The sequence below is a fragment of the Brassica napus genome, chromosome C8 (genome assembly GCF_020379485.1).
Source record: "Brassica napus cultivar Da-Ae chromosome C8, Da-Ae, whole genome shotgun sequence".
NCBI lineage: Eukaryota > Viridiplantae > Streptophyta > Magnoliopsida > Brassicales > Brassicaceae > Brassica > Brassica napus.
This window is the reverse complement of record NC_063451.1, coordinates 40,757,723-40,892,093: the sequence shown is the minus strand read 5'-3', so window position 1 is coordinate 40,892,093 and position 134,371 is coordinate 40,757,723. Positions and strand designations below refer to the sequence as shown.

General features: G+C 35.4%; 24 protein-coding genes, 2 long non-coding RNA genes and 2 pseudogenes across 39 annotated transcripts; 12 read left to right on the top strand and 16 right to left on the bottom strand.

Annotated features, from left to right (window-relative positions):
* Positions 1-21,387: 21,387 nt before the first annotated feature.
* LOC106411744 (brassinosteroid-responsive RING protein 1) lies at positions 21,388-22,278 on the top strand. The gene has a single exon (XM_013852559.3). The coding sequence runs from the start codon at positions 21,558-21,560 to the stop codon at positions 22,077-22,079; it is 522 nt and encodes a 173-aa protein (XP_013708013.1). The 5' UTR covers positions 21,388-21,557; the 3' UTR covers positions 22,080-22,278.
* A 5,042-nt stretch (positions 22,279-27,320) lies between these two features.
* Positions 27,321-29,642, bottom strand: LOC106414571 (syntaxin-73). The gene is made up of 9 exons (XM_013855204.3): positions 29,070-29,642; positions 28,874-28,999; positions 28,632-28,788; positions 28,304-28,389; positions 28,158-28,226; positions 28,006-28,050; positions 27,867-27,929; positions 27,707-27,783; positions 27,321-27,606 (listed from the first exon to the last, which is right to left on the bottom strand). Exons 1-9 carry the CDS (start codon positions 29,226-29,228, stop codon positions 27,594-27,596), a joined length of 795 nt encoding a protein of 264 aa, XP_013710658.1. The 5' UTR covers positions 29,229-29,642; the 3' UTR covers positions 27,321-27,593.
* Positions 29,643-36,846: 7,204 nt separating this feature from the next.
* LOC106415710 (bifunctional L-3-cyanoalanine synthase/cysteine synthase C1, mitochondrial-like) lies at positions 36,847-39,243 on the bottom strand. Its single transcript, XM_013856476.3, has 10 exons — positions 38,878-39,243; positions 38,673-38,782; positions 38,534-38,591; positions 38,059-38,322; positions 37,835-37,972; positions 37,717-37,768; positions 37,533-37,612; positions 37,393-37,452; positions 37,235-37,315; positions 36,847-37,131 (listed from the first exon to the last, which is right to left on the bottom strand). The coding sequence occupies exons 1-10, from the start codon at positions 39,040-39,042 to the stop codon at positions 37,033-37,035; spliced, it is 1,107 nt and encodes a 368-aa protein (XP_013711930.1). The 5' UTR covers positions 39,043-39,243; the 3' UTR covers positions 36,847-37,032.
* A 618-nt stretch (positions 39,244-39,861) lies between these two features.
* Positions 39,862-42,431, top strand: LOC106414052. 3 transcript variants are annotated; one of them, XR_007327170.1, is made up of 8 exons: positions 39,862-40,177; positions 40,447-40,544; positions 40,630-40,690; positions 40,785-40,823; positions 40,910-41,023; positions 41,124-41,162; positions 41,242-41,305; positions 42,036-42,431. It is a non-coding gene; the product is annotated as an uncharacterized LOC106414052 (long non-coding RNA). The 3 variants fall into 3 exon arrangements; XR_007327169.1 differs by having other exon boundaries at positions 42,019-42,431; XR_001282743.3 differs by having other exon boundaries at positions 39,866-40,177; positions 41,242-42,431.
* Positions 42,432-42,849: 418 nt separating this feature from the next.
* LOC106415690 (aquaporin PIP1-1) lies at positions 42,850-44,568 on the bottom strand. Of its 2 annotated transcripts, none has more exons than XM_013856449.3 (4): positions 44,095-44,568; positions 43,485-43,780; positions 43,223-43,363; positions 42,850-43,135 (listed from the first exon to the last, which is right to left on the bottom strand). In XM_013856449.3, the coding sequence occupies exons 1-4, from the start codon at positions 44,420-44,422 to the stop codon at positions 43,040-43,042; spliced, it is 861 nt and encodes a 286-aa protein (XP_013711903.1). In that variant the 5' UTR covers positions 44,423-44,568; the 3' UTR covers positions 42,850-43,039. The 2 variants fall into 2 exon arrangements, with proteins under 2 accessions (XP_013711903.1, XP_013711904.2); XM_013856450.2 differs by having other exon boundaries at positions 43,219-43,363; positions 44,095-44,533.
* Positions 44,569-54,191: 9,623 nt separating this feature from the next.
* Positions 54,192-57,270, top strand: LOC106412032 (SKP1-like protein 21). Of its 2 annotated transcripts, none has more exons than XM_013852923.3 (9): positions 54,192-54,358; positions 54,587-54,787; positions 55,233-55,457; positions 55,539-55,730; positions 55,814-55,924; positions 56,035-56,104; positions 56,325-56,413; positions 56,487-56,659; positions 56,752-57,270. In XM_013852923.3, the coding sequence occupies exons 2-9, from the start codon at positions 54,752-54,754 to the stop codon at positions 56,903-56,905; spliced, it is 1,050 nt and encodes a 349-aa protein (XP_013708377.1). In that variant the 5' UTR covers positions 54,192-54,358; positions 54,587-54,751; the 3' UTR covers positions 56,906-57,270. The 2 variants fall into 2 exon arrangements, with proteins under 2 accessions (XP_013708377.1, XP_022563161.1); XM_022707440.2 differs by having other exon boundaries at positions 54,192-54,378.
* Positions 57,238-58,952, bottom strand: LOC106412033 (U-box domain-containing protein 33-like). 2 transcript variants are annotated; one of them, XM_048764882.1, is made up of 6 exons: positions 58,724-58,952; positions 58,524-58,645; positions 58,153-58,274; positions 57,971-58,075; positions 57,624-57,885; positions 57,238-57,539 (listed from the first exon to the last, which is right to left on the bottom strand). In XM_048764882.1, the coding sequence occupies exons 1-6, from the start codon at positions 58,890-58,892 to the stop codon at positions 57,444-57,446; spliced, it is 876 nt and encodes a 291-aa protein (XP_048620839.1). In that variant the 5' UTR covers positions 58,893-58,952; the 3' UTR covers positions 57,238-57,443. The 2 variants fall into 2 exon arrangements, with proteins under 2 accessions (XP_048620839.1, XP_048620838.1); XM_048764881.1 differs by having other exon boundaries at positions 58,524-58,892.
* Positions 58,117-59,071, top strand: LOC106412034. Its single transcript, XR_001282476.3, has 3 exons — positions 58,117-58,323; positions 58,432-58,547; positions 58,628-59,071. It is a non-coding gene; the product is annotated as an uncharacterized LOC106412034 (long non-coding RNA).
* A 2,569-nt stretch (positions 59,072-61,640) lies between these two features.
* LOC106414524 (U-box domain-containing protein 36) lies at positions 61,641-64,194 on the bottom strand. The gene is made up of 7 exons (XM_013855164.3): positions 63,445-64,194; positions 63,246-63,349; positions 63,031-63,152; positions 62,840-62,944; positions 62,499-62,727; positions 62,093-62,416; positions 61,641-62,024 (listed from the first exon to the last, which is right to left on the bottom strand). The coding sequence occupies exons 1-7, from the start codon at positions 63,686-63,688 to the stop codon at positions 61,836-61,838; spliced, it is 1,317 nt and encodes a 438-aa protein (XP_013710618.2). The 5' UTR covers positions 63,689-64,194; the 3' UTR covers positions 61,641-61,835.
* A 3,540-nt stretch (positions 64,195-67,734) lies between these two features.
* On the top strand, positions 67,735-71,292 carry LOC106415785. Of its 2 annotated transcripts, none has more exons than XM_013856563.3 (5): positions 67,735-68,260; positions 68,535-68,677; positions 68,758-69,800; positions 69,893-70,070; positions 70,448-71,292. In XM_013856563.3, the coding sequence occupies exons 2-5, from the start codon at positions 68,548-68,550 to the stop codon at positions 71,068-71,070; spliced, it is 1,974 nt and encodes a 657-aa protein (XP_013712017.2). In that variant the 5' UTR covers positions 67,735-68,260; positions 68,535-68,547; the 3' UTR covers positions 71,071-71,292. The 2 variants fall into 2 exon arrangements, with proteins under 2 accessions (XP_013712017.2, XP_013712019.2); XM_013856565.3 differs by lacking the exon at positions 67,735-68,260 and adding an exon at positions 68,345-68,363.
* Positions 71,293-71,437: 145 nt separating this feature from the next.
* On the bottom strand, positions 71,438-72,634 carry LOC106415786. Of its 2 annotated transcripts, none has more exons than XM_013856567.2 (4): positions 72,542-72,634; positions 72,105-72,195; positions 71,887-71,966; positions 71,438-71,791 (listed from the first exon to the last, which is right to left on the bottom strand). In XM_013856567.2, exons 2-4 carry the CDS (start codon positions 72,156-72,158, stop codon positions 71,551-71,553), a joined length of 375 nt encoding a protein of 124 aa, XP_013712021.1. In that variant the 5' UTR covers positions 72,159-72,195; positions 72,542-72,634; the 3' UTR covers positions 71,438-71,550. The 2 variants fall into 2 exon arrangements, with proteins under 2 accessions (XP_013712021.1, XP_022563964.1); XM_022708243.2 differs by having other exon boundaries at positions 72,105-72,207; positions 72,542-72,600.
* A 45-nt stretch (positions 72,635-72,679) lies between these two features.
* Positions 72,680-74,408, top strand: LOC106415933 (pentatricopeptide repeat-containing protein At3g61360). The gene has a single exon (XM_013856742.3). The coding sequence runs from the start codon at positions 72,794-72,796 to the stop codon at positions 74,264-74,266; it is 1,473 nt and encodes a 490-aa protein (XP_013712196.1). The 5' UTR covers positions 72,680-72,793; the 3' UTR covers positions 74,267-74,408.
* LOC106415934 (UPF0187 protein At3g61320, chloroplastic) lies at positions 74,311-76,385 on the bottom strand. 2 transcript variants are annotated; one of them, XM_022708347.2, is made up of 4 exons: positions 75,549-76,385; positions 75,029-75,196; positions 74,742-74,948; positions 74,311-74,660 (listed from the first exon to the last, which is right to left on the bottom strand). In XM_022708347.2, exons 1-4 carry the CDS (start codon positions 76,206-76,208, stop codon positions 74,634-74,636), a joined length of 1,062 nt encoding a protein of 353 aa, XP_022564068.1. In that variant the 5' UTR covers positions 76,209-76,385; the 3' UTR covers positions 74,311-74,633. The 2 variants fall into 2 exon arrangements, with proteins under 2 accessions (XP_022564068.1, XP_013712197.1); XM_013856743.3 differs by having other exon boundaries at positions 74,311-74,676; positions 75,549-76,367.
* A 310-nt stretch (positions 76,386-76,695) lies between these two features.
* Positions 76,696-79,291, top strand: LOC106416131 (AT-hook motif nuclear-localized protein 11). The gene is made up of 5 exons (XM_013856967.3): positions 76,696-77,954; positions 78,252-78,319; positions 78,400-78,531; positions 78,625-78,786; positions 78,860-79,291. Exons 1-5 carry the CDS (start codon positions 77,522-77,524, stop codon positions 79,097-79,099), a joined length of 1,035 nt encoding a protein of 344 aa, XP_013712421.1. The 5' UTR covers positions 76,696-77,521; the 3' UTR covers positions 79,100-79,291.
* Positions 79,170-82,619, bottom strand: LOC106416130 (FT-interacting protein 3-like). Its single transcript, XM_048764880.1, has one exon. The coding sequence runs from the start codon at positions 82,311-82,313 to the stop codon at positions 79,284-79,286; it is 3,030 nt and encodes a 1,009-aa protein (XP_048620837.1). The 5' UTR covers positions 82,314-82,619; the 3' UTR covers positions 79,170-79,283.
* A 2,355-nt stretch (positions 82,620-84,974) lies between these two features.
* LOC106414700 (O-glucosyltransferase rumi homolog) lies at positions 84,975-88,817 on the bottom strand. Its single transcript, XM_048764879.1, has 6 exons — positions 88,565-88,817; positions 87,723-88,300; positions 87,080-87,275; positions 86,649-86,713; positions 86,343-86,553; positions 84,975-85,532 (listed from the first exon to the last, which is right to left on the bottom strand). Exons 1-6 carry the CDS (start codon positions 88,739-88,741, stop codon positions 85,164-85,166), a joined length of 1,596 nt encoding a protein of 531 aa, XP_048620836.1. The 5' UTR covers positions 88,742-88,817; the 3' UTR covers positions 84,975-85,163.
* A 2,140-nt stretch (positions 88,818-90,957) lies between these two features.
* Positions 90,958-93,661, bottom strand: LOC106412271 (O-glucosyltransferase rumi homolog). The gene is made up of 6 exons (XM_048764878.1): positions 93,342-93,661; positions 92,455-93,032; positions 92,124-92,316; positions 91,843-91,907; positions 91,529-91,739; positions 90,958-91,449 (listed from the first exon to the last, which is right to left on the bottom strand). The coding sequence occupies exons 1-6, from the start codon at positions 93,489-93,491 to the stop codon at positions 91,084-91,086; spliced, it is 1,563 nt and encodes a 520-aa protein (XP_048620835.1). The 5' UTR covers positions 93,492-93,661; the 3' UTR covers positions 90,958-91,083.
* Positions 93,662-98,160: 4,499 nt separating this feature from the next.
* Positions 98,161-102,222, bottom strand: LOC106413347 (annotated as a pseudogene).
* On the bottom strand, positions 101,448-104,693 carry LOC106412317 (annotated as a pseudogene).
* A 325-nt stretch (positions 104,694-105,018) lies between these two features.
* LOC106412316 lies at positions 105,019-107,659 on the top strand. Of its 2 annotated transcripts, XM_013853232.3 has the most exons (4): positions 105,019-105,274; positions 105,380-105,471; positions 105,838-106,691; positions 106,769-107,659. In XM_013853232.3, the coding sequence occupies exons 3-4, from the start codon at positions 105,840-105,842 to the stop codon at positions 107,291-107,293; spliced, it is 1,377 nt and encodes a 458-aa protein (XP_013708686.2). In that variant the 5' UTR covers positions 105,019-105,274; positions 105,380-105,471; positions 105,838-105,839; the 3' UTR covers positions 107,294-107,659. The 2 variants fall into 2 exon arrangements, with proteins under 2 accessions (XP_013708686.2, XP_048620834.1); XM_048764877.1 differs by lacking the exon at positions 105,019-105,274 and having other exon boundaries at positions 105,280-105,471.
* A 73-nt stretch (positions 107,660-107,732) lies between these two features.
* LOC106421043 lies at positions 107,733-110,008 on the top strand. Its single transcript, XM_013861898.3, has 3 exons — positions 107,733-107,953; positions 108,045-108,126; positions 108,202-110,008. The coding sequence occupies exons 1-3, from the start codon at positions 107,829-107,831 to the stop codon at positions 108,883-108,885; spliced, it is 891 nt and encodes a 296-aa protein (XP_013717352.1). The 5' UTR covers positions 107,733-107,828; the 3' UTR covers positions 108,886-110,008.
* A 273-nt stretch (positions 110,009-110,281) lies between these two features.
* Positions 110,282-115,075, bottom strand: LOC111208124. The gene is made up of 2 exons (XM_048764875.1): positions 110,536-115,075; positions 110,282-110,449 (listed from the first exon to the last, which is right to left on the bottom strand). The coding sequence occupies exon 1, from the start codon at positions 112,841-112,843 to the stop codon at positions 110,549-110,551; it is 2,295 nt and encodes a 764-aa protein (XP_048620832.1). The 5' UTR covers positions 112,844-115,075; the 3' UTR covers positions 110,282-110,449; positions 110,536-110,548.
* Positions 115,076-115,275: 200 nt separating this feature from the next.
* BNAC08G31200D (uncharacterized protein At3g61260) lies at positions 115,276-116,730 on the top strand. Its single transcript, XM_013852488.3, has 5 exons — positions 115,276-115,659; positions 115,917-115,973; positions 116,055-116,142; positions 116,224-116,305; positions 116,388-116,730. The coding sequence occupies exons 1-5, from the start codon at positions 115,539-115,541 to the stop codon at positions 116,580-116,582; spliced, it is 543 nt and encodes a 180-aa protein (XP_013707942.1). The 5' UTR covers positions 115,276-115,538; the 3' UTR covers positions 116,583-116,730.
* A 405-nt stretch (positions 116,731-117,135) lies between these two features.
* Positions 117,136-118,627, bottom strand: LOC106412254 (transcription factor MYB17). Its single transcript, XM_013853159.3, has 4 exons — positions 118,393-118,627; positions 118,155-118,301; positions 117,929-118,058; positions 117,136-117,858 (listed from the first exon to the last, which is right to left on the bottom strand). Exons 2-4 carry the CDS (start codon positions 118,285-118,287, stop codon positions 117,231-117,233), a joined length of 891 nt encoding a protein of 296 aa, XP_013708613.1. The 5' UTR covers positions 118,288-118,301; positions 118,393-118,627; the 3' UTR covers positions 117,136-117,230.
* Positions 118,628-120,073: 1,446 nt separating this feature from the next.
* Positions 120,074-122,843, bottom strand: LOC106411846 (DEAD-box ATP-dependent RNA helicase 12). Of its 3 annotated transcripts, none has more exons than XM_013852691.3 (10): positions 122,386-122,843; positions 122,193-122,253; positions 121,881-122,115; positions 121,552-121,790; positions 121,194-121,445; positions 120,923-121,103; positions 120,736-120,824; positions 120,578-120,651; positions 120,371-120,505; positions 120,074-120,290 (listed from the first exon to the last, which is right to left on the bottom strand). In XM_013852691.3, exons 1-9 carry the CDS (start codon positions 122,568-122,570, stop codon positions 120,427-120,429), a joined length of 1,395 nt encoding a protein of 464 aa, XP_013708145.1. In that variant the 5' UTR covers positions 122,571-122,843; the 3' UTR covers positions 120,074-120,290; positions 120,371-120,426. The 3 variants fall into 3 exon arrangements, with proteins under 3 accessions (XP_013708145.1, XP_013708143.1, XP_013708144.1); XM_013852689.3 differs by having other exon boundaries at positions 122,193-122,298; positions 122,386-122,839; XM_013852690.3 differs by having other exon boundaries at positions 122,193-122,277; positions 122,386-122,838.
* An 850-nt stretch (positions 122,844-123,693) lies between these two features.
* Positions 123,694-124,966, top strand: LOC106416156 (LIM domain-containing protein PLIM2c). Of its 2 annotated transcripts, none has more exons than XM_013856990.3 (4): positions 123,694-123,878; positions 123,982-124,081; positions 124,166-124,194; positions 124,272-124,966. In XM_013856990.3, exons 1-4 carry the CDS (start codon positions 123,744-123,746, stop codon positions 124,656-124,658), a joined length of 651 nt encoding a protein of 216 aa, XP_013712444.1. In that variant the 5' UTR covers positions 123,694-123,743; the 3' UTR covers positions 124,659-124,966. The 2 variants fall into 2 exon arrangements, with proteins under 2 accessions (XP_013712444.1, XP_022564165.1); XM_022708444.2 differs by having other exon boundaries at positions 123,735-123,878; positions 124,169-124,194.
* LOC106416137 ((+)-neomenthol dehydrogenase) lies at positions 124,675-126,597 on the bottom strand. Its single transcript, XM_013856971.3, has 5 exons — positions 126,348-126,597; positions 126,001-126,253; positions 125,623-125,688; positions 125,376-125,546; positions 124,675-125,284 (listed from the first exon to the last, which is right to left on the bottom strand). The coding sequence occupies exons 1-5, from the start codon at positions 126,365-126,367 to the stop codon at positions 124,904-124,906; spliced, it is 891 nt and encodes a 296-aa protein (XP_013712425.1). The 5' UTR covers positions 126,368-126,597; the 3' UTR covers positions 124,675-124,903.
* Positions 126,598-131,202: 4,605 nt separating this feature from the next.
* LOC106411579 (putative methyltransferase DDB_G0268948) lies at positions 131,203-133,203 on the top strand. 2 transcript variants are annotated; one of them, XM_022707490.2, is made up of 3 exons: positions 131,203-131,464; positions 131,650-132,276; positions 132,714-133,203. In XM_022707490.2, exons 1-2 carry the CDS (start codon positions 131,255-131,257, stop codon positions 132,274-132,276), a joined length of 837 nt encoding a protein of 278 aa, XP_022563211.1. In that variant the 5' UTR covers positions 131,203-131,254; the 3' UTR covers positions 132,714-133,203. The 2 variants fall into 2 exon arrangements, with proteins under 2 accessions (XP_022563211.1, XP_013707822.1); XM_013852368.3 differs by lacking the exon at positions 132,714-133,203 and adding an exon at positions 132,349-132,582.
* Positions 133,204-134,371: the final 1,168 nt, after the last annotated feature.

Genomic DNA, 134,371 nt, shown 5'->3' with positions numbered 1-134,371 from the left:
TTACATGAACTCCTATAGTTATGATTTGAGCGGGGGGAAAGTGTTACGGATTAAGACATATCAACTTCAGACCATAAAATAAAAGAAAAATATATATTAGAAACCGGTAAAACCAAATATATTATTAGATATCCCACATCGGTGATATCAAGTGTCCTTGCCCAATATATATGTGATGTGGCTATCTTTCAATTTAGAGCTAATTTTTGGTGTGAATAAGATCTATCACTAATCTCTATAATATTATCTGAGAAATCAGATTCCTATGTGTCGCTCTCACGTTAATTCTCACGATGATTGATTACACTGATATCCTTAATGAATTAAAAATATTATAGTTAAAATATTATTATTTATTTTTTTATTTAGTTTTCTTTTTAAAATTTTCCGAAAAACATATGCATATAATAAAAAAGGAATTTTTTTATAAAGTTAAAAAAATGAATTGAAAAACGAAAAATATATGTATAGATAATATGATTTCATTAAAAAGGGAAAGTTCACAAAATAGTAATATTACATTTTAAAAATATTTTTAAATAACATAAAATATACTTTTGTAGTAATAAAATACTTTCTCTATATCTATATTTTCTTAGATGAAAAATATAAATTTGTATAGAATGTGATTTCATTAAAAACAATTTAAACAGATAATCTTGATATTAGAAAAATAAATATTATTTATTTTAAAACATAATTTTAAACAATACAAAAAAATTCAAAGTAATAGATATATTTTTATATATCTATCTATTTTCTTAGATGATTACAAAAAATAATTAAGTAACATAAACTGATATATGTTTAATTGACTAAAAATAGTTTATAATTAGTATTATTGAAATGTTTTATTTATTTTTCATATATTTAGGTGACTATAATATCTTTCAGTTACAGCAAAAAAATATCGATAAATTATATTTTACTTATATAATATTATTTTCAAACACAATCACAATTTTGTTTACTGCTTATTTTTAAGAGATATTAAAAAACTAAAAATAAATTTTAAAAATAAACATTGTTTGATCAAATGGCTACAAAATAGTTCAATGAGGTAGATATAATATATTTAATCATTATTAAAGTTATTTGTTTTCTTAATATTAAATTTAAATTTTATGTTTTTATGTCTATGGAACTTAATAGAACAATAATCAAAATACCAAAGCAAATCTGAATTCTCATTTTTAAGATTATTTAAAATAAATTTCAATTTCCATTCAACAAATCAAATTAAAGGCATAAAATTATTTAGAATTTACAAAATATTTTAATTACTCTAAATATTGTTATGTGTTCATGAGCTTCCAAAATGTATTAGCTATTTATGCATGTAACTTCCTATTGATCATCACTTCATTTTCTAATATTTTTTTTTAAAAAAAACATCAACATATAATTTGATACATATTATGAAAATACATGCACATTTAAACGATAAATAAGATTGATTTGATTTGACTTAATTATAATAAAAAATAATTATACTTCATTTTGAATTTGAAAGCATATATGTAACATAGATTTAAGTACGATAAGAATCATAGATTTAACTACGATAAGAATATAAATTTTTATAAGAATAGTAATTTATTTTATAAATATCAATCATAGGACAACTCAAACATATTAAAAATGATAATAAAATATTAACAAACTGTTACAATTTAGTTTTTTTGGAAAATTATATATATATACATGAGACTTCAGAATATTATCGTTATATTAATTTATGTAATTTGGAATTAGACACTTTAGTTTTTTTATTCTAAGCACAATATATCTGAATTTATACATAATCTTCATAAATTATATTTACATATCTAAGACAACAACCACGTAAATGTAAATAAGAAATTAATCAAAATTTTAATATATAAAATAAAAAATATTACAGTTGAATTCAGAGATGAAATCCAATTTACCTAAATGATAACTAAATAGAATGTAAAAACAACAAAACCGATTAGATATAACATATATAAATTCATATGTATAATTAAAGTAATATAATATTATTAATATAAATAATGCATACAAATTATAAATTAGTTTAAAATTAATAGTAAATAGCAATCAATTATTATAGTATATTTACTTTAAACATTTATATCCATGCATGAGCACGGAATAATCACCTAGTATGGTATAAAGTGATGGACGTATACAGTATGTATTATTTACATTTAATATATATCAATGACTCAACGTTCTAAATCATTTTATCTTGATAAAGAAAGAGACGATCACTTTATCTTGATAAAGAAAGACCATCACTTTCAGATTCTTTGGTCGGCTCTTTGAAAAGCCATCCATGTTTTATGTTTTTTTTTTCTTTTTTTTAAAAGGACCCGCTTTACCGGGGAATAGTTACGGTTACAAGCTCGATTCAAACAAAAGTACCCAAGTCTACATATTACAACAACTAGCTATGCCCGCCCACTAAACCCGGCACATTCCGCTAATTTGCTTTTAGTAAACACTAAGTATCGATTCCTGTTCTCTACCGTAAGCGATGATCACGGGAAGGTGAGGTTCTCCTCGTTACCTCGGATGCCGGGAATTTCCATGTCGTCTCCGGAGTAGCTAGGTCTCGATGATCTCCTCGAAGCTTGTAACTTTCACCTCCATAACGCGCAGACGTAATCGAAGAAGGGAGATAGAACACTAACCCAATAAAAACGCTCCATCACCCGCTATACAATCTCCAAAAACGCCTAACTGATCAATGGCATAGAGACACTAAGATCTCCGTACTAAGAACGGTATGCAAGAAGTCGGGAACGGGTAAGCAGCTGCTCGTGAACATGAAAACGCTTGAAGACCTGCAAAAAAGCACTAGTGCGCCAACTCTACCATGACCAACCAAGTGGAGGTCACAGCACTGGGATGATTGTCGCACCGGAAGGAGCCACCGACGATACACAAGGACCCGCAGACCATACGAATTCTTCATGATCATAGCCAACTGCCGCCTTAGAGAACCTAAAGCGATTAGCCTATCACTGTCAAGATTGCGCCTGGTGACAACAAGGCAATCGAACGAAGAACACCACAAGCTCAGACCAACGAAACCAGTCGACAAAGTTCCAGAGGTCAAACATGAACACGAGCGAGGAAGAGAGAGGCGGAAAGGGAGGGAGGTCGCAACAACGCCTCGGAACGGCCATAGACGACCGGAACCGACACCGCGCCACCAGAACTACTACGAGCCACCACCGCAAACTGAGGTACACACCACCGCCTTTGGCTAAGCGCGCTAACGAGCTAAAGAGAGCTCTGAAACTCCCAAGACAGAGAACAAACTGGGCCCGCACTTTCCAAGACACCAAGGATAGAGTCAAGAACCGTCGTCTCCATCGCAACACCGCAAACCCAAAGAAACTCAGATCCCGAAGACCAAAGTTCAGATATGAAGTAGATGCTCGCCTCACGCCTCCACGCGCCGCCAAACCCTGGAGGCAGCTTAAGGACCGTCTCCGAAACCCTTAAAGTTGACTCTTCCGACAGCACCACCCAAGCCAACCGCGCCGTGACTCCATGGCTAAAGGACTCACACCATAACGGATCTTCTCTGCAGCGAAGGCACATCTAGGAAAGCCTCAGACACAGAAACCACTAGCAAGGCGAGAGAGAGGGCGGAACAGCGGCGAAGCAAAGTGAAAACGGAGAAGAGGAAGAGAGGGAGCCTCCGGCGTCGAGGCTAACGTGCACCGGACGCGGGTCTGGCCTCTCAACACCAGAGCAGTGCGAGATCTGAAAGTTTGAGTCTTCTAGAGATAGAAGAGAGAGATAAGAGAGATTCTTTTAAAAATGTAATTCTTTTTGCCATCCATGTTTTTGTTAATTTATAGAATAAAATTTTGAGTTTTCCCTAGAAACATTGCTATATATAAACAAGCCAGTGAGACTTTGAGAAGGCATTGATCTTACGTAGAAGAAAAAAAAGAGAGCAATGGCCACCATTACAACCGATCGTTCAATTCAACTAAATGCTTTCGAGGAGACCAAGACCGGCGTAAAAGGCCTTGTTGATTCTGGAATCACTGAGGTTCCGGTTATCTTTCGTGCGCCTATGGTTGTTTTAGATAACCTAAAACCACCACCAGCTTCGCAGCTAACGATCCCGACCGTTGATCTGAAAGGAGGAGTCTTCATAAAGAACCAAGAGGGCTCGGTCACGCGGCGAGGCGTGGTGGAGAAGATAGGAGATGGGGCGAAAAAATGGGGATTTTTTCAGGTGGTCAATCACGGGATTCCTATCGACAAGATGGAGAAGATGAGAGAAAGGATTCGAGGGTTTCACGAGTAGGACAGGGAGTCTAAGACCATCTCCAATGGGGGATTTCTCATTGGGGTTCTTAATATATGTATTATGTATATATATATATATATATATATATATATATGTATGTATATATTATATATGTATGTATATATTATATATGTGTAAATAATTATGGGGTCTACAATTATTGTGGAAACCCATAAATAAGAGTTCTTAATAATTCTTAAAAACATCTTTTAAAAACCTTACTTATGGGGTTCCACAAAAATTATGAACCCCACGATTAATTATACATATATAATATATACATACATATATATATACATAACACATATATTAATAACCCCAACGGGAATAACCTTCGTTGGAGGTGCTCTAAGAAACGGTTCTACTCTCGCGATCACACCAGAAAATGGGTTTGCTACAGCAACGTCGATCTCTACACCGCTCGGGCTGCGAGCTGGAGAGATACCCTCTGTTGATATATGCCCCCCGATCCTCCCACACTGGAAGACTTGCCTGCGGTTTGTGGGTAAGGTTCTTTTTAATATATACGAACTGGATATATATTACCAAATGGTTAATTAATTCTCTAAGATTCTTGAAAGGCTTCCTATATATTAATAGTATTATTAGAAAATATAAAGATGTGATGTTTTTAGCAATGCTTCATTTAAGCTCATGGTAAAAGGTTAGTATTTTCAAAATTAATAGTTAAGAACTAGGGTTTTCAATTAATTAGCTTGGAGCGCAAGATACGTATATGATAAGGTATTATTAGAAAATATATAGATTCTAGAAAGACTTCCTATAACTCATTTTAAGCTCTCCTGGTCAAAAGAATAGTAGTATTTTTAACTAGGGTTATACAACTAATTAGCTTGGAATGCCAATTACGTATTTTTAATACGTATTTTTAATCCATTTGGATTTTGAAGTGTTATAAAAATACTGAGTCTGTCACCCCTTTTGACTCTTGATTGAATTAAAATGTTTAAAAAAATGTGGCAGAGAAATCACTACAAGAAAACATGAGATTAACGATGGCGGTATTCCTCGTGAGTTCGTCGTAAAAGAGGCTTTACGAGGAATTAGCGAGGAAACACGTTTCGTCGTTACTCGTTCGTCGTAACGCATATTTCCTCGCCAATTCGTCGTAACTTAGCGAGGAAAACATTTCGTCGTAAAGACGAAATACATCATTTCGTCGTAAAGACCAAGTAATCATTCCACGTAAGGAGGTCGCTATATTTTCTCGTAAATACCTCGAAAGGTGTTCCTCGTAAATTACACGTAAATATCTCGAAACTATTTCCTCGTAAAATACACGTAAATACCTCGAAAGTATTTCCTCGTAAAATACTCGTTTAACCTTCCTCGTCCTTTCCTCGTAAACTTTCCACGTAAATAAGTCGTAATTTAGCTACAAATTTACTTCATTTTTTTAATTTAGAGAATTTAAAAATATAATTAAAAAAATAATTAAAATTATTTGATTTATTAATAAAATTATAATTTAAAATAAAAATCAATACGAAAATATTTTATAGATAAATAAGTTTTGAATTTATAATACAACAACCAAAAAAAAGAACTAAGGGTCGTTCATCGCCTGGTAGAATTCCTCACTCCTCCTCGCAACATCCGCCTCGTTATGTGTGCTGGATGACTCGCCTGGAATGGGATGTTGTTGTCGCATGTTCCTCAACATGGACTCCCATTCCGGATTTGTGGCCGCTATAACGTACAAGAAGCCCTCGACTCCACCCATACGAGCTGTGAACGCAGTTTTTGTCGAGGCCAACTCGTTACGCAACTCAGTGAATTCCTCATCCCGTCTCTGACCATAAGACGATGTCGCTCTCGGAACATCGTTGACGGAACCAATCCCCAACGTATGTTCCTTTTTCTTAGAGACAACCTTAAAAACAAAAAATAAATATTGTTAGTAAAAATTTAAAGTTAAATTAAATGAATAATAAAAACAATTAAAATTTTAAAAAATTTACCTCCTCGTAAATCCTATCCACTTCAAGTGTGGATAAGGTGACGGGTAATACGTCGGTGGACTGCTGGGTCTGCTGGGTCTGGCGGTTGTCAACCCGAGCAACCAAGTCGTTGAAAATTTGCTCGGACTTGCCATCTATAAATTCGTCTGCCTTGTTCTTGTGGATCCTTTCGTAAAGTTGCAAAAGAGACGGGAGTTGTCCCGTCTCTTTGGCCTAAAAACATTTAAGAAAGTTAGAATATATTAGAATATATATATATATATATATATATATATATAAATAATTAAATAAAATATTTAATTATCATTTCCAAATGGACACCGGCGTGGAGTTTTTGGCCCGTAGAGTGAAGCATCGGCCCGTGGCCGTGCTCATCTACCGTGTTAGGGGAGACAGAGCAAGACTGGGCGATATTTCTAATGGCGTCAGGATCCCGCCAATAACGGATGAGGCCATCTCACACATTCGTGGTGAGCTCAGCAGACACATTGTCTTCCAGAAAATACTCTTTAAACAAGTCTGCCCATTCATTCATGCAACTTTCAGGTATACTGTGATCAGTTTTAATATTCATCATTCTAGCAGACACATTGTCTTCCGGCAAATACTCTTTAAACAAGTCCGTCCATTCATTCATGCAACTTTCAGGTCGATTGTGATCAGTTTTAATATTCATCATTCTAGCAGCCAACGACAATTTAGAGAGACCTTCTCTATAACCACTGTAAAGTGTCTGATTCGCCGCATTTAACATTTCATAAAAAAATTTGCATCTATGTTAGGTTCTTCATCTTCATCATGAGCTACGAATGCATCAGCTACCATATCATGAACCCTATCATGATCTACCATCTGCTCCTCCTGGTGGTAACTATGTTCATTATGCAAATGATGATCAACCGGTTCTTCCTGAAAATTGCTATTACTACTACGTACTAGCTTCATTCTGATCATAATTATAACCTTCTCCATGTTGAAACCAGATATAGTAACTTGGCGTGAAACCTCAATTTATTAAATGCTTCCAAACATTTTCACGATTTGCCAATTTCGAATTGTTGCATTTCCGACAAGGACAGAACATCTTACCGCTTTCTTGGGCGAGCGGTGTGGAATCTGCTTGATGCATAAATGTCTCCAGCCCCGCAAGGTATTCTTTCGTCACTCTCCCGTTAGCATCTCTATGCATATACATCCACCTCCGCAACTCGAAAATATTCCCGGAGGCCGACATTTTTTTTTCTTTCACGTTTTTTTTTCTTGTTGGTGTGTTTAAAATGATGTTCAAACGTCTATATTTATAGGAAATTTTCGAATCTGGTTGTTGTAATTTTGCTAGGAATTTACGACGAAATTTAGTTAGGTTGCCGGAAAAAAACGTGTTACAACTACAAAGTTGGTGGATTCAAAATTTCCTCGTTAAGTAGACGTAAAATATTTTCTCGTAAAGTACACGCTACATTTACGTCGAGTTTACGAGGAAAGCGTATTTCCTCGTAAAAGCCACGTTACATTACATCGATTTTACGACGAAATGATTTCGTCGTTATTTTACGAGGAAATAACGTTGATTTTATATTTCCTCGTAAGTTCGTCGTAAAATCGACGTAAATTTACGAGGATTAGTTTTCCTCGTTAATTTTCCTCACTAAACTTGTGTTTTTTTGTAGTGGATTTTGATGGAGTACAAAAAAAGAAATTATGAATTTAGGTGAACTGCTCTTTGAGCTTCTCTCAGAAGCCCTAGGGTTAAAGCCTAATCACCTCAAGGACATGGGCTGCACCGAGTCACTGGTCATGTTCGGCCAGTATTACCCACCCTGCCCTCAGCCCGACCTTACTCTAGGCTTAAGCAAGCACACTGATTTTTCTTTTCTAACCATTGTTCTTCAGGGAAATATATATCGGAGGGCTTCAAGTTCTCCATGGCCAGTATTGGGTCGATGTTCCTCCTGTCCCTGGGGCTTTTGTCGTTAACATCGGAGATCTTCTCCAGGTTAAAGAATAATTATTGCTAGTAGGATATATGAATGTAATATTAGTTTAAAGGTCATGCATGGACCTTTGTGACTTGATCATCTTTTATTGTGCAGCTTATAAGCAACGACAAGTTCATAAGCGTGGAGCACAGGGTGGTAGCAAATGGAGCCGCTCAACCGCGGATTTCGGTGCCATGTTTCTTCAGCAGCATCATGAAGGCGAATCCTCGAGTGTATGGACCCATCAAAGAGCTTCTCTCAGAACAAAACCCTCCAAAGTATAGGGAGTTAACCATCAGTGAGTTCTCAAACATGTTCGGGACAAAAGAACTCAATACATCTGCGTTACACCATTTCAAGATCTGAGATATTGACCAAAGAACATGTCTTTGCGTTCGTAAAGCGTGCATGTATGCGTCAACACCATGTCAAGATCTCTGAGTCAATCACAAAATATAAACCGTCTCCGTAATAATAATGTGTCTGATTGTCTGCATAATTCTCTTTTGACCAAATAAGATCCCTTAGAGCACCATTAACCCAAAACCCCAAATAGGGGTGCTTATTCTTTTTTTTAATAATTTTAAGTCGTAAAAGTGATTTAAGATGCAACGCTAAGCACCCCGAACATTTTCGTGCTCCAATGGGAAGTTCTTATTTTGGGGTTCTTAAAAAAAAGATTTAAAATATTATTTTTTGAAAGATGCATTTTATTTATTAAATAAAACATAAAAAAGAAACATTTAAACATTTTCTTTTTCATCTTTGGGCGTCATTTTGGTCATTTTTTTAAAAAAAATTGTGCTAGTTAGGTCATTTTCATATTTGTGTCATTTTGGTCATAAAAACAGTGTTTGGATGTCATTTTGGTCATTTAAAAAAAAAAAATTGGTGCTAGTTATGTCATTTTCATATTTGGATGTTATTTTGGTCATAAAAACAGTGTTTGAGAAAAAAAAAGTGTTTGAGAAAGAAAAAAAAAAGATGCTCAATGGCAACACGCCACGTGCCTCTAAGATACAGTGCTTATTGTGCTTGTTTAAGCGCCGATGCTTCCCCTTTTTCATATATATATATTTTTTTTCAAGTTGTTAAGCACCCGGGGTAAGCACCCCCGTTAATGGTGCTCTTATATGCTAAAGGAGAATCATTGTAATAAATGCATTCACACTAAACTGAACACATGTCACGTGTAGAAGCATTGTAATAAATGTGTTCACACTAAAATGGACACATGTCACATGTAGAGAGCTTCTCATCCAAACTCTACATAAATATATTCACACTATGTATTTTACGTTTTTTTAATATAAAACTCACATGCATGGTTTTTTACGTTTTTTTTACTGTTTACAAATAGAGCTGGACAAATTATTCATAAATTTTGATTTGATTCGTTATCCGTTTTGATTTGAACCGAAAAAATCCGGATATCCGTTACTCTACGAAGCAAATCAAATACTAAAATGCAATATCCGTAAAAAAAGAAGCAAATCACAAATATCAATATTTATAGGAACGGATATCCAATTTGATCTGTTATATGCATATATATATACATATATTTAAAGAATTATATGTAAGTTATATATCATAGTTTATATAAATTTTACAATATTTTTGTTTTTAAATAATTTCATTTTAAGAATTTTATTTTTCATGTATTATTTTGAAAAAATGTCATTTAATTTTAATTAGCAGTATCTTTATATACTTATCAACCATCTTTATATACTTTTACATACACATACATGTGCACATTGACGTGAGCACCTTATAACTATGTATTTACCACAACTGAAATATATATTTTTTTAAGTTAAAATATTCTTTTTCTTAATGATTCTTTCACTATCGACCAAATTGTAGTAAAATGATTTGTCTTAATAATTTTTTTTTTTTAACTATTATCCGTTTAGAAACTATAATATGAAACCATTGGTTTGACATCACGACTATCTAAGATTTATTACATGAAAACAAACAAATAATAGTAATTTTTGATTATTACAGGAAAAAAAAAACAAAAACATCAAACATTTTAACCGAACAAACTAAATAAATATTGATTTAAAATGATAATTATATTTTAGGAGATTAAAGACCAAAAAAACAACCTAAAACCGAACTGATATCCAGATTAAACAGATTAATGTCTCCTTATTAAGAAATAATAAAATTAATAATCACATTTCGCGCAAGGCGCGGGTTATTACCTAGTGTTCACACCTCATCTTTTCTATCCCCAAAAAAATAAACTCGGCTGAATTTTAGAAAACCAAATTTCCAGGACTAGACTTAAAATATAAGCTCAGTGACTTTTTTTGTGTGCAAAAATCTCAATGACTTAACCAACAAATCCTCTAAAGTGATATATATATATATATATATATATATATATATATGCTGACCTGAAATGTTATCAACCGAAAGCAACAGAACTAAAATAATCAGTATTCTAAAATACAGTCTAGGCGCCCGCCAACCGTACTATTTTTATGTTATACAATTTTTTATGTGGATTTATATTATTCGGGCGAATAATAGCGTTTAGGCGGACATTATGCGGTCTACGCGGACGCCTATGCAGATTTTAAGCATTAATATTCAAAAATATAAACTATTAATATTATTATTATATTTTATTAATGTTATTATTCATATTATTTATACTTATTTTATGTATTTATATGATTATAGATATTAGTATAATTGTTGCAAACTCATTTTAAATTTATCATCTTTATATATTTAAAATGGCTTTAATTTTTATAATTTAAAACTATTTATATATGTTAAATTATATATTTATACATAAAAGTGGATTTAAAATATATTTATGTTCAGTTTAAAAAAAATAATGTATATATATTAATCTTATACTTATATTTCGTGTAAAAGTATATATCCGTATATTAGGCCTGTGACGGATCGGGTATCCGGATCCGGATCCGGATCCTTATCCGGCGGATCCATAATTTTACTATCCTTATCCGGATCTGGGGTTCGCGGATATCCGGGTGTCGGATATCATTCTAAAAATTATATTATCCGGCGGATATCCGGATCCGGATTTGGATCCTTAAAATAAATAAAAATAATATTAATATATATAAAATATTAACAATAATTTAAAAATAAAAATATATATAATGTTTTTAATTATTTCTATGTATAATATTACAAAATTTACATAAAATTTATATATACTATTATAAAAATGAAAATATATTAAATAAAATTTGTTTATATATATAGATATTACTATTTTTGAAATAGTTATTAATAAAATTTACGGATCCGGATATCCGGACTAAATAATCAAGATATCCGGATCCGGATTCGGCTTTGACGGATCCAACATTTTACTATCCGGATCAGGATTCGGCCTCTCCGGATATCCGGATTTTCGGATCGGATCACGGATCGAATCCGGATCTCAGATAAAAGTTCCAGGCCTACCGTATATAACCCGTTTAGGCGTCCGCCTATACGGCTAGACGTTATACAGTCATCTAATGCGTAATGAACGCTTAGCGCGTTTTAAAACACAATAAATAATACTCTAATGGAACTTAGGAAGCTATACTAGAAAATCCGAGAACCTGACCGAATTCCCATGCCTAAATAAGATCATACTGTGTGTCTAGATTGGTGTTAGGACTACAAAATATGTATAGTGAATCGTTGTTCTTAAATGATCACTATTATTTTTTTGACATTTCACATATGCACACTCAGGTTATAAAAGAGGGATGTCACCAATACAATCACGACATTACATGAATGGACCAGTATTCTAGCCTTGTAAACTAAATTGATAATCAAACTGATGTTAATTGATCAGAAAGGAGATAAAAATGAGCTTGTCTTGGAGGAGAAACGGCGGCGATGGCAGAAGAAACAAATGAATGATGTTTAAACCAGTGTTTTTAAACCTGGACCGAACCGGCGATCGGACCGGGTTGAACCATGAACCGGAAAAAATCTGGGTTGCGTTAATGCTAAAACCCAACTAAAATTGAACCAGCTAAAAACTCTTATCGAACCGTCAAAAACCTGGGAACCGGCGATCCAATGAACCAGCCAAATCTCAGTTCGTATATAAGCCAAAATTTTGTTAATGAAACAATTAATTTTTCTTCTTTTTTAAATAAAAATAAGATTTTTCAAAGATTAATAAAGTATCGTCTCTCGTATTTTTTTTTGTCGTCTGTACAACTCATAAATTACAAGATTCACAAAGTTTAATATTCACGTCAAGATATTGTTTTTGTCTATTTTTCACTTTTAAAAAAAAATTATTTCATGATCACTTGTTTTGGAGACTTTAAATAATTGAAACATTTTCATTTTTGAAATTTGTATTACAAAATATAATTTTTACTAATGTGTATATATATATTTTTTTAAAGGTGACGAAGATCTGCGAATAAAGTTTAAATGTGCTTTTGATATTGATTTTAGATTTTAATTGTTATTTTTAATTTATTCTACACATTACGACCATTTAAACATTTTATTTGATATGATCTATTTTTTTTAAAAAAAAATATGCATATTATTTATAAAATATCATTAAATTTATTTTAATTGAAGTAAACCCGATCGAATCCGGTTCTGACCCGATCAAACCACAATGACCATGATCTAAAAAAATTCCGGTTCGCTAGCCGGTCCGATTTTAAAAACACTAGTTTAAAGTATAACGCTCTTTGGTAACAAAAGTAGAGTACGCATATCTGATTATCTATATGAAAGCGATATGTCCCATTGGGTAATTCGTCGTCACGTGCACCTTCGTTCCACCATATATAGAGTTTGTCTACTTGAAAATTGCTATTATTAACTGATTTTCACCAATAAAGAACTATAACTATTAACTAGTATTTCAATTGATTGGGCCAAATAATGCAAAGCCCATGCTTAAGAGAAATATATGGGCCGTCAAGGAAAAAAGCTATGCTTTGAGTGTTTACATTTTCAGGACCTGATGTAGTACATGTACCTTCTACAAATTCAGTGCACTCTATTTCTGATGAAATTAAAAATGAAATCATGGAGTGGTCCCAAAAGATCCAAGGACAAAAAAAAAATGAAGTGGTACCATGTGAAGTTTACGAGAAAGACAAGACGACACCTGTTACTATACTTACTAGCAAAATTATTAGGTTTCTATGAATATCCTTGTGTAATTTGACGAAAAGTTATTATAGCGATGCATACATATAGTTCTTTTTTCTTTTCTTTTTTTTTTTTTTTTGTCAAACCATACTTGCATTTATCTTAGAAAAGTTTAAACTCCATCAAAGTAGGATACATAAAAGCTACTGCGAGCCAAACAAAAGAAGAGACCATAAGAAATCGTATCAAAACGATAGATAGATTGGCGATACAGATCACAAGAAAAACCATAAGAAATCATATCAAAAACGGCTTCATAAGCTTCTCGAAAGATCGCATCTAGTGTAACCCATAGGACTACACACACTGCACCAGACGCAGAAAAGAGCATTCGATGGGAGGAAGATCCTTGCAATACCAACGACGCTTGTTCATCCAATTCACTCCATATAAGAGGAAATATTGGGAAATGAGACTGCTCCAAATGTGAGACAAATGGGACATCAGAACTCGCTACAATCATATTCATCGGGCTGAAGATATCAATGGGTTTCTCATCCACCTGCCACCAAAAAGAGAAAAAACAAAACACAACACCAACCGCCGGAATAGCCGGAATGGATACAGTGAAACACATATAGGAAACAATACAGTGAAACACATCAGCAAACAAACATTTGTGATTGCTGATAGCGAACACTATGTTTTCTTTTATCATTCACATATAAACTGCACTACCTAATTACTTTTATTTCCAACACTACACATGTAAAGCAACATCGCAAATCTTGCATGTTGTTCATTGCATATATGTATACTCCATATTAAGTAAACAAATAAAATTGCTAACTTAGAAGAGACTTAAATATACATGAACTCTAATAATTATATTGGATAGTTTTCAATAAAATTGAAAATATGTGTTATAAAACAATGTATTTTGACAAAAAATGTATTGGCGTGACGTTCATCTAAATGTTTTTTTTTCTATTGAAAATAAGGTAGTGATTAAACCCCAGAATCCACCAAAACATTATTTAAAAATATCAAATATTGGACCATGATGTTGGGATTATCGTATAAATTATTTTATAAAACAACAAGAAATAGTCAATAAGTATATTCGTATTGTTCATGAAGGGAGCAGAGAAAGAGATGGTGCGAATAACCAAAAACTAAACAGTGACATGACTAAGAGAAGTGCGGGAGAGATTGAGATGAGATGAAAGGCATAGAGGCAATAGGGCCATGTGGGTGTCTCGGCCTCATTACAACATTTCCTAATCGACACTCGATCTCCATACCTTTCCCTTATCGCTTTAGAACTTCTTTTTCTTCTCCTTTTTTGATTAATTGGACCGATTGTAATTGACAATTTCCTTGTTTTTTTGTCGTGTAATATACACTAGGTGTTTTGCCCGCACGTGCGGACTTAATTGTCTTACAAATATTTATTAATTTATATTTTATTAATTCAAAAATTAGCATGATAACTTATTATTTATGTTTTCAAAAAAATCAAACCAAATATCAAATTATATATATATATATATATGAAAAAAATTTCAATTAAATATATATGTTTATTATTGTGTTGAAATTTTAAAAGAAAACATTCACCTATTAGAAATATTTATACAAAATGTTTTTAGTTGATTAATATTTAATTATAAATTGTTTATATGTTATTTTCAAACTCTTATAATTGGGAAAATAAATTTTAAGATAACAATACAATAGGTAAGAATTATCTTGTTTAAAAAAATCTAATATTATTTGTCAAAAAAAAATATTCTAATATTATTAATGAAAATTAGTTTTTAATTATATAACTATATATATATATATAATTCATGTTTTTGATAACAACAGAATATATAAGAATAATCTTATTTAAAAAATATATATATTATTAATAAAAATCCGTTTTTGATTATATATATATTAAACTCATTAAGGGTATCATCGACTTTGACAATTCTAACTTTTAACGTGAGAGCTCGATTGCAAAAATTTACTTCGCAAATAATAGTATAGATATATATTATTAATAAAAATTCGTTTTTGATTATATAATTAATTATATATATATTAAACTCATTAAGGGTATCATCGACTTTGACCATTCTAACTTTTAACGTGAGAGCTCGATTGCAAAAATTTATTTCGCAAATAATAGTATAGATTAGAACATGTATGTTCGGTGACTAGTTGAGATAAAAAAAATTTTGGTTTGAAACTCGTGACATTGTGTCTGAAAAATTATATATTGTGTATTGATAATAGGCCTGAAACTTTTATCCGAGATCCGGATTCGATCCGTGATCCGATCCGTATCCGATCGAAAATCCGGATATCCGGAGAGGCCGAATCCAGATCCGGATCTGGATAGTAAAATGTTGGATCCGTCAAAGCCGAATCCGGATCCGGATATCTTGATTTTTTAGTCCGGATATCCGGATCCGTAAATTTTATTAATAACTTTTTCAAAAATAGTAATATCTATATATATAAACTAATTTTATTTAATATATTTTCATTTTTATAATAGTATATATAAATTTTATGTAAATTTTGTAATATTATACATTGAAATAATTAAAAACATTATATATTTTTTATTTTTAAATTATTTTTAATATTTTATATATATTAATATTATTATTTTATTTATTTTAAGGATTCAAATCCGGATCCGGATATCCGCCGGATATTACAATTTTTAGAAGGATATCCGACATCGGATATCCGAAAACTCCGTATCCGGATAAGGATAGTAAAATTATGGATCTGCCGGATACCTTAAAATTGCCCGGATACCCAATCCGTCCAGGCCTACTCGTCCTTATCCTTGCAAGGAGGGGTGCTCTAATGAGTTCAAACGTTGATACTTTAAGAGTTTTGTTGAATTTTTGAACGTTTTCGTGGAGCTCTTGATAGGCTAATAGTAATACCAAAAGCAAAAGAACAAAATCTGAAGGCTGTAGTACAATGAATAATCATTTAGGGTTATAAAATATATAATAAGACATCATAGATTGCTGGATTTCAGCGGGAAAAAAGTGTTAAATTAATCAAGACATCAACTTCAGACGAAGAAAATTTAAAGTAATTAAGACACACAACTTCATGATTCATGAATATACCAAAAGTATCAAATTTATTTAATTATATATGGTTCTTATTGTGTCTTATAGTTTCCTATAACAAAACCATACTTGTATGAAATACATCTTATGAATGTATTCATACCCTATTAGATTACGATCTCATACAATCACTTGATAATCTAAAATATGATTTTAGTCATGATAAACCTAAAGTATGGCTAGTTTCGTATCAACTCCGGCTAAAACGACATTTGTCCGATCAAAGTAGAGCCATGAACCATTGCCGGTTGGTGGAAGGATCATTACCACCGACGACTTGTCTCCTATATCTCTCCTCGGCCCACCACTCGGTTAAACAATTATTTTTCTTTCCTTATATCGTTTTCGAAATTGAGAGGTGTGGATAAAGACTGATTCTTCTTCTTTATTAATCATCTCTATTCCCTCTCTTTTAAGTGTCCATGACCCACCACACACCCTTGGCCTTCTATTGTTTCTCTTTATTTTCTTTATTTTCTTCATTTTTAACTTTTTTTCTTTTGTCATGTTTTACTCGACTTGATGTCTTTTTCTTTTACAGTCAATTAATTTTAGACTTCTCTTGGTATTATGATTTTAAAATTTAAAATTTTAAGAATATATATCTATAACATTTTAGCCTTATACATTCTATGACTTTTAGAGTATAAAGAGTAATCTGAGAGTTTAAGAAAGATTAGAGAAGCTTTAGAGATGATTATAGAGTAAAAGATGGGATTAAGAGACTAAGAGAAAAGCCATGGACACTGAGAATAATCTGAACTGTCTAATTATTATTAATGATCAGAGACCACAATATATAGTGAGGCTACAAGCAGCTAAGGGTTTTCGAAATCACACTATTACATTGGATAAGATTCTACTTTAATTCAAACTGTTCAATTAGCTTCTTCCTTGTATGTAAAGCACCTTTAGCTTTACACAGCTCTTGACAGTCTGTCATAAGCTCTTCCTTATCCATCTCAAACGGTAACATCAGTAAGTAGAAGATCAGAAATTTTTCCTTTACTTCTAAGTTACCCGGGTGTGATAACTTTGCTTGGGCGAGTTTGGTCGACCCTATCGGTACGGCCAGTACGGCCTGGTACGGCCTATACGGCTTAGGTCGACCCAAACTCATCCTTCTCCAGCCCTTTACTCTTCTCAGCCTCATTTCATATTAGCAACACATCTCATTTACTTCATTTCAACACATTTAACCACATTTTGATGTATATACATAGAAAGAACATTTCGATAAAATAAACTTATTCAGCAAAACTATCAATAGTTGAACATGCCTATTATACGTACGAGGACAAAACAAATACGTATAATAAACAAAAATTTCATTAGTTTACAAAGATTAATTCGTTGAGTGTGAAATAACTGTGTTTTCTTTCTTTATAGCGAAATTGAGAGGGTCTGGATAAAGATTGATTCTTCTTCTTTATTAATCATCTCGATTCCCTCTCTTTTAAGAGCATGATTATCCCTATAACCTCATAAGGGTTTCTTAATCACTTTTTTAGCATTAAATGTGTGTTAAGAATTTAGTTAAGAAACAACTAACTTTTTGTCTTCCATTCATGGTTTCTTAACTCGAGGGTTCTTAAAAAAAAGAATGAATAAGAGAAAGAGAAAATGGATGACTTTGGTTTAGTGAATAAACATAAATATAACAGAACAACAACAAGAAGAAGACACAATATAAACATAACAGAACATTCACTCCATTACATAATCAAGAGATAGAACAAACCTAAACAGAGCTTCTTCTTAAACAATTAAAACTCATCCATTACAGAGAGAGTACTCGAAAGAAAAGACATAGAGAGGAAACTGACCGTACTAGAGCAGCAGTGGCTTGATCACCAATCCAGCAGTGGCTTCATCACCATCAAACTGACCGTACTAGAGCAGCATTGACTAAAATACTACAGAAAGCATCATTTTAACACCAAAAAGTCTTTTTAAACCCTTACCGAGCAATCCAGTGATGACATTGTGCCCACCAGGTGCCTGACCTCCAGACAGAACATCACTGATCTTCAGCTTATGTCCCGACGAAGCAGCACTCTGGTCTGGAACAACTGAGACAGAGGGCTGACCATATAGACCAGGAAACAATTCGCAATCTCATCTGCAATCACATAAAAGCCAACACCAAATCCTCTAGAACTCATATGAACTCCATAAACACACAGAGCCGTAACAGCATTCTCAAAAGCTCCTCGTCCTCGAGACCATACTTATACCAAATCACAACCAAACTAATACAAGATCACACGGTCCTTCAGATCAAGCAAAGCCATACACAATCATCATAGAATCCTCACGCTCCTCGATACTATACTTAAACCAAATCACAATCAAACTAATACAAGATCACACAGTTCCTCAGCTCAAGAAAATCTATACACAATCATCACAGAATCCCTCAAGCTCCTCGATACTATACTTAAACCAAATCACAATCAAAACTAATACAAGATCTTGATTACCTGAAGTTTTCAGCAAGGAGGCAAGCATTGGTGTTGGAGTCATCTCCACCGATAACCACCAATCCATCCAAATCTAGCTTCTTTGCTGTTTCTTCAGCTTGTTTAAACTATACATGGGAGCCAACTTACAATTACACACAAGATCTAGACTTGTAATGAGACGGAGAAAACCCTAACTTGGGTTCCCGGCGGCGGAGCTGACGGGACCTTCGACGATTTTGAAGGCTCCTTTGAGCACAGAAGGCAAAGGAAGAGCGATTGAAGAGAGGAGATGCTCCCTTCACACAAGCAATCGTCGGTCGACGGAGAAGAGAGAGAGAGGAGGAGAGAAAGAAAAGAAAAAAAAAAGGTTCAAATTTCTCAGTTTGCTGACACGTGGTTTAAGGACCCTTGTTATGATCGATCGCCAAAATCATGTATTAAGGATCGGTTATCACCCTTTATTTAGTTTTGATTTAATTAATTTACTTATTTTTTTAAAACTCATGTTAAGAAACTGGGATAAACATGGTCTAAGTGTCCATGACCCACCACACACCCTTGGCCTTCTCTTGTTTCTCTTTATTTTCTTCATTTTTAACTTTTTTCTTTTGTCATGTTGTACTCGACTTGATGTCCTTTTCTTTTACAGGCAATTAATTTTAGCCTTCTCTTGGCGTAATATTATGATTTTAAAATTTAAAATATATATATTTATAACATTTTAGCCTTATACATTCAACCACATTTTGATGTATATACATAGAAAGAACATTTCGATAAAACAAACCTATTCAGCAAAACTATCAATAGTTGAACATGCCTATTATACGTACGAGGACAAAACAAATACGTATAGTAAACAAAAATTTCATTAGTTTATAAAGATTAATTCGTTGATATGTACACTCTAAACGACACCAACATAGAATCACAAAAAATTGTCTATATTTTGTTGATGTGTGAGTGTGAAATACCTTCTTAAAATGTGTAAACTTGTGAAAAAAACAATATACCTAATATATAGTTACAAGAATATAGCAGATGTGATTATGAAATAAAACTGTGTTCCCCCCACCCTATATTCCATCCTTTGTTATGAAGTAAAGAAACCATTGAAAGGAACACGCAAAGGAAAAGCAAATTTCTCGGTAAATGATAATAGAGACTGGGCATCAGATAGAACTATTTTGACGTGTGAATCACGTAACGCAACAAAACCCAGCCGTTCGATTTTTCCTTCACTAGAGTAGTAGTTAACGAGGTTGATCATTATATCAATACCATCCTTTGTTTTCTAATACTAAGTGTCCGAACGGAAGAGCGGGACAAGTGCAGTTCTCCTGCACATGCAGTTCTCCCGCACTGCATTTACCATTCACTCTTTTTTGTTTGTAAAAGCAGTTCAAGCGGGAGATCTGCATGCAGTTCAATATTTTTTATTTTTTTGTGGAAAAAGTAGGAGATCTGCATGCAGATCTCACCCGCCAACATTTGGTAGTGTTGATCTGATTTTTTTTTGTTTGGTCAATAAATAACTTTGTTACAATACATAACTTTAAAAATATATTTATCTAATTTTATGAATATAATATTTTTTATTTTATTTACAACTTTAACAATACAAAATTATTATTTTCTACTTATTATTTTTTGTCATATAATTTTTAATTTTTTAAATAAGAAAATAAAAGAATTATAAGCATCTTATAAAACATTTACAGGTATTTCGGACGATACTATAACATCTAAGATATTTGTTTAGATATCTAGGTGTCATTTTTATTGTTTTAATATATGATATATAGTTTTTAAATGATTTTGTCATTCATAAGTTATAATAAATTATTTGATCGGTTTGATCTGGTTCTCTCCTGCATGATCCGCTTGATCTGCACTTGTCATGCTTGATCTGCATGATCTGCTTGATCTGTCCCGTTTGATATGCACTTGCGCTGCTTGATCTGCATAACCGTGCTTTGTTTGTGTTCCGATGAAATAAATGTCCACATATCGAGAACGTACCCACCCGGTCTTTGATCTTTCTACTGTCTTGGAGTAAACTTCACGTGAAAAATAGTAATATACAACGAATACCAAACCACATCCACATCAACCGAATAGTAATATATGCAATGAATTTCATATAAAACAATTTGAATAATAGGACGAAACCACATCAACATCAACCTCTCCTATCAACAGCACGTACCACGTGTGCCGGTCGTCGTGCAACTTGCTGATGTTTATATTCCTAAACATGGTAACACAGTAGAGACGCACGCAGACGAATAAAATAGTCTAACAATGTTGGTGACAGATCTACATCTCACAGACCAATCTTTGTTCCCTTTGTTGCTTTCCCCTTTTTTTTTACTTTCTTTTAACAGATGTCACAGTCGGTTAACTCTATCAAAATCGATCCTAGATGACACGACGTCGTTTAATCTCATCTTCTTCCTCTCACCTGCTCTATAAAAGAAACTCTGTATTTTATTAAAAAATCAACCTTTATTACTCGCACTCTCTCTCTAGCTCCAATGGGCTTCCCCGTAGGCTACACAGAGGTCTTCCTCCCGAAGCTCTTCGTACAAACACTCTCAATCCTCAGTTTCATCAGAACCGTCGTCTTCTCCCTCTTCCGCTTCTTGGGCCTCTCCGACTTCCTCGAAATGGACCAAACCTGGCCCGACTACACATCTAACCCGACCCGAACACCCGAACTCCGCTCCCCCTTCTCCGCCCTACTCATCCGCGAGATCTTACCTGTCATCAAGTTTGAAGACGTGACAACGACCTCCGGAGAAGATCTGCCGGAGAGCTGCGCGGTTTGCCTCTACGAGTTCGAAGGAGAGCAAGAGATCCGGTGGCTGAGAAACTGCAGACATATATTCCACCGGAGCTGTCTCGACCGTTGGATGGATCACGACCAGAAGACGTGTCCTCTCTGTAGAACGCCGTTCGTTCCAGATGAGATGCAAGAAGAGTTTAATCAACGGCTGTGGGCTGCTTCTGGTGTTCATGATTTTCACAGTGAGTACTGTCCCGTGACGGAACTATAGAGAGACAGAGAGACAGCTTCCTTCCCTCCTCCTTTGTGTCTTTTTTTTTTTTTGACTTTTCACCCCTGTACTTTTAAATTTGCTTTTTTTCACCCCTTGCTAACATTAGATTTGCCACGCTTTTATGTGTGTATTGTAAATATACATATGAATGAGATGAGCAATAAACCTTACCAAATAAAAAATGAAATTAAAACTAGTTTGTTTACTTTCTAAATAAAAATGCTAAAACCTAAATCCACAAATTTTTTTTTTGATCGAACAACTTTCATTGAAATTTAAAAGAGTTACAGGAAGCCAAACAAACCAAATCATAGACCAATACACTGGACAAGCAAATGAGAAAGCTTGAACAACAAGTACTCAAATAAAAGCTTAAAGATAGAGGTGATATCACGAGTTCAACCACCGGTGTCTCTGAAAGAGGGCACTCAATCAAGAAAACTTCTTCAAATTGACATTCATGTTCAAAACAATAAAGGAAAGGGATGAAAACCTCCATGGTCAAAGAGGTCAAACAGTTGACACCGTCTAAACGAGAGACGATAAACATCTTCACTTCTGTTTCAAACATAACCATCTTCAAAACAATGCTCCCTATAACAGTTTCACTAATAACAAGTGATAGATGTAGGAGGACGAAACACTCCTTAAAGGAGAAAGGGGGGCAATTACTGCCCAAACAAACCAGATTTGCTGGAAGGATACATAACTTAAGAACTTTCACTCCAAGCTGCCACAAGAGGAGATAATGCCTTATCATTGCAAAAGCCATTAGAGCAAAGGTGGAAGGAAGCCTGCATACTGCAGTAAAAGGACAACATATGCATACCGCAGTAAATGAACAACTGCATACTGCAGTAAGGGACCACACATATACCACAAAGGTACTAACAAATGCCACAATAGCATAACTAAATGCGACCGAAACAGTTGAGACTAATAGAGAAAAACTCGGATTCAACAAACCCAGTTCATATGAAATCATCAAACCTAGCTTTGGATCTGAGAATTTATGAGGAAAGGTAACTGTGGCCCAGAAATCGTACAACCAAAGGAAACTCGTGACTAGAGTATCAGGTGGTGGATTTGGAGGATTTGATGGGAGAGCAACCTTCAAATTCGAATCTGGTGGATCTGAGGGAGGGTGTGGAAGGGAATCTGGACCTGCTACGAGCGGCACCATAGACAGAGAGGAAGGAATGGAAGAGGAAGAAACTTCTCGTTGATACGCGTGAGGCGAAACTAACGGCGGCGAAAGAGTGGTAAAACCTAATCGCCTTTGCTATCCCATTTTTTTAGAGGGCGTTTATTGTTTACTTGTCTGTTAGGAAAATGATTGGGATCCACATTAAAAGATGGATCTAAATAAAGTGATCCGAGTTTCCAGATTTTAGTCCATCTTCTCCAGACTTTGGTTTTAATCCAATCAAGCGGTTTGGTTTATTTGCAGGTTGAAAATTATGGCCTTTGATTTCTATTTATAGAAACTAATTAATTATGATAGTTATCAATGCATAAATGGAGTAACTTTTAATCTAGTGCTAAAATTAACTTTTTAACAGGAGTAGTTAAGATCATGTCAGTACTTGTTTCTGACCACTGAGCAGTGACCACATCTGTATTATTTTGTAAATTATGGTAATAAATATTTTAAAAGTCAGACTTACCTGTAACTGTTATCCATAGATTTAACCAAAAGGATCTAAATTCCAATGGATCATGGATTCATCATTCATGGTAACGCGTAAAGGCACAATCTGGTAACATGGTTGGTCTGCAGATCGATCAGTTAATTTTAAACGTAACTAAACATGTTTTTGTTTCAATACAAAATATATCAAAAATCCATATACCTCGAAATTGGACCACTTCTGATTCATTAACTAAGAATCTAAATCGTGATCCGAAATGAAAACCCTGGTTCGAAGACCAACCTAAAAGGAAATAAATGCATATTTCTATCTGTATAGGTAACCGAAATAAATTGAGTGTGAAAGAGTTTTTAAGTTAAAATATGGTTTGCTTAGAAATTCAAATTATATAATGGTTGTGACTGGTAAAATACTAGAGTAAATAGGAGTAAATAAAGTAGAGTATGACTGGTAAACATAAGAGTAATAGAGAGTAAATTAAGTAGAGTAAATGAGAGTAAATCAAGTGGAGTAAACGAGAGAAAAATTGTAAAAAAAAACAGCAAAAACAAAAATAAAAAATGTGAAAAGTTAGCTTAATTTGTTTTCCTCTTCTAATACGGTGAAAGACTAAAATAACCTATTTACCTCCAGCTAAACAGTAAACAGCTGAAAAATCATTAAAGATGTTTTCACCTGACTGACAAAATTTTGGTTAAATTGGGCGTAAATTTTTATATCGCTAAAATAGTTGTGCTATTAATGCTATTCAATCAGACACGTAGAATAAAAAAGTGGAAAAATTTCAAAGTAAACTAATAAATTAAAATACAATAAAACTAAAAGTTACACCTAGGGTTTGATTGGTAACTCTAGAGTAAACTAAAATAAAAAAGAGAGGTGAAAATAAATTGAAACAAAACATGTGGAAAAGAAGAAAAAATAAATAACATAAACTTATCTACTCTAGCAAAAAATGGAGTAAATTTAAGTCTATGTTACTCTCTATTTAAATAGTAACTAGAGTAAAACTGAGAAAGGTAATTTCCACTTGATTGATAAACTTTAAGTGGAATTTGGAATAAATTTAATTTTAGCGTAAAAGTTTACTCTTAAAATATAATACAGTCATACTCCTAGCTTTAATTGATTCTCTCTCACATAGGAGGGAAAAAGTAAGCCATTTTACCTCTGATTTAAGAGTAACTAGAGTAAAACATATAAAAAGAATAAAATATTTTTTTTCACCTGATTGATTTATACAGTGGCTGTAGTGAGTGTAAAATGTTTCTTGCCAATATGAATCTAAAACCATCTCAATATATAAAAGAATGATATTATGCTTCTACATGATAAATAAAACCTAGAAATAAACCTTAAAGATAATTAATCCCACTCTTAATGTTCTGGAATTCTTCTTATAACTGATGAGAATCAGTATACTAACTTTAGATATAAATTTGACCCAAAAAAAAACTTTAGATATACTAACATTTTACTGCACGTGTGATCAGTCCTGCGTGTGATTGAAATCTGGTAGAGAGAAGGGAATACTTTGAATTCAATGTAGAGAAAATAATTGAAAGTGGGTAGGTTAAACATGGGTCAAGTGGCATTAACTATTTGGGCAATGATTGAAAAGGTGACTATTACAAATCATCATCATCCTATATCATGGAACTGCTCTAGATTTTAGGTACTAGAGAATCTACTTTCTAATAAACCTATCAAACATCGACAACAAAGCAATTGGAGTTACCCTAGATGGTAGTAGACTCGTAGTCCACATATGGTGTATATATTATATACACGCACAAACAGTCAAACATTAGCAATATGTCAAATGTACAGGCTTAAAATAAAGTATATCTTTTGAACAAAATAAATAAATAAAGTATATCCATAATATGATGACAATATCTCTAGACTAGTATAAACCCCTGTTCAAAACTACTCAGGCGCTAGTCGGGCGGCAACCCCGGGCCTAGCGAGTTACTAAAAAATCGGGGATTAATCAGAGTATACGCGGGGCTTAGTTTAATTATTATTTTATTTTATTATAATATTTAAACTAAATATAAAATATAAATATATTAGAATTTAATAGTTTTTGTATGTTATTATTGAAATTAATTATTGATTTTAAAAATTTAATTGTTAGCAATACAATTAAAACACAAATTAATCTAGATTTTGAATTTTTATTATACGTATATATGTATATATATTAACATATGCGCAAAAGTACAAAGCATTCAATGTCTCCTAGTGGCCAAAGCATGTCAGTTTCTTCGAATAACCCGCGGGTTCGACGTCTCCTTCTTACGTTTTAATTATTTCGCATTATTACTATCAAAATGGACAAAAATCCCACATCGCTTAGATGCAACAAGAGAGGCCAAATATCACTCTATATATAGAATACAAACATGTAGGAGAAAGGTAAAGTAGTTGGGCTGCATGATCTTTGGAAGCCCGATAAATACTTTCATAAGTAAAACTTTTGGCATGTTTAATCCTCAACTGGGCCGATTAATCGGTTAATGGACCAATTAATCGGTTAATGGGCCGATTAATCGTTTAAATGGGCCGCATAATTGGTGGCCGATTGTGGTAAAGTCGCTGCGGCTGATGTCCGAATTGCGCCTAAGCGGCCGCCTAGGCGGCTAGGCGGCCGCGTTTTTGAACAGGGGTATAAACATGGTTGTACGATAACCTCACTGCAAGCTAGAACCCTTAGCTGCGTAGTTGGCTCCGCTTCGAAGTCATATTAATTACTCCTTCCGTTTCACTTTATTTGTCGTTTTAGATTTATGCATACGGATTAAGAAAACGTTTAATTTTGTACATTTTCAAAATAAAAACATCATTACCCATACACCTAACCATATTTTGACCAATGAAAAAATAAACAGAAAAATCTTATTAATAAATATTGTATTGAAATCATAAAACGATACTTATTTTGAAAAAAAAAATTTCCTCCAGAACGACATTTAAATTGAAACGGAGGAGAGAGTACAATATTGCTAGCATTTGGATCGCATCACCAGAGCAGGCTCTTGGGCAAAACCATACGAGCTTCCGGCCGACACATTTATTAATAAATTTTAGCTACAATTTTGGAATAATTACCTTAGTCTGGTGGTGTAATCTTGTGTACAAGGTATTTCAATGGACCAATCTGGGTTCAACTTTTCTCAAAACCATTTTTTTTTAGAAAGCATCCATATTTTTTTTTTGCTTCTAGCGATGTAATTTCTAGGACCTGTTTAGCGCATCACCATCTGGACTTGGTTATATTTAAAATGATTCTGCTAAGATCATTATGGCATATTATTTCGCAAACATGTCAAGTATTCTTTTCTTCTCTTAGAGCAGGAGCTCCCGCACTTGGATTATGTAATGTATTCTCTCATACAATAAGGCTACACGAGAACAAGTCCATACACTCAAGCTTATCCTTGCACACCAATATATAACATATAGAGACTTGCATAGGAGACGTGGAGTTAGTTTCTGTTTCTTCAAGTAGTTCGTTCGAATACTAAAGAAGGTGCTGATCGGCTTACCCAAAACAATTTGTCCTCTTTTGGATCAATATATATTAGTGTTTGATGCCTTTGACAAGAAAAATAAAATAACAGATCTAAGTGTTACAATGCTAAAAACTGAATAAATTAGAAAACTGAAACAGCTGAAGTGAATTTAATCATAAGTTATTAACTGAAATATTATCTTTTGGCTAGTTTAGCAGACACCAAAGATAGATTGGCTGTATAATAAGACAGATGAAAACTGAAACTTCGCTCATTTGACACTTAACATGAACATGCTTCTATGCGTGTGCATGTATTGTGTGATGCGGCATTGCTAGCTTTCACTTCACCGAGCTACAAAATCCCAAACAAATAGATATATAGAAAATGAAGCAAGCTTTCAATTGTCAATCATTCTAGTTTTTCAAGAGTGAGCAGAAACAAAATAGGTTACTTGTAAATGAAGGCAGCTATTCCAAGGAGGATGCATAAGAGGATGATGTCTATGCAGAAGTTGCGGCTGGATCTCAACTAGAATCAAATAGAATACAATTAGCTCTTTATGAAATAAGTTTTATTATGATCCCGATCTTAGAGTAATGTTGTGTTATCACCTTAGTTACCGTATCCTTGAGCCTCACATTGGTGCTTTTCAAGTCAGTAGATGCCTTATCAATCTGAATGGTATACCAAATGAATAAAAAGGAATCTTCTTCGGTATCAAGACTAGATCAAGGAACGTTGTTCACTAACCTTTGTATCTATTTCATCAACGAGTGGTTCTTGTCTATCAAGTTCCTGTAATATATATATCATTAAGAAAAATCACTACAATATATATGATCAATAAAAGGGAACCAAAACATCAACAAACAAACAAACAAACAAACAAACAAAAACTTAACCTCATTGATGTCCTGAGCCATGTTCTTGAGCGTATCCAAACCTTCAGCTATGAAATCCAACCCTTGATCCTGCTTCCACAATTGTTAGATTCTTGCTATCATTACACATCAAGTGATAACATGCAACAAACAAGACACAAACTTGCCTGCTTCATTCTTCTCAACTCGTACTCTTGTTTAAACTGACCAGACTCTTCAGTTCGCTGGAAATATTCACTATTAACTCTGCCATCTGATACATTGGAGCAAATCTTTCTTAGCCACAGAGTCACTTATAAGTTACAAACTACCGAGAAAACAATATATTGTCTTGGTTCGTTTGCATGTGGCTGCGACCAAATGTTGGTTCGGTTTCGTTGTTACATGTCGCATAAAATTTTAATTTTCTAGTGCTATTTTTTCAACCACTCGAACGACAACCTGTGACTGGTCCGCGACATGTAAAGAGACAAGGCCTATATATATATATATTACCAGAGACATTCGTGTCGAATCTGATGTTTGTGTACGATGTTGAAGCAGCCCAACCGTTTCCAGGAGCAGAGCCGTCTTGTACGGCTTCAATCTTATCTCTCAATGACAAAACCAACTCATGTCTACCATCAAGCTCTTCTTGTGAGAGCCCTTTAACCTTAAAAAAGTAAAAACCATATCTTATCAGATGCAAACATGCACAAGAATCATAACCATCAAAACTTGTGAAAAAAAGGATGAACCTTTTTGAGAGCAAGCCTCTGTAGTTTCGGAACACCTTCGAGCAAACGAGCTTTCGTTCTTCGTATCTCCGCGTTCATCGCTACAGCTTTCGCTCTGTTCGTCTCAGACGAGAACTCCTCCGTTTTCTAACGTTAACGTTTAACGGTTACGAGAAGTTAAAAAGTAGACAGAAACGTTAACGAGAGAGACACGAACCTGAAGAAGAGTTTCGAGTGCTGATTCGAAGGAGGAGTAGAGACGAGAGAAAGCATCGTCTCCCGAGATGTTAGCTTCTTCTCTCTGTTTAACGAGATCGTACTTCTCGTACTTCTTGCAGATGGAGTCAACCCTTGTGATCAAATCAACCAAGCCCATCGATCAGCAAAACGCGTAAGGATTTTTCTGAAAATCTCTCAGTTTTGAATATGAGCAGAGCAGTTACAGAGTGAATATATCGTGGCTTCTGTATATGAAGAGAGAGCACGAGAGATCTTTTCCTAGCCGTTAGATCTGTTGCAACGTGGACATGTTACGATTCGCTTTTAGTAAGTTAGGATTATTTTCTTTTTTTATAGTCAAAGTGTTTGATTCTGTATTGATGCTATTGGTCAATGCTCATTTGTTCTTAGTGTTCACCTATGTCAGAATAAATAAAAAGGCAATCCAAGTCCAACATCGGATATTTGACAGAATAAAGTCTAATATATATAGCTGGTCCAATTCCACTTAGTAGGAGGCCTTTTGGGAGTAACGACCCAAAAACAAATCCGCGAGGGCTTAAGCCCAAATCGGACAATATCATATTAAGCGAGAGATTGGACATCTGGTGACGGACATTTGCTCTAGTTGAGCGTCTGGCCTCCAGCACGGGCATCCGATCTGGCTCTAGTAGAGCATCTGGCCCAGGAGTGCATCTGGTTCGTCACAGCAACCTAGCTCTCACTTGTCAAATGAAATATAATCATTTGTGGTGGATGTACAAGAAGAGAAAAACTAAAGACAAGAATTGCTACTTCGTGGAAGCTCTTATACGATGCAATCTCAAATCTTTGTCCAGTGTTTGCCAAAGAATGGCTGCTTGGGACAAGACATGAGTTATGGGCCGGTATTTAATGTTTTTCCTCAAACTATAAACGTATAGCAATACTGGTAAGCAAAGAATTCACCTCTTATTCTGATAGCACATTAAAATATTAAATATCATATAATATTTTATTTTCTAATCAATAACCATAAAAAAAAAACTTAGTTACAAAAAAAAATAATAATAATAGGCCAAGTAAGAAAATGATCATTTTGTGTCATATTATTTCATATTGTTATTCCCCTCTCAAATTTTCAATGTGTTTACTCATAAATATGCACTACAAAATCAATTCAAAAATGTAGTTAGACAACATTAAAATGTTTTTCACAAAGCGTAATAGGCTCACAAACCAAAACATTATAAGAACATAAATTCAATAGTCTAGATAGTGGATATCATAACTGATTCACTATATTGTTGAAATAAAATAAAAGTATAAACATTCAGAAATGACGTTATATATGATTCATGAAATTATCTTATGATAAAAAATTAGAGTGTTGCATTGAGCATGTCACTAGATAATGTTTGAAATTGTTATAAAAAGTACTGGTATTTTATTGTTTCGCAGGAATTTAGATAAGGGCGAAATTTTATATCCGTAGAAACTTTAACACTGATAGAAAGATTTTATCAGAGAGAGAAGAGAAGGTTGAGGTTTTGAGATGCGTAATACAACGAACGTAAATGTTCGTATATATAGAAAGAAATTCACTGTGCAAATAGTACAGCGGGCCCCACATCTTTTATATTTTTCAACATAAACGGCTGGCTGCTGGCTTTCTTAGCTGTCTTTCATAACACTCCCCCTTGGGGACCGGTGTCACTATCCACTCTCGCTTAACGTCTTTGTTGCCTCGTTAAAAACCTTTCCAGGAAAACCCAATGGGAAAAACCATAGTAAGGTAAAAAGAGTACAACCACGTAAGCTCCCCCTCGAATAAGCAGTCATATATCCTTCTGATGGCGCATTCCAATGTTGTGGATGTGTTTTCTGAATACCGAGGTAGAGAGTGATTTTGTGAAGAGGTCGGCTGCATTGTCGCTTGATCGAACATATCTTACTTCAATCTCTTTATTCTTCTCGAGCTCTTGAGTGTATGAGAAGAACTTCGGAGGTATATGTTTGGTTCTATCGCTTTTGATATATCCTTCCTTCGTTTGAGCAACACATGCCGCGTTATCTTCATATAGAATAGTTGGCTCCGCATTTTCGTCAATCCCACTGCTTGAACAGATGTGTCGGCTTATTGATCTTAGCCATACACATTCTCTACTTGCTTCATGGAGTGCAATGATCTCAGCGTGATTTGAAGAAGTAGCAACAAGTGTCTGCTTCTGAGAACGCCAAGATATGGCGGTGCCTCCAATTGTAAAAACATATCCTGTCTGGGATCGAGCTTTGTGTGGATCTGACAAATAACCTGCATCTGCAAAACCAATCATTTGACCTTTTGAACTTTTAGGATAAAACAAGCCTAAATCAGTTGTTCCTTGAAGGTAACGAAAGACATGTTTAATTCCATTCCAATGTCTTCGTGTAGGAGACGAACTGAATCTCGCTAAAAGATTAACAGCAAAGATATGTCAGGTCGAGTACAATTTGCAAGATACATAAGAGCTCCAATTGCACTTAAATATGGAGTTTCAGGACCAAGTATTTCTTCATTTTCCTCAGATGGTCGAAACGGATCATTTTCAACATTAAGTGATCTAACGACCATCGGGGTGCTAAGAGGAGTTGCTTTATCCATGTTAAAGCGTTTCAATACTCGTTTGGTATATGTAGACTGGTGTACAAATATACCCTTTCGAGAATGCTCAATTTGTAATCCTAGACAATATTTTGTCTGGCCGAGATCTTTCATCTCAAATTCTCCTTTCAGATAGTTTGATGCCTTTTGGATTTCGTTTTGAGTTCCAATAATATTAAGATCATCAACGTACACCGCGATTATCACAAATCCGGATGTTGTTTTCTTTATGAAAACACAAGGGCATATAGGATCATTTGTGTATCCTTCTTTTGTTAAGTGTTCGCTGAGACGATTATACCACATTCGTCCAGATTGTTTTAACCCATATAATGATCTTTGCAATTTTATTGCACATAACTCTTTAGGTTTGGAACTTAACGTTTCTGGCATTTTAAATCCATCTGGGATTCTCATATAGATATCAGTATCTAATGATCCATATAAATATGCCGTAACGACATCCATGAGACGCATTTCTAAATTTTCATTGGCCGCTAGGCTCATCAGGAATCTAAATGTGATTGCGTCCATGACAGGAGAATAAGTTTCCTCATAATCAATTCCTGGCCTTTGAGAGAAACCTTGGGCTACGAGACGAGCTTTGTATCTTGTAATCTCGTTTTTCTCATTTCTTTTTCGGACAAACACCCATTTGTACCCAACAGGTTTTACATCTTTGGGTGTGAGCACAATAGGTCCGAATACATTTCGTTTGTTAAGCGAATCTAATTCGACTTGAATTGCATCTTTCCATTTTATCCAGTCATGTCTCTTTTGACATTCATATACAGACTTTGGTTCTGGATCTTCGTTTTCTTCATTTATTTCCTTTGCTAAAAGGTATGAGAAAACGTCATCAATATCATCCATCTCATTTCGTTTCCATATCTTTCCATTATGGATGTAATTGATAGAAATCTCATGATTTCCTTCAGATTCAAGATGCTTTATATTGTCGTTAGATTCACAATTTTCTTCGTCCAAAATATTTTTTGTTATTTTGGGAGTATCATGCTTTTCACATTCCTTACGTTTTCTAGGAAGTTTATCCTTTGAACCAATAGGTCTACCGCGCTTTAAACGTGTTCCTGATTCACGTGTATCAACTGCCGTTCCACCATTTTGTGGTATTTCAATACGAGCAGGAGTATTTGCAGCGGGTATATGTGATTTAGTTACCATTTTGGTATCAGCAAATGCATCAGGTAGCTGATTTGCTATATTTTGTAAATGCATGATACGTCGAACTTCTAGTTCTGACTGTTTCGTAGGAGGATCAAGGTGTAATAACGATGGTACACTCCATTTGATCTCTTTTCCTACTTGTTTATTGTCTCCCCCTAGAGTTGGGAATTCTTTCTCATTGAAATGACAATCGGCAAATCGTGCCGTAAACACATCACCAGTTTGTGGTTCTAGGTATCTTATTATTGATGGAGAATCATAGCCAATATATATTCCCAACCGTCTTTGCGGTCCCATCTTTGTACGTTGCGGTGGTGCTATTGGAATATAAACCGCACAACCAAAGATTTTTAGATGAGAGATATTTGGTTCTTTTCCAAATGCTAACTGTAATGGGGAATATCTGTGGTATGCACTTGGTCTTATCCGAATTAGTGCTTCTGCATGCAAATAGCATGTCCCCATACCGAGGTTGGGAGTTTTGATCTCATGATCAATGGCCTTGCAATTAGTTGCAGCCGTTTAATTAATGATTCTGCCAAACCATTTTGTGTATGAACATGAGCAACAAATGCTCTACTTCAATCCCTGATACCATACAATAATCATTAAAAGCTTGGGATGTGAATTCACCAGCGTTATCTAATCTAACTCTTTTAATTGGATAATCTGAGAACTGTGCTCTTAATTTGATTATCTGAGTTAGAAATCTCGCAAATGCCATATTTCGAGATGATAACAAACAAACATGTGACCATCTACTCGATGCATCGATTAATACCATAAAGTAGTAGAATGGTCCACACGGTGGATGTATTGGTCCACAAATATCACCTTGGATTCTTTCCAAAAACTTTGGTGATTCTTTGTCAACTTTGGTTGGTGATGGTCTTATGATTAATTTCCCAAGAGCACACGCATCACATGTCATTTTATTACTTTGGTATATATCTTGGGTTTTTATTGAATGACCATGTGAGCTTTCAATGATTTTTCGCATCATTGTAGTGCCTGGATGACCAAGGCGATCATGCCATAATGTAACATCTTCTGGATTTCTTTTTATCACAAGATGTGATTCTATAGCATCAATATAAGTGTGATGCAATCCAGAACTTATATAAGTGTGATGCAATCCAGAAGGAAGTTCTAGAAATTTTTCCAGTACAAGGCCTTTGCCTGATTTTTCAGAAGTTATATACAAATACTTCTTTCCATTCTCAGTTGCAGACTGAGTGTTATACCCTTGACGGTATATATCTTTGAAACTCAACAAATTTCTCTTAGAATTTGGAGAATATAAGGCATTATCTATGGAAAACTTTGTTCCATTAGGCAACATAAAGTTCGCCTTGCCAATTCCTTCGATCAGGTCTGTAGGACCTGATATTGTGTTTATAGTCATTTTTACTGACTTTAAAGTAGAGAAATATCTCTTATCCTTCAGTATAGTGTGCGTTGTGCCACTATCTGGTATGCAAACTTCTCTACCAATTTGTTTAGTTGTTGTTCCATTTGCTTTCTTATCCATTTCTGTAACACACAGTTAATATTAATAAAGAAAATAAACTTTCATAAGTAAACATATTATTCATCAATAACAAGTACACAATAATTATACATTATATATTTTGAAATACAACATTATTTTGAAAGTGAAATACATAATATTTTATGGCATCACTAGGCATTATTAAGCTTGATCAGTACAAGCACTTCAATTATTTTGATGAGTGGCCTCGTCGAAATCTCCCATAAAGTCAGAGGATTCGAGGTATGTCGATGTTGTACCCACAAGGTGTTCATTGAGATTTACTTCCTTTGCCTTGCCTTTAATAGATTCTTGGTACAATTGGCATAGATGCCGAGGAGTTCGACATACTTGAGACCAGTGTCCCTTCGATCCACATCTGTAACAGACGTTCTCATTTTTATGAGTAGGGTTTTCTTGGGTTTCTTTCCCTTTTACCCGATCAGATCGATTCCATGTGTTGGATCCCCTTCCTCTTGGGTTGTTACTCCTTTCATGGTTGCGGTTAAATCGATAACCACGACCACGACCAAAACCACGATTGTGACCACGGCCACGACCACGGCCACGATAGGAATAATTTCCTTTTTCCGGATTTTTTATATCCGTTGCATTTACCTCAGGAAATGCTTTGGTTCCCGTGGGCCGGGCATTGTGGTTTTTAATGAGGAGTTCATTATTTCTCTCCGCTATTATAAGCGCCACAGCGAGTTCAGAGAACCTCGTATACCCACAATTTCTATATTGTTCTTGTAGAACATAATGATTTTTGTGGAACGTTTGGTAAGTTTTCTCGAGCATTTCTGCTTCCGAGACAGGCTTACCGCAATAATCTAATTGCGCTGCTATTCTCAATATAGCGGAATTGTACGTTTCCACTTTTCAAAATCTTGAAATCGTAGATTTTTCCACTCATCGAGTGCATGGGGGAGAGTAATTTTCTTTTGGTTATCAAACCTCTCCTTCAGGGCTTTCCAAAGATCTAAGGGATCTTTGGTTCTCGCATAATCATGCGTAAGATTTTCATCTAGATGCCTTCTCAGAAATATCACGGCCTTAGCTTTTTCATGAGAGGTTGATATATTGCCGTCTTTTATTGTTCCGAGTATTTCCTCGGAATCTAGATGAAGCTCCATGTTTGTAACCCATGCCGTGTAGTTTGTCCCAGTTACTTCCAATGCCGGAAACTGAAGTTTCTCGATTTTTGCCATTTGTATTTCTAAAGCACATAAATAAAAAAATTATTAGAATATTATTCATATTAAAAAGAACCGTTTACATTAATCATGCAAGCAATTACAAGGAGAAGCGATGTAAAGAAAATTAAACCGATATTCATCTTAAATTCACTCGGAGTAAATTCTCCAACGAATAAACCATAAATAGAAACACAAATAAAAATGGCACATAAAAACAAAAGTGCGCGAATCATCTTTCTTGAAATGAGAAATCGGAGGAGAGCGATTTGAAATTTTTTGAGAGAAGATGAAATGTTTTGGATGATGAAATAGAGTGAAAATGAGTTGTATTTATAGATGAAAATTACTGTTCATGACCGTTGGAGAAAGGGGAAATTTTTGAAAAAATTTCTTTGGGACCGTTGGGGTTAAATCGAGTGCACTAAAAATCAGTATGAAAATATCGTATTAAACAGTCAATCAAATCTATAAAATTTCATAAAAGTAAAAATTATGGCAATGAAATATTTATGTTATGACTACAAATCATGCGACGGCTCAGCCGATCAATGCAGAGTAATAAATAAATTATACGGCGGCTCGGCCGACCAATTAATAATAAACAGAATATAAGGCGGCTCGGCCGACCAATAAATAATAAACAGAATATAAGGCGGCTCGGCCGACCAATAAATAATAAACAGAATATAAGGCGGCTCGGCCGACCAATAAATAAATTAAATTACTAGTAAATAATATAGGCGGTATTCCGGCCATTATAACATGATATAAATAATAGTAGAGGCGGTATACTGACCATTATAACAGAGTATAAATGATACAAATAAATTTTACCGAATCGCAGAGTGATCGTGCTGATAACGTGTTATAAAAAGAACTGGTATTTTATTGTTTCGCAGGAATTTAGATAAGGGCGAAATTTTATACCCGTAGAAACTTTAACACTGATAGAAATATTTTATCAGAGAGAGAAGAGAAGGTTGAGGTTTTGAGATGCGTAATACAACGAACGTAAATGTTCAAAGAAATTCACTGTGCAAATAGTGCAGCGGGCTCCACATTTTTTATATTTTTCAACATAAACGGCTGGCTGCTGGCTTTCTTAGCTGTCTTTCGTAACAGAAATCATATTTACCAGAATTTTTTTTCGAACACACATTCACAGTCTCCCAAGCTCTACACTTAAATGAAGATGAACACATATCCACAGTCTTCCAGCACAACAATCTCTATCTGAGCCACAAAATGCTTTTATTTCCAATATCACACATTTAACATAAATTATTCTTGCAATATCCAACATCAATATAAAACAAACAAATATTGTCCATTACATTCTTTTATAGGCTGTGTCACAGTATTTTGCTCCCTGGATAAGATATAATAGTAAAGAACCTTTTCTTCATCAACCAAAACCAAATCAGTCAACTGAAACTGGCTTCATTGCTTCTGCTTCTTTCCTCAGCTCATCAAACAGAATAGACGACAGATATCTCTCCCCAAAGCTCGCATGAATCGTCTGTTCAATACAAACACAAAACACATTCCAAAAGTCCGGTCAAACCATGACACTGATCATAAAAAAGACTCAAGAACAGTTGTTTCTTTGTCTCCTCTCTTACCACAATGAGTTTGCCTTTGTTCTCTGGCATTTTCGCCAGTCTAATTGCTGCCACGGTGTTAGCCCCCGATGATATCCCAACCTACAAGTTAGTGTTTCCATAGTCAGCACCAGCAAAACAAACCAGTTATCTCTACGATCTCCAAAAAGAAAACTCACCATGAGACCTTCTTTTAATGCCAATTCTCTAGCCATTTTTATAGCATCCTCACTACTAACCTGCACGTATAACTCAAAACACATAAGCATTTTACAAGTTGTTAGAACACAAATACATGGAAGCTTATCAGTAACATTACCTCAAGAACGCTCTCCATAACATCCATATCCAAGATATCCGGTTTAAATCCAACCCCATTCCCTGTGATAGCATGTGGACCTAACCCAAAGTTCAAAGCTCTAACCATCAGCAACCGCATATACTAGAATCTTACATTGATTTAGACCACAAGGAATCAAAGAGGATAAACAAATAAAATGCACCTGGCTTGCCACCGTTGAGTATGTTGCTTTCAGCAGGCTCCACTCCATATATCTACCATTAGCAAGACATCAATGATCAAACACATTCTCTTTTTTATACTAACAAGATTTCAAATACCTTGACATTTGGGTTTTTAAATTTAAGGTATTGGCCAACACCAGAGACAGTGCCTCCACTGCCAATTCCCATCACAAAGATATCAACGTTCCCAAGTGTATCTTCCCAAATCTCAGGACCAGTTGTATCATAATGTATCTGCACCAAATATTCCAACCATCATTCACCTCTCTCTCTATCTAACACTACATGACCTAGGGATCTATCAAAACTCTTTTAAGTACCTGAGTGTTTGCTGGATTAGCAAACTGTTGCAACATATGAGCATCAGGAGTACTCTCAAGGAGATCATAAGCTTTCTTAACGGTTCCACCCATTCCTTTGGTTGGATCAGTGAGGACAAGCTCAGCACCAAAGGACCTCATAGTCACTCTCCTCTCCAAACTTGTGTAAGAAGGCATTGTCATTATAATCTTGTACCCTTTCAGAGCCGCCATGAAAGCCATACTTATTCCCATGTTTCCTGAAGTTGGCTCTATCAATGTTGTCTGATAAACATAAACACATCACTTCAGTGAGTTAATTCACCATTAATTTGAGATTAAGTATATGAAATTTATTGAATTAATGTGTTAATCAAAGTTTGCTACATGGTTCAACAAATTTGTATTACATCGGTTAAGCAAAAGGAAACCAAACCGAATGGTTAACATTAAACCGGTATCTAATAATTAAAGTAAGTAAAAAAAAGAGGATTACTTTTCCAGGAGTGATAAGGTTTTTCTTCTCTGCATCTGCAACCATAGCTAAAGCTGGTCTGGAGCCAACAAAACCCAAACAAAAGTCAACGCTTTTTGGGACTGATTATGTCCTAAGATTATGAGTTCACAGTCGTCACCTGTCTTTGACGCTACAAGTAGGCTGGAAATGTTCTTGCTTGGCAGCAATATAAGCTCCACAGCCTTCAGTGACTCTGTTGAGGAACACGAGTGGGGTTCTTCCAATGAGCTACAACACAGACAGATTTGATCGATCAGTCAACATCGGAAGAAGATAACATTTTCAAGATGCCCAAGAAACAAAGTTTTTTTTTTTTCATTTACCAGAGAAGCATCGCGTTTGGCCTGAGTTGCAGGGAACTCTTTGGGAAGGTTTCTGAGTCTGTCGGCGAAAGAAGAAGATCCGTCGGTGGAGAAGAGCTTCCTCGTGCTTTGGCTGATGCGGGGGATCGTCTCTGTCTTCAGCAACCTCCTCCAGATAGTAGCCATTGTTGAAAAACAGAGCAAAACGAAGAGAGAGAGGGAGAGAGAAAGCCACAAGTCTTTGCTTGTTATAAGAGAGAGCAGAGTAGGAGAAGATGAGTGAAAGGTGGAGAAGCAAACCAATCATATAAATGGCTCTGAATCCGAGGATAAAGACAAATAAATTGTATTATCTCCCTCTAGTGGTTAGTGTATAATGCTACTATTTAAATGCGATATGTTCGACCAAAAAACATATAAAAATAGGTAGAGACAAAAGTGTAGGCGTTATCATTTACGTTAGGTAATACTAATACAATGATTTTTTTTTTTTGCACTGAATTCTTATTGGATGTTAAGATTCACTTCTTATCTTCCATATACTTTTCGAAAGAGTATTAACATTTTCTTAATACTATCGTAATCATAATTAAATGTACAATTATTTTCTTACATAGCTGAATTATTAGTATTGTTTTACAGAAAAGTATGAATGATCGAATGATCCTCGTTTTCCTAAACATTTGAATCGCCGTTTGTTTCTTCTTAGTAAAAATTGTAATTATCTTGTACAGTTTTCAATATTTCAAATAAATGGTGGTGAGTTCTTACAATGTGGAAATGTTAGGTTTTAATAAATTAATTTAGTTGTATATATTTTACTCATATTATTTTATAATAGTGATTTTTGGGTTTTATTAATTTTTTTCTGGCATAACATACAAACATAAAAATATTTTTTACAAATGTTTTAATGTATATTATATATTTCCCTTTTAATTGATGACGTGAATGTATAGAAACATAAACACAACTATTAATTTTTAAAGGTGGAGAAATCAAACAATCATATAAATCGATCTGAATCCGAAGGAATAAGACCATGATTATCGGCGTCTCTTATGGGGGTATTTAGGTTTATTTATGATTAAAAATAAAAGAAAAAATGAATTACCTTAAGCGACGTCTCTTAATCTAGCGACACAAGCGACGTCTCTTAATCTCTCCGCGACGCAGAAGAAATTCGTCGGCCTTTATTCTCCCAGAATCTCTTTGATCGAATCCTATTGCAGTTTCTGGGTTGATCCGCCATGGAAACGCTAAGTGGAAACGAAGAAGAAACAGAACCAGAGAAGCAAAGAGATTCCTATTGCAGTTTCTGGTTAGATTCATTCATATTCTTTTTTCTTTATGCTTGGGTTTAAGTATATTACAGAAGAATCAGTTGAAAAAGACTCTGATTCCTTTAAAATATGATTGTTTTTGCTCCCCATAGCTGAGACAGAGTAATAGCTTTGCCAGTATGTTAGTTTGGATCTGTAGTTGGAACTCTTCCGCTTGTGCTTGGTTTAAACTTTAAAGTCCCTTTCTTGATAGAGGATTCAATAAGATTGTTTTCAATTACAAAACCAAATTTGATTCTTGATACAGTCATAGGGCTAGAGAGCTTCAGGGTAGGTCTTACCCCTACAGTCTTCTACATTCCTGGTTTCATCACTGACCAAGAGCAAACTCAGCTCCTCAATCGTGTAATCTCCTCCACCACATCTTTTGCATTTGAGACATTGTTGATTTTGTGTTCCTCTCTTACCCATTTTACTGTCATGTTTAAAGATATATGGAGCATCTGGTTTCAAGTGGAAGACGTTAAAGAACAGAAGATTACAGAACTGGGGTGTGCTGTTAGAAGACTTTCATACACTTCGTTTTCATTACATTGTGTTTTGAAGAAAAAAAATTAAAGTCTTGAGCTTTTGTTCATTTTGCAGGTGGTATGGTCCATGAAAAGGGTCTTGTTCCACAAGAGTGTAAGTAATAATTAGAAAAACATCCGTTTAATAATTTTAATTCTAGATACTCAAAAGAGTTATGTAGACCCTTTGCATTGTTTCAGTGCCTTCTTGGCTGACAAAGATTACCACGAAAATTCATGAAAGCACGGGTCTTTTCCCTTCTGCTATAAATCATGTCCTCATCAATGACTTAACTTCCTGACCAGGGGATAATGGTACGTCATCCCGTCTTCTCTCGGTGCTTGAATGGGTTTTTAGTTTTCTGCTGAAGCTGATGAGCAAGTTTTGTTACTTAAATGGTTGATATTTATGCAGAACAAAACCGTGAACTAGAGGTTGAAACAACAATTACAGGTCTTCTCTTGTGCTCTCCTCTCATTTCTTCTTTGTTTCTGTTTGCCACTCATAAATCTAACCTGTTTTGTTTTTATAGGAATCCTTGCGACAGAATCTGACATTACTAGGTGTGAACTTGGCAAAGATGAACGCATATACTGGTAAAATTTCAATACTGCTTTTTCTTTTTAACTGCTGGGTTGTGTTTTCTTCTAGGGATAAATGTTTGATAATATTTTTTTAAGAACCCTAATTTAAGAGACTAGCATTGGAACAGAAAAATGTTGATGTCTCTTGACTAAGTTCTTAACCAACAATTATTATTAAAAAAATCATTAAGAGACTCTAATGGGGTTGTAGGGTTAATCATGCTCTAAGGCAAATACATTGTATAATCTTCTTGGTTAAGTGTATATGCTACTATTCAACCCGATAAAATAATAGGTAGAGACAAAAGTGTAGGTGTTATCATTTACGTTAGGTAATAGAATGGTTTTGTTTGAACTGAATTCTTATTGGATGTTGTGATTGACTTCTGATCTTGTAAATATATATCTGAAAATAACATTAATATTTTCCTAAACATCTGAATCACTTTTTATTTTTTGATTTTTTTCTTATTCCTATTATATTTAATTATCTGGTAATAGATTTCTCAATATTTTAAATATATGGTGGTGAGATTTTAAAATAAAATATGGAAGTGTTAAATTTTAATAATGTAATTTAATTTAATTGTATAGTATATTTTACTCAAATGATTTTAAAATTGTGAATTTTGGGTTTAATTAAATTAAATATTTTCTGAAATAACATAGAAACATCCATGTAAAAAATTAATTTTTGCAAGTTTTTTTTTATGTTTACTCTCTAGCTTTTTACACGTATCAGTTACACACAAAAACCGTCAAGAAGAATCATGGATCTTTAAATACAGCACTTTACAGCCTAGTTATTATCGATGAGGAAGATATGATTTTATTGGTAATGGAACTCCAGCCGGAGTCCCTGCCCTGGGTTCAAGTAGCCTTAGCCACCTTCCCGCCTATAACCGTACGTGTCCGGATGGAAGGTCTCGTGGGGATTAGTCTGGGCTTACCGTTTGGGATCCTCCACGTTTTATTAAAGTTATGAGACAAAATTGTAATCGATTCAACCCAAATGAAAATTAGTTAGCCGATTCTCAATACTTTTCAATTTCAAATTTTATACCACTGACTATAGATACTATTGTTTTAGTGTTATGATTACTAAGTTATCTATAAGTATAATTTATGTTTTATTGCTTTTATCTATACTGTTATCTTTTTTTTTTTTTGTAACTTATACTGTTATCTTTCTTATCAACCTTTTATCGTTTTTTTTATAATGGTTTGACGTTGAGTGTTAGAAAAAAATGTAAATGTAATATCTGTGGTAAGCGAAGGGATCTTGTCAGATTTCTACACAAACTCGTCATCTTTCACTTAGTGGAATGATGCCATTTAGAGTCAATTGCTGCAAATTTTAACTTCTTCTCTTTTTTTTGGGTCAAATCTTCTTTTGTTATTCATGTCAAGGAATCTTCATGCTTTGTTGTAAAGCATGTGACAACTGGGACCATTCTCCTTGGGAAAGTAGGTGACACTAGTCTACCACGTTTAAAAAGAGTCCTGTACCAAAAGTCCAGACTGAACCATTATGATTTTAAGAAATAAAACATAACTTTCAAGAATGATTTATGTTGAACTTTTGAGAAATTCTTCATTGTTTACAAGTTACATTGATTGCATTAAGCAAAGGAGAGGGAACATACACGTTCATACATACACACACATTTTACACATATGGAATAACAATAGAAGCAACTTAGGACACGGGATCAGAAACCAGAGGACTTGATGTTTTGTTTTAACTTAGTTTCTGGACTTGAAGGGGATTGCTCTGATGACAATCACATGGTAAAGAGCAGCAAGTGCAGCACCAATGAAGGGTCCAACCCAAAACACCCACTGACATGGCCAAAAAAATTGTCAGAAAAATGATTGAAACCTAGTTTGGAACGAGATTGGTATATAAATAGTTTGTGGAAAACTCACGTGGTCGTCCCAGGAATGGTCTTTGTTGTAGATGATTGCAGCTCCAAGACTTCTAGCCGGGTTGATGCCTGTGCCAGTGATTGGGATGGTTGCTAAGTGAACCAAGAAAACTGCAAACCCGATTGGGAGTGGTGCAAGAATCTGCACAAATTGTCACAAAAACTCAAGCCCATAAGCAACAATATGTACACTTAAGGCTGTTAAAATGTTCACTCATTTCATATTGTTTACAGCAGCTATGTTCCATGGATTAGTAACTTACGGGAACATGAGAGTCACGTGCGTTTCTCTTTGCATCAGTGGCTGAGAAAACTGTGTAAACAAGGACAAATGTACCGATGATCTCAGCACCAAGACCACTTCCTTTGGTGTATCCAGGAGCCACAGTGTTGGCTCCTCCTCCTAGAGCCTGGTATTGGTTAGGCTGGAACCCTTTAACCACACCAGCTCCGCATATGGCTCCCAAGCACTGCATCACTATGTAGTACAGAGCTCTGGTGAGCGACAGCTTCCGGGCTAAGAACAGACCAAAAGTGACCGCTGGGTTGATGTGTCCACCTGAGAGTGACAGAAAAAAAACACTCCAAGATTAGGCAAATGGACACAAAACTAATATATAGTTTCTATGTTCCAAAATATAAGAGGTTTTAGGTGAAATCACACATTTTATAAAATTACTTTTACCCAAAAATATGTTAAGATATGAATTAAAATCAATTCAACCAATTATAAAATATAGTATAAATATAATTGGTTATCCAGTTTTTAATAAAGTTGAAAATTAACTTGAAAACAGTCTATAATTTTAAACATATTATGTTTTGAAACCGAGGAGAGTATATATCAAACCGAAGTTAAGTTGGATGACTTACCGGAGATACCGGCGGTGCAGTAGACAAGAGCAAAGATCATACCACCGAAGGCCCAAGCGATACCTTGGATTCCGACGGAAGCACACATGTTCGGTGACCTTTTAACTCCCATGACGGTCAAAACAGTGATGTAGAGGAAGAGGAAAGTAGCTATAAATTCAGCGATACCAGCTCGCCAGAAGGACCATGAAGAAAGCTCACCAGGCTCGAAAAGCGGCGCTGGTGGTGGCTCGTTGTAGTCCTTGTCGCTCTGAGCTGAAGTTCCTATTGGTTGTCTCTCCGGGAACTTGTTAGCTCCAACCCTAACGTCTTCTTCCTTGCCTTCCATCTTCGATACGGTAGAGAAACTGTAGTTTTGGTTTTTGTTTTCTTCTCTGTTTGTGGTGTGTGATGAATTTTGACAAGTGGAGTGGTTACTCTTATAGTTGGAAGATAATGCAAAGAAATGGCGGAAATAAAATAAAGACCATGACAATATTGACAATAACATTACAAATTTTAATGTTATCTTCAATAGTAATCAATCATCATGTTAATGATAAAACTTAATTATTGGGGTCAGTGATAAATTAAGTGTTTGGACAGAGTTTTGAATGATACATTCCAGCTATAGAATGTATTTAGAAAATGTATAGATCAATGTCGATTGTTTTAAAAATTCTTCCTAGTTGTCACTTAATTTGCGTAGTTACCAACTGCTACGAGCCTATGAATAAACCATAAATAAATAAACAATATAAATTGTCCAGTTTATATGATCTGGCGCTTTCCAGCGTAAGAACATTTGAGTATAGCCTCACCATAACATGCCATGCACATACATTATTATCTGTTCATGATCGTCTGATAAGTATTATCAGAACTGAGAATTGTTATCGAACAAGTGAATAAAGATACTTCTACCATTACAGTTAAGTATTGTTGGTTCTCTGCAAAGACTACAATGTAATTTTATTCTGCTATAAAACATAATTCTGATTTATAATACTAAGTCTGCATATTATGAAAATTTGAGATTTAAAAACATTTTTAAAAATATATCTAGTGGTAGTGTACTATTTGCCATATAGGAAGGACAAGGTTGTAGAAAACAAAAAAGGTTAGTGGTTGCTATTAGCTAGATTGTTTGTGAAGCAGGACAGGGCCATTATTGGTTACCATTTTATTTCTCCAAGTTCTTTATCACCATGGCATTTTTACAGTAATTAACCATTCTTAGAGTTAAACCATACGAAAATTTTCAAAATTAGAAATGTAATGGCTTACTTGCAAAGTAAATTTATATTAATTCAATTCGAGGTTTGAAGATGCTAAGAGAAACCAAGAGCATGTGCATCGCTGGAATCCCACTTGGGGTTTCAGATTTTTAATTTTTTTTTTTTTTTCATAAAGAAAAAAAAAGGATCAATCGCGGGCCGCCACGTATCAGTGAGGCCCGCGAAAATCACAAAAACCCCAAAAAATCGATCCTTACCTCATAGTTTTTCTTAACTGTCTTTCTCTTTTTACGGGGTCCACGTCTGAAAATCTCTCTAAGGACCCTACGCTGCACATGGTCTAAGGTAGTGGTTCAGAATTCAAATCGACATTGCCATAGTACAGCCAATCTTTAACCAAACGTTGAAAAGTTGAAACATTTACCTAAAATCTCTGATCATTAGAAAAAACGACCGACCCATTATACATCGCTAAAAAGGAATGAGTAATAAATGGTTTTGTGTTATAAATCATGGAGTGTATTGTCATTAACCAGGTCCGGTCCAAGACCGGCCCAATACCTAGAAGATGGAGAGACGGCCAAAGCCCTAGAGAGAGGAGAAAGATTGGCGGCCACAAAGCTTGGAGAAAAGGAAACCCTTTCATTTTCCTAATAGATGTAATCTTTCTTTTATTATGTATTAGTAGTTTTCCTAATCCTAGTGAGTTTAGGTTTTGGATACTTTCCATTTATCTACATCTTGTAATCCTTATATAAAGGAACCCCCTCGATCATTAATAAGTACACAGAAATATTCAGTCTCTAAACTCTCTATTTACAACACGTTATCAGCACGACAGACTCCAAAACCCTGAGACAAAACCTAACCTAAAATTCGTCACACATAAACCCTAAACAGGCGCAACTTAAAATCGATCTATCTCTCAACTCCCGAGGAACCAGACGACGAGCCACATATCAAATTGAAGCTCTTGCCGAGAAAAATCCATCAGCGCAAACCGTTCGTCGATCAGATCTCATACGCGCCCACACCCGCAGAAACAATACGCGGCGCCGTCTTGATCTTTTGGAACCCTAATCCGAACCAACAAGATTTTCTAGCCAAATTCAAATCTTGTGAAAGATAAGTTTATCATACCTTAGTTGTTTGATGATATCTTGTTCAGATTATGGTGTTCATGTAATCTAATACTCCTTGCTTTTATTTCATGAGCTGAGAGGAGTTGGTGCAAAGATCTAATCCCGAAGAACCCTAACTTGTTCTTGCTTCTGTTCCGGCTTGCAAACACCCGATCAGCTAAAGCCCTTAAGCGTTCCTGATCCTAGACATTCGCAGCTTCCTGTTCACAACAGAGCCAGCCCACGTTCGCATCACAGCCAGCTCGCAATTAGATCAGCCGCTTGCAAAGGCAGCAGCTCGTGAACTAGATAAGAAGAAGACGCGTCCCGATCGCGTCTGACTACCTCAGCACACATCAGTGACCAGACGCAAGACCGTTCCAGACAGCTCGCGTCCATGTGCAACTAGAGGTTCATCTGACTTTGGTGGTCCATTTCAACCCTACAAAATAAAGGTAATTCGAAATCTGAAAACAAGAATCGAATTTGGTTGTTTTGTAAAGATTGAAACCTTAAAAGATAATCTCTAAAACTAAAAGCCATAGTTTAAATAGATCAATCCCCTATGAGTAAGTCGAAGCTCTATAAGTTCCATCTAAACCTAAAAATGAGATTGATCCATTGATCAATTAAAATCAGAGCCTTAAAGGTTTTTGAATCGCAAATCAAATCCCCTTGATCAAAGATCAAATTTTTCGAAATCCCCCAAAACCCTAATTTTGGAAAATCGGTTTTTAATTTTGATTTGAAACTTGAGTGTTTGATTGATCGCCTAGAGCTATGATTAGGATTGTTTTTAAAAAACTTGAATCTGAATCTTGTTTAAACTGAAATCCTAATCTCGAATTTAAAATCCTAAAGGCCTTGAAACTTTAAACTTTAAACTTTAAAGATTGAAAGTTTAATATTGTTTTAAATGAGAGTTACGTTGCTAGAGTGCTTGATTCTAAAATCTAATATTACCAACCTTGAAATTGGTAAAACTTAATAGATATGCAACTAAGAAATAGAATTGAATGCATCTAGATCCCGTTTTGTATATGGCCGTGTGGCCTAATACATTGCTCACACTTGCGGCCTTGTGCCCTTGATTGATTAAAAGCCGTGTGGCTTAGTGAATATCAAAGTGACTGTGTGGCCTAGTATCCGGATGGTTATATAAACCAGATTGCATCATGATCTGATCCTTAAGATCGTTGTATCTTATAATGGCCGTGAGGTATAAGCATCACAATGCAAAGCCGTATGGCCTAAGCATCATAGAGAGACTTATGAAATCATATGCACTGATTATTTGAATTGGTTGCAAGAATTCTAAATCATAAATTGATTAAATGATTTCAGATGTCGAGATTTGAGCCTTCGGATTATGCTGCCCTAAATCTCTCTGGAGATAATTATCAAGAATGTGAATGAACACTTCAATTGCCCTGAAGTCTAGAGGACTCGGGAAATGTATCATTGAAGGAAATGATGAAATTGAAAGTGAAAAGCATAGAGCCATAACAATTATGCACTACCATCTCACTGAGGAACTGAGAAATCAGTATGAAAATATAGAGGATCCTTGTGAACTTTGGACAAGACTAGAATCTAGATACTCAATGATATTTTGGCTAAAGACCATGAATGAATGGAAGCTTCTCGGGTTCCACGATTTTGAATCCGTGGAAGAATATAATTCTGCTCAAATGAAAATCGCCCATAGTCTTGAACTATGTGGTGAAATGGTAACAGATGATGATTTATTATATAAAACATACTCCACATTCCATCCAAAGGATGTACTGTTATCACATAAGGCTAAGGGTTTCACAACCTATAATGACCTATTGTCATACCTATTGGCAACTGAGCAAAGAAAGCAGAAAATTAAAGATACTATTAGTCGATTGAGAAACTTCAGAAAAGATACATTGAGCAACGAAATAGTGAGATGAGACTTTCTGAAGCCAATGAGGCTAGAAATGATAAGGAAGAATCCAAGAAAGCCGCCTGGGAAAATATAGATTGTGAGGCCGGATTATACATTGACTAAGAGGGATCTCGACATTTTATTTTAAAATCCTTGTTTTTGTGATTTGCTTTTAACCTACTTGATAGTTCACGATTTTATATATACAATGGAATTGGTTTTGAATTCATTGTCTTGCCTGATCTTACTTGAACATATAAATGATTTTAAAGAGTTGCCTAAAGGGCATAAAACCAAGTAAGAAATCATGAATGAGTAAGGCATTGCCTTAAAAGGCATTATACACACCCAAAAGAACATGTGACCCATTGAAGTTATAATGTATGGTTTCCAAGTAGAAACAATGGGTAAGGAAGGAAACAAGTTCCTTTAGTTTTTAAGAAGAAAAACGCCTAAGACCTTGAAAGAAAGTGGTCGAGACTATACCTATGATCTCTACTGATCAAAACTATGCTCCAGATCAGTATGATAAAGAGGCAAGAGATGTGGTAACCATATTGAGATAACACCACTAAATTTTACACTATATGGCATGATAGGATTAGCCATCCTAAAGTCTAAACTCGATACAAAGATTGAAAAGGCACAAAGAGTTATCCCATAAAAGATTTCACGTTGTGAAACATGTACACAAAGGGAAACTCATTAGGCTTAATTGTCCCAAGCACCACGACCTTATAGTATGGTCATGAGGGGGAGAGAGGATAAACCCATGATCAATACTACAAGTTCGTGTATGGTCTACGACCATGTTATATGGCTCGGTCATTACTAGGCCATAAAAGGACCATTCCTCGGCCGTAGAGGCCATGGTACAAACGGCCAAACCATAGAGGCCATTACTCGTCCGAAGAGACCATGTTATGGTCGGTTGCAAAGACCATCACCTATAAACGGCTTGGTCGCGACTTGGCCATGACTTGGCTGTATAGTACAGGCTTGGCCGCATACAACCCATTACCTATAAAAGGTTCGGCCATGTAACCCATTATCTATAAGACTAAGATTCTAAAGTCTATAAGCTTGGAGACATTATGTTTTACATGTATAGAATGATAATATGATCATATGCATCATGCCATATAAGTGAGCATAGATATTCCCATCTCAGATTGAATACGGGTCATAAAACCAGACATACACCATCTTAAGAGATTTTGAATAAACCACCACATACATACATGTGCCGTCTAAGATGGAACCTCAGAAGAGGATTTGGAATATATAAGAATAAAGATCCTCTCCACGAAATCAAAAGGACCGAGAGCCAAAACATGGGTGATCAAATAGTGGCCAGGTACGGATTATAATGAAACAAATGAATCCGAATATTAAAGGAGAAAGATTATAAGCTGGATAAAGAATGTTAAAAGTACGAATGGTTTTAACCATCATTGTCTTGGCAAAGATCCTCGGACTAGAGATTATAATTTAAGACGTCCAAAGAAAGATTATATAAAGTTAGCTAATTGAGAAGCTAATCGAAATGCCAGACACTGACCCGAGAAATGACTAACCAGCTTAGCACCAAATGAATGTCCTAGAAGAGACATAATAATGTTTCTATAGAGTCTATACAAGATAGACCAAGTGTTCCATAAGATAAAAGAATCTCGGATAAAAAAATGGTGCATAGAATACAGATCCGAGATTATAAGAGAAACCATACCAGACATTGAGAAAAGGCTGCGCAGCTACACATCTAAGGTACCAAACCATGTAGTCTTGGGACGCCAAGCTACTAGGTAATAAAGGTCCTGGATAATAAGATCTCCAATCTATAGATCATGTCTGGAACATAATGGAACCACATATGAAGGTGTCGACACACACATGAATGTTATATAAAAAATGCATAAGAGAATAGCACTTGAACATAAAGAGATGAACGAGGATCATGAACCCATGAAAGAGTACTCATACAATCATAAAAGATCATATAGATTAGAAAAGATAAAACGTGGAGGTTCAAAGTATCTAAAAGAGAGATGAGCGTATTGGCCATATACATATACAGAAACGTCATCTGATCAACCAGTGAAATAGATGGATCATGTGAGAAGTAAAGAAACCGTGAGAGATGTACATGATGTAAAAGTGTTCATGTCTTCCTACTTAACAACATTAGATTATAGCTTGTTACACAAGGTACTCACAGAGATCAAAGGAACAGATTATAAGGAGATAAACTCCTATGTGGTGGATGCTGCTACAGATTTTCGAAATTGACAATGGTCTGGTCATAAGAAAGAAATTAGATACAAATGATGTAGTAAGCAACATATGGATCACTGGATAAGATGATAGAACAGCTTCGTTCCTAAGCAGATTCATGGACTGAAACATAAAGCAGCTGCATATAGTATGTAAAAGAAATTGATCACGCATGATCATTGATCTTGGAGTTGTATAAAAGACAATCCAATACAGTCCATATATATATATTTGAAATTCCTTGTGATTATACTAAACCTAAAAGAAGTTAGTAGACATAGAATAAATCTATGTGGGTGTCCGACCAAAAGCGTTCGGCCTCGGCCCTTCAAACTAAAGATGTCATACTCTGTCCATCTAAGGGCGTACGACTCTTCAGCAAAGAATGTCTGGCTCTTCGACTAGACGCGTTCGGTTTTTAAGACTAAAAGGTGTCTAGCCTTTCTTCTTGATCACGGGCTAGTAGAGACAAAAGATCAACCGGATACAAATGTATTGTAGTTCATAAGCTTGTGAGAGCCGAGATCTATGACCTAATAATATATATTTCAGTGTGTGATATAATCCACAGCAACAGAGGTCATGAGACACCATCAAGAGATGGATAAATGACTACAATGTCCGAGATAGATATGGTACTGCTTAAAGCAAGAAATATCGATGTCCACATGTGAGATACATGAGAGTGTTCGGCCACAGAGCCATAATAAGAGATTATAAACTCATATCAATGATCATTGATCTTGAACACTCATGAGACAAGTAGTGGACATGTATAGACAAGGTCTATGATCCAGACATGGATCGGCCAGATCAAGATTCATGATAACCATGTTTAGTACATTGTCCATGAGTACTTGGTTTATCCGACCATAGTAAAGAGTTAAGAGTAGACGATCACGTCTAGACTATGGACACATGCAAACATGATATGCAAAGACCCAATAGTGATCCCCGAGAACAATATGGTTCACATTGTTTAGCACACATGCTTTACCAGGACACTCAATGTCAAAGGACATGAGAAACGACCTAAGAGGTCGAAGTGGTCTAGTTACGGCTTAGTAATGAAACTGGGTGATTACTTCCCATCCTATACATACAAGAAATATCACGCACAAGATGCGTAGGTTCTACATTCTACACTGAGGTTCACATCAGGGGGAGTAGTGCGTGTTGTACTCTTTTTCCTTCATCATGGTTTTGTCCCACTGGGTTTTCCTGATAAGATTTTAATGAGACAACATGAAGCAACATGAAGCGTACTACAAATCATGTATGGTTATGGCATCCAAGGGGGAGTGTTATAAATCATGAAGTGGATTGTCATTAACCAGGTCCGGTCCAAGACCGGCCCAATACCTAGAAGATGGAGAGACGGCCAAAGCCCTAAAGAGAGGAGAGAGAGAGCTGACTTCAGGAGAGAGAGAGGCGGCCACAAAGCTTAGAGAAAATGAAACTTTTTCCTTTTCCTAGTAGATGTAATCTTTCCATTATTATGTATTAGTAGTTTTCCTAATCCTAGTGAGTTTAGGTTTTGGATACTTTCCATTTATCTACATCTTGTAATCTTTATACAAGGAAACCCTTCGAGCATTAATAAGTACACATAAATATTTAGGCTCTTAGCTCTCTGTTTACAACATTTTGGACTTTCTGATGGAGAATATAAACTCAATTATTCATAGCCGTCCAGTTAATCGACAAAGACACGTAGCACATTACGTAAAGCCGGCGCATTACAAATCCAAAACCGACCATTCACCTAATGCCATTTGTCATTTTCCAGTCAATATATTTATTTTAATGATTTTTCTATATTTTCTGGTTTGCTATTCATGATTGCATATTTGCATTGACCACCCTAGCCGGCCACCCCCACTACCCCCGCTACGTCGCGGTGTCATTTTTCTAATAAATAAAAAGCGAAAATTACTCAAATTAAAACGAGCGAAGAAAAAAACATAGGCAACCATACGGTAGCTAACAGAGTAACAGCCTAACAGTCTGATGAACATCCAATTGGTACAATTGAATAAAACTAACGAACTTAGTAATATTAACTCAAATTAACTTTTAACTATATATAGTTTTCCTTTTGGTCTTGCGTCACCACAATTTGAAAGGACAAAAAGAAAGAAATTGAAGACATCAGTTGAGCCACCACAACACAGTTCCACAATATATGTTAGCCTTTTAGAGCCTCAAGAACTTCGTTAACAACCAACCAACCCTAATTCTCTATGTCCAGTGTTTGTTTTTAGGATTATGGTTTTGCCCAGAGGCGGACCTAAAAATTAATTTAAAGAGTGTTAAAATTGTAACTAAAAAGAAGAGAAAAGAAATTGAAAGTGTCATGTGGGGGTGGGTGGGTTCAACAAATGCGTTTTACAAAAAATGCCAAAGAATTTATGTAGATTTTTCATACAAACAAATATTTATAAGGATTTAAGGGGTGTCATGTCACACCCCATTTCCCTTAATAGGTCCTCACTGGTTTTGCCATTAGTTATATAAGTTTTACATGATTCAGTTGTTACATCACGTATTCTTGGAACACTAATTCTGTGTTTTGATTTGGTATGTTATCTTTTTCTATCTTTGTTAGACTGAGTAGTTGATTACTTTACTTGCGACCAATGCTAATTTTTTTTCCTTTCTATGTCTAGTAGTGGCCCGATGAATATGAAAACCCGAAGCCTAACAGAAACTAAAGGCCGCTTGTGAAAAAGTTTTAATACAAAATTGCAGGATGAATATCAAATCTGTTACCAATAAGCCACAACTCAACGTCTTTACTATAATGCCAAAGAAAACTATTTTCAAATGAAGGCCGATAAACTATATAATTTCTGTCGGCCGGAAGCTCAAGCTTCCATCGCTTGGTATCAGGGCTGGCACTGTGTGTGTCACACACCAACACAGATGATAAACTCCTGTATATATGGCTTGAAACTGCTGATGGGAGACGAATCCAACAAGTAGAACAAGAGGTTGCAATGTTCTAATCCCATGATATGTGACGAAGGGCTACAAAAGGCTGATGGATAAGAAAAACATCTGAAAATGGCCTCACCACCATGCACCATGCACATATACTGCTGACATTACGCATCATTCTCAATTTGGATTGGTAATAAATAGTTCTGTATCTCTTGGGCTCCGTTGTGGGCTTTATGGTATGATAAAAATTGGTAGTGGGCTTCAAAATTTCACAGAAGAGCCTCTTCTTTTGATGGCGGGCCTGGATAATAAATAAATTTAAAGAACATAAAAATTTGAAAAGACAAAAAAATAAAGGAAAAAAAGACAGCGATCGAACAACCACAACACAGTCTCAAAGTATTAGGCCTCACACCGACTCCATCAACAGCTAACTAACTAACCCTAAGTTTCTGTTTCCGCGTTTTAACCATCTCGAGCCATGAGCCACTAAAGATCGTACACGTGGCTTTGATCGCGCCACACTCTCTCTCTCTCTCTCTCTCTCTCTCTCTCTCTCTCTCTCTCTCTCTCTCTCTCTCTCTCTCTCTCTCTCTCTCTCTCTCTCTCTCTCTCTCTCTCTTTCTTCTGATTATAATATTTAAAAAAATCCCAAAAATTTGAGCCCTTCTTTTCTCTCTCTCATCATCTCCCGTCTCCTTGCTCTGTTCTACCGCCGTCGCCGCCGTTCTCTCCTCCGCCAGATTCACTTCTCTCCTCCACCGCCGGGACTCATTACCTCCTCCGGTTGTAAGGTTCGAAAAGCTTTATATTGGTGTGTATCTATTGCTTTCTTTTCTATTCATTCGTTCGTTGCATCTCTCTACGCCTCTGCTAGCTCCGATCATATGGTTTGGTAGCTTGAATATTATTTCTCTCTATTTGCTAATTTAGACTTTGAATCTCGGATTCCTTTGAAATGAATTTGCTAATTTCAATAAATTGCTAATTTAAATTTCAAATCGTTTCTTCTCTTTTAACAGTTTGGTTTGAAGTTTCCGGGCACTGCTGCTTCAGCTCAATCAATGCTCATTGACCTGGTAACGTTTTGGCGCAGAGTTGAGAAGCTTGCCAAGTGTAATAATAATAATAATAATAATATTATTATCTCAAGGAGCTTAATAGCTGAAGATTAGGTCTTCAAATCAATGTCGGAAAGTGATTTGGCCATCATTAAACCAGCGGTAAGTATAATCTTTTTTTTCATATTCACTGTATTTGGACTTTGTTGTCATAAATCATTTACTACAAAAAGACTTATGCTTAGTTATCTCATGGCTCAATTAATGTTTAGTGAAGGGATAAGAGAGAGAGAGAGAGTCTGTTAGATATTTTTTTTTGCTGAAATGCACTAGTAATGATCAGTTTTTGGATACATAACGAATAACGATTAACAAGTTAACAGTCTACTTCTTGCATCTTTTTTTTTTTTTAAAGTTGTGATTAGTCTTCAGTTTTCATCATATGGGTTTTAACAACTTAACATGACCTAGTGGTTACATCATGTATTCTTATAATACTTGATGTGTTTTTTTTTTACTGTTACTATTTATATTTTTGAATGTCTAGTTATTTACTTTACCTTGGAGTAATTCTATTTTATTTTTTCTTTCTGTGACATCAACACAGATGATGAAATCATATATTTGGCTTGAAACATCTGATGGATCAATCCAACAAGTAGAACAAGAGGTTGCAATGTTCTGTCCCCTGATATGTCACCAAGCGCTACAGAAGGGTGGTGGATCTTCCAAGAACAATGCAATATCTCTTCCACAGAAAGTCAATCCTGCCATGTTAAGCTTGATTTTTGATTACTGCAGATTCCATCAACTACCTGGACGTTCTAATAAGGTTTACCCATTGTCTTTCAACTGGCATATTGATAAATCATATAAGCCTTTTTGTTCATAGAGTTTCGTTATTACTATTTAGGAACGGAAAGTTTATGATGAGAAATTCATGAGGATGGATACAAAGCGGCTGTGTGAGTTGACCTCAGCTGCTGACAGTTTACAGTTGAAGCCTTTGGTTGATCTTACTAGTCGTGCGCTTGCACGGATTATTGAGGGGAAAACACCTGAGGAGATTCGTGAAATATTTCATTTGCCGGATGATCTTACTGAGGTGTGTAGTTAGTCCTCAATATCATATGTTACACTCCCAACTACATCTTTATTTTGATTTTTCTTGGTATGATGATGTATCAGGAGGAGAAGTTAGAGCCTCTGAAGAACACGATGGATGATCCACGTATACGACTTTTGAATAGGTTGTATGCTAAGAAAAGAAAGGAGTTGAAAGAAAGAGTAAAACTTAAGGTTTGTTTAACGTTTTACTTAGGAATAAATTATGAACTTGGTTTGTAAGATTGAACTTTTGCAGTAAGCTTTATACTTTTTTTTTTTTTTTTGGTATTTCTATGTCCTAGAGTATAGAGGTTGAAGAGCGTGTGGACGAGCGTTCTGTGGATGACCTTTTATCGTTTATTAATGGCAGAGGTACTTTTTTGGCATCTTCATAACTCTCCATGATGCCATGTTACCACATATTGGTTCATGTATTTAGCCTACTTTGTTGCTTACATTAACACTAAGCTATTTCAATAAGGCTAGTTTCTGGTTGCTGAGTTCCTTAGTATGAGATTCTCACTGTCTTGTGCTGTAATCTCTTCGACTATTTATCGTTTATTAATTAATATCTTGGGTTTATCTTTTGCAGATCACAAGGTGGTAAATACTTCCAAGAGCAAAAAGAAGAACAAGAAAAGGAAGGAGCATAGAAATGGAACATGCAAAGTTTCCAACAAGGTTTAAGCTAGTTTCTCTGTTATTTCTCTTGGTTGGTAGTAATCAAGTATCTGAGTGTCTTCCTTGTGCTTAGGATTCACATAATTTGCATTCTAAGCAACGAAGTGTTGATGAGACTTCGTCCAGCTTGGGAGGAGTATCTAACTTGCATAATATTGAAGATGATATATTTTCAAAGAAGGCTGAGTTTGAAGATGGTTATATAGATGATGAAATTGATCCAGCTTTGAAAGAAATGCTTGATAGGTAAGTGTATCACTTGTTAGTGTCAAAATATACTTGTACAAACCACTTTGTGAAAGTATATAATAAATGGTGAAAACTCATGTAAATTACAGGGAAGTAGAGGATTTTGCTCGGAGACTGAACTCAAGTTGGGTTCTATCGGTAGGACAAGAAAGGCAGCCTGTGCACTTTTCCATTAACGGCAATGGGGGCACAAGACGATTGACAGATACGCACACTCTCTTGGATATAGCTATAGATGACTGATGGAAGATTGTTTGGTTTAACTCCGTTTTGAACATTGAAGGTCCAGCTGCAAGACACAAATGAAGCTGATGTTGACGCTAGCCTAATGGCTGGAACAGTTTTGGTGGATCTCCACATTTAGATTTGTAAGCAATTAGAGAGAGTGGTGTTGCGTTTCTCCTGTAATGTTTTTTTCCCACAGTATGTTTTCTTTTTGTTTCTTCTTGGTTAATCCTATAGAGTTTAGGATGCAGTTTTGCTTTTCTTTTTTGATCAACCTTTGTATACCACTTTTAATTCAGAACGGCTGAGAGAATCAACTAGTTAGTTACATTTTCTGTACTTTCTTAAACTAAAGAATAATAATATGAAGTTTCTTTAAGTCATCACAAGCCTCTTACAAGATGAGAAAAGAAAGTAAGTCAAAGCAGCTTAACCTCACAGGAACGGGTTTTACAAATATTACAAGTATTTACAGATGTGATAAAAGATCTTTGCAGCTTTTATGTTCTTTTTCTTCTTCTTTCTGTGTAGCTTTTTCAGGTGATGGATGGTGGGGTTACTCACACAGCTTGTGGTTCTGGATGGCACGCTTATGCCAGAGTTTGGTGGAGTGGATCAGGATGCTTATCATGCCTAGTCCCATCCCCGTGCACTGGTGGATCAGAGCAATAATAAGGAAACAAAAAAAAAAGAAAGAAAGGATTATCTCTTTATTCAGGATATCATTAGTGCTTACAGGTAAAGAGGGAGGAGGAGATGAGTGGTTTGATTTGTCTTCAGTTACACTTGGTGAAGCCTCAGATCCTCCAGAGTATGACAAGGTACCAACAGACCGAGAAGAGCTGGTTCTTGATGTTCCTTCCTCCTCCTCCACCTCGCTTTTCGCCTTTGAACTTCCACTCAGCATATCTGAATTGGAGCTGCTTCGCGAGGACACAAGCCGCTGAAAGTCGGATAATAGAGCTGAGAGAGCTCTCACTTCATCCATTCTACCTTTCCTACATTTATTGTACACATACATGTGTCAGTAACAAAGCATCTACCAATTTTTCTATATATATAGCTACTGAAAAAGATAACAACCTTGTGTGGATGAGATGTCCTTTGCAGATAAACCGAATGCAACAAGTAGGAGATGCGTGTTGGCATACAAAGATGGCTTTCCTCGACCTCAGTTCCTCCATTTTCCTGCAAGTTGATCACACACAAATGTCAGATTCAAAAATGAATAAAAAAAGAAACAGGTGAAGCCTAAGACACAATACGTTGAATAGTGTTTGTCTGCAGTTGCTCCCATTATCAACTTCCTGACTTTATTCTCATGTATCATCTTCACAATCCCCTTCTCTATGGAGTCCATCTCAACGCACAGCTTCTCTGCATGGACCTGCAAAAACAAATCTCCTTAGAAATGACACATACTTCATATCTCATGAGTATGTGTATTAGCTTGCATTCGGTTCTCGGTTCGGTTCTTTCTGTTCTAGAGGGTTCCGATATTTAGAAAATTTAGTTTGGTTAATTCGGTTTTTCGTTCGGTTTAGGTAACAAAGTTGAGAACCGGCTAATATTCAAGGTAATTTCGGATTCCATTCGGTTTACTGAGGCAAATTCTGAGGTACTCATCAACACATACCCCTTTCTTCAGGCAAATTCTAAGGTACTCATCAAGAATCTTGTCTGTTTTAGCCTTTTGCTTTTCTCTATATGCTATCACTAACTCTTCATCCACCGTTGCAGCATCAAATCTGGTACCCACTGTGGAATAAGTAAAAAAAGAAAGATCAAACCCATTGACTCTTTTGGATTTGTATTGAGAGGAGAAAGAAAACTTACAAACAGGAATCATATGAGGAGGTTGGTGAACAAGAACGATGCAGATCTTGTTCCCTTGGGAGTTATCTATTGCCCATGTTAGATTTGACTTGTTCTTGGCAGTTTCTCTCCCCACGGCAACGTATATTACCTCCTCCATCACTGCTGCTGCTGCTTCTTCTTTCTCCATGTTCTTCTCTTTTGGGAAAAGTGGTTGGAAGAATGGCTGGTTCGTTTGAGACAAGAAGCTGTTGTTTTCCCGAATGTTTTAATAATGTGGAATCAAGAAAGAAGATTTGATGAACGCATGTGTCATCCCTCTCTGGTGTAACTCTGTTCTTTCGAATATTCCATCTGGAGTTTGTATTATTATCTCTTGTCTGTGTGTTTTTTTTAATTCCATGCCCTTTGAGGGTCAACGACCTAATCAAACTCAAGGAGGTAACAATTTTTTCAGGACCCTTTCGTGCCTGTTTCCGAAGTCAAATAGTGATGGTTTCTTAATTACATTACGACCTCTCTGAATATTCAATATTTGTCTTCTTTCAATCAAAATGATTCCTCTAATCCCTTCCCTTTTATATTATTTTAGAAGCATTATTAGAAACTAACCTTGAATTCATGTGTTATTATCAAAATTGCCATTATTTACGTGGCAACTCTAGAATCATTCTCACACCATGTAATTAAAAACTTTTTTTTCACTAGACTAATTACATATACTGTCATTATTCATTAAAATAAAACTTATAATAATGTTCGAACATGTAGTATAACTTGCCTATATATGACTGATGTAGTTAAAACGGTTAAACTTAACTGGTTTGAGTAAAAACATTATGAGTGCACCGTGCAGCAGATGAACATATCGTTTAGTTATGAGTATGAAGATGAATTGTCGAACTGATCATATATTGCTTTAAAAAAAATATAACAGATTTATGAAGTGAACAATATTTAATTCAATACTTTTTTTTCAAAATACTGTGACAGATATTCGGTGAAGAGATCGTTTGATTTTGTGACAGACTAAGTACAACAATTTTACATCAGATTCGAAAAAGAATTCTCAAACATGTAATATATTGCTTTTAAAAATATTTATGACAAAGCTATGAAGTGAACAATATTAAACTAAGAATTCTTTAAAATCAATTTTTTTAATATTTTAATACTTCGAAGATCATGATCAAATTATGCATAAATCTATGCAATATTTCGACCAATCATAAAACTATGAAATATTTGAAACTACATATATGTTCAAAAATATTAATCTTAGTTAGAAAACAATTAAAATCGACAATAATTTAGGAAAATACATTAAATTTCTGTAAACAATGCATAATATTTGATTATGTCTTTCTTCCGATGATTAATTATCATTTCCGTAAACAATGCATAATTGATACAATAAAATTATTAATTATCAAAATCATCAGAAGAAAATCAAGGATTTGGTCGGTTTAGATTTTACAAAAGTATCAATCAGATCTTAAATTTTGGAGTCAAGTGTGGAATCAATTCATAATTGATTTTCTTCAGATGATTTTGAAAATCAAGTCAATATTTTTCCCTTGGCCTACAAACAGTTCAATGCCTAGATTGACAAGGTTTACTTCCTCAGATTTCCTTATTTTATACGTTCCAAATTTAAGCTATTTCTATATGGTTTGAATTAATTCCTTATTTCTGGTACAAATATTTGTAATTTATAAGCTATAGGGAATGTGAATATTTGGTCATATACTACAAACATATTAATGTCATCGGCTAACTTTATTTCCTCAGTTTTCCTTATTTTACAAATTAAATTTATTTATTTTTGATAATTCAGGTAATTCGGACACCCCGGAGAGAACCCGACTAGCGCCCAATTAAATATATTTGGGATTACCTAAGAATATGTATACTGAATATTCTCTTTCGCCATGATGCAAACCTTGCTGTACAATACTATTTATCAAGTTTATAATCAATTCATAATCTTCACTAAATGAATTTTTAGAACCATCAAATAATTTATCTCAATTATAGTCGCTGAGAAACATGTTTTCATATACGATTCAAGATCCAAATTTTTCCTAATTTGAGAGCTGTGTTTTTTAACACAACATGTGAAAAGACCAGTTTTAAAGTAAATTGTACGGCAAGTATGGAAATATTAATTAGTAAATATTTGCTACTATAATTTTGGCTATTTGTTTTCATCATTAAAACTCTATATAAATACGCAGTGTCTGCAACACAACTCCTCACCACATCACTCTTTCCGAATCATCATTAACAAAACCAGAAGTACACCAATGGCGGAATTTATAGGATTATAAACGAAGAGTTTTGAAGACACTTTTCACAGCAGTCGTAGTTTTCTTAATTTTTTATTTATTTTGTTTCCTTATTATATAAGATATGCTTTCACATTTTATTATTTTATCGCCTATGTTTCGTTTTATCTTATATTCATATTTTATTTTCTGAAAGCAATAATTATATTGCAAATATTTCATTTTATTATTATTTCATAATTAATTTTATATAAGTTTTTGTTTACTCTTATAGATTTATTTTCACGAACTATACTTCAATCACACAAAACAAATAACACAAGTTTTAAAAAACTTCGAAGCTTACGTTATTTACATATCCACAATTTCGTTGAATCCCTTAACATAAATAACATGTAATATTTGTGTCTATGACTTTTACATTTCTAATATCTATTTATTCAAACTTATAATTTCTTTAAGTTTCCTCTTCGTCCGCAGGGCGCTGATCACTGATCACCTAGTTTGGTTTTAAAATATATACTTCAACGATTTGGTCATAAGTTTTATATCATATTCCCACCATATGTCAAGGTCATATTTATTCTGCTAGTTTAATTTTTATAAAGCTTAAATAAAATTAATACTTAATAAGTTATAATAAAGCATAATTTAGAAAGACGATAATATATAATACAGAAAAAGATTACAGAAGACTGATTCATATCAAGTACCAACCAAACACCGGCTAGTGATAGGAAAATGGGTGAATTATTACAAAACATCAGAAGTCATAACCATATATTAAAAATTAACGTCTCCAACAAAAATGCATAAAGACCCGAGCTCGGGTATGGTTCAATGTTTTAGGAGCTTGAAGCTTGAAGCCATTCTTGGATTGCAGATCGAAGAGCAAGATTTGGAACCAAGCTCGTGTGAGGAAGCCTTTTGTTTGTCATTGGAGAAGTCTCGTGTCCTCTATTAAACCAACCGCGTATGGCTTCTCCTTCATATGTAAAACCATCTGCTGCTACATATGGATCCTCCATCACATCCTACAAACATAATGTTGTTTTTATTTTTATGATTATAACGTTTTGATCATTTACAATGTTTCTTTTACCTGTGTAATGGGACATATGAAGTACTGAGGCGGTTCACGGTCCTTTGATGGAGATGCTTCCTCTTCCTTGCACTTACTCTTATGCTTTGATACTTCGTTAAGCTTTCTCTTCAACTCTTCGTGTTCATCTCCAAGTCTTCTCAACACTTTCATTGATAAGTTATACTTTCCTCGTAGGTTTCTAATCACCGTATTAGACTCAGCAATTCGTGCCTCGCCTTCTGATCTCATCTTTTCCATCTCTTCTTTGGCTTCCTTCAGTGACTTCTCTGTTTCTTTCCTACGCTTCAACTCATTGAGATACAAATTCTCCGATTCTTTAGCCTACATTAATTGTCATAAATGAGAGTTAGAAAAATTTATCCCAAAATTTAAAGAAACATGTCAGAGGAACTTATTTTTATACCCTTTTGATTGCATCAGATGCAGCTTTTTCAGCTTCCTTACGCTTAGACACCTCTAAGCGTTTTTCCCTATTTGAAGTGGCAGCTTCTATGAGAGCTACTTGGATCTGAACATCATCTTTAGCCATACTCGAGCTTGCAACACTTTCAGTTCCTTTAGTTATCTCGGATTGGGTCAAGGAACTTGACGATGTACCTTCATTATATAAGTTATCTCTTCTTGTAGCTTCTCTGCATCAACATTATACCAAAAGAAAAAAAACACTTGTGTAGTGTGAATCACAAGAAAACCTCAAAGACCATAACTAAACAGTGAATAAATTCAACTCAAAATTGGCCAAACCTTGTACATATCAGGTATCCCTTGCAGGTAAACCATATATGACAAGTATCTGGCGCTTCTCTGCTAATGCAAATAGCTTTCTTGGAGTGTAGATCTTTCATTTTCCTGCAAAATCAAGAAGTCTTTACTTGATCAATAAAACCATATTTAAGATAGCTAAAAGTTGACTCTTTGCTAATCAAACCACTTACATTGTATAGTTTCTATCAGCTGCTGCCCCCATGACAAGCTTCTTAGCTCCACGCTGAGATATCAGTTGGAGGATACCTTCCTCTACTGAATCCATTTCCATATATATCTTCTCTGCATTGACCTAATTAATTCACAAAATTTAACTTGAAGCTCAAGAAACCAAAACATCTTTTGTACAATCATAAAAGATAGGGATGATAAAGATAAATCATACATTCATTTGCCTGCATATATTAAGGTACTTGTCCAAACTATTATGAGCTTTCTCCTTTTCTTTTCTATAAAGCCGCAGCTTCTGCTCGTGGAACATCTCTCCCGCTTGAAATGAAGAGAACACAAGATTCAATCATTTAAACCAAAAATATCTATTAAATTTAAACAAAACAATTGCTAAGTGATTTAAATATACTTACGGGCTGAGATCTGCATCGGTTGATGAACATAGACGATGCAAAACTCTCTGCCTACAGTGTTCTGTATCGCCCAAACAAGACTTGACTTGCTCTCAAGACCTCTCGCTACCACTGCTACATAAACCTTCTCATCCATCACCATCTCTCTTTTGCTAATCACCACTGGTTCACTTCTATCGCTGCCACACAATCTTAAAGAGCCAACCAATTTCACCGTTTCTTGGATCGGAACCTTTAACGTCATGGTCACTCCTTTCCATATAGAATCACACAATGAACGAGAAATTAATACATATGATAAAGATTTGATCTAACACGTTACTTGATGAGCCAAGCTAGTCACACCCATAGAAGTTATATATAAAGAGAAGAGGAAGGTTTGGATTATAAATCACAACACGCTACTTAATGATCACGTATCCGCGTTGACACGTTCCATAGCCTTATCACAGAAGGTGAAATGAATAATGTATATTAGAATACTGGATAATTTTTTTGACGTTCAAACATGACTATCCAAGAATATGATGAATGTGATAGTTTCTGTGTATGTCAAGAGTAATGTCGACATAATGAAAGCGATATCAAAACATCAAACATAAGTTAAGACAATTTCAGGCGTATCCTACAGAACTAGTGTCGTCAAAGCTGCGTATGCTTGCTTACTTCAGCTCTTATTTTTCATGTGTTTTTACGGTTGTGTCCATGACAGTTAACAGCTTAGTAACGACCTGGTCTTCTTTGCCGCGTGATAATTAGTCTTAATCTTTAAGAACTTAATCAAGATCATCAAGGTAACTTCCACAATTCTAGATAATCGAAAGAAATAGTTATTTTATTTCATGTGAAAGAGATAGTTCTTATTACTTACAATTTAATATATGTAAAATTTCCAAGCAAAAACATCACCAGTGAAATCATCATTTCAAAGTTAAATAAATTACACGACCAATGTCTAGTATAGAACATGTCTTTCTTATTACAAGTTTACAACAGAATCAAGAGAAAATTTTAAACACAAATCTACGCGAATAACAGTAAGTTAAACGTAAGTGAAAGTGGAAGTCTTTTAGTCCAATGGTTTGACTAAAAGTTCATTAGTGTTTATACACTAAGAGGTTTGGAGGTTCAAACCCTAGAAAATGCAGATTATGGAGAAAAGAAAGTTACAAGAGATCTACCATTGAACATAGATCTTATAAGACGGCTCGGAGTGGCGCATTCAGACGTGAATTTTCATATGGTGGTAGAATTGTCGTGTATATGATCGTTTATATAATATTTCTCATCGTTGTAATAACATAATTAATTAGACGTTAAAAAAACGTAAGTGAAATCACCAATTCAAAGTTTAATGTATCAATGTACATAAAATGTTATTCACATTTGGAAAATTTAAACACACATCTACGCAAGTTAAAACTAGCCCTCTAATTACGTAGACTCTATAACAATGTAGTAAATGGGCCAAGCCTCCGGATTATGTATTTTTTCCACAGCCCATATACGGGCCGTACGGGACTAGCATTAAGCCTTCTGGACGGACAAAATTGCTACTGAGTTTTATATGCCCAGTGTCGACCAGGAAAGATCTTACATTTATCATGAAGTATTCTTTTTGTGTACCCAATACTATGTTATGTCCTGCATTTCAATTATTATTTTAAACTTTCTTATACACAAGCATTATAATTTTCGTCCCAAGCAAAAATAAAACATAAATTTATATTTAGTAAACATATATTTTTTATGTTAGCCAACAAAAAGATTTAGGACAAAGTTAAATGCATACAGTTGGAACATAGTTGGTAAGACTATGATGACCATCTTCTTCCAATTCTAGTATTTGTCTTGTTCGTGGGGTTAAAAATGTTAAAGGTTTATTAGACGACACGTACATAATATATTCTATTCTATTGCTATCTGGATAAAAAAAATATTAATGACACTAATAATGTTTTGTACTACATATTTAATGAGTACTTTATACCTGTTTTAGTAAGAAACATATACATCGCACAAACCTAACTCAATTATTTACAGACATTTCAAAGTCTTCTAAGCTTGTTATATACAACAGCGGATATATTAAAGAGCTAATAGGATCGACACAATATTATTGAAATAATTTATTAATTTATATATAAACTCAGCTAAGTTAGTTGTTAATTAAGTGCCTGTATCAATCACATTATCTGACATATTATAACGAGAATGGCGTTAATTTAATGGTGTGTATGCTTCGAAAACAGCCAATTTTCGGAGATTGCGAATAAGATAATTAACAAAAGGTTATATAAACGGATAATTGATTAGTGGAAACAAATATGAAACCGTCCACTAGTGATGTTTTAGTTTCAACAGAAAAAATATTCACTCTTCGCATTTTTATCATTTTCCGGACATATACGCAACCATGTTGGTTGGATCGATTGCATGCTGATGACATATCACTTTTTTTTTTGTAATGAAATTGTAAGTGCTTATATTTATCGAAAGTTTAGTCAAATATGACGACTTTTAAATTTTAATATATCTTCACCCTTTTCTGTTATATATATTGTAAAGTTTAAACCATTATGCTAATAAGCTAAATTATATCAAAAGTAAACAAACTTAATACTGCTTGTATAATTTAAAGGTTTATATTTGTTAGATATAACGTTATAATGTACCTGTGAGACAAATAGCACTATAAAAAGACAATTTAAAAGGCATTGAGGTTGGGGGGATCCAATGTGGAAAAAAAATGATTGGTATATATCCTTTCACATCATAGCTTTGTTTTCTAATATGTTTCCTTTTTACTGTGTTTTCTAATATGTTGGGTACATGTAAAGAAAACACAGTCATTTTTCTAATATATATGTTGGCTAATGCAAAATAAACCTTCGTAAATCGCAGATCATCTTAAAAAGTACGGAATTATAATTTAGACGAGTGTGTTGCGTCTCTGAAACTGTCGGCATATAATAATTTCAAAATTTCAATTGATTATAAATGATACAAGGGTATATCTTTCGTTTAATGGAATGATCATTATTATATTTCACAATGGACATTTTAACTACTAGTGCATATAGTGCGAAATAAAGTTCTAAACATAAAATATTTGCATTTGCATTTAAATAAAAATATTTAAACTCAAATTATATGAGTAGGTAAAAGCATGATTATTGGAGGTTTTTAGGGTGAGGTTTTTAACGGAATATAAGAATCCGTCTCTTAACTTTTAACTAAAAAAACTAAGAACCGGTTCTTAAATAAAAGTTTTAAGAATCGGTTCTTAACTTTTTTAGTTAAAAGTTAAAAGACGCATTCTTATATTCCGTTAAAAATTTCACTCTAAAAACCTCCAATAATCATGCTCTTAGCTATTAGTTGTCAAAATTATCAAACTGAACATCGTTGAATATTTTCACATTATGCCGATTATAGTACACGTCAAAGTCGTATCATAAATAAAGTTTGGCAAGTGCTATTCAATTGTCCTTTTTTAGAATCCGAACTTAATTTATGTGTAGTAATTATAGTACTTTCATCATATAAATGAGAAGTAAAATCTAGATAAACTAGGTTTGGTGAATAGGAGAACTAAGACATTTAAACTATTAACTTCGGCCTACTAACTAATACAAAACTTATATATTATGTCCAGAATATGAATTGTAATATTACAATTTATCAGCAAAATGTGTTCATAGTGGAAGACTGCATGTCAATATGTCATCTTCGACTTTTTCTTCATTTAATCTCTCTTTTTTTTCCTAATTTTCTGATAACTATTTTGACTTTGCAATTCCCGTCACGATTGAAATTACTACTCTACTCCCGGCATATTCGTGATGTACGTTCCTAGTTGCGACTTCTGTAGAGGACCATAACCTACCTGCTTCAGCTTCACCAAACCTTATCTCTCCTATAGATAATAGTACGTACATATACGTAATAATCTAATACTCCCTCCGTTTCCGAATAAGTGTTACTTTGACATTTTTTACACAGACTAAAAAAATAACGGAAATATATGTAAATTGTTATTAATTACATATTTCTGACCAATAGTATTTGAGATAAATAAAATTATTTATAAAATCAATGCAGTTTGCAATTAATTTTCAGCTGAAATTAAGTATAATTTGCATTGAAATTGTAAAGTGACACTTTTTATGTAACAAGAAAAAAAAAGATACAATGAAACTTATTACGAAACAGAGGGAGTATATATAACACATTCATTGCAGTCTCGTGAATGCACTAACACACACATATATATATATACAACGACAGCTAAAAAAAGGTATGCATATATATCAAAATACAGTTATTGGTGAACTTCTCCAATGGCTGCCGTACCTTGAAGTGAACAAAGGCAATACTACTAACAAAAATACTTGATCCTCACTCTGTCATAATCAAAGTTTTTGTCCTTTTTCTGGTAATTTATTAAATTTGTGTGACTTTATACCTAATTCTCTAATTTATATCAATAAATTTTATAACACTGATCTCTTTTTTTTCTTTCCTTTTCTATTAATCTTGAGGAGTGGTTCCATATTTCTGGTGAGATAAAACAGCAGGGTATTCTGCTAAATCAAGAACAATGTGTGTTCAACATATCCCCCTCGTGTTTCGAGCGTTCGTTACTTCTTAATTTCATCATAATTTGCGCAACAAATAAGCCGCAATTTCAGCTAAAGTCCGGTGAAAAAAGAAAAGTTTTTATCTTCTTTATTTGTGTGGAAAACAGCTAAAAAGTTGTAAAATGGATTTTTATTAATCTTTTTCCAGCAAGTATAGGATCAGATTCTAAAAGGTATACTCTTTAATCTTTGTTCTTCTTCTTCTTTTTGTTTTTTTCTTTATAAAAAATTTCACTTGCATATCACTCAAAACAGTAATAATCACAATGCATTTGTGTGAGTGGCTAATGAAAAAAAAAATCATGAAAACAGAGTTTTAACAGATCACTGCATGATGATTTCAACCACTATAACAAATTATGATTATTTATAATTATTATTCTTATTATTCAGATATGATATATTATTTGCTTGTATTAACAGTTTCTTTTACCACTTGTATTGTAGTGTGAACTGTTTTATGGAGAAAAATTGTGGGAGAAGAGAAGGGATAAATCAAATAGGATGTATGTGGATGTTCATCAGCATCTTTGGATCTAACCAGAAGCGCCTCTTGATGGAAACGAAACATCGAAGCAAAAAATTTGCAGGTTTTTGTTTCATTAAACATGTTGTCTTGAAGATTCTTACTTACTTTTTCTGCTATAATATATATAACTAACTGATGCAGGTACTAATGAGAGTGTTCAGAAACTTATTGAAGAGGATATCGATGTTTCTATTGCTGGTGATGAACATGTAGAGGCTAAGGCTTTTAAGGATGAATCTGAAGAAAAGTTCAGCGAGATAATCAAGCGGTTGATAGCTCAGAAACAAGGAGAGATCCAAACCTGCAAGGACTTGTTGGAGGCTTTTCATGTTTTGGACTCTGAAGAAGAATCACTCCTCAAGAAGAAGGTTTCACATGAAGATTCTCAAAGCTTGGGAGATTCCAAGAGAGTAGTAGAAGCAGAACAAGAGGCTGTGGTGTTACCAAAGAGGAAACGTAACTTCTTCAGCAAGAAATGGAGATCAGAAGAGAGGAAGAGAAACGTAACATCTCAGGTTACAAAAACAATTGTTGTTTTGAAACCTGCTCCAAATAGCTTGGATGTTGATTCTTCATCAAGCAACAAGTCCAAAACCGGGAGAATCTTTTCCCGGTTTATTATCGGTTTAATCAAAAGAAGACTACAAGCTTCCGTTGGAAAGAAGTCATGTGATGTTCATGTTGATAAGAGACATTGCGTGCAAGAAAAGATACAGAGTAAATCCGGGAAGCATGTTTCAGATGAAGAAGAAGAACCGTTATGTAGTGAAGGAACAAGCGAAGATTCAAAGAAGATTATGTCTGGTTTGTATATTGCAGCAAGGAAACACTTGTCTGAGATGCTTGCAAATGGAGATATAGATGTGAACTTACCAGATAAGGAAGTACCAAGAATCTTGGGGAAGATTCTTTCTCTCCCTGAGTTCTCATCACCCGGAGATAGCCCTAGTTTGATGCCTACGCATGATTTGGTAACCCCTTTAAGCCAAACAACCGAGGTACCAGAGATGCTGCAATGCAGTGAAGATTCAGATAAAGATGATGAGACATTGTTTACCATAGATGATTCAATCGTTTCAGACCATGTGAAGGAAACTGAGAAGACAGAGATAGAACATTTGGCTGAAACTACCAGCTCTTCCATTTCCAGACAAGAAGACGGAGATAAGCAATCATCAAATGAGGTTAGACAGCTTGTGTATGTATGTGATGAGTGAATACATTCTATGTTTTCTTGAATGAAATTTTCATGCTTTCATGGTTTATCTTGTTCCAGGAAATGATGTTCACACTGTCCTCTTCTCCAGAATCTCCACCAAGTTCTTCTGTTAGGATGACTGAATGCAAAGAAACTGCCACTGATGTGCAGGGAAAGTTAAGTCCAGTATCTGTCCTGGAAACTCTGTTTACAGATGATGAGAGTAGTCCAACAACAAGCACAAGATTCAATTCAGGTATGTGATGTAGCGATAATTCAAAGATTTGTTTAATCTTGGAATGCCCGAAACACTCTTTTTATATTCGTTGAGATCTCTGTAGATTTACCGAAAGCAATGAACAAAGAAAAATTGTTAAATTTTATTAGCTTAACATAAACTAGATAAAACCATAAGACTATATATAAGAAAGCCATAAAAACCCTTTCAAATAAGAAAGATAGTTATCTAAATTTAAAATAATTAATAAAATAAACGATAAGATATATTAGATCATGATTAACCCGGAGTTGTTAGAGTGGAGTTCTTAGCGGAAGTTAAAAAACTGTTTCTTAACTTTTAAGCTAAGAACCGATTATTAAAATTCTTACTGTTTTTTTCTGACTCACATTCAGCTGAAAAGAGGATACAACCACTCTGTATAAGATTCGATGAAGCTGACTCTCCAAAACAAGACAAACCCAACAATCTCAAAACAAGCATGGATGACAAGGAGTTGACACTTTCATACATTAAAGCCGTTGTGAAATCCTCAGGCTTGAGCTGGGAAGAGCTTTTGACGGGACCCTTTTACTCTGAACAGCTTCTTCACCTAGAATCAACAGATGACATAGCTTTCTGCTCTACACAGCTCTGTGACGACAAGAACCTCCTCAATGACTGTATCAATGAAGTTCTCATGGACTTCTGTGAGAATGAACTGAATCCTGGCCCTTGGATTACACTCCTGAAACCTGAAGTCCAGCTAATCTCAGACATGGAAGTTGCAGCTAAAGTGGCACAAGAAGGGGTTTACTGGCATCTCTTGCCTTTGCCTTCTCCTCATACTTTAGATCAGATAGTGGAGAAAGACATGGGTAAAGCAGGAAGCTGGATGGATCTCCGGTTTGATATTGGTTGGATTGGTTCCGGCACGAGTGAATTGATCCTTGATGATCTAATAGAAGAGATCATCAGAAGTTGCAGAGACATGGTTCAGGCTGAACCAATGCAGGAACAGAACATCAACAGCTTGTGACAAGGCCCTTTGTTTTAAGATTGTCTTATCTTGTACAGTTTCACTGCCGCTGCAAAGGTCAAAGATCTCTAGTTGACCTTTCTAGTGCAATGGCGCAACCTGAGCTTTTTTTAACATTGGCAAAGACTTGAATAATTTTCTACTTCAGTACTCTGTTTTTTTCTTTCCAGTGGCTTCTGTATTTTTACTCACTGTAGTTTACTCAGCCAAGAGAGTTTTGTATGAGTGTGAGCTATAGAGTGGTAATACGGCTACACAAAATGACAGAACCAAAGAACCGAACCAAATCCTAACAAAAACTTGTGAAGCATCCAAACGGATCCAAAATTTTAATATCTGAAGAACCCAAACTAATCTAACCCAAAAATAATTCAATCATGTTCCAATAGAATTGAAATTATAAGGTTTTTAGCTCTTCCCCAACAATGTAACCAAAATAAAAACAAGCTCATGATTTGAAGTATACTACATCAGAAAATACTAACGAGGCGTACTTTTGTTTTGTCTTTTCTTTCCGAATGCTTGGCTTTTGCTTTCTGATTCATCATCATCATCATCCTCACTCTCATCAACGGCGTTTTTGGTAGAACCAGCGGACTCGGCCTCAGCTCTTGCCTGTTTTCTTCTCCCTGCATCAAACTTGGCTTGTAGTTTTTGGTCAAGAGGGTCGTCCGAGGGTCTACGCTTCGTTTGACGTGACACTTTAGCACCAAGTCCAAGCCTATGCAAGGGGTTAAACAATACTTCTATTCAGCTTTGTATTCGCAAACGAAATACAGAATCAATCAACATGTAAAAGAATAAATATTGCTTCACCTGGGTGGTCGAGCTTCTTGTTGAGCCTCAATAGGATCATCCTCTGCAGGGGTCGACATGTTGGCAACCCACTTCTCAGCCTGGAAAACGACCAAACACCAAGCGATGAGATATCAATGCAAGTAAAGAAGCAAATCCAAACAGGGTTTTCGAGAAAGATTAAAACTTTAGCTTCTTCAGACCCAAAATCTGGTTTGCTTCAAGGAGGAGAATCTTACAAGTTTTTGTGCCGTATCTGTCTTGAGAATCTGTGGAGTTTTCTTCTTTGTCATTGCAACTAGAGTACCACCACCACCACAACCAAACTTCCTGCTTACATTACTCACAGCAGTAAGAAAAAAAAGCATAAGTAAGCTCTTCGTTAAATCACTAGTTGTACGCAACAAGTTAACCTAACAAGTTCTACAGTTCTCTCTCCCTAAACCTAACAGTCATGAGAGAATAGTAACAAGGATAGATTTTTCTAAGTTATAACTCCTCTCTTCACACAAACTATATGACAATTTAAATCAACAAAGAATCTATACACTCTCACAGGCAAATCGTCGAACAACTTACGTGCATACCCTAAATAACTGAGCTTTATCTAGAAAAAAAGCGCGTAAACAAACATAAACGAGCAAGAATCACGAATCCTCGCGCAGATTATACATACCCGATCAAAAAGAAAGAAGCTTGAGCTACCGTCAAAGGAACTCTCTCTCTCTCCCACTGATACCGAAGGCGAACGATATTGCTCCTGCTTATCTATATAACCAATATAAACCAAATTCGAATTAAATTATTTTCCGATTTGATTTTTGGTTCGGTTCGGTTCGGTTCGAATCAATTAAACCGTACAGGGCACGACGGTTCCTTTTAGGTTTCTCGCATTTCTTCCGATTAATTATCTTCTCCGGTTGTGAAAATGCTTAAGAAAGCCACCTCCGACTCGTATCGTCTTCTTCTTGCTCCGGCGACGTCAATAACCAGAACAGAGATCGAACGTATCACAACGATCATCAATGATCACCCCTTCCCAAATCATCCGATTCAACCCACTCTCGCAAAGCACGTCCCTCTATCATCACTATCACCGCCCCTCGTCTCCGAAGTCCTCGGCCGTCTCTTCGCCGCTCACTCCAACGGCCTCAAAGCTCTCGAGTTCTTCAAGTACTCCCTCAAAACCCCCGAATCATCTCCCCCGACGTCCGACTCCTTCGAGAAAACGCTCCACATTCTAGCTCGGATGCGTTACTTCGACCAAGCTTGGGCTCTAATGGCGGAAGTGCGAAAGGAGTATCCTTTCTTGCTGACATCCAAGTCGATGAGCATCCTTCTCTGTAAAGTCGCGAAATTTGGATCATACGAGGAGACTTTATCAGCTTTCAAGAGGATGGAGAAGGAGATTTTTAGAAAGAAGTTCGGCGTCGATGAGTTCAATGTCCTTCTCCGAGCTTTCTGCACCGAGAGGGAGATGAAGGAGGCGAGATCGGTTTTCGAGAAGTTGCATTCGAGGTTTAACCCCGATGTGAAGACGATGAACATTCTTCTCCTAGGGTTTAAGGAAGCTGGTGACGTCACGGCGACGGAGCTCTTTTATCATGAGATGGTGAAACGTGGATTCGAGCCTAACTCCGTTACTTACGGCGTTAGGATTGATGGGTTCTGTAAAAAACGGAACTTTGGGGAAGCCTTGAGGCTCTTTGAAGAGATGGGTCGTGGGAAGGTTGAAGCTACGTTGCAGATAGTCACTACGTTGATCCATGGAGCTGGTGTGGTGAGAAACAAGATGAAAGCACGCCAACTGTTCGATGAAATTCATGAGAGAGGGTTAAGGCATGATTGTGGAGCTTATAACGCTTTGATGAGTACTCTCATGAGATGTGGAGACGTGAGTGGTGCGATGGTGTTGATGAAGGAGATGGAAGAGAAGGGCGTTGAGCCTGACAGTGTAACGTTCCACTCTGTGTTTATCGGAATGATGAAATCTAAAGAGTTTGGATTTGATGGGGTGTGTGAGCTTTACCAGAAAATGAAGGGAAGATCTCTGGTTCCGAAAACACCAACGGTGGTTATGCTTATGAAGCTGTTCTGCCAGAACGGTGAAGTTAATTTAGGACTAGACCTGTGGAAGTATATGCTGGAGAAAGGGTATTGCCCTCACGGCCACGCATTGGAACTTCTTACCACTGCACTGTGTGCAAGAAGAAGAGCTGATGATGCATTTGAGTGCTCGAGGCAGACGGTGGAGAGAGGAAGGTGCGTGAGCGAACCAGTCCTTAGAATGTTAGAGACATCCTTATCAAGCAAAGGCGAATTGGAGAAACTAGAGGAACTCAAGAGTAAGATGCAGAAGCTGCATAGCTTTTTGCCGCCTCCTGGAACACAGTTAATTTAGAAGGTAACTTTTGTGTGATCAGTTCTCGTTTGCAAACAGCGACATTGAGTGATTAGTGTATGTTAAGTTGTATTGTATACAATATTCTACAGAATATTGCAAACAATGTAGTAATTTTTAATAGAAGATCAAACTTAGCTGATGCTGAAGCTTGCATATATACAACATATACAGATTCCCCTACCAACTCGTATAAAGTGTTTCTATACAAATATGTAAACATCAAAGCTAAACTAAGATCTGTGCCGACCATTTGATGAGTGGTTGACTTCGTGGAGCCTTATCTTTGCAACGATCCGGTTACGTATGATAGACTCAGATTTAACAGCTTCTTGGATGTTACTATGCACAAGATCACAAAGCTCGTCTAAGGCCAACATAGGGAATGGCTCTTCTATAAGAACACCCACCTGCACAGTTGAAAGGTTTCAACTTTCAAGCAAAAGATCTTGTGAGAGTGAGGAACATTACGTACTTCTTCAATGCAGAAGAGAGAAGCAGCACTGATGAAAGTAGCAGGAACAACAATCCAATGGCACTCATCCCAGAGAATGATTGGTAGAGTTAGATGCCAAAAGACTAAAAACCTCGAGGTTAAGCGTGTGTAAGCGAGAGGAATGGGAATGCCCATTAGCTGTTCACACACTCCAATGCCTTCATGTAACTGCAGCATCTTTGATTCCTAGCAGTGACCACAAGGAAGGAACATGTTTTGGTGCCAAATGGTTCATAAATGATAGCAAAATGGTTCAAGAAAGCTACCAACAAATCTCTCTTGGTATCGTCTAGTTTCAGCAGCTGAAGGCTCTGAGAAATGAACTCGATTACACAACGAGGACGATGCTTAGATTCAAGAATCAGAGACAAGTCATCTCCTTCTATCAAGTTCTGGAGGTCTCTTGCCACATCTGAACCATAAGTAACATGACACTGCAGCAGAATCACATTACACAAGTCCACAAACCAAAGCCAACATTAAGACACAAAATGGCTAGACAATAATTAGGCACTCTAGGATTAGCGTGAATTATTAATTTATTTTTTATATAATTTTATATTTATATAAAATACTTTAATTTTTGGATTTAATTATAAATTTAGTTTGATGAATTATTAAAATCATTTGTTTAACAAAATAAATTAAACGAATTTGTGGATTTGTATTAACAATATTACTCAATTAAGTCGATTTAAACTGATTTAAGTCGCATAAATTGGATGTTAAGCCTATTTGCCGCCTAGACAGGTTTTTAGAACCATGGATACAACCTAATCATATTACCTTAAGAGCCACAGGGAAAGCTGCAACGTAACGAAGAAGCAAGTCTTTAATAACCAACTCATCACCAGAGCTACCAACGGAACAAATCACTTGCCTAGCTAAATCATCAGTTCCAGCAATGATCCCAACCCAAGCTTTCCTCCCTTCTTCATACCTAGAATACGAAGCTTCCGTGCGGAACACGAGAAGCAGCGCCAAAGCAGGAGCCGTGAGCTGATACGGCAGAGAAGAGGATCTCAGAATGGGGAAGATGCTAGGAAGCCAGTCCAAAGCCACTGCAGAGTTGTAGCTCGCGATGACGATAGCAACGGACGTGAAGAAGAAGACAGGAGGGAACAGAGAGAGTATGACGCGCGAAGAGAAGCTCGAGAACAAGTGGTGTACATGGCGGAGAGAGCTCCTGTGTTCGACCCATTTCTCGTGAGTGTAGAGAGTGCGTTTCTGCTGCATCCCACGCTCTTTGATCTCGTCTGCCCAGTCGGGGACGGCTCTGAGGAGAGAGATGAGGTTCTCGGTTAGGGTTTTGGCGCCTGAGAGGTCGGATTCAGGGCCTGATGAGACGCGGGGAGGCTTGAGATGGAGGGGTTTGCGGAATCTTGATTCGGAGAGGGATCGTTGGGTGAAGTTAGAAGAAACGGATAGGTTCATGGATTGATACATTTGGTTAGGGTTTAGGATTTGGTGGAGAAGAGGTGGATGATGATGCAGAGGAAGAGTGAGATGAAAAGGAGACTTGAGGTGGTGCTTAAGGTTAGTTAAAAACGGTTGCTTTCGAAGATTCTTTATGCTCCGTTCTAAAACTTTAGATGTCGTGTTTCAGCTACTATTGGGCCTTAGTTTCATAAGCTGGGCGTTACCAAGTTTATAGCAAACGGCGTCGTTCGGGGAGGAGGAACAACTACACTGATCCATTATACGAAGAGTTTTAGATTCTTGATTTATGGTCTGTTTGATTTTGTGTTATCAAGTGTAAAAAAAAAATGACACTGAATACAAAATTGATTCCAGCTGCTAGATGTTCCACTAGTGTTAGAAAGCTTATATGTAATGGCTCTACCTCCTCCACATTAATGTTTAGTCCAAGATTTTGGTATCTGTTTGGTTTTATTAAATTGGAGCATGTCTTGTCTTTTCTAGAGGAATTTTGGAACAGTTTTGATTCATTCTTGTGTAGTTTTACATACTCAAGTATTTATAGTGAAGTGTATAGTTAGAATCTAAAGATTATTAGATCCATTGAAAGTAAAAAAAAAAAACAGAGTTTTGATAAATTCATCATTCATGAATAAGCTATGAAGTGGAATCCAGAGAGGAACAAGTCTTGACTAGATCACATCCACATTCTCTCACTCTTATCTCTTGACCCGTGAACTCCACTCTCCGAACTCTCTCATGTTTCGTTTGACACACGCGCCTCAATCAGTAGAGCCACCACACTCCTAGACATCAAGTTTTTTTAATTTTGAATTTTGAAATAAAAATCAAATCGTGTTATCCACAGTAAATGCTTTCAACTCTTAGGTGAACAAGGGATCTGATTGATAGTTTTTTGTTTTTTTCTGCTTCCCTCTCTCTCACCTCACCAGTAAAGCAACAAAAAAAAAGCAACATCACATACACACAAGAACCAGACAGAGAGTTTAGAGAGAAAAAGAAAAAGAAAAAAAAAAACCTTTCTTCTCACCATTGTTGATGGAGGAGAAATCTCATGAATCAAAGAGAAAAAAGCATATGAAAAACTGAGCCGTCTCCCTCCTCTTATGGATCTACTTTGTGTGTGTTAGATAAGCTTTGAGAGAGATTTTCTAGTTTGCATGTTACCTTACCCTCCAAGTCTTTATCTTTTAAAGCCTTATAAGCCCTTTAGATTCTGATTTGTTCTTATCCATTTATCAGATCTTTTTATAAAGTCCCCCAGTGAGTTTTTGCATCCTCTTGTTAAAAAAAAATAAAAAAAAAGGTCAGAAGAAGCTATGGATCGAAGAGAAGCTATGTCGGGTTCTTACTACATCCAGAGAGGCATGCCTGGTTCTGCTCCTCCTCCTCCTCCTCCTCCTCCTCAGACACAACAGCCGTTTCACGGATCACAAGGGTTTCACCATTTCTCCAACCCCAACTCTCCTTTCGTCTCGAACCCAAACCTGAACCAAGTAGGCGGCGGCGGCTCCGCTGCATTCGTGTCTCATCCTTTACCGATCGAGTCTTCTCCGGCTGACTCTTCAGCGCCTGTTGCGGCTGCTCCTCCTCCGTTGTCTGGTGAGAAGAGGAAGAGAGGACGGCCTAGGAAATACGGACAAGAAGGTCCTGTTTCCTTGGCATTGTCTCCCTCCATGTCCCCAAACTCTAACAAACGTGGCCGTGGTAGACCTCCTGGCTCCGGCAAGAAGCAAAGGCTTGGTTCCAGTGGTAAAGACTCTCTCTTTCTCTCCTCCCTCTTCTTGACAATTATGTATACAGTGGAAAGTTTTGAGCTTTATTGAACTATACATTATACTATATAGTTTATGAGAACATTGGTTTTGAATATGGTCGAAAGTTATAATCTTTATTGGCTCTTTTAAGTACTAGTTTAAAGCTTTAGAATATTTTAATGCGTCTCAGGTGTGTAAAAATATAATCTTTTATTCTAGGGCCATTGTCTTAAGCTATGTTTATTAATACTTATGTTCTAATTAATGATGTGATCTTTGTTTGTTCTGTAAGGTGAATTGATGCCTTCATCGTCTGGGCTGAGCTTCACTCCGCATGTAATCGCAGTTTCAGTTGGTGAAGTATGTGATCAAATTCTTGTTCTTTTTATGCTTGTTGAGATAGTCTTTAACCATCACACTCTTGTGTTTGTTTTTGTCAGGACATTGCATCAAAGGTACTGTCTTTTTCGCAGCAAGGTCCAAGAGCGACTTGTGTCTTATCTGTTAGTGGTGCAGCCTCTACTGCAACTATTCTACAGCCATCACCATCTAATGGAGCTATTAAATACGAGGTTTTAATATTTATTATCATCCTCACGTTTTGTTATGCTTTTACAAGACAAATAAACACTACTCATGTATGCTGGTGGTGTAATACTCTCTAGGGTCGTTTCGAGCTCTTGTCTCTCTCGATCTCTTATCTGAACGCAACTGACAATGACTACTCAAACCGCACTGGAAACCTATCCGTCTCACTCGCTAGCCCTGATGGTCGTGTCTTTGGTGGTGGAATTGGTGGGCCTTTAATAGCTGCAAGCCCTGTTCAGGTCAGCTGCTTGTAACCATCAAAACAAATCTTGACTTGCATTGTTCTAAAAGTGTGTGTTGCCTCCTTAACAGGTTATCGTTGGGAGCTTCCTTTGGGCGGTTCCAAAAGGGAAGGTTAAGAAACGAGATGAAGCTTCTGAAGATGTCCAAGACACGGACGGTTTGGAGAAGAACGACCACAACACTGCACCAACTTCACCTCCTCAACAAAGCCAGAACCTTGATCAGACTCCTGTAGGCATGTGGTCAACCGGTTCAAGATCAATGGATATGCATCACGCCCACATGGACATTGATCTAATGCGTGGTTGATTCATATGTGTAGTAGATAAGCATTGAATCTAGGAGAAGAAGAAAAGCTAACCTCTCTCAGAAAAATGTCTTTTGGTTATGTTTAGGACAAGAAAAAGACTTGTAGTGATTTTCAGAACTCTTGTGTGTTCTTTAGCTTTTGGTTTATTGATTGAATTGCAATTTCATATAATGTTATTACATTCTACAACATACAGTCTGTTTTAGCAGGTAGTCTTTTGAAGAAGTTAACAAGACCAGGAGGTGTCTTTCGCCTGAATCGTGGATGTCTCATGATGTACAATCCACCAAGAAGAACAAAAACCTTAAACGGCACAACGTACAAAACCACTGAAGAAACCAAACAAAGCACCATGAAGATGGACGTTGCTCTTGGATCTCTCCAGCTTAACAGAGCTTGAACTCTCTCTCCTTGACCAGCTATGTCTCCCACAACAGTCTGAGCTCTGCTCGCTATACTCCTCAATCGCTCGTACCGCATTTTCACAACCGCCGGGTCTTGAGAAGAATATGGAAACGTGTCGAACTCTTCGTTAAGCTCTTCAGGGTGAACGTTGTCTGCAAATGAAAGTCTTGTATCCATGTGTGGAGGTTGTCTCGGACGCAGTCTGTAATTCCATACACCGAGCATGAACAAGCAAAGAGATGTTATCGGAAGAATCATCTCTGGCAAACACACAAACGCTAAGTAGAGTACATGAACCGCTGCAGACGCTACCGGTTTCTTCCAAGTGCAGATATCTTGAAACCATTCTCCAGTACCGAGTAAACCAGATAAAACCGATTTTAGTCTAAAGAAATTTGCTCTGCTTTTCCTAATGCTCCAAAAATGAGAATCCGAACCGGTTATGTATTCGATCACTTCTTTCCTAAGAGGCGGCTCGGTTCTGCTTAACCGAGCCGCCACTAGGCTAACAGCATGCTGTCTGAGAATCTCCTGATGCACTACTTTCAACGGTCTAACGTAATGCATCTTGGGAAGAAGCGGTTTCCAGTACTGAACCAACATTTGAAACATGGAGGTGCAAGTAAACCGAATAGCCAAATGTAGTTCGCCCATGTTCTTGACACCCGAAGGTCGAAGAATGAGAAGCGGATACGAGTTAGTGTAGAGTCTTCCTGATTCAAGAGTCGAGATTCGAACTCTGACTTTCCCAATCTTCCCATCTTTGTTGTTGCCACCATTGATTTGGTTGTTATCGAAAACGCCGATTGTGATTACCGTCGCTGGCTCATAAACCTCCCATGTGTACTGCTCGTTGAACCGCGGGTTAAAACAGTTGGTAACGGTCCGAGTCCTGACCCATTTGGTCCCATACTTAGCCACACAGTAAGCATCTACCGTCTCTTTCTTTCCATCATGACTCACGTTTAAACCTTCAACTCCAAGAATCCCTAATTCAAGAACACCAAGCGACGGCTGCTGACGTGTCCACAGCTCTTTCATCGACGGTCTGAAGTCGCTACTGTAGTAAGTAGACTCATCAAGAACGTGATAGCCTCCTTCTAAACAAACATTCAGAAGAACCCTAGTAGTAGCGACTCTGGCCCTCCTTTGGTTCTCAAACTTAAGACTAAACCAACGGTTAGGCACTATCCGGTTATCAGAAACTCGTCTTTCGATTATATCGAACGGTATCTTAACCAATCCCAGTGTTTCCTCTCGGTTAACCGCCACCCGGTCTTCGATTGATATTTCAAGATCTTCAAACGGTTCAGCCGCGACAAGTGTAAACTCCTCGTTCCATCTAGGATTAAGCAACTGACTCGGTTTGGTTCGAACCATTTGGTTACCTAACTTGATTTTAACATACGGATTTGGAGCTCGAGTCCGGTCCGGTACGATAACCAAGTCTTGCGCCTCGATAACATTAACACGAAGGTACCATAGCCTCGGAGAATGGTAGATTTTAGAACGAACGCTCGATTTGTTTAAAGCCGTTAAAGCGTCTGAGTAAGTCGCGTCTGAGAACGCTTCGTCGGCTTGTGTACCGAACCAAACAGCTAACATAATCTCTCCTCCTTTCTCGACGTTGACTACGTACCATTCTGGAGCTAAAGGACTGTCTGGTGCAACACGTGTCGGAATCTCACGGAGATCGAACCGGATTGAACCGACGAAGTCGTCTTTGATTACGTCTTTGTCCATGACGATGACTTCGAGATGGTCTGATTGTTGGTCGGATTTGGAGAAGGCGAAGACTTCGTTCCAGATAGGGTTTTTATTCTTCTCGAAGTGTTTTGTTCTTGCCGTGAAGTTTCCGAGTTTGACTTCGACGTAGGGGTCTAGACTTCCTGTCGGGTCCATTGTCGGAAGATTTCGTGCTTTTACGATTTTGACGTAAAGAAACTCCATCGGCTCGACGAGATCATGAGCTCTGATGTTTCTTGCTTGTCTGCCTCCTCCGAGAATCGGATTCGTCTCTTTGATTGAAAAATCTGGTGGAGTAGGATCAAATCCCATTGTTGCCGGTACCGGAGAATCATATCTAGCCGCCTGAAACCTAGAAACTCCGATAACCGGCGGCGGTTGTGGCAATAGCGTTTGAAGCGGTTCCGGTTGAGGCGATGATGGTCGTGGTGGTTGTGGTCGAGGCGATTGCGGTTTAGGTGGTCGTGGTTGAGGCGATCGCGGTTGAGGCTGTTGTGGTTGAAGCTGTTGCGGTTGAGGCGGTTCGGGATCTCTTTGTTGCCTAGGTTTACTTATCTCTGTTGTGGGGATGTTGTGGAACTTGTGCCTTGTGTGAGAAGTAACCTTCTTTGTAGGGTTTATATTCGGTACCTTGAGAGAGGGGCTATCAGTTACATACACTTTCAGAGCAAGCTCACCTCTAACGGCAGAAAAGAAAACGCTTCGTTTCTCTTTCTCGAGAGGGTAATGCATCCCCACAGCTTCAGAGTAAGGCACGAACGCAGTTCCGAAGATCCGGATCTTACCGAGACAGGACTTCGTTATACTGCTTGTTTTGTTGTAAACGTAAGCCTCAAGGATCAGATTCGATAGATCCTCTGTATCTGAGATGTTGAAGAAGAACTTCTCGTTCCATGCAGGACTCGCATCGTCGATCTTTGTCGAGGTTTTGACGATCTGACCGTCGAATCGTAACTCCACGAAGGCGTTAACACCACCATATCCATCTCCTTGATGAGCTCTCTCCTCTCTAGGTTTGAGTCTTGCGCTTATGACTTCAACGACAAGTTTTAAGTTACTCATTGACTTTTGCTAAGGAGAAATCGTTTTAGTTTTTCTCAGGAGACAAAGGAGCAGAGGTTTTGAAAGTTTCTTCAACACTTTGTGAGATCGTGTAGACTTGTCTTACAAGACAACTTGGTAGATGTTTTTTTTCCCCGGGGGAATTTGTTTATGTTAATTAATCGTTGACTATCCCCTATATATTATTTGAGAAGCATTACGACTTCTTTTTGTAACCACATGTCATCACTAGAATGATTTTTAGAATCATTAGAGAAATATGTTGGTCCATCTAATTACATAATAAGCATTTTATTAAACTAACAATAAATTCATCATTAATGTACTTTATTATTTTCTTAAATAAAATTTACGGAATTGCCTAATGTGGCTAAAGTATATATGAGAATTAATGATTTTGAATAATAAAGATTTGATAAAAAATAGTGTATCTTCTATAATATTTGTTTAATTTTAAACTATTAAATAAATTAAATAACCACAATAACCATATAATAAAAATTTAGATTTTATGTATATGTTATATTTTGAATTTTTACAAACGGCTATAAATTACTAAAACTGTTAAAAGTCTCGCATTCAAATTTTATGATCCACGGTTTAAAATTTTTGTTATGAAAAAATACAAATGATTACAAAAATTATATAAGTAAAAAGTCTAATTTAATTAATTATTAAGATTAATATATATATCGTTTTAAATTAAACTATAAACCATATAAAATACAATATTTTAGTTTCAAATTTTACTTTGAAAATTTTTTTTGATAAAAGTTTTGAACGATCATTGACAACTTATTTTTTTTTAATTATAAATTACTAAAACTATTAATCCCACAATGAAAATTTTGTTATCACTAATTTAAATTTTTTCTATAAAAGATACAAATGATCAAAAAAACTATATGAGTAGAAATCATCATTTAATAGACATTAATATTAAAAATATACTAAAATATATTATCTATGCCAGTATCATTTAAATTTAATAACATATTCTATCAAATATAAAAAAATATTTTTTGGATTAATAAAATTGATTTATATGTTCGCACCAATTTAATTATATATTTAATAGTTACTGACTTTTAATTATTTAATATATATTTATTATTCCATAATATGTAAAAATATTTAACACATAAAATAATATATATATAATGTTGTCAAAAAAAAATGTTGATCCCGCGCAAGGCGCTGGTCTTAATGTAGTGTTTAATTAAAGACTAAGCAACACGCTTATCTGTAATTAGTCGTGAGTCGTGACGCCAATCATTACTTTTGGTATTAAATAAAAACATTAGTTGTCAACAATTCTGATTTGGAGTGGTAATCATGCAAGATATGTAATGTCTACGGAATGACGATACTACCCCTGTTTTCATATAAGCATGTTGGATTCTTATTTAGCCTACGTATGATGAAGTTACTCTCTCATGGGCCTTATTATTCAATGTTGAAACTATGGCCGGGTGTTGTTCATTTCTTCATTTCATCCATGCATTTAGATGAATCATCTGAATGCATCTATGTTTGTTTGCTTTTCATTTTTTAACTTGCATCTGCATCCAGGTGGACTTGTTAATAAAATGACTAAAATATATTTTTTTTATGTTTCAGCGGAAAAATAGCATTTTTACGGTTTTGGCGGAAAATATTTTTGCAGTTTTTGAGAAAAAATGTGTTTTTGACGAAAAAATGCATTTTGTGGTTTTGGCGGAAAAATACGTTTTTATGGGTTTGGCGGAAAATACATTTTTGTGGTTTTGGCGGAAAAAATATGTTTTGCGGTTTTGGCGGAAAATGTGTTTTTGACGAAAAAGTGCATTTTGCGGGTTTGACCGGAACAGTTTTTTCTGCGATTTTGACGGGAAAATGCATTTTTGCGGTTTTGGCGGGAAATATGCATTTTTCCGTTTTTGACGGGAAAAGTGCATTTTTCCGTTTTTGGCGGAAAATATTTTTTGCGGTTTCGGCGGAAAAATACGTTTTTCCAGTTTTGGCGAAAAAATGTGTTTTTCTGGTTTTAGCGGGAAAATACGTTTTTCCAGTTTTGGCGGAAAAATGTGTTTTCTAGTTTTGGCGGGAAAATGCATTTTTCCGGTTTTGCCGGAGAAATTGTGTTTTTCCAGTTTCGGCAAGAAAATGAATTTTTCCGGTTTTGGCGAGAAAATGCATTTTTCTGGTTTTGGCGGAAAATTGCATTTTTCCGGTTTTGACGAGAAAATGCTTTGGCGGTTTTGGCCGGAAAATGTTTTTTTTCTTTTGGTTTTGGCGGGAATATGCGTTTTTTGGGGTTTGGCGGAAAAATGTGTTTTCCGGTTTAGGCCGAAAAGTGTGGTTTTACTGGTTTGGCCGAAAAGTGTGTTTTTATGGAAATGTGCGTTTTACGTTTTTTGCGGAAAAACGCATTTTACGGTTTTGGCGGGAAAATGTCCGTTTTTTGTTTTTGCAGGAAAATGTATTTTTCGGTTCTGGCGGAAAAATGTATATGCAAAAAAATAAAATTTACGGTTTGAAAATAATATTTTGATTTTAAAATGTCATTTTTGTCATTTATCATTTTGGACTGAACTAGATGCATCTGCATTTAGATGCACCATCAAGACTCACATTCATTTGAGATAGAATTTGAGATGAGCTATTAAAAATTCAGTTAGGTGATTCATCTGGATGTAGCATTATAATGCACAAAACAAACATCGATTTGCATCTTCACCCAGATGGATCACCTGGGTGAGCAAACGAACAGCACCTATATTAGCAACATTGGATTATACTTAGATTCATACAAAGCAAACCAAAATCACAAGTTACGTTGTACTTCCAAGATTGAAGAAATTATAAATCTTATTTCCCACTTCTCAAGTTCCAATACTCATCGGTCCACTTCATAACCTTTCTTTCTGCACTTTGTCGTCTCTTAAGAATCCTTTTGAGCTCATAATCTCCGTACGGCTTTGGCAAATTACAAGCCGCCTTGACGCTCGGTGACATAACCAACGAGTCATCCATGCACTGCCTGATCAGTCTACTACCATCAGTGATCGGACAAGCCATCGTCTCCGAGCACACTTCTATCGCATTTTCAGGCACAGTCACATCCAACTTCATCAGTTTCCCATAGCCTTGCAACACATAAAACATGTAATCGTAGACATACTTCATCTCTAGATTCTTCATTATGTAATCACTTCCTTGCCTCCCTATAACTTGTGCCTAAATATATATATATATATATATATATATATATATATTATGAGTAAGACCATCACAACTTGGTTAACATGATGACAATGCGTTATAAAATTATTTTTCTATGTACTACAGATAATTTGTTAGTCATGATTCTTATTTTATATGGAAAGAGCATTGATCACCGCCTTGTATCGAAATATGGCATTATAGTTCCTATAAACGTTTTATTAAATACACTCTCTCTTTTCATAAAAAATGTTACTTTAGGTTCATTTTTTTGTTTCAAGTTCATAAAGAATGGAGATGATTGGTTGGAACGTAGATGTAGAAACATAGTTGTAAGATTTAGGCTGTAGTTTTTATTGTTGTAATTTTATATTTTTTTTACCCTAGAAAAATATTACAATTCCTAAAGCACTTTAATAATTGCTTTAATAAAAAAAAGTGAAACATGAACAAAAAAAAAAGTTGTAGATGTTGTAGCAAGATTTTAACTTTAAAATTAAAACTACAACATGATTGGTTAGGATCAGTGCTTTAAAAATAAATAAAACTAAAATTTTAAGTTAAAGTCCAACCAATCATCACCAATATCATTTTAGATTTATTTTTTGTTTCAAAATAAATGTCATTCTATAATTTCAGTGTAACTTTGTACATTAAATTCATCTTTTACTTTTTGAATAATTAATATATTTTTATTTAAATCATTTTCATTTAATTAATTACTACATTAAATAAAGATATACTAGTCTATTCTACAATTTCCTTAATCTCCTTTAAAATTGTTAAAGTGACACTTATATAATAAACATAGGGAGTATTATTTACCTTGTCGGTGTTGTTGTTACCCCATTCAACAGCGAATTTGAGGTCACCACATTTGCTGTTTTGTCTAATAGGCCAGTAATGCTTCATTGGGACCATACTTCTTATGAAAAAATCGTGGAACTCTGGTTTAACCAATAAAGTCATACTATCACATGAAAGTATATATTTCTCGCTCACTGACCACGCTTCCCCTTCTATGTAGATCTTATATCTGAATCCCAAATTTCATATGCAAACAAATGAAAATCAATATAGCAAATTAACAAAATATGAGAATATACGTGTATATTGTGTATACACACATACCTATGAGTGCATTGATCTTCTAGGTTTGATCCTTTAAACCCCTTCTTGCTCTCACTTCTCCAATCCTGAAACAACATGTGAGAGTGAGACAAGAACTTCTAGGTTTTACGTTATATAAATGCCTACAAAGTTAAATTTTAACAAAACGAACCCTATCTAGACCCAAAATGAAACTCACTCGTTATTTGAGAATGCATGTAAATTATGAAGTCCAATGTCAAGATTCAGTGACAATTGGTTGCAAAATGGAATACACATTCAAACTTATAGAGATGGGAGATGTTTTTTTGAATGACTAGAAAATTTTGGATTCGAAAGCCCATACATCTTCGTAGGGCGAGACTCAGACCATGTTAAATTAATTCTTTGATCCCTCCCAACATAAATCGAACACATGACACCCCATATGATGGGAGATGTTATACACATACCTGAGCATAGAGTCGAACCATAGGATCATACTTGTCGGAGAAGTTACATCTCATGAGTTCTTTTCTTATCGGAGTAGAAACATGAGGGTTTCCTTTCCAATAAGCATACGGAATTCTATCTTTCCATTTCACCCTTCTGTTCCCTTCTTGAAGTGCCACAGATAACTTCTTCCACTCCTTTATATTCACCTCCGGCCTATTGAAAACATACTAATATTTACATACTTTGGTGGTGGTTACAACTTACATGCCATCTACACTATCAACCAGACTTTAAAAATACAACTAGGTTTTATAACCAATTTTTTAAATTTTTTTATTAAATATTAATTATAATTTAGTTATTTACTTAAAAATTGAATTTTCTTAAAAAATTGATCATTTATTATTGTAAAATAGTAAACATCTCTAAGAAATGACGTAAACTGTAAGTAATGACTCATTTATTTTTAACGAAAATTTTAGTGATAATTAAATATAATGTATTTTTTTAAATCACACAGAAAAGCAATTTTAGTTTTAAACAATATTCTAAATTTTAATAAGATATTTTTTTTATAAAAGGCTCTCTAGATAAATTAATTTTGACAACCATTAACGTGAAAGAGAAAAAAGAATAAAAAGCCTTGTGAAAGGGACATACCAACCCCAGAAGCTCCAATCAGGGAACACGATGTCGTATGCATCACGGTGACCGCAATAACGAAACAACGGCGGAGGAGGCCATGTGTCCTTTCTAGTTTTGTTGAAGTCTCTTTTCCAAATAGCGGGTTTATCATAACAGAGGAAGAGAAGCTCAAGATCAGGGATTTGGCCAGGATACATTCTTAGAAGTTGAAGTATTCCCCAAATTGTGAATACATCTCTCGTCTGATAGGATTTAACATATTGATCAACATACAATCTCCCTGACTTTATTACCACCCTGAAATGAGCGTGTGGTTTTGCTTTCTCTAGTGTTTCTCTTGTGATCCCTGTCTCTTGCCACACCTTTAGGTCTTGTTGGATCCATCGGAAGTAACCAGGACAAGTTTCCGAGGAAGAGATTGTCGGCTCGAACTTGGTTGGATAGTTTGAAGGACATGTTTGTATAGTAGTGTTGTCGAGGAGTGTACAGTTTAATGGGATGGTCTTCGGAATAGTTGTTATTGTGGTAGCACTTTTGTTGGTATCTCTTGTGAATACCGATGTTACTTGGAATCTACTCTCACCTAATACAAACTATGAATAACACAAAAAAATTAAGATTATAAAGTTTATAGGCTCCATCACTACAAGTATGGGAGTACAAAAAAAAAGTAGTTCTTAATTAGACTCCTCAATGGTACAATCTTTCTACAATCACTATATAACGTATATTGTTATCATCTTTTTTCGTTAACGTGTCGTATGACATACTCATATATATGAAGTCTATCAATCTTTCTAAACTCTGTTTTCCACCCAAAACAAAAAAAAAAAAAAAAACAAAGAGAAAAATATTACCGTAAAGAAAATCCAAGAGAGAGAAGCACTAAGGAGGAAGATGCACAAGACGAAAATGTGGATTTTGGCGGTGACCCTTGTCTTTGCTAGTTTAGAACTTAAATTAGTTGCTAGTTTATGTTGTTGCTGATGATGATGATCTTCTGTGGCTCGAGCCACGTGTAGGTTCTCTCTCATCTTACCAAACACAACAGAACATGAAATCAACAGAGAGAACTTGTGTAGCAGCGCTCACTGTTATGATCTCTTTTATGATGGGGGGGAGGGGGGAGGAGAAAATGAATATTAATTTGATAGTTTTTGGTTATATAATTTGTATAGATCTGAGTTTGATAACTTTCCAATTTTTTAGTTGAATGACCAAATTTTGGGTTCATGATTATGGATATCAATGATCAATACTATTAAAACAAGAATCATTTTTGATATTCACCCTTTTTGCTTTAAATATACTACTGACATTTAATTTAATTATATTTAACATATTAATAGTTAATATATTACATTCCCAATATATTAATTGACAAACAATACAATTTTTTTGTAGCCACGTGTCATTATTATGATGATTTTTGAAATCATTAGAGAAATAAGTTGGTTCATCTAATTATATAATAATTTTTTATTAAACTCACTATAAATTTATTATTAATATTATTTATTATTTTCTTAAATAAAAGTTACGGAATTGCCTAATGTAGCTAAAGTATATATGATAATTAATGATTTTGAATAATAAAGATTTGATAAAATTAGTGTATCTTCTATCATATTTGTTTAATTTTAAATTATTCAAATAAATTAAACAACCACATTAGCCATATAATAAAATTTAGATTTTTCTGTACATGTTATATTTTGAATTTTTAAAAACGACTATAAATTACTAAAACTGTTAAATGTCTCACATTCAAATTTTGTGATCTGTGGTATAGATCTGAGTTTGATAACTTTCCAATTTTTTAGTTGAATAACCAAATTTTGGGTTCATGATTATGGATATCAATCAATACTATTAAAACAAGAATCATTTTTGATATTCACCCTTTTTGCTTTAGATATACTACTGACATTTAATTTAATTATATTTAACATATTAATAATTAATATATTACATTCCCAATATATTAATTGACAAACATTACAATTTTTTTTGTAGCCACGTGTTATCATTAAGATGATTTTTGAAATCGTTAGAGAAATAAGTTGGTTCATCTAATTATATAATAATTTTTTTATTAAACTCACTATAAATTCATTATTAATATTATTTATTATTTTCTGAAATAAAAGTTTCGGAATTGCCTAATGTAGCTAAAGTATATATAATAATTAATAATTTTGAATAATAAAGATTTGATAAAATTAGTGTATCTTCTATCATATTTGTTAAATTTTAAATTATTCAAATAAATTAAACAAACACATTAGCCATATAATAAAATTTAGATTTTTTCTATACATGTTATATTTTGAATTTTTAAAAACGACTATAAATTACTAAAACTGTTAAATGTCTCACATTCAAATTTTGTGATCCGTGGTTTAAATTTTTTGTTATGATAAAATACAAATGATTACAAAATCATATAAGTAAAAAAGTCTAATTTAATTAATCATTAAATTATATACCATATAAAATACATAAATATTTTAATTTTGAAATTTTTTTTGAACAATTTTTTTTATAAAAGTTTCGAACAAACATTGACAACTTAACTTTAAGAAAATTATAAATTACTAAAACTATTAATTCCACAATGAAAATTTTGCTATTGTAATTTAAACTTTTTGCTATAAAAGATACAAATGGTCAAAAACCATATGAGTAGAAAATATCATCTAATAGACATTAATATTAAAAATATATTATGTATGTTAATATCGTTTAAATTTAATTAGATATCTATCAAATAGAAAAAAAATATTGTTTTGATTAATAAAATTGATTTATATGTTCGCACCAATTTAATTATGTATGTAATAGTTACTAATTTTTAATTATTTAATATATATTTATTATTTCATTATATGTAAAAACGTATAATACATAAAATAATTTATATATAACGCTCATTCCGCGCAAGGCGTGAGTATTAATCTAATAACTAATTATTTAGGGTAAAAGCAAAAAGCAAAAAACAAAAAGAATTATCTAAACTACCTAATTAAATCGTCTAAATTATTGCTAATCCCAATTAAAAGGATGATCCCAATTCTTTCTTTTAGTAATATATCAATACGACTTAACAATGGTCTAACATTATTTGTTAAAACGATCATATCCTTTTATATACTAAAAATTTTATACATATATCATTCTTTTAAACAGATTAACTTACTATCATCACGTTCGTAAATATCTCATGGGCCTTATCTTCATTGTTGAAAGTTGAAACTAGATTAGCAACACTGGATTTTCTTTTGTTGGAACACACACTTGATTATATTTTGATTCATACAATGCAAACCAAATTCGCAAGCTACAATTTATATTTTCACGATCAAAGAAAATAATCTTATTTGCCACTTCTCCCGTTCCAATACTCATCGGTCCACTTCCTAACCCTTCTCTTTACACTCTCTTGTTTCTTAAGAATCCTTTTGAGCTCATTATCACCATAAGGTTTTGGCAAATTACAAGCCGCCTTGATGCTCGGAGACATAACCAACGAATCATCCATACACTGCCTGATCAGTCCACCATCAGTGATCGGACAAGCCATCGTCTCTGAACACACCTCGGTCGCATTTTCAGGTACAGTCACATCCAACTTCATCAGTTTCCCATAGCCTTGCAACACATATAACATGTAGTCATATACATACTTCATCTCTAGATTCTGCATCATGTAATCACTTCCTTGCCTCCCTATGACTTGTGCCTATATACAATATAACATGATTAAGACCATCGCAACCTAAGGCACTAGTTTCCATTAGACGCTTTTTAATATTGCTTACCTTTTCGGTGTTGTTGTTACCCCATTCGACAGCGAATTTGAGGTCACGACACTTGTTGTTGCGTCTAATAGGCCAGTAATGCTTCATTGGGACCATGCTTCTTATGAAAAAATCATAGTACTCTGGTTTAACCAACAGAGTCATGCTATCACACGAAAGTATATATTTCTCGCTCACCGACCATGCATTCCCTTCTACGTAGATCTTATATCTGCATGCAAAAATTCAGATGCAAAAATGTTTCTCAATATAGCAAATTAACAAAATATGAGACTATGTGTAATTTATTGAGATGTATTTACATATACAAGTACCTATGAGTGCATTGATCTTCTAGGTTTGATCCTCTAAACCCCTTCTCAATCTCACTTCTCCAATCCTGAAACAACTTGTGAGAGTGAGACAAGATAATAAAATTCCTTTTAATATGACGTTATATAAACCACTACGTGCGTGATATAAAATTTTAACAAAATGAACCTTATCTAGACCCGAAATGAAACTCGTTATTTAAGAATGCATGTAAGTATTTTTTTTTGTGTGCACAGAATGCATGTAAGTATAAAGTCTAACTAAATGGGGATTATACACATACCTGAACATAGAGACGAACCATAGGATCATACTTGTCGGAGAAGTTACATCTCATGAGCTCTCCTCTTAGTGGAGAAACATTAGGGTTTCCTTTCCAATAGGCGTACGGAATTCTACCTTCCCATTTCACCCTTCTGTTGCCTTCTTTTAGTGCCACAGATAACTTATTCCACTCCTTTATATTCAGCTCTGGCCTATTAAAAAGTAATAATATTTATATACTTCATTGGTTTACGGGGCATCTACGCTATTGACCAGACTTAAGATATAATTAATCTTTGATGAATAGTCAACCATTAACCAAAAGTAAAAGTCATATGAATGAGTCATACCAACCCCAGAAGCTCCAATCAGGGAACACGATGTCGTATGCATCCCGGTGACCGCAATAGTGAAACAACGGCGGAGGAGGCCATGTGTCCTTTTTGAAGTCTCTTTTCCAAATGGCGGGTTTGTCATGGCAGAGGAAGAGAAGCTCAAGATCAGGGATTTGACCAGGATACATTCTTAGATGTTGAAGTATTCCCCAAATTGTGAACACATCCCTTGTCTGAAATGCTTTCTCGTATTGATGAACGTATAATCTCCCTGACTTTATTACCACCCTGAAATGAGCGTGTGGTCTTGCTTTCTCTAGTGTATCCCTTGTGATTCCTGTCTTTTGCCATACCTTTAAGTCTCGGTGGATCCACCTGAAGTAGTCAGGACAAGTTTCTGAGGAAGAAATCGCTGGTTCGAACTTGGTGAGATAATTTGAAGGACATGTTTGGGTGGTGTTGTTGTGGAAGAGTGTGCAGTTTAATGGGATCTTGATGATAATCTTCGGGATATTTGTTGTTGTGGTAGCACTTTTGTTGGTGTTTCTAGTGAATACTGATGTTACTTGGAATCTACTTTCACCTAATACAAACTATGAATATCACCAAACGAAAAGTATTAAGATTATAAGTTTATAGGTTCCACCACTACAAGTATATAAACGGTTCAAAGATTTTCAACATGGTGAATAAATGTGTTTCTTCTCACCAAACTCCTTAATGGTATAATCTTTCTTTAATCACTACATAACCTATATAGTTATCTTTTTTTTTTTTTTGAAAAAAGCATTCATAAATCACGGCAAAACCTATATAGTTATCTTCTTTCTCGTTTTTTTTTGTTAGGATCTTCTCGTTAACGAAAGTAGAAAGTATTATCATGAGAAAGAGAAAAATACTACCGTAAATATCCAAGAAAGAGAAGCACAAAGGAGGAAGATGAAGAGGACGAAGATGTAGATTTTGGTGGTGATCCATGTCTTTGCTAGGTTTTGTTGTCGCTGATGATGATGATCTTCTGTGGCTTGAGCCACGTGTTTGTCTTCTCTCATCGAACCAAACACAACAAGAACATGCGATCAACAGAGAGAACTTGTAAAGCAGAGCTCCCTTGTCATGGATCTCTTTTATGGAATGAAAAGATGAATAATTTAAGGGTTTTGGGGTTTAAATAGTATAATTCTGAGTTTGATATACAAAAAAAGTCTATATATATGTGTGTTAATTTACCTAATTAAGTCAAAACCACACAAGCCTATAAATATGCGTTAAATAGTTGAGATAAATAATTTTTATAGAATTTTCGATAAAGTAGACTTATTTTTAATGAAACAGAGTCGTGGAACCCGTGGAGCCAACTAGGGTAGAGTATAAAATTTTGAAACATGCGTTTTCACTTTTCAGTAGTCGTAATTAGACTGTCCGATGTTATTAAATTTTTCTTTAGGTTCCTTTATGAAATTTTGTGTCGATTCTGATTTTCTAGATGAGATGTGATGAATGATTAAAGCTGCGGTCAGGGTGCGCAAAAGAATTACACTTTCTAAGGAAATCAATGGAGAAATAAAATTCAATCGGTCAAAAAAAAACTGCTAGGATGTTGAAAAAAGGTTTGACACGATAGGCCAAGAGCAACTAGTTCCGCGTTATATCTCTAAGATATTATCTGATAAGTCATTTTTCTATGAGTCGTTCTCACGTTGACTCTCACAATGGTTGATTACACTGATACCCTTAATGAATTAAAAATATTACATTTAAAATAATATTTTTTATTTTTTATTTAATTTTCTTTTTAAAATTTTCCAAAAACATATACATATAATAAAAAAGAATTTTTTTAATAAAGTTAAAAAACGAATTGAAAAACGAAATATCTCTATAATATAACTAGAGTCGGCCCGCCCGAGTATACTTTTCTTATGATTTAAGTTACTATTTTTATATGATTTTGTGCTTTGTGTTTTGGGTTTGCATTTGCAAGAAATGTGTATATAATGATTTATGTCTTTAAAAAAGTTTTAGATGAGAAAAGATTATACGTGGTAAGATATATTTTACTTGTTTACAATAATTGTTTCTATATTAAAGAGTTATGGCATTAATATATTGTGAGGGCTTCAAATGGACGATTTCATATTCGATGTCAAAATGGTTTATTTTTTTCTAATATTAATTCTTGTATAGATTAAGTAAATATTTTCTTATTTAATCTCATACTCATCGATCTAAATTGAACGGTTATGGGATATTTTAAATTTTTTGTGTTACAATTGAAATAAAAAGCAAAGAAAAACACATTGGTTAAATATTTAATTGGTTTAAAGAGAATCATGAACAGCGATCCTTCGGAAAAATATTAATTGTATGTTTTCTATCTCCTTTTAGAATTTTTTTTGTCTTTTTAACTTTCTATATTGTTACCTCTGTATACTTTATAACATTTAATTTCTGCAATTACTTCTTTAAATACTTAACATGCAGATTTTAATACTTTACTATGACATTTCCATTTCTTTTTTTTTTGTTTAAAAAATATATTACAGTTAATATTTCTACACAGCTACATCATTCACAATTTACATATTGTAAAATATGTATATAACTCTGACAAAACAATTTTTCTATACTTAATTAACTTCATCCACTGCCGCATTGATCACATAAAACTCTCAGAGTTACAAATCTTAATTGATCATGGGCTTTAAGATGGAGAGCAAAGCAAACCTGCAAATGTCACAGAAAGTTGTTATGCTGCAGAGAACCACGTAAACCTGCATACCTTAGTGATAGATATATATATAATGTTGAGATGACATTAATTTGTTTATACACTAACGGTTCTTCCATCATGTTATGTTTAGTAGCTTCCACAACGTGTGTGGTCAGCTTGGCATGGCTAGCTAGATTTGAGTTAGTTCCCAACAATCTTTTGGCGAAGTTATAAGCAATGGTAACTTTCCTTGACTTGTAGCAAACACCCAATGCACTAAGCAGTGCAAGCCGTAACTGATGGATGGTTGAATCTTGCAGTAAGTAAACTAAAAAATCAACATAAGATTGTTGTGGTTTTACCTTATGCATCTGAAAGAGAAATTCATGTGGACTCTTTAAAAATCAACCATTAAGGTTTCTAAGGGAAGCTAAAGAGCATTATTGGGATCAATGTGCTTGTTTAGTTTGCTGAATCAGATGGATTAAAACATCAACTGCAAGAAATACAGTAACACATTCATCAAGCTACAATAATAAACTAATCATTAGTCCAAAAATACTTCACATACACTTATCTGCAATGCAAAATCCAATTAAAAAAATTTCTCCACAAACAGCCCCTCAAAAGATTGTTATAATACTTTTGATCATCTGGAGCATCAACTTTAAAGGATTCTTTTATTCTACAATATAAGTGGATGGAAATGGAGTATCTGAAACGTAGAAAAAATAATAATATAGATCTTTATAAAAAAACATGAACTCAAATTACTAGGCGAGAAAAAAAACCTAAGTTGCATCTATATTGTTTGACAACTATATTGCATCTTTCTTCTCATATATATCAAAATACATGCAGTCGTTATATTGTGCTTCTCTTCTTCCTCTACAAATTAGCCCCTAAAGGTTTAACCAACTTAGACCCTTTTCGAGATTTTAAATAGAGATTTTGGTTTTCAAATATACTCTAGACTAATTAATGGTACATAATTGCATCTACAACAACAATAGCACAACTAAGACCATACAGGTTATTATAATTTTGATTGAATGACCTGTAAAGATTACAGAGCAATATTCTGTATATCATTGTCAAAGGTTAAAATGTATATTACTCACCATGATCTGCATCATTTCTCTTCATTCTCTTGTGCATTCATATCCTTTCGCCGCAAACGTCTCCAATCATGCCAAACCGTACAAATTCATGGGGTTTTGCTCTGTCAGATCAAATACATGTAGTGTATAACAACCATGAGCTCACAAAGAAAATACAATTATCATAAAATCAAGCAAAAACAATCCAAGTTATAAAGTTTCTGCCTTTTCATGATAAAATTCAAAACAAAAAACACTGACAGGTTCTTCACTCATCAGCTGTTTAAGTCTCGTATATATAAATTCAAAAAAAAAATCTGCAGCTATAAAGATTACTCATAAAGACTAATCTTACACAACCTTTCAGAACCTCCATTGTTGGTGAAACTAATCAGAGATTCGAGCTAACAACGAACCCTAAAGATTCACGGTGACAACTCGTGAAGCAGATAGAGGTGAGTAAAGCAACTCCGCTCCAAACGCCGCCTGATTAGCGCCTTCTCCGCCGGCGAGCGTTTGGTATGCCTTCGCCGAGATTGTTTCTCCTTCCCACGTAGATGTTTCCATTGATTTTGATGTTCGGAGGAAACTATTCGACGGAGAAAGTGATAATCATCATCTTCGTTGTAAGCTTTTTAGCCGGAGTCTACGAAGAAAGCGTTTCTAGGAAAAAAATTAGCAATTATCAAAGATAGGTTTCTTAGAGAGTTTATAAATGAGGTGGAAGACTGATGCATTTCAAGCATACCTTTTTATACTTGAAGTTTCTGGCGGAGTCAATAAATAAGGAAGCATTGAATCATAGACCGATGATAGTTAATAATTGTGTTGAATACGATCCTTCGCATGAATAAACCGCAAAACGTTGCTAGTTTCCTGCAGCAGGAAGATGAACAGTATCGTCCTTTAGAGTTTAGTTGGAGCGTTTTATGGAGACGGCTGGGTCTGTTAAAATGGACTGAAAACAACAATCAACAATTTTCGAAGCCCATATAATAGCCCAAGTGAATAGTTTAAATGAGCTACATGTTACTTTCTTGTCTTCCTATTTAATGAAACGGTGAGTTTGGTGAGTTTAATTACCTGGACAACACGTGTCGCGCTCTCAGCCTCCGACTTTCTGACATGGATGCTGACGTGGCGCGTCCTGGAGATATTAAAAAATATTGATAATTTATATTTTACTCATATAATATTATTTTAAAATCAAATCACAATTTTGTTTACTACTTATTTTAAGAAATATTAAAAAAATACTAAATTAAATTTAAAAAATAAACATAGTTTAATCAAATAGTTACGAAATAGTTTAATAAGGTAGATTTATTATATTTTATCATTATTAAAGTTATTTGTTTTCATAATATTAAACTTGCTTTTAAATGTTATGTTTTTATGTTTGTGGAACTTAATAGAACCATAATCAAAATATCAAAGGCATAAAGTTATTTAGAATTAATAAATATTTAATTATTATAAATCTTGATATGTGTTCATGAGCTTCCAAAAATATATGAGCTACTTATGCATATAACTTCCTATTGATATCACTTTATTTTCTAATATTTTTTTGAAAACATCAACATATAATTTGATAATTATACTTCATTTTGAATTTGAAAGAATATATGTAACTCAATATACTCACAACATGAGAGACTCGACTAATACAACTTATATCTAAAATCATAGATTTAACTACGATAATAATATATAATTTTATAAGAATAGTAATTTATTTTATAAATATAAATCATAGGACAACTCAAAATATATTAAAAATAAAAATAAAATATCAACCAACTATTATAATTTAGTTATTTTGTACAATTTATATATATTCATGAGACTTCATAATATTATCGTTATATTAATTTATGTTATTTGGAATCAGACACTTTAGTTTATTTTTTTAATTCATTCTAAGCACAATATATCTTAAATTATACATAATCTTCATAAGATATATTTTCATATCTAAGACAACAACCACCTAAATGCAAATAAGAAATTAATTAAATTTTAATATATAGAATAAAAAAATATTAGAGTTGAATTCAGAGATGCAATCCAATTTTCTCAAATGATAACTAAATCGAATGTAAAAACAATAAAATCGATTAGATATAACATATATAAAATCATATGTATAATTAAAGTAATGTAAAATTATTAATATAAACGATGCATACAAATTATAGATTAATTTAAAATTAAAAGTAAATATCAATTAATTATTATAGTATATTTATTTTAAAATATTTATATCCGTGCATGAGCACGGCAAAATCACCTAGTCTATATATTATTTTCGAAAACAAACCGTATTTAATCAACTTCATCTTATTATATACAAAATAATATCGATCATGCATTTATGTTCCACAACTCTTTCAATCTTATTGTATGTAACTCACCATCCAACTAAGAGTCATTTGAAAACTAAGTGCATAGGGAAAAAAGGGTTAATAACAACTAATACCGCATAAAGGTCAAAGATAGGACCAATGTTACATCACTCGTAATTTTCACCATATACTAATTGGACCCGGTTGTGGACCGGGTAAATATTTTATTTTTTTGACAGGAGCCATGTGATTAAGGTATGGTAATACGTGTAAATTACTTAAGATTCGTTCATCTTCTCGTTACTTACACTATTTAAACAACAAAGACTTTTAACACTACATACGCATGAAATAGCATGAGTGTATCTCTTCAAAGGGTTAGAACTAAAAGTATCACTTATGTTAAAAACAAAAATCACCTTGCATCAGCCAATTGTGATATGGCTAAAGTACCATTTTCTATGATTTTGTAGTTATTTCAACTAAAATTTAAGAGGAAGAAGAAGAGCGCAAATGTAACTAGATGAGCATAAAAGCTATAAACATTTATTTTTTGTACCATGAAAGAAGAGTAGGACGGAAGTATAAGTCGACAACTATTATACAAATTGCTAATAAACCTATAATATATATCAAAGGGGACGAGGTATCTCCCAAGGATGAGCTAGATCCCAAAAAAAGGTACATGACGCACGATTATTTGCTTGGTATATGGTGTATTAATTATTAAAATACACAAATTTTCATTGGTATACAAACTAATTTAGCCAGATTCACTAAAATTTGGATAGTTAACAAACATCTTATAAATTTCAGTGACTCACAATTAGAATTTCACTGCTGAAGAATCTTGCTTTGGACCTCCCAGTACTCATCGGTCCACTTCTCGACCTCCCTCTCCGCATTTTCTTGTTTCTCAAGAAACCTCTTGAGCTCACCATCTTCATACGGCTGCGGCAAATTGCAAGCAGGCTTGACGCTCGGTGACATAACCAACGAGTCGTCCATGCACTGCCTGATCAGACCACCATCAGTGATCGGACAAGCCATCGTCTCGGAACACACTTCGGTCGCATTTTCAGGCACAGTCACGTCCAACTTCATCAGTTTCCCATAGCCTTGCAACATGTATAGCATGTAATCATAGACATATTTCATCTCTAGATTTTTCAACATGTACTCACTTCCTTGCCTCCCTATGACTTGTGCCTGCATGTATATACAATATTAAGATATCATCTCAAAATAATCATGAGTTGATCAACATAAAGTTGCAAAACACAAAACTATATAATATTCAAACTAGATTCTGGATATAATTGTTTAGTTACCTTGTCCGTGTTGTTGTTGCCCCATTCAACAGCAAACTTTAGGTCAACACAATTGTTAGGTCTAATGGGCCAGTAATGCTCCATTGGAATCATACTTCTTACGAAGAAATCATAAAATTCTGGTTTAATCAGTAGAGTCATGCTATCACATGCTAGTATATACTTCTCGCTCACCGACCATGCATTGCCTTCTATATAAATCTTGTACCTTATTTAAAACCCAAATCTCAATAATGTTATTATATTGTATAATCTAAGAGCATGATTATTGGAGGGTTTTTAAGGTGGGGTTCTTAGCGGAATATCTCTTAACTTTTAACTAAAAAAACTAAGAACCGGTTCTTAAATAAGAGTTTTAAGAGCCGGTTCTTAACTTTTTTAGTTAAAAATTAAGAGACGGGTTCTTATATTCCGCTAAAAACTCCACTCTAAGAACCCCCAATAATCATGCTATAAGATCAGGGAAAAAGAAGAAAAATCAATATCTTCTTCACACCTGTGAGTGCATTGATCTTCTAAGTTTGATCCTTTAAACCCTGCTCTAGTCTCTCTTTTCCAGTCCTGAAATAACAAACGAACAGAACACCATGACCATTATTGATCTATAACTCAATAAGTTGTTACATAATGCTTGAATACAAATTCAAAGTCAGTGTAGATTTATATATACCTGGACATAGAGACGAACCATGGGATCATACTTGTCCGAGACGTTACATGTCATAAAGTTTCTCCTTGCAATAGAGACCATAGGGTTCCCTTTCCAATAAGCATATGGAACCCTATCTTTCCATTTCACCTTTTTGTTCCCTTCTTTAATCGCCACCGATAACTTGTTCCACTCCTTTATGTTCACCTCCGGCCTATAGCAACAATAACTTGCCATTATTTTTGTTTTACTTTATATAATAATATATTAAAAAGGTTCGGTTTGGTTCTTATAAAAGACTTACGTACCAACCCCAAAAGCTCCAATCAGGAAAAACGATGTCATATGCATCACGGTGACCACAGTAATGAAACAACGGCGGAGGAGGCCATGTGGCGTTGTCCTCTTTTCTGAAGTATTTTTTCCAGATGCCGGGTCTATCATGGCAGAGGAAAAGAAGCTCAAGATCAGGGACTTGACCAGGATACATTCTGAGAAGTTGAAGTATTCCCCAAATTGTGAATACATCTCTTGTCTGATAAGCTTTATCATAATGATCAACATACAATCTCCCTGACTTTATCACTATCCTGAAATGAGCATTAGGTTTTGCTCTCTCTAGTGTTTCTCTTGTGATCCCTGTCTCTTGCCATACCTTTAGGTCTTGTTGGATCCATCGGAAGTAGTCAGGACAAGTTTCCGAAGAAGAAATTGCTGGTTCGAACTTGGTTGGATAGTTTGACGGGCACGTTTGTGTCATGTTGCTGTTGAGGAGTGTGCAATTTAATGGGATCTTGGCGATGATCTTGGGGATAGTTGTCTTGTTAATATTTTTTGAGAATATTGATGACACTTGGAGTGTACTCGTATTTATTGCGACCTATATATAAAAGACAAAAACAAAATTAATACTCCCTCCCTTCGTTGATAGATTATTAAGAAAGACGTTTTAGAGAACTTTTTTTGATATAAATTAGATGACATTTTAAATTTTCAATGTCAAAATTATTATTGGTCAAACTGTGGTTAGGTGAATAAATGATGTATTTGTTTAGAAATATGAAGAATTAATATTTTCTCAAATTTTATGTTTAATTCTAATATGTCATCTATTAGAACAAAGGAAGTAGTATTACTATTGCTGACATTAAAGAGATCATAGTCTAATTAACTACAGAAAAATATGGTATGAAAAACACAAGTGGTAGATATTAGCTCTGTTTAGATTGTGTGTTTCTATTTGCTCTAACTTTCTTAAGACTACTTTACAGTAATATTTTTCACTCATTAATAAATAATAACCTATCTTTATTACTATGTGTACTGTCTTTTCTCTTTGCAATTTATACATGCAAGTGACATATTCATATATATTAACATTGTTTTCTTCAAGACAATTTTTAACATTTTATGAAAGTAAATTACGTATATATATACCATATCCATCCAACAATGAGTTGCAAAAAATATATACCATATCCAACCGACAATGAGAAGCACCAAGGAGGAGGATGAAGAAGATGAAGATGAAGATTGTGGTGGTGACCCATGTATTTGCTAGTTTAGAGCATAAACTCACAACTGATTGTTGTTTCTGATGCTGGAATCTTGTGGATCGAACCACATATTTGCTCTCTACCATCGGGCAAAACAGAAATCTAGAGAGTGAAATAGATCTAGAGAAGAACGGATAAACTTAGGCTCTTGTTAACCATAGGTCACTTCTCATGAGTATTTATGAGGTAGAAATACTTTAAGGAGAATCAACGGAAACCTTATTAAGTAAACTCTTCCAGCTTTTCTCTACGTTGCGTCTCAACTAATTAAGTTAGGGTAATGATTTACTTCAATTTTAAACTTCTTTTGAGAAGGGGAACAATTTGCATCCACCTTCCACTTTATCATGACTAAAACCGAGGTCCGGGTTAATATTTTATAATTAAATGTCACCGTCACCTGATTGAGGTATAGTAATTCGTATTATGATGCTTAAGATTGTCAACCCCTCGTTGATTGCAAAACCTGAAAGACTTTATACGCTACTTACGAATGGAAGACTTTTTATTTTTGTGTTCTACAAATTTGTGACAAATTATATAGCGAAATTTACAAAAACTTCTAAAAATCAAACATTTTTTCTATTTATTTTTTGGTTAATCCATTCAGTTCTGTCATATTTAAACAACAACAATACTATTTTCAGTTTATTTTTCTACATTTTCGAAATAATTTTGGAACTTCACCACACATGGTATACTTATACATGAGACGACAATAAACATTGACGCAAAAGGTAAGATCGTTGTGAATTAAAACTTTTTAGTCTAATATAATAATCAGTGTTATTGCGACTATTTTCATGTTATAACCGGATTCAGATCCAAGAGACTATAGCATCTGTAAGAGTCACAGATAGTGATTGCCACAGAAAACATTAGGGAGATGACGAGATGTTAATACTTAATACTAATTCTTTTTGTATAGATTAAGGTTTGTTAGTCAAATCATGAAAGTATTGGTCCTCCCACAACTCAACTTGACGTGTTAAATTAGCTTTTTTCTCAAGAACCTCTTTTAAAGCTAGACGGTCATAAGGAGGAAGCATCTCACAAGGAAGCTCTTCACTTGGAGACATTACCATGGACTCCGCCATGAAATCTCTCCACCGTTCCGTCGCCGGACATCCCATATTATCCGGAGTGATCTCCTCCGCATCCAAAGGAATCTCTGGCTTAAATTTCAAGAGCTTTGCGTACTCATTGAGCAAATGAAACATGTAGTCATACACATACTTCATATTCACTTCTTCTCTTATAAATCTGCTCCCTACCTCTCCAATCTCACGTGCCTACACAACACAAAACAAGGGTTAAATTTATACAAAAACAAACTTCAGGTCAAACGTGAGAAACCTTAAAGTAGTTGACCTTGTCCACATGGGTATTGCCCCAATGTACGGCGAACTTGAGAGAAGTACATTTGGAGTCGTCTCTGATTGGCCAGTAGTGTTGAAGTGGCATCATTCCTCGTATGTAGAAATCGTAGAACCTTGGTTTCACGTACACTGTCATTGAATCACATGCCATTATATATTTCTCACTAACCGACCATGCCCATCCTTCTATATATATCTTGTATCTGTTTTAATTGTTACGTACCAATTAACCAATCTTTACTATGATAAAAAAGTAACTTAAATTCAATGCAAAGTATATAAATATTTTTTTCTTACCTGTGCGTGCATTGGTTCTCTAGATTAGAGTTCTTAAACCCTTCTTTTGATTCTTTATCCCAGTCCTTGTTAACCATTTCTCAAATTCAGATACATATAACTAAGCTATAGTAGATATATCATCATATACGGATGTGTAGGTATATAAATTAAGGTATTCTCTAATGGTAAAACCTGAATATAGAGTCTTCATGTTCCAGTCTTCATGTTCAGAAACATTACACTTGAGAAGGTCTTTTCTCCCGGGGTCCACATCAGGATTGCCTTTCCAGTAAGCGTACGCCACGCGATCCTTCCATTGCGTTATGTTGTTCCCTTTTTTAATTGCCTCCAGCGACTTACCCCATGGCTCTATGTTGATCTCAGCCCTGGCCCATTAAAGCCCATATTACAAATAAGGACTTCTAATAGACTAATTATAAGCCCAGTAGCTTACCAGCCCCAGAAGGACCAATCAGGGAAGACGATATCCAAGCTGGCATCATCAGAGCAATAACGGAAAAGCGGAGGTGGGTCCATGTTTTGACCTTTAAAGTCATCAGATCGAACGATGGGACGATCGTCAGCGTCGAACATAAGCTCGAGATCAGGCAATCTCCCAGGGTACCACCGTAACAACTGTAGAATTCCCCACAGATTAAAATCAGCTCTTGTTTGAATCGACTTCTTGTATCTTTTAACGTACGCTTTGCCACTGTGGATCACCAGTCTAAAATGCGCAGTCCTTCCCGCTTTCTCGACCATATCTCTAGTTATCCCCGTTTCTTTCCACGGGCGTAGATCTTCGTGTATCCAACGGAAGTAAGAAGGACACGTCGTTTGTTTTGAACGGTTGAGATTTAGTCTCGATGCGAGATTCTGAGAGGAGGCGTGAACTTGATTTGATTGGTTCTGTACGGCGCAGCATTGGTTAGGGAATTTAGGAACACTTATCTTTGTTATTAGTTTGAAGTCTGCTGAATCATTCTGACAAAGTAACAAAAGGACAGAGTTAACTCGAGTTTAGATATGATAGTGTCACACTGAAGATCACCAAGAAAAAGTTAAACCAAATATATATATTAGGGAAAATTGCCAAAACAGAATAAAAAAACAGAATGGTTGTCCCTATGGTATAAATTCAATCTAAAATTGTCCCTATAGTATAACTTTCTTCATAATACCTAAACTAACCTTAAACTAATCCCAAATTGTATTTAAAAAATATGGAAATCAATTTGTAAAAATGGTTGCCGAATAAAAAAGAAAAACAAAGGGAAAATTGGAAAATGGATTAAAACCATTCTGTTTTTTTTTCCCGTAACCCTAATAAAGAAAACAATCTCTCCGCCTCTCTCTACGGCGACGACGAAGGCGATTCTGTCTTCTCCGGTGAAATCAACGGCGACTGCAGACGCCACCGGTGGAACCCGTTTCTTTTCCCCTACCGGTGGAACCCTTTGTCTTCTCCTACATATTGAAGGTAAACACCAACGTTCTCCATCCAATTTCAATCATAAAGTTTGTTTCTTTCTCCTTCTTGTTCTAATACTTTTCTCTGGATCTCTGGATATCTCGACAAACAAAGGCGATTTCGGAACTTCTCTTGGTCATTGGTGAAATCGAGTTTGTCTTCAACCTCCCCGCCTCTCTATTTCTCCGACATTGCTAGCGCATAAGGTATGTTCTCAATACTTCATATGTCAAGTGGTTTGAGTTCTTCATTCGGGTTTGAAGCTAGCATTTCTCTCTTTCTTTATCCGGTTCTTTATTGCATTTCTCTGTGTTTGAGTTCTTCATTTGGGTTACTCTTTTTATATTCGTTTCTTAGGATTTTAAGTGTTGTTAACTGATTATATGAACAGATTTCGATTGTGAATTGGCTTACTTTGATTAACTGATTTCGTTTGTGAATTGATTTCGTTTATCATGGGCTGGTTTATTGATTGTGAATTGGCTTACTTTGATTAACAGATTTCTTGTGTTTGTCTCTGCTTCAATCAATTTCAGTCTTTAACTAGAATCAATTTTTTTTGTCTTTTCTAGATATGGAGTTAGAGCTACCTAAGCGAGTGTATGCAGAGGGTTTAGAACCTCAGGTGAAGAAGATCAATAACTGCTGCCGCATGGAACTTATCAGAGATCTGAAGAAAGCTATGCCTGCGGAGTACGATGATGTCAAGATAGATCCTGTTTTCAAACATATCATGGCGATTGCGGAAAATAACCTCAAGTTTTCGGGGAAATTGGTGGATAGCTTCTTGTGTAAGCAGCTGATTACCTCGAAGATGCATGAGAAGTGGTTTATATTTGCAAGGAAGCCTCTCCGGTTTTCGCTTCAGGAGTACCACACTGTGACAGGCCTCAAGATCTCGCGGGAAAGTAGCTGTGACGTAATTAAATGGAAAAGTGATGGCGGATTTTGGAGTGAACTACTAAGGACAGGTGGTAAGATCACCTTGCAGTCGATCAAAAAGGTGCATCTACAAGAAGTTCACAGCTGGTCTCGGCGTGATAGGATGAGGTTGATCTACTTGTGTGTGATAATGGGTGTGGTGATGGGGAGAGATGAGAAGGTGAACATCCCTCATATGTACATCAAGCTGGTGATGGATCTCGAGAAGCTTCGGAACTTCCATTGGGGTCTTCACTCCTACGACTTCTTACTGAGTTCCATTGAGAAGGTTAGGAAGAAGTTGGGTAAGAAGAACAGCTACATTTTCGAGGGGTTCTCCTATGCGTTCCAGATTTGGATTATGGAAGCAATTCCGGATTTTGGAGAAATATGTGGCAGCAAAGTCTCGGACAGTTTCTGCGGTCCAAGGTGTGGAAATTGGAAAGGAGTTGCAAAAGTTTCTTATGAAGACATCATTCAACTTGAGGAATCGTTTACTGAGAAGGTATGAATATTTATTGTATTCTTTTATATGGCTGTTGCATATTTTTTAAAGCTTATAATGTAATAATTGTTTTGTAGGGAGATTTGTTCTCGGTAATTTCAGTAAGTGGCAATGGTGATGTGTTGAGGGATGCTGATTATACAAGGAAGGATGAGATGGAAGATGAGCGTGTGGAGCTTCTTCTCGATAGGATTAAAAAGAACTTTGATTGGAGCAACACAGAATGGCCAGTTATAGAGGATGAAGAGACTGAGATGGAGGAAGCCGATACAGAGTCAGAAGCTGATAAGAGTGTGGATGCTACTGATATTGCAGCAGATGTGGAGACATCTTCGGTCCATGTTGCTGGAAGAGGCAAGAGAAAGATTCAGGATGAAGGAGCCGAGTCAAGAAAGAAGAAGTTGTTGTGTAAGCGAACAGCAGAAAAAAACAGAGTATTGATCAAGAAACTAAGAGTTTCATTGAGGGTTTGGTCCACTCATCTATCAGTTCCTTGGGCGATATACTCAGAGCGCAAATGGCGAGTATGGAGAGCATGTTCAAAGAGAGGATCGGCAACATGGAGATCGAGGTTTCACAGCTCAGGGAAGCAATCAGTTTGAGGGCAGAAGGAAGCGTTCCTAAGAGCAAAACCGATGAAGCTGCGCCTAAGACCAAAACCGCTCAAGCTCCTGCAAAGAAAAAGGTCAATCAAGCTCAAGCTCAAGCTCCAGCAAAGGAAAAGGTACTTCCTAAAAGAAAGTGTAGAACTTGATGTTCTTGTATCTAGGATGCCGCGTAAGGGTGCTGGAACTAGTCTTTTGGAGTTAGGTTGTTTTTGGAACTAAACATTTTCACAGTGTAATATTATGTAAAACTTTCGGATATTGTAATAGGTTTATAAATGTGTAATATGCTTGAATGTTTGTGTAATGATAACTCCATGAATGTAATGCTTTCTTTGTGTTTTGATTGAAAGACTTCTTACATATATTTTTTTTTGGTTTTAATGAATAGGATTGGTTAAAGAATGGTATAGAAACTAACGAGTTTGATTTTGGATTGAGCACACAAGAATTAAGGGAATTGTCCCAAGATACATATGTTGATGGGTTTGATCTTTCTCAAGTGAAAGTCGAAAACTCAAAACCCTTCAACATGTCCCCACCGAAGTTAAATGATGAGGAAATAGATCGAGCCGGAGAAGCCTCAGCAGATGCGGCATTGGTGTATCTTCGTAAAGAGGATTGGGAAAAAGTTAGCACTTGGTTAATTAAATCCAAGTAAGTAAATTCTCATTTTTATATCATGTGTTTTTAAAATTTAATCAAACCATATCATTGTTTTGAACTTTTATCATTGTTTTGGTTACAGACCTCTACGGATTGGACCTTCATTGTTAGATGCTGAGATTGGTACTCGTCTTATGGATAGAACCGAGTGGCTTCACAACTCGGTAAAACCTTTATACTTTTAGCTTTCATGTGTGTTTTCCATACATGGTGTGTGTTAACATCATCGTAATATGCAGGAGATTGACGCCATGATGTACGTATACAGGGAGAGAACATCTCTGAAACGATGGAAACTTCACCGTGTCGCCTTCATGTCTGTTGTCTTCAGCAACATGATTAAAAAGGAGTATGAGAGTTTCAAGGCGGGTATAAGAAAATACAAGCTTCATGATTTGCTAGTGCAGTACGGCAAAGGGGTCCTTCCACCACATGGACAGACACAAGAGATATGGAATGTAGATGTGGATCGACTGTATGTCCCTGTTCATGTTAGCGGGAATCATTGGATCGCATTGTGTATCAGTTTCGTGACGAGGAGCATTGATGTGTTTGATTGCTCGGGCAGAAAAAGGTACAAGGAATTGGATGGGTTCGCAAATCTTGTTCCTCGTATTGTCAAGGCAGTTCAGCCACCGAGTTACCAGAAGGACTTTACGTTCGCTGCATATACGGTTCACTATGTCCCCATGGGTAAGCTGAATAAAAGTGCATGTGATTGTGGTGTCTATACAATAAAGTTCATCGAGTGCCACTCGCTTGGATTGAAGTTGTCGATGGTGAATGATGGTAACATCAAAGAAGCTCGCCACAGAATTTTGTGGGATCTATGGGAAGCGGCAAACGACCCGGAATTGGTTGAGAGGATGTCAAATTATGAACCTCCAGAGTGTCTCACTTCAACCGTAGAAGAGATTCTGTGAGAATCGATTTTTAAATGTAACTAGTTCGGCTTTTATCATAACTTTTAGGATAAAAATGCTTAATCTAATGTGTGTTTTATTAGGAACATGAATGCTTAATCCCTCTAATGAATTGCTTTTGGGTTTATTATTCTAAGTTTTTGACAATGTGTTTAATGAGACCCAAAAAAGTCATGTCGGCGACAACAATCAACCGTAACGAGACCCTAAACAATACCCTAAATGAGACAACGTTCGAAAACATAACGATACCCTAAACATACCCTAAACAGAAACCAGTCATTCAATCGAGAGTCTAAAAACACATAACGAGACCCTAAACATGCCCTACATAACGAGATCCTAAACATGCCCTACATAACGAAACCCTAAACATACCCTAACGAGAAACCAAAACAACATTAATCATGCATTCTAATAGCCGTTGTAGAAGAAATCAACCGATAAGAGTATATAAACGAATCAAATCCAATACACTAAACTTGGTTTCTTGTAAACTCGACTTTTGATCCAAATCAGCAATAAAACCCGACCCGAATTAGATCCACAAATAACCTAATACCCGACATATTTAAACCAAAAACCCGAGTTTTCCCCATTTTTTCAGAATTCTCTTCTCTGTCGAGAACATTTTTCTCTCTGAATCAATTTTCCTAAAACATGAATACTCCAAGGCGATATTCGTACGGGGTGCCATCTAGGTGCTGGTGTGGGAAGGGGGTTGTGATTTTCTATTCGAGAACAGATGAGAATCCTTACCGACGGTTCTATAGATGCGAAATTGGGTCACAGGTTCATGGTTTCGATTTGTTTAAGGATTCAAATACATAATAGTTATCTGTTCATATCGAAACTCTGTTTTGTTAAAGGCGTTGGTCATGGCTTTGATATCTTTTGTCTGAATCGATTTTTGATTAAGAGAGACGAACACGCTGTCCTGACTTTATTTTTCTTCTATGTAGCGAAAAAATGAAACCCATTTATTTAAGTGGGTTGATGAAGCTTTGGTTGATGAGTTTCAAAAGCTAGATGCAGAGCAAGGGAGAATAACAGAAGCAATTGAAGATCTGAAAACGAGTATGAAAGAGACAGTTGAAGAAGAAGTAAGGAAGCAAAAAAATTCCCTTGAATTAGTTGTTTAGGAATCATTCTACTGTGTTTTGGTAAAGTCAAGAATGAATGAAACCAGTCTACTGGTTCTTAGTATTTTGCTTCAATCTCTTTTGTTCTTACAATGACTATGTCACATTTTATGGTTCTTACTATGGCTTTGTTTTGGTTCATTTTCGAGGGGTTTTCTCAAATCGAGTACAATGAAACTGAGAAAGAATGATGATGGCAATGTATAACAATGAAACTTAGAAGAATGATGCCAATGCTTAACAATGAAAATGAGAAAAAATCCAAACGAAATTTATCCAATTGAAAAGAGAACCTATAGTGTTTAGAAGAAAAAAACCGTACAAAGCAACCTGTGAAATTTATCCAAATGATGAGAATGCACTTTGAAATAAGCTCGCCTAGCTCGCCATCTACCGCCACTTGCAAACTTGAACAGAGCAACCTGTGACACAAAGAACCATACATCAAACACATAAACCAAGCTATAAAAACACATAAATTTACCGCCTATATAACCTCACCCCTTACCATTTGTGACTGACTATATTGGTACTTGACAAGTTGCTCTGTTGTGCCCACTAATACCACATCTACTACACTTCCGAGGCTGCTTTCTTCGTGATATTTGCGATGACCGAATTTTGTCTTCCGCAGTTTCATATCTGCGTTTTCTTTTTCTTCCAACTGATCTTCTTGTCTGTGGTGGTAAAACAATGACTTTCTTAACATCTTCTGGTATAGACCAAGCATCCTCAGGAACATCAATAGGATTTATGCTTTCTTCATAAGCTTCTCTCCAAGCTCCTGTAGTATACATCAAATCAGTCAATGTGTGTGGCTCTCTTCCAACATGAAAACCAGCTTTAATTGCGTGCCTACAAGGGATCTTCATAAGGGTGTACTTTCCACATGAACAAGTCCTTCTATCCAAATCAACTAAGCAGTCGAATTTATCACCTCTAACAAGCAATCGACCAGCACTGACAGGGTAAACTACAAATGTGGCGCCTTTCCCGATTCTCCTCTCTATTTTTTTCTCTACATCTTTAGTCAGAGGATGTTTATGCTTTGAAATCAGTTTCTTACGCTCATAAAACCATTGTGTTAACATTTCCCTGATACTGTCTAACAAAGGGATGACTGGATACTCTCTCGGTGAACGCAAAGCAGAGTTGATAGATTCAGCAGGATTGGTTGTCCTTATGTCGTATCTGTATCCAGGGAATTGACATCTAGCCCATTTTTGCACATCAGCTTCCCTAAGATAATCTCCAATTGCCGGACTGATATTACACACAGTAGCAAATGTCTTCTCAAACTCAGAAACTCGATAAGCCTTGGACGCCTTTGAAACCAACCCAGCAAGTCCTTTCCCATGGAAATATGTGACCACATTATTCAACAAATGATGAATACAAATCCCGTGTCTGGCTGATGGATACACGTTTTCAATTGCCTTAGCGATAGACCCATGTCTGTCTGAAATAAAAGCCAAATCATGATCATCTGCAATGACAACCTTAAGTTGTCTCATAAACCATTCCCAAGAACGCTCATTCTCTGAGTCGACTATTCCAAACGCAATAGGATACAAATTTGAATTTCCGTCTAAAGCCGTAGAAACCAGTAAAACTCCTTTGTATTTATTCTTCAAAAAGGTCCCATCGATCACAATAACCCGCCTCATGACTCTGTTAAATCCTCTTATCGATTGCCCAAATGCAATAAATAGGTAACGAAAGTTCTCATTTCCGTCAATCTCATAGGATGTGTGTGTACCTGGATTAGCCTCTCTCAGCATGTGCAAGTATTTTGGTATTTTCCCATAACTTCTCTCTGGAATACCTCTAACTGCACTGATCGCATATTCACGCGCATCCCATGCTAAAGATTTTGATATCTCGCATCCATGATCACTACGCATAATCTGTATGATATCATTACATTTCGGCCCTTCCTTGACGCCTACATACTTATGCATAATCAGACTGCCTATTGTTTTTGCTGAAGCAGTCTTACCCGCTTTGGTTTTGCTTGAAGGTGCGCATGTATGTTTACCGACATACTTCTTGATCATGAAATATGATGAATCCTTCAGACACTCTGCTCGAACACCCCAATTGCATGCATTATCTGCACATCTAACATACCAAAGTTGTCTATCCGTTTTGATAACCTGGTAGTCAAAGTTATGCTTCATTGCACACATCTCGAAAGTCGCCTTCAACAAAGTTTTGTTCTCAAAAAATTGTCCGACCTTAACAACATGGAGCAGAGAAAACTTTGACATTTTATGTATGTTCTCTTTTTCAGAGATCATGGTATCAGCATCATAGTCCCCATCCTCATCAACTGCGACTCCTTTCCGCTTTTCATTCTTCTTATTCCCCTGCCTCTCAGCATACACAGGAGCTGATTCGTCCCCATTGTCAAACGAGTTTCCTTTCTCTTCATGAGTACATGGATCAGCTGGCGGTTTGTTAAGATCAAAGGCTTCTTTATTCGGATTCTCAGCCTTGGCTTTACATGTTACACACAATCGAGTAGAAGCACTCTTTTGAACAAATCGAACAAAATTATGAAGCTGACGATCGTTTGCAATGATCACAGGTGGACATCCTGAAGTATTGATCAACTCAGCAGGTAGATAACTTAACTCCAAATCGGCTATGATTTCTTCTTCCATACCAAAATCCTCCAAAATCATCCTTTTTAATTCATCTAAAGTACAATTTGATTCCACTAACAATAGCCTACCCCCTTTGCCATCAGCCTCAAAAATCCATCCCGTAGTTGCACCTAATTCCCAAAGACCACATGTTGTATAGATATGCATCTAATCTAGAACAAAAGTTTCTGAAAATCAAAAGAGAAACTATGAAAAAATCATAGATTCATGAAGAAGAAAGGCAAAATCATTTTTTAAAAAAAAAATTGACAAAGAAAATCGAGCAGAACCATTTTAGGAAGTTAGAATATTTTTAGAATATTTTGTTAACTGACTTTCCTTTATTTTCGCCAAAAACAGGTGATTTTATTAGTAGAAGACACCTTCTACAATGCGTAGAACCATGAAAATAATAAGGAATGTAATTTCTACCTTCTTTAGACGTTTGTGTAGTTTTCAGATTTCACGTTCGATAAATGTTAGAATACTTGTTAAAAGTAGAAACTGCATTTTTCAGAAACGTAGATATCTTTACAATTAGTAGAATTCGCATTCCCCATATTTAGATATTGAATCAAAAGTAGATTTTACGTTCCAAAACAAGTAGATGTACGTGTTTATTCTGGATTTTGCATTCTACTAACCCAATTTCCGTAGAAGACGATTTCTACTTTTAGTAGAACGTAAATTGGAAATTTTATTTATTAAGTTTTTGAAAAAATAAAAAATATGTCCTTCTGTATATTGGTGTTCCATTAATAGTTTATATTTTTAATAATTTTTTTGATTCATAAAACTATTTATTTTATTAAGTTTCAGAAATAAAAGGGTAAAAGAGAGATAAAATGGACAAAGTTGAATTTATACCATAGGGACAACCATTCTGTTTTTTTATTCTGTTTTGACAATTTTCCCTATATATTATTTTAAAACTCACAAAATGGAGATAGCCCAGTATGAATAGAGAAACAACGATGAAAACAGTAGCTTTCACGACGTTTTTTCCAAGTAACGACACCACCTTGTGTTGTTCATCATTGTTATTCAACTTCATGCTTCTTTTTCCCCGTTGATGCATGAATCTGTTCATACTTTATATTATGTAATAAGGAATTAACGAAAGAGATATGATAATAAATAGAAGATCGGGCAAAAGAGCAATGAAACAAAAGACTAAGAGCGAAAGTCCACTCTTTTGTATTGTGATTTAACTAGGGGGTCTGGTTGGTTAATGATCGCTAGACAGTCTAGACTCTCCACTCTTGTTTAGTTTCCTCCCTTAACCTAACCTATACGCAGCTCTATTCTCTAGAGACTTACATGCATACATTGTTTATAACAACTTCTCTATGTGTCTTTGGATTTCAGCATTTGACTAATTGTACTTTAAATTCTACTATAAGTGATAGAATGTTTTAGGTTAGAACCTTTGATTGGATATTATAGATTTAAATAAAAATGTAATACGCAGCACTGAAGATGTATCATTTTCTTTCAAAACATTATTTAATGGATTAACGTAGTTCATTGTAAGAGGTTGGTACTCTATTACACACAAAATAACTACAAGGGCCAATTAAACGTTTAGTAGCTTATCTAACCTTGACAAGTCTCAGACTATAGGCACACGCCGCACACCAAAGGTCAATAATAATTAGGCACATCAAGGTCAATAGATAGTTAGGCACATTCTGGTTGCTAATTTTTCATTATTCGTCAATTAAGCCATTTGAGATTATTATTCTTAACTTCTTTAAATACTGATAACACTTGAATGTTTTGTACGTACTTACTATTTAAGAAGTTACTCGAATCAATAAGATTAACAGCAATGAGAAATGTTATCAAAGTAAACGATAGATTTACAGCTAAAACTCTTCTTGCGTTTGTCTACAAGAAAAAAAGTTTAGAAAACTTATGCTTAGGTCTTTTCTAGAGCTTAATTCTTTCTCCGAATAAATTTTGCTTATAAAATATGCTTACCAGGCAGATGGTCAAACTTAAACTTACTATAATTGAAAAAAGGGACTTACTATATGTAACTGATAATCAGAAAAGAGATGGAAATGTATATTAATAAAGAAAATCAGAAAAGGCCTGTGTCATCTACAAGAAGGTTCATCGATTCTCATTTGATGCAACAGAGACAAATGTTAAACAGTCTGCCTAAAGAATATGTCGCTATTGTTTGGTAAACAAAATCTTCTCGGGTAGTTTAATCTTTGGTCAACAAACTTTGTCAGATAGCTCTTTGGACACTTTAGGATAAGAACTTATAAAAATGGAAGCCAGCCCAATAGATAAAAGCCCATTAACTATAATGCGTCTCAACCGCGCTAGAAAAAAAAGAAAAGGATAACCACCACGCGTCACTAACGTGCGTGGGGTCAAAGACAACTCAGAAAAACATCCTCCTTGTATCTGTCTCCAGCGTTTCCTCCATCCACGTCACGCTTTTGTCCGAAATATTATTATTTTAAAAGAAAATATTTAAAGTACTATTCACAAAACAGTCTGTAGTGCTTAAAAAAAAGAAATATTATTACGTGGGGTTGTTAACAGTATTACTACCTGTCTGTCGGCAAGATGAGTTTTAAAATCTCCTGTACCGCAGTTTACGTGCTCAGCAACAGACTATTCACTTTACAGCCGTACGATCTATGACTTTTAGAGATCAACGGACAAGAAAATAAGTTAGTTGTTAAAACCGAAAAACGCGGTTAAATAAGCTTTTAACGGGTTTTGACCAAAAAAAAAAAACAAAAAGCTTTTAACGGGTATCACCAAAGTATAAACCTTTAATCAAATTATCATTATCGTCTAATTCGCTGTTTTCCATATTCGGCTGAGAGAGAGAGAGACTATGGCTGAGGAACAGAAGATAACGTTAGACACAGCACCTCCGGCTCCGGCTCCGGCTCCTGCTCCAGCTCCGGCTCGGGAGAAAACTTCTGATGACTCCAAAGCCCTTGCCATTGTTGAGAGTAAGTTCTCTGGTAATCTTCTGCTTTGATGATGAATTAGGGGAAAAAATGTTCTTAATTAGGTAAACTTTGTTATGTTTTCATAGAGTTATGGGATTCTTGTTATTCTAGTAGGTTTACTACACAATCAAGAGACTGTAATATATACAACAACCCTAAAATAGTAGTTTTATTACACAATCAAGAGATCCTGACTTGGGAGATTTCGCTGTTTTTGTTGCTATTATATAATATAATAGAATGAGTTTCTTTTACAGAACCTGTAGAGCCTGCAGCACCAAAGAAATCTTCTTCCTCTGGTTCGCAAGATAGAGGTAAGTTTGAAACAAACAAAAAAACTACTTTCTGTTTATGGAAGTTACTGAGCTGATGTATAATTGGTGGGTTGGTGTTAGATGTGAAGCTAGCTGATTTGTCAAAGGAGAAGACATTGGCTTATGTCAAAGCATGGGAAGACAGCGAAAAGAGCAAAGCAGAGCACAAGTAGGACATGTGTTTTTACATAGCTTTTGTTTGACAAAGTCTTTTAGGTTTCTTTGCTAAAACAATTGAGACATTGAACAGAGCTGAGAAAAAGATCTCTGATATTCTTGCTTGGGAGAACAGCAAGAAAGCAGCTGTTGAAGCTCAGCTCAAGAAAATCGAGGTATGATAATAATAAAACTTATATCAAAAAGAGAGAGAGAGAGACATGTGAAACTGTTTAAACTTAATCAAAATTAATGTAGGAGCAACTTGAGAATAAGAAAGCCGAGTATGCAGAGAAGATGAAGAACAAAGTTGCAGCTATTCACAAAGAAGCAGAAGAGAGGAGAGCCATGATTGAAGCTAAGCGTGGAGAAGATGTTCTCAAAGCTGAAGAGATGGCTGCTAAATTCAGAGCCACTGGTATTGTCCCCAAGGCAACCTGTGGTTGTTTCTGATCTTTTAAAATTTGCTTTCAAATGAGTTTTTCAAACTGTAAAATGTTATACATTTCACTCTTTCTCCTATTCAATGGCTTGTAATCTTTGTTTGTATATTGACTTTTTGTGTGAACATCAGAGTGAAAAAAAATGTGTTAATTGTTCATTTTCTTGCAAATTTCTGAAGCATCATCAAGAGGGATTGATAATAACTAACCAATGCTGATTTACATAGATACCATATCCAGTTTGGATAAATTTTTAAATAACATTAGAATTTAAAAACCATGGACACAAACAACAGGTATTGTCCCAAATCTCATTTTCAAGTGTAAAGTGTAAACATTTCACTCTTTTCTCTATTCAATGAATTGTAATCTTGTTTGTGTAAAATTCAGTGTTAAAATGTTGTTCATTGTTCATTCTCAGAAGAGTTTTTTAAGTGTAAAGTCTAAACATTTCACTCTTTTCTCTATTCAATGGATTGTAAAGTTGTGTGCATATTGATTTTTAATAGACTTTTTTTTGTGTAGAAAATGTGTTCATTCTCTTGCAGTTTTCTGGAGCATCATTGAATCATAAAAAGGATTGATAATAACCAACTAATCCTGATTTTTACATAGATGCCATATCTCTACTTGGATAAGTTTTTTTCTTTTCACATGGCTAGAATTTAGAGTAGCTGCTAATGTTCTCTTCCAAGAAGCTCATATCATCATCACTTATTGGGAAGTCAAGCAGGAGCTGAAGAGCAGAGTCTGACGAAACATCTTCGAGATTGTTGGAACATGGAGAATAAGAATCAGAGCCATGATGATGAGTCTTCACAACAATCTCTTTCCCAACACAGGAGTTCGTTGAGCTCTTTGGAAGTGCAGCTGATGAGGAAGATGTTGTTGTTGTTGTTGTTGTTGTCCTAGAGCAAGGGCTTTGACTAGTAGTTGTTTCATCAAACGGTGCAAGGTTTCTGAAAGATTCACCAATCTGTGAGTTCCATATGCGCAAGAAGTGATCACAATCAGTTTTGCCTCCACCTCCAGCAGAAGAAGGATTGAAAAGCATTGACTCTCTAGAGAGCCTTGCCTCAGCTTCAAGCCTAGCACTTTCCCATTGAGCCATGTGGCGCGTTGTTGGCGAAGCTGGAGCTTGGATGGCTAGACCAAATGAAGGTAACGGCTCATGGGTTTTGGGGTCAAGACCCATACTTAGCAGACGCTTCTTCAAGTGAGTGTTCCATAGGTTCTTTATCTCATTGTCTGTTCTCCCTGGAAGCTGTGCTGCTATAGCAGCCCACCTGACCCATAAACAACAGAGGATTCAAAAACAGAGGATTTAGACAAAGTAGAAGCGAGGTAAAGAAAGACCTGTTGCCGAGAATGGCGTGAAGCTGGACAACGAGTTTCTCTTCCTCGGGAGTGAAAGGACCACGCTTTATGTCTGGTCTTAGATAGTTAGTCCATCTCAGTCTACAACTCTTTCCACAGCGAAGTAGCCCTTTTTGCAAAAAAAAAGATGAAAACTTTGTTTTCTTGTAAAACTAAATAATCAAATAAAAGTCCTAAAGAGGAAAGAATGTGCGTTGTTGTTTACCAGCGTTCTTTGGGAGTGTTCTCCAGCTTCCATGGCTGTTTTTCTTGATGTACTCAACGAGAATCTCATCTTCTTCAGCTGTCCATGGACCTTTCTTCAAACCTTTCTTGTCACAACAAGGCGTTCTTCCCATTTTGGCTCACCTCCCTAACAAAAACGTTTAAAGAAAAAAGACAGATAAAAACTAGTGAGCATATAGTAAGAGTGTTAGAAACATCATAGAAGAGACAAGACAAACCTTCAAAGTTCAAAAAGGAGAAGATAGGATCAAAAGGAGAGAATTTTTGTAAAAAGGTGGTAAAACTATTAATGTTTTTTGGTTTGGTCTCGTTTTAATGTCGTAAAGATGAAATAAAAAGCCAAAGGGAAGGTGAACCAGTTATATACAGATAGATATTAGATATATTATAAAATAAATAAAATAGGAATAAGAAAGAAAGAAAAAATGAAATAAATACGATTGTGTGTGGAAGGAATAGAGGAGAACTGAGAAAGGACGATCAGCGAGCTTCGAGGCTGGCCCTGGGGCATTTACTTCACGCAAAACTCGTACAACATTATTATATATTGTATTTAATGTTTATGACAGCAACAACAGGTCGTAAAATCATGATTGCAAATATTCGGATTTTTTGTATTTTTGTTGAGAAATGTAAATACAAAAGGGTTTCCTATGGACCTATGGTATCTTCCAAATCCTATATCTTTGAGATTTTGATTAATAGAATTTAGCAAAAAATTGTGTTTGCCTAATGGGGTGAGTAATTACATCTAAGTAATTTTCTTTGAGAAAATAATATAATTTCAGTTTAAAAAAATTTCTATTTTTGAAGGTGAGTGAATGTGATTGATATTATCCTCATTAGGGTTGTCGAAAACAGCTAAGACAAAGTAAAGAAGTGGGCTAGGGTTCTCAGGTTTTCAAATTGCAAGAAACAGGAAACAAAATAAAAAAGAGCATTAATGGCGGATCTTACGTGACATCCCTCTTCTTTAGCCGGGAAACAAAAATCAGAGTGATACATTTATTATTGTTTTTTGTCTTACGAAAATTATTGAACAAGTTATTAAAGAAAGGAAGCAGAAGTTGAAGTAATGGAGACGACAATGACTTTGTAGACTGGTAGAGCCGAAAGGAGAATCAGTTTGATGCGACAAACACGTTTTAAATTTAAATTATAATAGTAAAAACGAGAACAGTGGCCATTTATACATATGTTTTCTTTTATATTATGACTTTATGAGAGTTATTTTTGCCAAAGTTTTCTGTGGTGAGCTTTTTACTCGAATTATTGCTAGTTTCTTAGTATAAAAAAATTACAAAGTCAAAGAACAAGCCAATAGAAACTCGACATGTAATGCGTCTAGGCTTAGGGATTACAAAGAGTCAAAGAAAGAGAAGATACTATTGTGTCATAACCTTGCAGACCAAAGATGGGGTCTGTTTGATATCTCCATAAATGTGGTCAGCTACAAGTCAAAGTAGCAGTTTCATTATCACTATTTTAATTTTTAATAAATATTATTGTTTCAGTATTTCATATATATGCTTCTTTCTCTGCTACATATGTTTCATATATGTTTATTTTCATGAAAGAATTAAATGCGACATATCTTTTATCAAATAACGAGATATCTCCACCAAAAAATCTGAATCAAATGTGTTATTTTGAAAAAGAAATTCTTCAAAACAAAAGCTTCAATGGACAACACTATAGAAATAACATAGCAAATCATTGTATGATAAATTTAACTTTGAAATCCACAGATTTTTTGGTAATCTTGTGAATTACAAAACAAGCTAAATTAATTTAGGTCTGGATTGGAGAATTTTTTTTATGCAATTGTCGTAATAGGAAGATCATAAATGGGCTAAAGCCCATAGTCATTCAAATAAAACCCAACAAGAAAAAAAAAAAAAAAAAAAAAAGAGGAGGAGAGCCATGTTCTATCTTACTCGCAAGTTAGAGAAGTGCCAACGTTAAAAAAGGTTTCATTCGAACCACAAAACAAAGTCTAGAGAGAGATTTGAAACCAAACCGAACCAAACAACTCCGGTGCGTCCATGTAACGAGTCTGTCTTTACATGAACCACCAAGTATCAGTTCCCTCATCTCCTTCTAGCTTGAGAAACACCTGAACATCGCGGGACATTAGTTTTAAGAAGCAATTAAATGATGTTTTTGACAAAGCTAAGAGAAAAGATTTTGCCTCACCATTCTCATCAACACTGTGTCTCTTCGGGTGGAAACATTTTCTCGTGCGGTTACAGTTACTGGCAGTAGATTGCTTGATCGATATTCGAAGGAATTGGTTTGATTTCAGTGCCAAGTTCTTGCTCAGTCTGATACCTGTTTTCAAAAACAATGACAAATGACTGACAGAGAAAACTAAAACAAGGTAAGAGGCTAAAAGCAACATACATTTTAAAACGGTCCTCATAGGTTACCAAATTCACAGCTAACCCAAGGTGTCCAAAACGTCCTGATCGGCCCACCTGAACATTTCACAGCATGTATTACGAAGAAAACGAGGTTGTACTACAGAAGCTAGATCAGAAATAGGTTTTGTTTCGACTTACCCTGTGTAGATACGACTCAGACGTCCTAGGAAAATCAAAGTTAATCACTACATTCACAGCTTGAATGTCAATTCCACGAGTAAACAGATCTGCACCAGTTCATTTTCCAATCAGTCATAAACATTCAGGCATCATGTACACGTTGATCATTGTTCAAAGTACATGCTCGTAAGGACACAAAGCATACCAGTGCAAACGAGATTTCTGCAAGCACCATTGCGGAACTCATGGAACACTCTGTTCCTATGGTCTTGAACCATCTTCGCATGAATGTAGAAGCACGAATAACCGAGTTCTGTAATTTTCTTTGCCAACAGTTCCACGCGATTGACAGAGTTGCAAAAGATGATCGATTGGTTTATTTGCAGCTGCAATCAAATACAATAACTATTTTAGATCATCCAAATCGAGTAGGCATATCCTTATGTAGTTACTGAGATTGTTCTAGAACATCTGACCTTAGAGAACAGTGTGTTGAGGCAGTGAACCTTCTGTCTCTCTTCAACAAAAGCGTAATATTGTGTGACACCCATAAGCGTGAGTTGATCCATGAGATTGATAACATATGGCTTCCGGAGATGTCGATCCTTAAAGGCTTTCACAGTAACAGGAAATGTAGCGGAATACATCAAAAACTGACGATTCTGTGGCAGAAACTGTATCAATTCCTCTAGAGAAGGTTGGAACTCTGCCGATAAAAGCTTGTCGGCCTGGTAAGATAGTTTGTAAGGAGTCAGAAACTTTGAATCTTATAACACAAGATAGATAACAATAAATTTGAGGCCTAGATATTAGCAAAAGCAATCAGGAGCTCACCTCATCCATGACAAGCATCGTACAGTCTTTCAAAACACAAACTCCCTTTTTGGTAAGATCCAAGATCCTTCCAGGAGTTCCAACGAGCAGATGCACAGGTTGATGTAACCGCATGATATCATCTCTCAGACTGGTACCACCAGTGGTGACCATAACCTGGATGTTCAAGTACTTGGAAAGCTCCTTGCAAACCTGTGATGTCTGAAGAGCTAGCTCTCGTGTTGGAACTAGAATCATGGCTGTATAACAAAAAACAAGAAACACAGTCAGAGAGTAACTAATAATTTTCACAAATAAAAGAGGGAGTTCGAAAAGGGAACGAGCATTACCTTGAATAACATTGGTATTAGGATCAATTCTCTCTAGGACTGGGATGCAGAAGGCACCAGTCTTCCCTGTGCCGTTTTTGGCTCTAGCAAGAATATCACTACCGGTTAAAGCAATGGGAATGCTCTCTTCTTGAATAGGAGATGGCTTCTCGAAGCCCTTCTCGTATATCCCCTTGAGCAGATCTCTTTTCAGAAAGTAATCTTCGAATTCGTTTCCTTTAGTAGCTGTCACATCCTGCACACAAAAAAAAAAAACAAGAAAGGTTCACATACACATAAGGAGACTTGTCCACTCATTAGAAAATCTCGTACCGCAGTCTGGTAACGAGTATCGGGAGGTGGGAGCCTCAACGTTGCCTTCCAATCTTGGCCACTGAGAGTAAACGGAGAACACAGTCTGATAATAATAAGCTTCTTCCTAAATTCAAATCACAGTACACAGATAGCTTTCTACAATCATTCATAACGTACTGAGCAGTTGTTTTTCCAAGAAACGGTAACTTACTTAGGGTCGCTGCTAGCTACGGGCGGCGGAGACGTCGTCTTCTGGACCTCATTAGCGTTTCCAGGAAGCTGAGCGCGTCTTGTCCACTGTTGCTGATGATGGTTCTGCGATTGATAATCGGGATTAGGCGGCGCTCCACGTCCCGTTCCCATCCCCGGTGGATATCTTCCTCTGTTGTTATTCATCACAAGTATGAGAGAATGCACAACCTAGGGTTTTAAGAAACTGATCGTGGAACTCAGGGCGAGCGAGATCGGAGTGTTCGTATAAGCCGATAACCGACAAGGAAAAACGAATCGAGAGTTCCGATTCGTTTATTCACAAAACTGAAGAAGAGAATGCGTAACGGAACATTTTCTCGGGAAAAAATTTGGGTTACAGGGAATATAGAAAGTGACGGGTCACGCTCTCCGTCCTTCTTGTTACAGGGGGCGGGCGCGTCAATGGATTTTCCACTTCTTTCAGAGTTTCTCACTCTTTTAGCTTTTATTTATACATATGGCCCTTGAACTTTCTATTAGTTCGCATTAATATCTTGATTTTCTGTTATTATTTCAAGGCAATCCTCCTTTTCTCAATAATGATTTCATATATGACCCCTACATTTTATAAGTTCTTTCCTGAGTTTTGAGACTTTTCTTGATAATAAAGAAAGGACGGACCCCTGTAGAATTGGATAATGTCAAGATGACGATCATCTTTACAATATATACAGTATTAACCCCCATATTATCATTTATGTTTCTTTGCACGTTTCAATTTCTCAACCTAGTTTTTCATAACTGATCTTTCTAGCCACACAACAAATCATGCTTACAACTGTCGACTGATCAGTAGAGGCATAACCGGCTCTTGGCACAGGCTTGCACCCGCCAATTTATTAAATATATAACTATTTTCCAAAACTGTCAATTGTCTAGTGGTTTGTTGGCCGCTGTAACTATGCGAGAGGCTGGGTTTGATTATGATCATGTGCATAACTTTCTTTTTTAAAAAAAAAATTCAGCTATTTTTGTTTTTGTTTTGGACTTGTGGTCTTGAAAAGTTTAGAACTGGCTTTGAGTAGAGGTCAATTAAGCAATGGTTAAAAGTTTTAAACGTTTACAATAATGGCATGTTTTCATGCGTCCCTCCCTTGATAAATACTTCAAAATGGAATAAAAATAAATTTAGCCGAAATTAGATTATAGAATATAGAGATTAAATATTTAAAGGGTTCTCCTCATTCGAATCTCAACCATTAGAAAAAAAAAACTCAATTCAAGAATTTGAATAAAGTCAGAAAGCTCATATAGATTGGACAAAAACGGAGTTTGATTTCTTTTTGTGATCTGAAGGCAAAGGAAGAAGAGAGAACAATGGCGTTTACAGGTACACTAGACAAATGTAAGGCGTGTGACAAGACTGTATACGTTATGGATTTGATGACTTTGGAAGGTATGCCTTACCACAAGTCATGCTTCAGGTGCAGCCATTGCAATGGCACTCTCGTGGTATCTATCTTCTTCCTCTCTGTTCTTCTTATTCTTACACCATTGTTGTTCTTTTGGTTCTGTGGAGAAAAACAAAAGAGAATCTTTCTTTTTTCTTTCTCAGATTAGCAACTACTCATCCATGGATGGAGTTCTGTACTGCAAGCCCCATTTTGAACAGCTCTTTAAAGAATCTGGAAACTTCAGCAAGAATTTTCAGACAGGTTAGTTACCAAAATCCTTCTGCTTTGTTCTTTTAACCTCCGTTGAAAGGCTAACAATCTTGGCTACTATGTAATTATTTGCAGCAGGAAAGACAGATAAATCGAATGAAATGGTATGCACATATTCCTCTGTTTTTGTTTCTCCTTTTTTATTTATTTTTTTAATCTGATTTTATGTTTGAATCTCTAGACGAGGGCTCCAAGCAAGTTATCATCCTTCTTTAGCGGAACACAAGACAAATGTGCAGCTTGCAAGAAAACTGTTTATCCCCTAGAGAAGATAACAATGGAAGGAGAATCTTACCACAAGACTTGCTTTAGATGTGCACACGGTGGCTGCCCATTAACACACTCTTCATATGCTGCTCTCAATGGTATCCTTTACTGTAAGGTCCATTTCAATCAGCTTTTCCTCGAGAAAGGTAACTACAGTCATGTCCTAGCCGCTGCTAACCACAAACGCACTTCTGAGGAAGACAAAACCGAAACCAACGAAGAACATGAGTCTGAAGCAAACCCTACAGAAGAAGAAGCTTCTGGTGTACCCCCTGAAGCAGGTGAAGAACATGACTCTTAAGATAATCCGGGTCATATACATAAACTGTTTATTCATTTTATAAGTAAAAGCAATGTATTAGACCAACATATAACTGTTACACTTGTAGCCTTGTATGTGAATGTATTCATGCATGAGATGAATAACAATATGTTGATTGAGCTAGCTCAATCTCTGTGACAATATCATTATGTAGATTAAACAATCATTCTCCGATTACATTAATTACTTTTTTGGAGGTTTATGATACTTCTCATGCAGAAAATTCAGAACTCTGAGAGTTGCTTGCGGTAAAAGAAACAACCAGAATTAGTTTCTTGATGTGGAAGCAAAGCCAACCTCACAGGACTTGATGCTCCTTCTTCCACAGACAAAACTCCAGTGTTGTAATTCATATCTGTCTTAACAAAGCCAGGACAAACAGCATTCACGCGAATCTCAGGATGTTTCTTGGCTATGATCCTCGTGTAACCGTTCAGCCCTGCCTTGGAAACCACGTAAGCGGCCATAACACTAGCCCAGTCTTTTGTCTTAACCTTTCCTTCTTTGAATTCTTCGAGAAGTTTGTTAATTACTTCGTCGATTCTCTCCTCAGTTAGATTCTCTGCGTCGCTCAGAACTCCTTTTGCCCATTCGTTAAATATATTCTATATTAAACATTAACCAAACGTAATAATGTAAAAATAGGGTTTCTCTGCCAACATATCTCAAGCATTCTTGAATGTTTTTTGTTCGTACCTTTAGTTGACCCATGAAGGATGATACATTGACGATTCTAGGAGAATCAGATAACTTCAAGAGTGGAATAAACGCCTCACACATTCTCTTTGGTCCATAGTAATTAATATTCATGCATTCTTTAGCTAGCTCATAATTCTCAGTGATAGTTTCCTCCCAGTTGAAACCTACCTGCCATGTGGAATCATGAAGATAGCATTAGACTATGACAAAGATTCAGTGATTATTATTTAACAAATATACTTACTTTCCCTGCTCCAGCTTGTAGAGTTTCAACATCAGTGATTGTACCACCAACCCCTGCATTATTTATCTGTAAAGCAATCAAAAGATCACTCAACGTTGCTGTTAATTATAGAACTTTTTTAAATTTATGTACATCAGTAAAATGACATGGTTTTTAGTAGATAAAGATTTTTTTAAGGTAAATTGCCGAAAATACCACATTCATAATATCACTTCTATTTGTTTTCTTCGAGGTTAATTCACATTTGTTCACAACATGTAAGTTCATAAAGTAGGCAAACCTAATTGGCTTTTTCAAGATTAAGCGTTACTAGAACTGTTAATCAAAAGTCTAATAGGAGCAGCTTAATCAGAAAAAAATCCACTAGCTTAATCATACCAATATGTCGAGTTTTCCAAATTGGGTTTTCACAAACTCGGCAAGAGATGTGACACTAGCAGGATCAGTGACATCAAGCTGATGAAAGAGAAGGCTTTGATCAGAAACTCCAATCTCCTGCCTCAGTGTTTCAACAGCTTCAAGTCCTCTCTTCACATCTCTAGATGTCAAAACAACCCTTATCCCATTGCTCGCTAATTGTCTGCAGATCTCCAACCCAATTCCCCTGTTTGCTCCAGTAACTACAGCATATCTACAAAACCACTCCCAAGAAGAAGAAAAAATCTGATAAATCACTAAGATCACAGGTGAGATCAAGAACTAAGGGGGTGATGACTGAGACATACCTTGGTGTTTCCTCCGTCATTTTCGTACCTTTTTTCTTTCAGAGTTTCAGACAAACAGTCTCAACAACTCGTCTTTCTTCTTCGCATGCAACAAAAATGTGGAAGGCAATGGAGCCACGTATCTCAGAGATTGATGTTTCTCGATGATAAGGGTGAGTGGCCAAAAACAAAACATAACAACAGACGAGATTCACGTTCGTCGGTGACAACGATCGCCTACCTACGAGGCCGAGATTCCCGTTGGGCCACAATTTCACCGCTAAATAGTTTGTACCTGTAGGTTTGAATTTGTTTTTTTCAAAACATTAAGAGGCCCAGGAAGAACTGTTCTTGTAAGGAAATTTTAGGCTTTGCCTAACTCAAAGCTCATCTCAGAATGAGATTTAATCCGACGCCGTTGCATGTGTTCACGTGTGATATGATGACGTTCATTCATGATACGAGGACAGAAACTCCATGGTTTTATTTTTTTAAGGAAAAAAATTCTCCAGCTGCACCATATATAAACTAATAGGGTGAAAATCATCCAATGTATGAGAATATGTATAAAACATTTATATTAATACACGCCACATATATTAAGTAAATGATTATATGGTGGAAACATCAAAATCGGATTTAAATGATTTTAAATTAGTTATTGGAGTCAATTCATAATATATTAAACTTAAACTCAATTAACAAAATCCGACCCGACTCAACCTATAAACCCGACCTGTGTTCAAGTTATGTCACTTATCTTTGCCAAATAGCAAATTTTATAGGGTTCATAAGAAAAAATCCGATTTGTAACAAAGAAATAGTAACATAGAGAGAGATGGAATTTGGTGGAGGATCCAGCCATAAGCGAAGAAGCACGGCAAGGGAAGGCAATGTGCTTTGTTATTGTGGGTTATCAGCGAAGATATCTCAAGCATGGACAAACAAAAATCCGGGTCGAAGGTTCTATGGATGTGAATGATACAAGGTACAACAATTGTGCTTTATGATATGTTGAATTGAACTGTTCTTTACTAAGTTCTTAATTTTACGTTTGTGTTAGCGTGGAGGTGAATGCAATTTTTTTTTCCAGTGGTTTGATAAGAAAGAAGTTTTTGGATGGCAAAAAGAAGTTTCGATTAAGCTAAAAACGAAACTCGCGAGAATTTTGAACATGGGCCGGGTTTATGGGTTGGATCGGGTCGGATTTTGTTAATTGGATTTAAGTTTAATATATTACGAATTGACCTTATTAACTAATTTTAAAATCAATTAAACCCGATTGTGATGTTCCTACTATATAATCATTTATTTTGTATATACGGCATGTATTAACATAAACGTTATGTAATTATTAACTTATTCTCATATATTTGATGGTTCCCACCATATTAGTATATAAATGGCGTATCTGGCAAACTTTTTTCCTTTTTTTCATAGGAAACTTAAAACAAAAAACATGATTTCGTTTTAGTGACATTGGTCTTGAAATCTAATCATAACTATGTGTTATTTATGTATTTCATTACTTTTTATTTTCAAAACGTCTTTACTTGAAATCATGTTGTTTAGAAATTTAATCACAATAATGTGTTATACGGCCAATGCTATAAATTTATGCCAGCAATTTAAATAAATATTTATTGTAGAAATTTTTACTCCATTTCTCTTTTCTATAGGACAAGGTGCGAGGAGGCAGCCTCATAGATTCTACTAGGTGCATGGTCTCCGCGTAAGCGCAGAGCCGACTACATTATAGGTGCATTGTATAGTTTTGTTTACGGGATTTTATTGTTTCTTTGTTTTTTTGTCTATAATGTGATGGATGGAACTTTGGAAATTACATAGGTTGATGAGTTTGATATAAGAATGAACCAACGGAGTCATATGTTGATATTTTCATATCTTATATGTTCAAAGTTGAGGGTGATGGAACTTGTTAGTGTTTACTTAGGTAGTTGTTTATATATAAATCAAACAGTGCATGAAAAAAGATAATAAATTTGGATTTAAAAATTTAACAATTTAAATAAACAATAAAATAATTTTTTCCTCTTATTTAACCAATTGTTTTTAGAAAAACATAGAATTGTAATATATTAAAAAAAACTTACAACATTTTTAGAATTACATACTTAGGAAATTATTTTATTTATATATTTTTTTCTGGACTTTGGTATAGATGATTTGGGATTGACAAAAAAGTCTGAAATATAGCCCAATATAATTTATTTTTAAAAGCAGGGCTTTAAAATGTTAGGGTTTCAAAATAACTGGGCCTTGAATGTGTGGTTTAGTCTGATACTGAGAAAACAGTTAGGACTTCAACTCCTTTTTTTCTCTGTCGGGAATGTGGGCACTAATTTCCGATTCATGTAGGTAAAATTGTTTCTTAATTTGTGAGATTGAAAAACGTAGATTGATTTTAAACATGATTGATGAGAGGTTTACTTGCATCAGCTTCGTCTGCCGTGGGTGTTGAGTTTCATCGGCGCCAAATGTTAGACCTGCAAGAGAGAAGGTCTGAATATGTTAATTTCGTGTTTTGTTTTTTCTTCTCTCGTGTTTTATGGGTTTCACTCTTTGCTCAGGCTGTACAAAAGATGAAGTCTGGCTAGGCCGTCTCACTTCTCTGAAGTATTCCCTTGATCAACCTCCCACCAACATCTATCTTCTGATTATGTCTTGGAGTCAAGGAGCTTCCAGAAAGATTAGCTTCCATTTGCTGTTCTGCTTGGAATGGATAGTTCTGAAATGCCGCATAAAAAACATATTGGGAAATGACTAATGATTGTCAACAACTATCACTATACTAAATAGAAAAGAAATCAAGGTTTTTTGTTCTGCACAAACTAAAAGCTTACAACAGGGTTGTCATGGTCTTTTTTCAGGAGCAAGATCTTTTTCTTCCCAGAAACCATAGTCAATGCAATCCCTAGGAGAGAGCTATCCATGACAGAGGCTAAAGTTGCGTAGATGAAAAAATAGATCAGAAACACAGTGGGGTTTTTAAGAATAAGGAAAATATGGGATAAGCTGTTGACTAATTACCAGTTTCAGTTGTTGGTATGTCATTCCACTTGAATTTGCATGATTGTAATCTTGCTTGGAGCTGCCAAATATGGTATGTTTACCAGTTTCTAGGTTTGTGTTCGAAATCACTTGGAGATTGTCGAACAGTCTAATCTTGACTGGAGATTGATCTCAGGAGCACCCGTGATGACTTCATCAATAATGGTTAGTGAGATAAAACGAATGCGGAATGGATGATCAATTATCTTGTACATGCTTAAGCACCTAGCAACCTCAAAATGATCGAGTTTCACAATGGAACCTGCTTTCAAAGATGGTATGTAATGATTAGCACGTCCGACGGGAGTAAACCCATGAATCACGAAATCTACAAATAATATTATTCAACAAAGAATCAGGAAATCAATTAAAACAATTATGTTAAATAAGTGTGATAGATCGAAGATTAACTTACCTTTTCATCAAGGAAGAGAACCGTGATTCTCACAAACTCCTTATTTTTCTTGAAGTTCATGGAATCCCATAAGCGTAGGAAGCCAAAGGCTATGCTCTGACTACTATGACCAAGACGGAGTGACTCGAAGGTTGAGTGACGGACGCCGGGACTCCGGTTTGAAGAACTCGAAGGTTGAGTGATGGACGCCGGGACGCTGGTTTGAGCAACTGGAGAGGCAGAGAGAAACTTTTTCTAGAAGATGGTTAAAGCTAAGAGGAATCAATGAGTTTTGTGGAGATGCAGATTGGGTTCAGCAAAGATGAGAATCATATATATAGGGTTTACAGAGGGGCTACAAATCAAGAACATTTATGATAAAGTGATTTAAGATGGGAACATGAAGAGTTCACCGGTGAAAAAATAGATTACGAACACACATGGCGCAACTCTGTAACTCAGATTTGTTTGAGACAATGGTGAAAATAACCCCAACTCATGTTAAACGACAACAATTTATAATATAGGAAAACCATAATTGTTGGAAACTTGAGCCTTTTTCATATAACGTGATGAATTCCATTAAAAAATGAAACCCATAATACACTTGTAGGTCCGACCCTCAGAGAAAGCCGAAGAAGCAATGACTTCCAACCTTCATAAATATATATTAGGTTCGGCCATCAATATACAAAGTATCATTTAGCTTAGTGGTATAAGTGTTGGTGTTTATATCTCAATAACCCGGGTTCGAGCCATGGACTTGACACTTTTTCACACTTTTTAAAAGTGGAGCCCACAAAAGGTCGACGTGGCGCGATGAGAAGTGAGCAAAAACTCAACTATTATAATATAGATTGATCTTTGGGTAAAAAAAAAATTTAGGCCCTCTAATAATAATTAAAACACACAATTTAAACATAATTTATAAAAAATGTATTGTATAGAAGGTTATTGAATTTAGATATAAAACATATAAAACAAAGCATGTATATTTATTTTTGTTCTTAAAGATGCTTTTTTCTTTTTAAAAAACCAATTAAAAAAAAATGAAAAATTTGGACCCCGGGGGAGGTCGCACTGCTCACCGAGCCGGCCCTGGGTAAGTGACTAATATATTCCGATGACCGATGTGAATGTGATCAATTGTCGAATGTTGATTCTATTCGTAGAGAACATTGCTAAAACATCTTCTCTATAGTGGATTGCGGCATAAATGCGATATTTAATTCTAAGTTATCGTAACAAGTAAGTTTTCGTAGTTTGACAAGAACAACAGATTAGCGTTCTCACGGATGTATTTGTCAAAGATTCATTGTCTAGAATCATTATCTCTAAAGAATAAATATAATTAAGTCCTAATTGATAATCGAGACCTACAAGTTGAGTGGAGTATGAGATTCGATTGTTTTTGTTCCTTCCAAATTTTCAAGACTATTATATGTAAACTCATGAAGCAGAAATGCAGTTTATTAACCAGAAGCAACGAGAAAGAAAGAAAAAAAACGAAAAAATGGCTCAAATGGCTACTCTGACGGCAAAGCAAGCTAATGAATACTTGAACGCAAGGCCAAAATATCCGACAATATGGTACAAAGTGTTGGCTGGTCGAACCAGCAACCATAAGGTGGCTTGGGATGTTGGGACCGGCAACGGTCAGGCTGCTCTTGGGGTAAGTTACCTTTCTCATCTACTTCATATGCTTTTGTTATATTTTTTCTATACTTATAAATTTATCAACAAACCAAAATAGTTTTTTTTAAATCTCAAGCCTTTGCCACATCATTTCCTTCAAAATACTTGAATCTTTTAATTTTTACGAACTAATCGTGATCTCAATCATATATGTGTAAATAGGTCGCTGATTACTACGAAAAAGTGGTGGCAACTGATATAAACGAGAAACAAATCAGTCTTGCAAAGCCGCACCCAAAAGTCACATACCTTCACACTCCAGCATCGATGTCAGACGACGATCTAGTGGCTAAACTCGGTGGAGAAAACTCCATAGATCTCATTGTAGCCGCTCAGTCTCTTCACTATTTCGACCTTAAAAGATTCTATGCCATAGTGAGACGTGTTCTTCGTAAAGAAGGTGGTATAATCGCGGTTTGGGTCTACAACGACCTCGTGGTTACCCCAAAGGTTGATGCCATCATGAAACGTTTGGTGGATTCAACAAAACCGTACAGAACCCCGACTATGAATTTGGCGTTTGATGGTTATAAGGCAATAGAGTTTCCTTTCAAAAATATAAGATTGGGGACTCAAGGAAGACCTAAAGCTCTCGAGATTCCACATAAGCTTTCGCTTGATGGGTATTTAGGGTTTTTTAAATCCTGGCAGCCTCTAGTGAAGGCTAAGGAGCAAGGAGCAGAGCTTTTAAAACCTTCGATGATTAATGAGTTTAAGGAAGCTTGGGGTGATCAGAATCAAGTCAAGGATGTTGCTTACAGAGCATTTATGCTCGCTGGAAAACTCTAGGTACGTAAAGTTTGGTTATAAAACTATGTAACATATAAGTATAGTTTTTTTTTTATTTCTTATCAACTGCAGTGAGGGTCGTTCTGGTTGTTATATGAGTGCACGAAACCGAAAGCAAATAGTATCAGCTCTCAAAACGAATGTTCAACATAAATAATGCACTGGACCGCAGAATAAGAGAGTATTATTAGACTTAATAGATAAATCGGTTAACATGTTGGTTAAATCGAGATCCTTAGTATAAATATGAAACAAAGTTGTAACAAACATTATGAAGTTAATAATAACAAACTTCGTCATGATTAACTTCACTTTGCAATGTTTGAGTATCCTTATGAATCCATGATAACATGTCGGTGATATTTGTAATCGCTCTTGAATAATGATAATTAACAAACATCATGCTTTGTATTCGACTATTTGAACACCCATCGCAGTCATGTGATCTGATGGGCATATCGTGGAGAGAGAAAGAACCACAGAAACCAACAAGGTCTTACTATAAGAAAATTCATGAACAAGCCAGGTGTTAGTACTCTAGAGAAACAGAGTATACACAAGCATGTTATTTGAGCCAATAGCACACTCGAACTCTAAGCCCAATGAACCAGTGGAGTCTTATATGACGACGTTGCAGATTTCTGCTGATTTGCTTACTGGTTTTCCAGGAACAGAGATTAATTTGTGATATGAATTATTGAAACCAAGATGGCGTATGCGTATATGATGTTGTTATCTTTGTTCCATTAAGATCGATAGCTTAGAGAGTTGGTAATTGTAGTTGTCTTAATTATTGTTCGGTGAATCATACAAGTTGAATTTTGCTTGTTTCACAAGCTTCTTCATTGTCGTGATACTACTTGTTGCATATGGGCTTTTCAGTCATTCGTTTGTGATTAATTAAGTTAAAGTAAATTAGTCTTACAAGTTGATGTTGCTAGTTTCATAAGATACACAAACAAGCTTAACTACAATTGTAAGCGAGATCACGGCGACATGAAACAACTTTGCATGTACATACGAAGATTATAAATGATGATCGTATGTTCTCGGTTAGGGTTGGCTACAGATCGAATACTAGCCGAATTTTCAGTTTTTATGATTTGCTTACGGATATTTAATTTTTCGATTTGCTTTGTTTCGAAAATTATATTCAAAAAATATGTAGATATTTGTAGATATTTACGAATACTTACGAATATCTCATAATTTTTTATTAATACAAATAATCTATAAAATTCGATACAAATTTGTTTTTTTTAATACTTTCTTGCATGATATATAAAATAAAATTAAAAGAAGTAACGAAGCTACATGTTTTGTAAATTTAAAACTTAGTTAATAATAATAAGACAAAATTTAAGAAAAATATATAATTGTCATAAGAATTTTTTTTTTGATGTAATAACTCTTATAAGTAAAAATATGAATATAATTTATAAAATCATATGTTAGAGTGATAATTATATAAACTTATACATTTAAAACTCTAAATATAATCAAAATATATGTGTAGCTACATATCTGACAGATCGGATTGGATATACGTTTCTCGAAATTTTAGTATTTGTGATTTGCTTCGATTTTAACGGATATTGATTTTTACTATTTGTTTTGCTTCAAAAATTTACGGATATCCGATTTTTTGGATCGAATCGAAACGAATAACAAATCGAATCAACGGATATAATGTTCAGCCCTAGTTCTCCGTACCTTTATCTGACTTCATGTTTTGAGTCTCACATACACTATATCATCTCGCAACCTCTGAACAACCCTTATCTTAGTTCTGGCTCCAAAATTAGTGGCGTGAAGATCAAGCGCTCCCCGCCCGGTCACGGGAGACAGGTGATAAATAACATTCGCAATTATCCTTTGCTTTTGGGATCAAACTTTCCAAGTCGTTGCGTCTAATACTTCTATATTAAACTCAATAATCTATGTGCAAATTGTGTATATAATCATATTTCGTTTAATGAAAGATAGGTAAGATGTATCATGACGTCACTGGCTAGTGCGTATAATCGCAACGCATACATGGCTGCGCATTATCAATTTATCTGATAGATGCAAAAGAAAATTACAAAATAGAGTA

Excerpts from the sequence above, each read along its gene's own strand:
- LOC106411744 (XM_013852559.3), top strand. The coding sequence starts at position 21,558 with ATGGGCTTCCCCGTAGGCTACACAGAGGTCTTCCTCCCGAAGCTCTTC.
- LOC106414571 (XM_013855204.3), bottom strand. The coding sequence starts at position 29,228 with ATGGGCTTGGTTGATTTGATCACAAGGGTTGACTCCATCTGCAAGAAG. Across the intron at positions 29,000-29,069 it reads CACTCGAAACTCTTCTTCAG|AAAACGGAGGAGTTCTCGTC; the intron begins GTTCGTGTCTCT and ends CGTTAACGTTAG. Across the intron at positions 27,930-28,005 it reads TTGATGAAATAGATACAAAG|ATTGATAAGGCATCTACTGA; the intron begins GTTAGTGAACAA and ends TATACCATTCAG.
- LOC106415710 (XM_013856476.3), bottom strand. The coding sequence starts at position 39,042 with ATGGCTACTATCTGGAGGAGGTTGCTGAAGACAGAGACGATCCCCCGC. Across the intron at positions 38,592-38,672 it reads ACTTGTAGCGTCAAAGACAG|ACCAGCTTTAGCTATGGTTG; the intron begins GTGACGACTGTG and ends TGTTGGCTCCAG. Across the intron at positions 37,973-38,058 it reads CTAATCCAGCAAACACTCAG|ATACATTATGATACAACTGG; the intron begins GTACTTAAAAGA and ends TATTTGGTGCAG.
- LOC106415690 (XM_013856450.2), bottom strand. The coding sequence starts at position 44,422 with ATGGAAGGCAAGGAAGAAGACGTTAGGGTTGGAGCTAACAAGTTCCCG. Across the intron at positions 43,781-44,094 it reads CTGCACCGCCGGTATCTCCG|GTGGACACATCAACCCAGCG; the intron begins GTAAGTCATCCA and ends TGTCACTCTCAG. Across the intron at positions 43,136-43,218 it reads TTCCTGGGACGACCACGTGA|TGGGTGTTTTGGGTTGGACC; the intron begins GTTTTCCACAAA and ends TGGCCATGTCAG.
- LOC106412032 (XM_013852923.3), top strand. The coding sequence starts at position 54,752 with ATGTCGGAAAGTGATTTGGCCATCATTAAACCAGCG. Across the intron at positions 54,788-55,232 it reads TGGCCATCATTAAACCAGCG|ATGATGAAATCATATATTTG; the intron begins GTAAGTATAATC and ends ACATCAACACAG. Across the intron at positions 55,925-56,034 it reads AAGAAAGAGTAAAACTTAAG|AGTATAGAGGTTGAAGAGCG; the intron begins GTTTGTTTAACG and ends TCTATGTCCTAG.
- LOC106412033 (XM_048764881.1), bottom strand. The coding sequence starts at position 58,892 with ATGGAGAAAGAAGAAGCAGCAGCAGCAGTGATGGAGGAGGTAATATAC. Across the intron at positions 58,275-58,523 it reads GAATTTGCCTGAAGAAAGGG|GTCCATGCAGAGAAGCTGTG; the intron begins GTATGTGTTGAT and ends TTGTTTTTGCAG. Across the intron at positions 57,886-57,970 it reads GGACATCTCATCCACACAAG|GAAAGGTAGAATGGATGAAG; the intron begins GTTGTTATCTTT and ends CAATAAATGTAG.
- LOC106414524 (XM_013855164.3), bottom strand. The coding sequence starts at position 63,688 with ATGACGTTAAAGGTTCCGATCCAAGAAACGGTGAAATTGGTTGGCTCT. Across the intron at positions 63,153-63,245 it reads ATATATGCAGGCAAATGAAT|GTCAATGCAGAGAAGATATA; the intron begins GTATGATTTATC and ends TGAATTAATTAG. Across the intron at positions 62,945-63,030 it reads GCTGATAGAAACTATACAAT|GAAAATGAAAGATCTACACT; the intron begins GTAAGTGGTTTG and ends TTGATTTTGCAG.
- LOC106415785 (XM_013856563.3), top strand. The coding sequence starts at position 68,548 with ATGGAGAAAAATTGTGGGAGAAGAGAAGGGATAAATCAAATAGGATGT. Across the intron at positions 68,678-68,757 it reads TCGAAGCAAAAAATTTGCAG|GTACTAATGAGAGTGTTCAG; the intron begins GTTTTTGTTTCA and ends TAACTGATGCAG. Across the intron at positions 70,071-70,447 it reads AAGCACAAGATTCAATTCAG|CTGAAAAGAGGATACAACCA; the intron begins GTATGTGATGTA and ends ACTCACATTCAG.
- LOC106415786 (XM_013856567.2), bottom strand. The coding sequence starts at position 72,158 with ATGACAAAGAAGAAAACTCCACAGATTCTCAAGACAGATACGGCACAA. Across the intron at positions 71,967-72,104 it reads CAGATACGGCACAAAAACTT|GCTGAGAAGTGGGTTGCCAA; the intron begins GTAAGATTCTCC and ends GTCGTTTTCCAG. Across the intron at positions 71,792-71,886 it reads CAAGAAGCTCGACCACCCAG|GCTTGGACTTGGTGCTAAAG; the intron begins GTGAAGCAATAT and ends CCCCTTGCATAG.
- LOC106415933 (XM_013856742.3), top strand. The coding sequence starts at position 72,794 with ATGCTTAAGAAAGCCACCTCCGACTCGTATCGTCTTCTTCTTGCTCCG.
- LOC106415934 (XM_013856743.3), bottom strand. The coding sequence starts at position 76,208 with ATGTATCAATCCATGAACCTATCCGTTTCTTCTAACTTCACCCAACGA. Across the intron at positions 75,197-75,548 it reads CTTTCCCTGTGGCTCTTAAG|TGTCATGTTACTTATGGTTC; the intron begins GTAATATGATTA and ends ATTCTGCTGCAG. Across the intron at positions 74,677-74,741 it reads CTCTCTTCTGCATTGAAGAA|GTGGGTGTTCTTATAGAAGA; the intron begins GTACGTAATGTT and ends TCAACTGTGCAG.
- LOC106416131 (XM_013856967.3), top strand. The coding sequence starts at position 77,522 with ATGGATCGAAGAGAAGCTATGTCGGGTTCTTACTACATCCAGAGAGGC. Across the intron at positions 78,320-78,399 it reads TCGCAGTTTCAGTTGGTGAA|GACATTGCATCAAAGGTACT; the intron begins GTATGTGATCAA and ends TGTTTTTGTCAG. Across the intron at positions 78,532-78,624 it reads ATGGAGCTATTAAATACGAG|GGTCGTTTCGAGCTCTTGTC; the intron begins GTTTTAATATTT and ends AATACTCTCTAG.
- LOC106416130 (XM_048764880.1), bottom strand. The coding sequence starts at position 82,313 with ATGAGTAACTTAAAACTTGTCGTTGAAGTCATAAGCGCAAGACTCAAA.
- LOC106414700 (XM_048764879.1), bottom strand. The coding sequence starts at position 88,741 with ATGAGAGAGAACCTACACGTGGCTCGAGCCACAGAAGATCATCATCAT. Across the intron at positions 88,301-88,564 it reads TCTCTTGGATTTTCTTTACG|TTTGTATTAGGTGAGAGTAG; the intron begins GTAATATTTTTC and ends TGTTATTCATAG. Across the intron at positions 86,714-87,079 it reads TGGTTCGACTCTATGCTCAG|GATTGGAGAAGTGAGAGCAA; the intron begins GTATGTGTATAA and ends ATGTTGTTTCAG.
- LOC106412271 (XM_048764878.1), bottom strand. The coding sequence starts at position 93,491 with ATGAGAGAAGACAAACACGTGGCTCAAGCCACAGAAGATCATCATCAT. Across the intron at positions 91,908-92,123 it reads TGGTTCGTCTCTATGTTCAG|GATTGGAGAAGTGAGATTGA; the intron begins GTATGTGTATAA and ends AAGTTGTTTCAG. Across the intron at positions 91,740-91,842 it reads GAAGATCAATGCACTCATAG|ATATAAGATCTACGTAGAAG; the intron begins GTACTTGTATAT and ends TTTTGCATGCAG.
- LOC106412316 (XM_013853232.3), top strand. The coding sequence starts at position 105,840 with ATGGAGTTAGAGCTACCTAAGCGAGTGTATGCAGAGGGTTTAGAACCT. Across the intron at positions 106,692-106,768 it reads AGGAATCGTTTACTGAGAAG|GGAGATTTGTTCTCGGTAAT; the intron begins GTATGAATATTT and ends ATTGTTTTGTAG.
- LOC106421043 (XM_013861898.3), top strand. The coding sequence starts at position 107,829 with ATGTCCCCACCGAAGTTAAATGATGAGGAAATAGATCGAGCCGGAGAA. Across the intron at positions 107,954-108,044 it reads ACTTGGTTAATTAAATCCAA|ACCTCTACGGATTGGACCTT; the intron begins GTAAGTAAATTC and ends TTTTGGTTACAG. Across the intron at positions 108,127-108,201 it reads CCGAGTGGCTTCACAACTCG|GAGATTGACGCCATGATGTA; the intron begins GTAAAACCTTTA and ends CGTAATATGCAG.
- LOC111208124 (XM_048764875.1), bottom strand. The coding sequence starts at position 112,843 with ATGCATATCTATACAACATGTGGTCTTTGGGAATTAGGTGCAACTACG.
- BNAC08G31200D (XM_013852488.3), top strand. The coding sequence starts at position 115,539 with ATGGCTGAGGAACAGAAGATAACGTTAGACACAGCACCTCCGGCTCCG. Across the intron at positions 115,660-115,916 it reads AGCCCTTGCCATTGTTGAGA|AACCTGTAGAGCCTGCAGCA; the intron begins GTAAGTTCTCTG and ends TTTCTTTTACAG. Across the intron at positions 115,974-116,054 it reads CTCTGGTTCGCAAGATAGAG|ATGTGAAGCTAGCTGATTTG; the intron begins GTAAGTTTGAAA and ends GGTTGGTGTTAG.
- LOC106412254 (XM_013853159.3), bottom strand. The coding sequence starts at position 118,287 with ATGGGAAGAACGCCTTGTTGTGACAAGAAAGGTTTGAAGAAAGGTCCA. Across the intron at positions 118,059-118,154 it reads AACACTCCCAAAGAACGCTG|GGCTACTTCGCTGTGGAAAG; the intron begins GTAAACAACAAC and ends TTTTGCAAAAAG. Across the intron at positions 117,859-117,928 it reads CACGCCATTCTCGGCAACAG|GTGGGCTGCTATAGCAGCAC; the intron begins GTCTTTCTTTAC and ends TTTATGGGTCAG.
- LOC106411846 (XM_013852689.3), bottom strand. The coding sequence starts at position 122,570 with ATGAATAACAACAGAGGAAGATATCCACCGGGGATGGGAACGGGACGT. Across the intron at positions 121,791-121,880 it reads TAATACCAATGTTATTCAAG|CCATGATTCTAGTTCCAACA; the intron begins GTAATGCTCGTT and ends TTTGTTATACAG. Across the intron at positions 120,506-120,577 it reads TATGAGGACCGTTTTAAAAT|GTATCAGACTGAGCAAGAAC; the intron begins GTATGTTGCTTT and ends TTTTGAAAACAG.
- LOC106416156 (XM_013856990.3), top strand. The coding sequence starts at position 123,744 with ATGGCGTTTACAGGTACACTAGACAAATGTAAGGCGTGTGACAAGACT. Across the intron at positions 123,879-123,981 it reads ATTGCAATGGCACTCTCGTG|ATTAGCAACTACTCATCCAT; the intron begins GTATCTATCTTC and ends TTTCTTTCTCAG. Across the intron at positions 124,195-124,271 it reads CAGATAAATCGAATGAAATG|ACGAGGGCTCCAAGCAAGTT; the intron begins GTATGCACATAT and ends TTGAATCTCTAG.
- LOC106416137 (XM_013856971.3), bottom strand. The coding sequence starts at position 126,367 with ATGACGGAGGAAACACCAAG. Across the intron at positions 125,547-125,622 it reads TACAAGCTGGAGCAGGGAAA|GTAGGTTTCAACTGGGAGGA; the intron begins GTAAGTATATTT and ends TCCACATGGCAG. Across the intron at positions 125,285-125,375 it reads CCTTCATGGGTCAACTAAAG|AATATATTTAACGAATGGGC; the intron begins GTACGAACAAAA and ends TGTTTAATATAG.
- LOC106411579 (XM_022707490.2), top strand. The coding sequence starts at position 131,255 with ATGCAGTTTATTAACCAGAAGCAACGAGAAAGAAAGAAAAAAAACGAA. Across the intron at positions 131,465-131,649 it reads ACGGTCAGGCTGCTCTTGGG|GTCGCTGATTACTACGAAAA; the intron begins GTAAGTTACCTT and ends ATGTGTAAATAG.